The sequence below is a fragment of the Pholcus phalangioides genome, unplaced genomic scaffold, assembly GCF_987345545.1.
Source record: "Pholcus phalangioides strain wild (caught in Gottingen) unplaced genomic scaffold, Ppha-v1.0 ptg000009l_1, whole genome shotgun sequence".
Classification (NCBI taxonomy): domain Eukaryota; kingdom Metazoa; phylum Arthropoda; class Arachnida; order Araneae; family Pholcidae; genus Pholcus; species Pholcus phalangioides.
The window spans coordinates 20,074,181-20,198,964 of NW_028301602.1; the positions used below are offsets into that span (position 1 = coordinate 20,074,181).

The 124,784-nt window shown below is 36.1% G+C and overlaps 1 protein-coding gene across 2 annotated transcripts; it reads left to right on the top strand.

The window, feature by feature from the left end:
* Nucleotides 1–20,580: 20,580 nt before the first annotated feature.
* LOC149082208 (uncharacterized) lies at nt 20,581–121,559 on the top strand. Of its 2 annotated transcripts, XM_089235724.1 has the most exons (23): nt 20,581–22,307; nt 96,371–96,516; nt 98,187–98,292; nt 100,168–100,377; nt 102,028–102,188; nt 103,136–103,268; nt 103,363–103,602; nt 103,709–103,885; nt 104,014–104,136; nt 104,293–104,676; nt 107,049–107,294; nt 107,378–107,722; nt 109,271–109,537; nt 110,665–110,931; nt 111,097–111,342; nt 111,451–111,693; nt 111,792–112,040; nt 113,186–113,500; nt 113,610–113,963; nt 116,203–116,410; nt 116,528–116,670; nt 116,775–116,986; nt 118,394–121,559. In XM_089235724.1, exons 1-23 carry the CDS (start codon nt 21,023–21,025, stop codon nt 118,457–118,459), a joined length of 6,126 nt encoding a protein of 2,041 aa, XP_089091850.1. In that variant the 5' UTR covers nt 20,581–21,022; the 3' UTR covers nt 118,460–121,559. The 2 variants fall into 2 exon arrangements, with proteins under 2 accessions (XP_089091850.1, XP_089091851.1); XM_089235725.1 differs by lacking the exon at nt 100,168–100,377.
* Nucleotides 121,560–124,784: the final 3,225 nt, after the last annotated feature.

Sequence of the window (124,784 nt, forward strand, 5' to 3'; positions counted from 1 at the left end):
ATACTTTACTTGGTGTTTCTGTATTTAGGATGTGACAGCCATATTTTTATGGGCTTTTTTTTTCAAATGCTATTTCTTTTTACATACATTATACAAGGTGGCCCATAGATTTGGAAGGATTTTGAAAAATTACAAAAAATCAGGAAATTGACGTAACGTGTTGCGGTTTGTGGCCTTAAACTTTTTTCGAACGCAAGTTGAAATTCTCACCGACAGGCCAGCTCGATTTGACCCCACGTTAACAAAATACATGAGAAACATCTAGATTACAGGAATTTCACAGAATGTGTCTTTTCTACCATCGTAGTCTTTCAAAAACACGTAATGATTCATGCAATAGATATTCGTTATCATCTTGGAAGAATTTGTTCATGAGCTCGAGATTGATTCCCATTGTCTTTTTAAAGGGATTAAATTTCCTCATATCAGGAAACAACGCTATGAAGCCACGAAATCCGTGCCATCCTACGTCACCTACTGACTAGAATTTTGACTATTTTCTTGTATCAGAAAAAATCCTACCACTTGACAAGTCTAATGGCGCAGACAAGGTCTCGGTTCGATAATTCGTTGGTTTTTTTTTTTACGATTTTTTAAAAATCCATCCGAATTTGTAGGACACCCTGTTCTGTTGATATTGGTCTCAATTTTTTATTTTTTCCCGTCACCTTGCTGATCAATTTGCTTATTATGGCTTTAGATTTCGTATTTGTATGATGGGTGATGTATCTTGGTTTGAATGGATTCAAGATTGATCGATTTTCATTAGTTTGAAATCAGTCGTAAAAGCAGAATAAGGAAGTTGAGTGACCTTTTTCGCTGACCGATCTCACAGAAATTGAGATGAAATAATCGACTCTTTCATTATGGTTATATTATTTTACATATATTCCCCGTTCCTTCAATAATTTCCGTATAACTCGTTTTCAATTCTGTAGACGGACAAGAATCATTATTACACAACGCCATATTCATCATCATTCAGTTGATGCCTTCCTTGTTCTGATCAACACGTCAAGATCCCACAGTCTCGTATAGAGAAGAACCATCACTTCTTCCGCGAAATTACATAAAAAGTCTGGACGTTTTTCCCCCTCGGGTCGAAACTGGTCACTAAAAACAGCTGCGGACTGACCGTCAAGAGATGAAGGGGTATATATATAAAAAAAAAAAGGTCAGGCAACATACATACATTACAACCGAAAGGCAAATGAATGTCGGTTGTTGCATGAACGGTGCAATGTCAAGGATCGTCCATCTGATCGAACATCGAGAAAGATGATGAAGAAAAAAAACAAAAAAAACGAGTTAAGTAGATTCAAACGGTTGTTTCTGTTAAATAGGCCATGAGAATATGCATATCATGAAGGTGTTTTTTTTTTTATATTTATTTTCGTTGATATAACTCACGAAGTTACGTAAAGGACGTTAACCATAGATCTCCGAATCTAGGAGACGTAACACTTTTCTGGTCAAGAAAAGAAAAGATCTGTAAGAGAAAGATGTTATATAGACACGATAATAATAAGGCTGGATCCTCGATTTTCATGACTCGGATCGCCTTTGAGTTGTGTACAATGTAGACAATGATACATATTTGTTCAAACACGAGCGATTGGTTTTTGTTTTTGAAGGTTATGTAGGCCGTAAAAATCTTGTTACGACGATACGATTCAATACTGATAATGAAATATAGGTAGTTTTCTATCCTACAGGAATTCAAACAAGTGATATTGGCCAATAATAATTGCAAGACTCCAACTGTAAATTGGGTGTAGAAAAAAATTATGTTTCGATAAAAATTCAAAAAGGATGTGGTACTTAGAAGAAATATTGAACATCCGTGTATTTTCTCGCTCGTCGTTTCAAATATGCTTGTGATTTTTACATATGAGGTAAAAATCCTAACTGAATCAGTCCAGATTTTTTGTAGATACTTATGGACTTAATCTATATGTTACAATAAGAGTGATAAATCCGATGATTATGACCTTTGGTGTTCTACGTACCCTTAAGAAGAAGCCCAAGGACAACTTTACAGAATAATATTCAGCATATAATAATGCAAAATCAATACGCTATGATTGTGTTCTCATTCAAGCTCACAGACTCCCCCCCCCCCCCGAAAAGGGAGGTCTCCGAAGACATTCCAAGGACCCCTGGTTAGAAACCTCTGCTAACTCCAACTCGTATAGGTAAATATGAAACATCATCAACAAATTACCGAAATTTATAGGACATCCTGCAGAAAATTTTGTCTCGGGCAAGGAATCTTAATCAGAACCCCTCGGAAAGATTTCAGGGAGTCGGTGAGTTCAGTTTAGTTCAGTGTTGAGTTGTCGGTGTGTGTGCGTTATTCTCCATGTGTTGTGTGAGTTAAGCAACTTTATATTTTGTTAGACATTTTTCAACGTACACTTTAGTAACCTATTAAAATTATTAGAAGGTAATTATCAAAAGTTTTGAAGTGCCATCAAAATATTGCTCTTGTTCCCTAGTTTGATACAAGTCAAAGTTTCGATGAACTTGTGTGCTGTCAAACCCGTCTGAAGCGGTCATTTCTTTTTTTAGAGATGTGTCTAATATCGCACCTACTAAAAAGTCTAAATATCGCACGGTGCGAATATTTATTTAACTTTAGTATTCTTTTGCATTTATTTTTCTTTTCTTATTTTTAGAAATCAAGCAGGTGTTAATCTGTATCCATTCATGTTCACGATTGTTCAGTTCGTGTGAATTTGAGCCTAGCTCTAAAACTTGATCCAAGCGCTTTCCAAATATTTGAACTTAGAAAGAAAGATGCTGATTATAACTAGAATTTTTCTGGTAAGGTATAAAAAATAACTCATCATCTAATAAGCAACATTTTTTCCAGACAACTGTTTCTCCTTACAAACTTCAAACCTGAAACAAAATTTTTGTATTCCTAATATGAGTGAAAAAGATGGCAATTTCGAGGTTGGTTTATTTTTCTTCACAAAAATCGATGTTTTTAATCTAATAGCACTATCGGCGGAAAAAAACCCCACATAACTGCATTTATCTATAAAACACATTCCATTAATAATTTCCCCCTCTTTTTGTGTAAGCTAGCGACTTAAGAAAATTCAAAATAGATGCGATATTTAGCACGTTTCTCCCTAATTATCGATCTATTGCTTTTATCGTAACATGTAGGTGAAAAGAAATCTTGTATTATTTTAGAAAAATTTGAAAAAAAAGTCTAAATACTACTCTAACTCTGAATAATAAGCGAAGTTAAACAAAGACGTGTAAAACTATTTAAGTACAGGATACGTTACTCATAAACGTCCTCGAGGAACATCTTGGACGAGTTCAATGTATTTTTTTTTTGTTATGAAATCAAGAAGAAAGCTATTTATGTATTTACTTTTCCTCGAAAAATTTTTCGAGAATAAACACAGTGAAAAATGAAAGCAGGAATGGGAGTTCTCATACTAGTTATCATGGCAATTCTTAAAAGACATCCAATGCAAATATAAAGACAATAGTGTCGGCACTTTTGGATAAAACAAGAAGAAAATATCCGTATTTGTTTTTCAAAATCCACGGAAAATATCCTAACATCAACGAAATGCAAATTTTGCTATATTATCTACATACCCAAGTCGCATATTCCTGGAACAAATACAGAATAATATTTGATAGAAGAAAAAAAGAAGAAGAAGAATAGTTTATAATCTATTTGATAAATATCTCGGGCGAAAAATTCAGAGAAACCATTCGACTGCATCGGACCGATAAATCGATGTCTTCGAGAGATGACACCCACGTGTTTATTCTCCTTCAATATTTCTTGGAAGACAGCTGGTGGATTAGAAATTAATGCTTTTAGACAAGGGGTATTAAGAGCAGCAGACGGAGATTAATAGTAATAAATAAAATTGATGGATTATTGTATTTTTCATTTCGATGCCAGAGCCTGGGGTGAAGATTACATGAAAACAAAAAAAATTGTACGTTATTATTTTTCGTAACTAACCTGGAAAAGCGTCTCGTATGAGCTATATTTCTAAACAAAAGTGAATTCGGAAACTTTTGATAATAGTTGATGATCTTGTATTCTTTGGAGTATTTTCAAAATAAATGCTCATAATTTTCTAGCTTATATTTAGTTAAATGCTTTTAGTTCATATTTAGTTAAATGCTTTTAGGTCATATTTAGTTAAATGCTTTTCGTTCATATTTAGTTAAATGCTTTTAGTTCATATTTAGTTAAATGCTTTTAGTTCATATTTAGTTAAATGCTTTTAGTTCATATTTAGTTAAATGCTTTTAGTTCATATTTAGTTGAATGCTTTTAGTTCATATTTAGTTGAATGCTTTTAGTTCATATTTAGTTAAATGCTTTTAGTTCATATTTAGTTAAATGCTTTTAGTTCATATTTAGTTAAATGCTTTTAGTTCATATTTAGTTAAATGCTTTTAGTTCATATTTAGTTGAATGCTTTTAGTTCATATTTAGTTGAATGCTTTTAGTTCATATTTAGTTGAATGCTTTTAGTTCATATTTAGTTAAATGCTTTTAGTTCATATTTAGTTAAATGCTTTTAGTTCATATTTAGTTAAATGCTTTTAGGTCATATTTAGTTATTTTTTTAGTTTATATTTAGTTATTTTTTTAGTTTATATTTAGTTATTTTTTTAGTTTATATTCAGTTGATTTTTTAGTTCATATTTAGTTAAATTTGCTTATCATATTTTCAATGCAAATGTTTATAATTTTATTTAGCTCATAATTGGGTACATTTTATTTTACAACTAATTTTCAAAATTTCAGTTCACATTTTGGCCAAAATGCACATAATTTTTATCTCATATTTTGGCGATAAATGTTCATAATTTGCTCATAACTTAGGTGATTTATCTGTGCTGTGTTCTTATTCAGTTCATAATTTAGCTCAGCAGCTATTCAGCCCATAATTTAGTTCAGCTCCTATTCTACTGATAATTAGCTTCGTATTCATTTTTTTTTTACTCTCATTTTCATTTTATACTTTTATTTTATTAAGCTCACACTCCGTTTCTTCACTTATTTCACTCATAATCATTTCATAGTTTACCTTAGACCATTATTTGTTAAAAAAATCAGCTTAGTAAATAAATTCATTTGACCCATAATTTTTTTCCGAACATATTCATGTCGTAATTAATTTAATTTTATTTGATATATTTAGCTGATAATTTTGTTCAGCTTGCATTTAGCTTACACTCATTTAGCTGATAGTTTTGTTCAGCTTGTATTTAGCTTACACTTATTTAGCTGATAGTTTTGTTCAGCTGATACTTAGTTTTCTTAAACATTGCATTAGGGGTTAAATTTTGTTTATTTCATATTGGCTTAGGCCATATTGTTCAAAGGGTCTGCACGCTTTCTACGCATTTCAAGACAGTCAGCAAGTTTCGTACGCATTTCTAAAAATAAGCGAAGAGGTCTCCTACGAATTCCTAGGGACGTGGAAGCCTACTACACATTGTTTTTCAAGTGTGCGCGATTTCAAGAACGAATTTTTAACGATTTTCTACGAATTTTCAAAGGGTACTTGGAGTATGGAAGGTCGGATGGCAATGACCTAAATTAATTATATACCGAAACAGCAATAAACGAAGTCTTATCATATATGCTTAAAAACAAACAAACATCTCCGGGTGATTTATCCAAAATCAGGTCGTGGCGGCTGTGATTGAAAAACAAAAATTCTAAAATAGAAGAGAATGTAATAAAATAAGAAGGAAAGAGACGAGCTCTCTCCCCCTTCGGATATTTATTAGCAACTTGAAGTCAGCAAATGATCATCAAGTCTCAAAGACCTTTTTTTTCCGCCATTTTAATTGAATGTTATAATAAATCAAACAACGGGGGGAATTTATTGTTCATTCACCCATCTACGTATTCCGCCATAAAACCTATATAACCGAGAAATAAAAACCAATTCTATTTTTTATTTGGTTTTATTTGATCTAGTTAAAGACTAGAAATTCTCGCACCTTCGTCTCTTATCTTGTTTTTTCTAGGGGGGGGGGGGAATGAAATAAATGAAGAAAAATATATAAAATCGAACGTTTTCACCGTGACACCATTTGCAAAAGTCACTTAAGAACGAGCGTGTGATTTAGGGCAAAGGGTTGTTTATTTAAATGCGGTGAAAGAGAATGGAAAAGAGAAAATGGGATAAGAGAACGTGAAGAAAAAGAAGAGATAAGAGATTCGATTGAAAATAATCGAATTTTAAATTTATCTAATTATACACTCATGCATACGCATGCTTCATTCATTTAAATCACTATTTAGGATGGATGGTCCGAAAGATCTTAGGGAGCGGGTATTTTTTGTTTTATACATTGGAGAGTGTGGTCGTAAATAGAGGGTTTTTCCGAAATTCGCGCTCATCATAATTTATGAATGATTTTTTAAATGAATATGAACTGTTTAATAGAAAATAATAGATTAAACTTATGAATTGAAATATTACCTGTAATAAAAGTTGGAAAAAAACTTGGAATTTACAATAAATGTTGAAAAGGCTGGTCTTTTTCTCAGACGAATAGGTACATTTTTTTTTTATCATAGTGCTCAAGATTTTACGAAGTCTACAGAAATTAATGTCTGATATTGTATTAATGATGCTAGTTTTGAGTTCATTTATCGTATTGAAGTATTGCAGTATGATACATTTTTAAGACTGAACCAAAGAAAAAGTCCTGGGGTTCCGGTGAAAGAATGGTTCAAGTCCGCACTCAATCACACGATCGACAAGAAATTCAGTTAAAACATGAACATTTTCTTTTGATAAGTGGCACTATCCTGTTGAACCATTCCATGTTCAACAATGAAATGAATTAAGTAATAATTTCTGCGTAGACTTTGGCGTCGACAGTGGAATCGAAATAAATAGACCCCAACACACACACACAATCGATGGCAGGATATAGCTCATCCGTTAGCTGCCCAATCCATAGCTGCCTTTTTTTCCCAAATTATGTGAGCCTGATCTCACTTCCCACAGCATCGAGCACATCTACAAGAGGGGTCGAAGTGGAACTATACCAAACTTTTTGGCTATCTTAAAAATGTGTCATACTGCAATCATCCACATGCGATAGACGAACTTAAAATCTCTAATTAATTAATTAGATGAATTCTAACATCATTAATGCAATATCTCAGACATTAAACCTCGTAGACTTCGTAAAGTCTCGAGCAATCTGGTAGGAAAAATGGGCCTACTTGTCTGTGAAAAGGCCAATATTTTCAACATTTATTGTAAATTCTAAGTTTTTTTCAACTTTTATTAAAAGCAATGTTTCAATTCATAAGTTTGATCTGTTATTTTCTGTTAACCAGTTCATATTTAATTGAAAAAAAAAACATTCATAAACTATGATGTGCGCGAATTTTTAAACACCCTGTATTATCATAGGGTACTAAAGACTCAGAGAGAGACCATAAGGTTTCAGTAGGTGCGAGTTTCGGTTTATTAAATGTAGAAATAATTTATAATTGTGCAATTATTGATTATTACAGTGAAATCTCGATATAAAGATACTCTACGAACCAAGGAAAAAATACCGTTGTAGAGGGGTTATCATTACATCGAGAGATTGCATTATCATCAGGCGACACAAAATTTATGCTATTGTTAGTCTTTTTTGAATCGGTGTTAGTAGTACCATGGGACAGAGTGGGAGCCATGTTCTGGTTTGGTGGTGTTAGTAGTACCACCATAAAATGCATTTGTTAGATTTAAGAGAGAGAGAGAGAGAGAGAGAAGTAGTTTACCACACAGCACATTTGTGTACCGCACAGAAAGCAACTTCACGCAACTTTCTCCAACACTTTTGGAGGATAGATAGCGCAAAACACCGATGTTATTAGACAGCCTCAAAAGAACAAAGACATCTGAGGGATATAACAACATATTAAAGGTGATTTTGAATGAAATATATGTATAAAATATTGTTGTAGTAGTTTAGAAGTATCCTAAAAAATATCGTTATAGAGGGATTTATCGTAGTAGAGGATATCATTTTATCGAGAGGAATTTAACATGAGACTATACGCAATTCCAAACAAAATTTGAAAAAAAAATCGCTGTAGAAGGATTTATCGATGTATCGAGTACCGTTTTAGCGAGGTTTCACTGTACAATTTTACCGTGTTTAGATAATTGCTTAAAGTTCATGCTTCCCGCACAAAATGCAGTCACACAAAACAATAAATTAGACTCAATAATTGCTCAGTTTGATTGTTTCTAATTCACAGTTTAAAAAAAATAGGTGGTAGCACCTTCCGAGAACATAAACCAACGTGCTCTTTAACTTTTTTTATCTACACTGACCGGTCAGTATGCTGTGTGTACAATTTTGACATTGGTGCGGAACGACAAAACAACATAATTACCATATACAGGGTAGTAAGGACAGTCGCTAAGCCACATTTTACTGGTGAACCACTGATTCTAGAGCAGGCATCTTCAAACCATTGCTCGCGAGCACCACGTTGCTCCCTGAAGAACCCGAGTGCTCGATGTTCATGTCTGATTTCGTGCTCGCGAGCACTTGATCATTGTCCAGTTATACCACCTTGTACAAATTGCATTCATGGATTGAAATTATCCTGATTTCGTGCATTCGTATGCCAAACTTGCCTGCCGTAAGGGTGCTCTTCTTTTGATGATCAATACAAGCAGTGCTCGCGACTGGAAAAAGTTTGAAGAACTCTGTCCTAGAGGCATCCTTCCAATTGGAAAAATCATCCAAATAACATGTAGTGGTCAGATATGTCATTCATATTTGCAAGGGGTTGTATCGTTATAAAAATACAAAAACTAACTTTTTATACGGACACCCTGTCTTAAAAAATTCAATTAGAAAGTTGTTGCCCTGTCTCTGCTGAGGCCAATAAAAAAGAAATCCACGTTTGTAAGTGCAATATTCACTGAAATATTTGAATCTCGTTTTTGAAAGATTTTGAATCAATATACAATACGTTTTTTTTGTAATAATTCCTAAGTACTGGAAACATTGTACATAGGTTGCAATATCTACAGCCGATATTACAAGTGGAGTATGAGAAATGAGGCAAAAATACAAGTTTCATAACTTTTGCAGCAATTCGCCATTTTTGGTAGTAGAATTTTTAGAATTACGGGAAAACCATGAGACGACTTGATAGGAAGAATACTTAGAATCATATTTCGCTAAAAGAAATAAAATTAACTAAGAATGCTTGGGTTAATACATGATATGTGGACGTTTTTGTTTAGGGGTCATTCAAGTATTACGTCAGCATTGAGGGGGGAGGGGGGGTTTCGGATTTGCTGACTTTGGTAAAAAAGGGGTAGGAGAGGGTTTGAAGGTTGCTTACGTCATCAACCACCCCTTTCTGAAGATATGAAATATTCTAAGCTGCTGACGAAATTTTGCTGACGGGGGGGGGGGGGGGGGGGTCAAAAATGGCTGAAAATCTGCTTACGTAATACTTGAATAGCTCCTTACGACCTGTCTACTAATTGATAGAGTTGTTAAGGAGGAGGATGTCACTCTCCGCTATCCATACAAAGGTTTTTAACAGCTGCCTAATGCGAAGATGAATTTTACAAAAGAGAAAAAAAAATTCAACTGACCTTGCGGGGTATCGAACCCACGTCCTCTGATTTGGTGGGTGAGCACCTTAGAAAACTAGACCACAAAGGTAACCGAATATCTCAATCTTTCCTTAGAGCTCGTGTGCACTGAACGGGACCGTACATGGACGGTCGGACCTAATTCAGGCCAAAACTCTCAATTGCTGACACTGTCACCAGATGGTGACTTATCCGAGGATGATGTCACTCTATTCTTATCCATACGAAAGTTTTGATTGAATATTTGTTAAATTTTCTCTTTTTTTTTTCTTCGCATCAGCCAGCTGTTAAAAATCTTCGTATAGAGTTAAGTTAGTGCTTGGTTATGTAGATAAAGCAAAAATTTTTAATTACACGTTTTAATTCCATCTTTAATGGCCCTTATAAATATTTTGTAGCTGCAAACACTGGAGTCTGGCCCTTTTTATGATAGCTTTGATTGATAGCTTGCTCTGAAACCGATTTCCTACAGATTTCTAGAAACGCAATTATTGGTTGAACGATGTTTATAGAATACATGCAGTTTTTTGACATTAAATATGGATTGCATCTTTGATTAAACTAAGAAAAATATCACAATTCTAATAACTTCTGTTTTACCGAGCGAAAGGGGGTCATGACAAACGGAAGCTTGTTTCTTAGAAAGTAATTCACATACATTTATATAATGGATAAAAAAAATGTCATCATGGTTGATAAGAAAATGCTTATACAGAGAAGAAAAATCATGATAACATGAAAGGAAAGTGTCATTCAGAATCATTCAAACGTGGCTTTTCCTATCGGAAGAAATGATGATCGTAAATTTTATCTACTCAGTCATATTTTTAATGTTATTCGAACTGGTTATAATGGATGTCAACGTATTGCGAAAAGAGGAATAGTTGATGATTGTCACGTGATTTTTTGATGGTGATGAAATGATTCTTCGAGCGTCGCGTCTCGTTTTTCTTTTGGATCTTTTTCTTAGTTTTGGGATTCTTAGAAATATTTACTGAGCACCGGAATGATGTATGACTCCGTGATCTCAGAGGAGAGATAGGATTCTCAGTAAAATACAAATAATTGAAATGAAAAAAAAAATTAAACTCGAAGGGAGAGAAAACAAAAAAAGTGATGTAGAATAGATTTCATATAGTAAAAATGAAACGTAGAAATCTTGGCTTTTTTGCAATAAAATACAATTACAATACATGTAAATACATTATAGCATGATCAATAATGATCGAAATAGGTGAAAATAATCACAAAACGAATGGAAAACAGACAAAATCAAAAAAAAAATAAATTTGCTGCTGAAGTGATGCATTTGTTATCCGATAATTTTAAAATTGCGAATTTCCTTTATAATTTACTGATTCATTTTAATCACTTAATTTACCAGTAGAAGCTGAACATTGAACCAAAGTTCGCTGATCTTACATTGGTATTTTGATACCGTATGTTTTTTGAATTTGAAAACTTTACAACACAAATTAGTTTCTACTGTACTCTCTTACCCTTTGATCTCCATATGCTTGCATTAGATATTTTTATTTAAAAAAATGACATTTTTAACATTTAGTACTCATTGGATTTCCTATTTGCTATTCATTGAATTTCCTATTTGCTATTCATTGAATTTCCTATTTGCTATTCATTGAATTTCCTATTTGCTATTCATTGAATTTACTATTTGCTATTCATTGAATTTACTATTTGCTATTCATTGAATTTACTATTTGCTATTCATTGAATTTACTATTTGCTATTCATTGAATTTACTATTTGCTATTCATTGAATTTACTATTTGCTATTCATTGAATTTACTATTTGCTATTCATTGAATTTACTATTTGCTATTCATTGAATTTACTATTTACTATATATTCAATTTCCCACGGAATTTACTATTTATTGAATTTATTATTGATTCAATTTCCTATGCAATTTACTATTTATTAAATTTCCCACTTACTATTCATAAATTTCCCACTTACTATTCATTGAATTTGCCACTTACTATTCATTGAATTTTCCACTTACTATTCATGGAATTTTCCACTTACTATTCATGGAATTTTCCACTTACTATTCATGGAATTTTCCACTTACTATTCATGGAATTTCCCAGTTACTATTTTAATTTACTATTCCCATTTTCTACTAATTTAATGTTCCCATTTACTATTAAACTTTCCATTTACTATTGAACCTTCCATTTAATATTGAACTTTCCATTTACTATTGAACTTTCCATTTACTATTGAACTTTCCATTTACTATTGAACTTTCCATTTACTATTGAACTTTCCATTTACTATTCATTGAATTCCCATTCACTAATCATTGAATTTTCCATTTACGAATCATTGAATTTTCCATTTACGAATCATTGAATTTTCCATTTACGAATCATTGAATTTTCCATTTACGAATCATTGAATTTCTCATTTACTGATCATCGTTTTCCCATTCAAATTATTTTACTTTCAAAATTTACATTATCGAATAACCCATTTAAATTTATTGAATTTCAAACTTAAATTTATTGGATTAAATAAAAATTAATAATTAATTTATTTCCCAATTTACATTTGTCGAATTTCCCATTTAGTGAATCTATTTTTATTGAATTTTACAATTTACTTTTCATTTATTTTTCCATTTAAATCTATTGAAAAAATTTACCATTTATTTTTCATTTACTTTCTCTTTCAAATCGATTGCATTTCTCATTTACTTTTCATTGAATTTCCTATATACCATTTATTGAATTTCCCATGAAACTAATTAATTAATTAATATAATTAATTAATTAATTAAATTGAAGAAAATAATTCGTACAATGGAGGGCCCGCGATTATTTTCATACTGGGCTTATTTTCGTCCGGTAAGGTCGGCCCCGCCACTCAATGCATTTGTATCACATTGAAAATTTTACATGCGTTGCAACACATTAAAAAAAAACAAAGTAATTCTCCATCTTTTATTATCTAATATCAATCAAAATAAAAAAAATTCCCACGATTATATTCGCAACTTTTTTTAGGAACCCATCCAGATAAAAACGATTGTTTTCAGAAACGATATTAACAATAAAAAAAAAAAAGTGATAATAATCAAATTGAACGCACACATAAACAAGCAAGTCGTGTTTAGTTATAGAGTATCGAACTTGAACCAGATGTCTAGAAACTCGGAGCCATTGCACTCCGAGTTAGTAACACCTTCAGGCTACTTCAAACACTCGCTGATGCTTCAAGAAGAAATAAAAAAAATAAAATGTAGCAGCATCTTCCATCTCTTATGTAAAAGAAATAAAAATAAAAAATGTGTGGCCACCGGAGAAAAAGTGGAAAGAAAACAAAATAAGTGGGGGGAAGTTATTGCAACCGTAGCAAGTTCACTGAGATACATCTACTAGCCAAGGGAAGAAGACATAGGCCTTGGCATGGTAAAGGTGGAGCTCTCCATACACGCTAATGAAGGGGAATATCTTGCATGGTAAGGAAGAGAAGAAAAGTAAAAGATAATAATAACAATAATAATAAAAAAAGTAGTTTCCATCAGGGGAAGAGAGGAGCTGGAAGAGGTTTGTTTGTGAGTGAGTTGAGAGAGCAGCATGGAGTGTAGGTAAGGACATAGAGAAGTCCCCTTTTTTACCTTATCCGATCCATGCCCATAGGTAAATTCAGTGTAACCCCGTTTATACGACGTTCGAGAGGCCGCCGCGTAAAACGTCGTATAAATGCGAAAACCGTGTAACTGAAACTTCTACGAAAATTACTTCCCTTTAGCTAGGACAAATCTATTGCCCGGAATACCCAGGGCATTTAAAAATTCTTACCGAGCATGCATGTTCAATTACATGCCCCGTGGGCGTGTAAAAAAACGAACAAAATACGTATTAAAACACTTTCGTGTGTTTTTATCAGATTATCTGCGGCAATGCAAGTGTTACTCAATTGTGACGTTTGAAATAAAGCCTAATTAAAAAAAAATACTAATTTATATAATCTAAATTTCCTAATTTTAATAAAGGCCTAGCTTTTATGTAACTGACACCAAGTTTGGGATGAGTTACGACTCACCTCAATAACTGTATGGAGTGTATAATAAGGCAAACTTGGGTTATTATATGGCATATAATACAACGTATCCCGAAAGTCCTTACCCAGGTATTCTTTGTTTGTCAACCGTTGGTTATGGAATCATACTTCAATTAGAAAAAGTAGCCAAATAACGTGGCCGTTTTACATTTCATTTAGTACGCAAGCCCCTCCATGTAGTAGGGGCGATAACAAAAAAAAAAAAAATATATATGACAAGGGACTGTAGTTAAAATAAGATTTTGGGAAAGTCTGTACTGGTTTTCATCATATCAACAGTCACAGTAGTGTTATAATAAAGATTAAGATGATGATTTATACTAAAAATCATTTATGTATTCATTATGGTTTTTTTTGAAGAGGAATATGTAAATAACACTATCACTAAAAGTATTTTTTGCGTTATTTTTTGAAATGAGAAATATTATTATGATGAAATAAGTAAACCAAGTAGATATATTTAATATTTTTATTATAATATATATATATATATATATATATAATATTCCTCCGCCATGTAAAATATTGATTTGGGCAAGCATTATTTAAAGTCACATGCCCGACCGGACATGTAAAAGTTTGGTGATTTGTCCAGTCTTGCTATAGACTTCAAAAGAAAATATTCAATGATTGAATATTTTTCATTGAATTATATAAATTTCGTTACGTATAAAAATCATACTTAAGAGGAAATATTTAAAAAAAATTTAATTTTTTTTTAAAATTCTAAACTACTTGAGAAACCGTAATTGACTAAACCCTTCCTTAAATCTCGAATTCTCGAATACCCTTGTACGTGTTATTCCTTTCTAAGATTTAACCCTTTCACCATCACATTATGAAGAAATGAAATAATTATCGCGTAAACTTTTTGATGGGTTATTTCAGTTCTAATTGAAGCCTAAAAACAAAACTATAAAAATTATTTGGTGCACGATGAATTAATTAACCCGGTACTTGAAAGTTTCGTCAGCACTATACACTTACAATAAAAAATACAATATGTTAATTCAAACATGTTAAATAATACTAAATGATTATTATTTATTCTTTCAAAAAGAAAGCCATGATTTGTTTAAGGCCGGGATTACACTATAAAAGTTTTATAAAAGTCCTTTTATAAAACATGAAAAATTCAACCAATCAGCTTATCGGTTGCATTTGCTCAAATGTAACCCATGAGCATTATAGGCTGGATTTTTTAAAGTTTTAAAAGGGGATTTCATCAAACTTTTATGGTGTAATATCTGCCTTATACATTTGTTAGAGAACATTTCGTAAAAGCAGTGTTTTGCATTACGGTCTTGTGCAAAGCAATAAACACTTTCACAGAGGCGAGACATCTGAGTTTTATTAATTAACATTCGGCATTTAAAAAACTAGTTGTCCCACATTTGTGCTGCCATCTAGTAATCGTAAAGCCTTTTATACTTTAAAATATCAACGTATGTAAGGGATGTTACGGGGTAAAAAGAAAGTGGTGTTTCAAAATACTACTACTAAACCACAAATGCACCTCGTCCTATTTCTCCGCGAAACTTCTAACGAATTATTACAAGCTGGAATGTGCGTGTACGTGTTTTGAATCTAACGCGAAGTTTGTTTCTGTATAAAGCTTGTTATGTACAGTGCTGCCATCTGCCATCAATTTTTCTTACTATGAGTCAAATGTAATGATCGAACGATTGTTTTTTGTGGGCTTTTTGCTCTTTGTGGCGATTCAACTGGGAGATCGCATTCGCTCCTCGAAGTGGGGAACCACAGACAACCAACTTCAGCCGACGTTGAGATTTCCTCACATAGAAAAAATATTTGCATAGAAAAAAATTGCAAACAATTTTTCACACACGCACACTGCTCCTATAAAATTTATAACACTTTACCATTTGAATTGCAAAATATAACACCGTTTCCTGCTTTTAAACGACGACTTCAACAATATATTGCTACCATGCCAAATATATATATGTTTTTAATTTTGTGCCACAAAGACATCTCCCTATGCACCACACAGTATAACATAGGGCCATATAAAATGGTCCAATCAGCATATTTACCGTGGAAAAAAAAAATTACAATACTTTGTACAAAAGAGAAAAATTGTTTTCAAAGAAAATAAAACAAAATAATAATAATGATAAAAAATAAATAGAAAGAATAAAATTAAACAGAAAAAGAAAGGATTGAAAATGTCAACTGTTCCTGCGGGGAATCGAACCAACGACCCAGACCGCTAGACTTCAGAGGCAACGAATATCTCAATCTTTTCTTGGAGCTAGTGTGCACTTAACGCACAGAGTTAGAATAATAACATAGAGAGAGAGAGAGAGAGAGAGAGATAATTATATCTTTAGTCTATGACTGAACGTGACCGTACACGGACAGTCGGACCTAAGACGCCTTCATATACGCCTTCATGTGTATTAAGGAGTTCTAGTCGGACCTAACTCAGACCAAAGCTCACAATTACTGACAATGCCACCAGATGGCGACTTATCCGAGGATGATGTCACTCTCCGCTATCCATACAAAGATTTTAACAGCTGGCTGATGCGAAGGTATATTTTGGAAAAGAGAAAAAATTCAACTCCACACGGCCTCCAAGGAAAGATTGAGATATTCGTTTCCTCTGTAGTGTAATGCGTTCACCCGGAAAGTGAAAGGACGTCGGTTCGATTCCCCGCGCAGGGGCAGTTGAATTTTCTCTCTTTCCAAAAATATACCTTCGTATCAGCCAGCTCTTAAAAACCTTTGTACGGATAGCGGAGACTGACATCATCCTCGAATAACTACCTGTCCGCTACTTTTTTTTTTATACTCAGTACATGTATTTTCTTGATTTGCCGTTCACATATATGTATATTAATTCATATACATGCCTTTTTTTTATTTTCGCTCATTTAACATAGCAATACTGATTTCACTAGTGACTTTTAGTTTTAACTTCATTGTATGTTGTCAGTATGGGTCCCCCTTGTTGTCAGTAACGGGTGCAGTTACCCCTTGTCTACTCATATGTAACTCAGTGTATCAAAAATTACTTCGGTCTGTAATATGTTGTGCATATATATTATATATATTTTCTCATCTTGTATAAGTGAAAGTGAATAAATTTCTTTTTGGAAAAAAAAAAAATTAATTTTGAGGAAATAATTCAATGTCCTTATTTATTCGTCAGATCCTGGAATTTCTTCTTTTGGAATTTTGCTGTTATTTTTGCGAGAAATCAGTAATTTTGATTTTTTTCTTAAATTTCGAAACTAGTTTCGACCTTAATACTGTTTCTTGTTGTCCTAGAAACTATAGGAAATATTTAAGAGTGGGTCTCGCACTCGAATGATGCAAAGGATGCTTCCAGAATACGGAAGTGCTCAGAATGGAGACAATGAATTTTGATTCTATCTTCTTAAGTCCCTCGTCGATCTTAATTTTACACTGAAATCATTACCAGTTTTTGTTGAATTGACGAAAAATTTGATCAAAATATTGATTTTAAATGTTTTAAACTGCGGTCGCTCTCATTCACTTATTAAAAATTTTACGCGTAGGAACATTATTCATGACATTATAATTGATTTCGTCAAATACATCAAGTTAACTTCTAATATTTAATGGAAATTCTAGTTGAATTTTAGACCTGATTGATCGACTCGATTAACTCAACTAAAATTTCAGATAGATGGGGATAAGATAATTTATTGATTAAATCAAAAAAACAAACGCAAAACATTTTGGGGCCAAGCTAACTTTTCAGCCCCGAAAAATAATAATCGTTATAATTGTATGCCGATACGAATAATAGTGAAAAGCAAAGAAAAAAATAAATTCACATATTATTCACAGGGTATATATAATCAAAGTTCCTGTACACTGTGCGTGTGTGTGTGCTACTCATCTGCATACAGCTAAATTTTTAGGATATCTTAATGAGACCATGAGAGAGATTTACGGAGTAATAAAAAATAGTTCAATTTTATACCACCAGGTGAAAATTGGCGCTTTTTTATTGCATTTTCCTTTTTTCCATGGTTCATATATCGGATATACCAGGTTTCAATGGAATACGTCTACCAGGACGGGCGCTACATAGGCCTGAGTAGTGTTACTATTCGTACTGCCAGGCACTACATAGGCCTGAGTAGTGTTACTATTCGTACTGCCAGGCACTACATAGGTCTGAGCAACATGTCAGTATACCGAAACTACTCTGGCCTATGTAGCGCCCTTTCTGGTATTTTCCTGGACGTTTTACATTAAAACTTGGTATATAAGCTATTATATATGGACCATCATGGGGAAAAAAAGAAAATGAAATAAAAAGTGCCACTTTTTCACCTGGTGGTTGAAAATCGAACTATTTCTTTATTGCATACATCTCTTTCCCATGGTCTCATCAAGCTATCCTGAAAATTTGGCTGCATTCGAATGGGTTTTAGTTTTTGAGAAAAACCACTCAGAGAACGACAACTTTAATAACACCCTGTATAATACAAAGAAGTACGTGGCAACAGGGAGGGAGTATTACATAACAATACCAAACAGGCAGTTCAAATGTTCTTGGGTTAAAAACCATGATTTTAAATTTACAAAAAAAAACGATTGGTCAATAAAAAATTGTGGAAGTGAACTAAATATTTTAGGAGCTAAAACACAAGAAAAAGTGTTAAAAACGAGTTTTATTATTCATTTGGTTCGGTTACCCGTATTGCATGAAGTCTACATTGTATCCCAGATTTTATGTATCTTCAGATTGAGATGAGCTCTTGTTTTATAAAGCATTCATAAACATATAAATGATGTAGAGGGAGCGTCTTTGATTGATTGAAAATTGGAAATGTCTGTATGAGTCTATTTTTACTCGGATTGGATACGGATGAAGGACTTGTGTATGGCAAAAAAGTGTAGAAAGATGGCTGAAATGAAATTTTCATTCGAAATTTACTTCAAATTGAACACTTGTTTCTTATTGCCCGTTTGAAATATCTAAGCATCCATCAACATTTACCGCATGAAAAATGTGGTTTAATTGTTGAAAAATTGTTAAAAATTGTCGTTTGTCATCCCTTTATTCCACTTTTTTATTTTATTTTTTTCCACACACACACACACACACCCTTGGACATATCTTAAAATGCATGCTTATGAATGTTTGTATGTATCTGTGAAAGCAAAATATGAATAGATTTCGTGAAAATAATAAACGCAAGAGAATAAATATCCCTCATTTCAGTTTTGCGTTTATTTTTCAATAAATTGTTCATTAAATTAAAATCACGCCAAATAATTTGATAAAATACACAAAAATGCATTTCTTACATGTGTTTCGGTCATTTTAAAACCCATTAGTTTTAAAACCCTCTATGATCCTGTGTATATTTGAATATTTGTGACAAATGCAAAGTCGGAAAAAAAACAACAACAACAAAGCAACCCATCATGCCAATTTCTTTTCTCAACATTTTATGGCATTTCAGAAAGTACATCTTCTAGTGTCATTTTGGTACAAAATACGGCTGCACATGTGCAATACTTTTTTACCTAGAAAGAGTTGATTTCTTCTTGCCGGTGCCACTTTTTTAAAAGTTGCTGAAATTCTACGGGTTCAAAATCGCACTAATTTGAGGGGATTGGAAACAAAACTCAAGAACTATTCATCTTTGCCGAGGGAGATTTTGTGTCTAGGTACAGTCTGAATACAAAGATCGATGGAATTGGTATATCTGAATGCGGTTTGCAAAAACATTATTCTCACGAAGGGGAATTTTTTTTTTGGTTAAAAGAAAAAAAATTAGTTCAAATTTTTGTCCATAGAAAGCGCTGCACATAAGCAAATAACAGAATAATGAACCCGAAACTTTCTTTAATCTCTTCTCGCCTGAATCGTTCTCAAAGGTTTAACTGGGGATTCGGGGCTGAGGTATAACAACTTCCAAAAAAAAATATTGTTTCATCAACACCACAATAAAACGCCAGTAACAGGAAAATTCAGAAATGAGCTGGTAATCGTACACCCAGCATTTTATGACTCTGATTTGCATATATCCTGTGATTTGCTGTCGTGCAGCGCCTCTGTCGACAATAATTTGAACTAATTTTTTTTCCGCACCAAAAAAAAAAAAAATCGCACTTCGTGAGAATAACAATTTCGCCAACTGTATTCAAGTAGAGCCAAATTTTACTTGAATTTTTTAAACGACTTTTTCATGCACGGTATTTACGAATTTATGGAGCACCCTGTATTTAATCCTTCGCTGAGGCGTGTCTGGTTTTCACGTATTTAACCCTTCACTGTCCATTCTAACTATTTCAAAATAAAAATCCACTCTAATTTAATTGCTTGTGTGGGTGTATTGTTTCATTTAAAAAATACGCTCATAGCACTAGGTGTGTTTTGAGAAAAAAAAATTTAATACTTCTTGCGGAGTATTAGTGCGTATAAAATTAGTACAGTGGAATCCCGTTATAACGAGCTCGAAGAGACCGGAGAAATCACTTCGTTATAATGAAAAATTTCGTTATAAAGTAATTCCAGGTGTTTGCATTTATCCTATGCAAACTTATTTGGGGGCGTTCGTTAAAACGAGATTTTCGCTATAACGGTATTCGTTAAAACGGGATTCGACTGCACTTCAAATGGAGGTGAAACGTAGAGAGTTGAAATGTAGGGATGAATTGTGACCCTAGCCAAAGCGTCGTATAAATGTGGACGTCGTAAAAGTGGGAGACGTATAAACGGGGTTCCACAGTAGTAGCAAGGTAAGAAATAGAAAAAAAACGAACAAGAGAGAAAAGAAAGCCGAACCTCACCATCAGTAGCTGAAAAGGTAAACTCGTCACACGCGCTTGTTTCCGGCGGCGCGGGGGCATCGCAAAACCAACGGCCTCGTGTTGATGCTGCCTTCACATCAAGACCAGCTCTCAGTCGAGACCTGGATTCGATACCAGCAACACACATCTCTCTCTTTCTCTCTCCGTCCTGCGGTTCTTCTCTCCACTGTTTTTACGTGATTTTCCCCAAGTCAAAAGAATTTCCCGATCATTGATCAAACGAGTGCGTGGATTTTGTTTTTCTTTTCAAACAAGTTTCCAATCTTGCGGTTTTTTTATTTTCATTCGTGAATAATGATTGTGAAGTGTCTCTGAGAAGACGAAAATGATAAAAGTCATCCGTCGTGCGTAAGAGATGGTCGGATTTATCCTCTAGTGGAGGACTTGTGCAGTGTTTCTGCGTTTTTTAAAACTATTATATTTTAGTTCCTACTTGAAAAAAAAAAAGAAAGATAATGGAGGTATTCGTGAACTTGAGGACAATATTCGTGTTTGTGGTTTTATGTACTAGTGTTTACAGTGCACCGTCGACTGTGCCTACGGATCGAGACATTGATAATGGGATTGCTCAAAGTAGTACGATACCCGTAACTGATGGAAATGGACTCGTGAGTTCTGATGAAGGTACTGTTAAAAAAGAAAAATCCAAGGAATTCTTTTCAGAGTCTGTGACGGAGAAAATCAGTGGAACGACCACGACGACGATGACGACGACGCAAGGGTCATCCGATGATGTCCATACGGAAGTGATATCTACTGTAAATTCAAATGAACTAGAGACGACTTCGCGTTTGTCCGCAGAAGACAGAGCCGAAGACGAGGATAAAGTTACGGAAATGACCAGTACGGTTGGAGAAATGACCATGGAACCATCATCAACTACTGTTGTTTCAACGATGACGAACGATCCGATGGAGGTTTCTACGCTCAACTCATCAAGTGTCGATTCTAAAGTCGATTCCTCGAGTTTGATAAGATCTGACGATGACTCGAGTTTGATAAGATCTGACGATGACTCGAGTTTGATAAGATCTGACGATGACCCGAGTTTGGTAAGATCTGACGATGACTCGAGTTTGATAAGATCTGACGATGACACTACGAAGATGGAAGAACCTTCAAGTTCCGAATTTGCTACAGAACCCAGCATTCTGGCTATTTCATCGACAACTGAAACGACAGCCGTCCCAACAGACCTTCCGACCACGACCGAAGTCACAAACCCACCGACGACGACGTCCAATCACATAGAACTCACGACTGATGCTACAGAAACTAAAAATCAAGATATCATGAAAATCCATGACATGGAAACAACCGAGAAAGAAGTCGAAACAACTGACCAACCAACTCCCGAACATAACCTCATCATAACCACCATGGAATCTACTTCGCTGAAGCCCGACGAAAATAGATTAGACAATTCCCTATACCCTCAAACTACAAATGCACCACTGCCATCCCAAGACAGTGGCGAATACGCATCCACTGAAGAGAACCGGAGGAAACAGAAGCAATTAGATTTGGAGAATAATGGGTCTCCACCCTCCTGCTCCTGTGGGGGAATGGACCTAAAACAACGCGATCTAAGTGTTTGCCTGGGCCAGAGAACGGTGTCCAACCCGTCGTGCCCGTGCCAAAACATCTGTGCTGGTCAGGCACATCAACCTTGTAACGAGTCACTGCCATGCGACAAGGACTTTGGATTGCGGTGCATTCCTGAGACCGGCGCCTGCCAAGGTAAGTCCTGATTTACAAGCATTTAATTCAGCCGGATGGGCCGCGCATACCTAATGCCCGACTACATCCAATCGTATAACTTCCTTTTATTTCGCTCGTCCATTTGGCTACGAGTCAAAGCTTATCTTTATCTCTGCGCCGTGTATTCACGTCGTTGTCTTTTAAAAGAGCAGATGCTTATCGCGACTTCTTTAGGAATTCACCCAGCGTTTTCTTGGGATAGTTAACTATCCCGGCGACAAGCACTATTTTATGGGGGCTTGGAAGCATTTGCTTCGTAATAAATACATTACTTTGACGCGATTATATGTGCTCGAGAAAGAAGCAGTTTGCTGCTTAGATGTGGCCAAGTTTGTCGACCCTTGTAAATAGTATATTCAATTCGAACATAAATCAGCTCATGAGAAAACAATGCGGTTTTTTTTCTCATTTTTCAATGGGAATTAATGACCCGAAAGCGTAATTTCGGTTCATGAATTTATATGCAGTTAAACTTAGCGGTCACCGGCGGGACAAAAAAGAGCTCGTCCGTAAGAGAGGCTTCACCGTAAAAATTTTGTACATTACGCGAAGCCATTAAAATTAAAACGTGATTGTTACTTGGCCGTAAAAGAGGACCTTTAAGAGGGGGTTTCACTGTAAATCAGCTAACCGTGGTAAAATTTATTTTTTGGATTTTATTTAAGAGGTGCTTAATCAAAATATAATCAAGAAAAACACTATTTCTTGATATTTCATATGGTAAATCTTTCACTAAATTTTCAAGATTTATGAAAAATTTCTTAGCGTTGTCATTTTGAAATCATTGAAGTTCAGAAAATTTATAATCAAATATAATTTTTTGTTCGTCCTAAAAATTCATTAGTTGAACTATATCAGTGTTTCTTAACCTTTTCCCCCGTCCATGACTCTTCTTTGGATCCTCGAATGCTCTTCAAGATCCCCCGGTCTTATCCAGAGGCCCGTTTTTCATCCAAGAGTGAGGTCCTTTCTACTTATTTAATGCATTTTTGAATAAATTTATAGTGAGTAAATGTTTTATAAATACGACTGATCTCTCTGTACCCAGAATTCAGTGAGATTCCCTCATGGGGGGAGAGGTTTTATATCTGAATAGGGCCATCTCAAAATCGTGCACCAATAATGGTTCGCTGAGGAAAAGGCTTCCATTGTTACAGAATTTATAGAAATGCTTAAAAAAAAACTACCCCAATGAAAAAAGATGTATTAATATAATTCTATGTATTATAGAATTGATGAAAGAAGTGATTTCAAATTTGCTTCTGGAAAACATTTCAAAATAAAATGAGAAAAAATTTCAAAATAAAATGAGAAAAAATTTCAAAATAAAATGAGAAAAAATTTCAAAATTTAATGAGAAATAATTTTAGAGTTAAATAATAAATAATTTCAGAATTCTGGAAAAAATTTCATGAAATTCATTATTAATGAAAAATATTTCCAAAATTATTGAAAGAAATATTTCCAGAATAATTAATGAAGATTCATATTTAATGAAAAAAAATTAATTTCAGCATTGGTGGGAAAAGTCTTATCTAACAAGGTTCATATTTAATGAAAAAAATTCATGAAAATTCGTTGTTAATAAAAAATATTTCCAGAATTACTGAAAGAAATATTTCTAGGGTCAGCGAAAGAAATATTTTCAAAATTAATGGAGCTTCATATTTAATGGAAAAAAATTAATTTCAGAATTGATGCAAAAATTCATATTTAATGAAGTCCATATTTAATGAAAAAATTAGATGAAAATTCACAAAAAATATTTCTGGAAAAATGAAAATTCATATTCAATGAAGAAATAATATCAGATAAAAGAAAAAGAAGCCCCGTTTGACTCAGAGCACTGAGCGACCCTCGACTCAAGCGTTAAGGCGCAACTGTGCGAATCTCAATATCACTGTATGACATGTTGGCCCTCGGGCTTCGTGTAAATTTTATTTTAGCCGGCATGTCTTTTGAAGACCCCTGTGCTAGATCATGAAGTCTATCACTAGCTCACGAGACAAAAGTATAGGGCACTTTTGGGTGTTTGAATGAGCTTTGCGAAGTTTGCAAGCAATAGGTTGAAGACTATAGAACAGGGGTTCTCAAACTGTGCGTCGCCAACCTTTGTCAGACACCTGGCAAAGGCTTTCCGTAGAGATTCTTTATTAAACCCGCTCTGGGGGTGCCGCGGTAAGCGTGTTGATTAGGGAAAAGGGCACCGCGGGTGGGGAAAGTTTGAGAACCCCTACTATAGAGGATGTAGTGTTTAACGGGTTAGAGAACCGCTGATGTGGAGAAGTCACTGAAATACTACTATATTCATAGCTTGAGATATACTGTAACACTTTTTCTCATCTTACTCTTTTCTTTATTCTCGAAAATAACACCAGCGTGGCCCACGACAAAGAAGAGGCCGACAGATATCCAGCTTGGGGGCCCGGAGGTGACCCAAGCTAAAATTTTTATTCAATAAATTCCCTAGAAAACAAGAGGGGGGGGGGGCATCAAAATTTCTGGCCTCGAAGCCAACTCAGGATGAAGAGGTGTGTGTGTATGGGTGATGTCAGGATATTAGTGTTTATGAGGCAGTAAATAGTAATAAGAGAAAGATCATCATTTTTCAGTGATTTCCACTCATTTCGATGCAGAAACTATCCTAAATAGACGGTTCAGTCATCAGCAAAACAATTGAACTAGAAAATCATCCAACTACAAGTCGTATATTGCCGTAATACAGACAGATACTGCATCATGGGCTTTTGTACAAACGGCGCATGAAGATGTGGTCTCTCATTTTATGAGTCATTCAAAACAATTCTTTTCTTTGCAAGATATTCCTCATATATGTGTGGCCATATACGAGCAGCACGTTCTTTTCTCGACGTCTCACTTATTTTTTTTTGACTGAGTGACGACGACGCACCGTCGCGTCGCCGACAAAGATCCTTCTACCGACAATTTATCATAATCACGTCAAGTTCACATCATCGGAATAGCGTGTCTGGAAATCATCGAGATTGAATGATGTCTTTAACATCATCTGCTGCTGCTGTTGTTAGTTTTTATTATTGTTGTTGTGAAAGAATGAGGTAAACATACGCTTTGTATGAGGGAAAACAAAAACAAGTTCGAAACACACATTTCTATGATGGCGAAAAACAAACTTCTTGATAAGACAAATATTTAAAGATTAACAGCTCAAGTTAAGGAAAAGTCTGGCGAGATCCTAAATCTATTCTGATACATTCATATACAGAGAAGTCCTGGAGACATTTAACAAAATTAATAACAAAGTATAACCTTTATATTCATGCCATTTATCAACCGAGATGTATACTCGTAATTTTCCGACCAGCCCCAAAGGCTATGTCCAAAACATTTTTAATTAGAAATTAAATATCCATATAATATGTCTATTCTAGATATACAATGCGAAAGCTCTGAACACATTTTACAAATTTATAAAAATTAGCCAATTGACAAAAAAAGATGAGGGTTGCACTAAAATACTTACCTTGGCATAGAAGTTTTTTTTGATAAATTAAAAAAAAAATTAATTTAAATTTCACTCAAAAGGGGCGCTAAAACGAAAAACTCGACATATAAAATGCAATACAAACAGTCATGATTAATGTTTATAACAATTTGTGTTCCGTGAAATCATCACATTTCAACATGAGCGCCCCTTTTTAACTCGGGCTACATCTAAACGGGTGAAACGGTGCTCATGTTGAAATGTGATAGTTTTATGTAAAGCAAACTGTCATAAACATTAATTATGCTCTGTTTGTGGTGTATTTTATGCGTTTGTCGACTTTTTTCGTTTTACAGTGCCATCTGTGAGTTCGAATTTGAACTTTTTGTTGTAAAAAAAAAAAAAAAAATTCTAGGCCAGAAAGTTTCGATTTGGCCCGCCGTGTATGTCTGAAAGGTTTGTAACCTTGAAGACCCAGGCTCTAGGCGATGATAAGTACTCAGTTCAAGATTTCATGAATAAAAATGTTGGTTAAATCGGGGTTTGGGCTGTAATTATATCTGAAATTTTAGGCTTTGCATCCATCCATATGTTAACCGATAATATTATTTTTATGATATGAAATAAATTTTCAGGTGAATGATTTAATAAAACCAACATCCATTTTATTAAAACTAATCAAATTTTTTAAAACATGTCGAGTCACATGTTGAAATTTTTTAATGATTTCTTCAACTTTTTAGATTTATAAAATTTTGGCAAACATTTCATCCAAATCGGATTCGTTTCATTACCAAGATGAGCATTTGCAAAATGTTTCAGCAATTTTGATCAGCAAAGTTTACGCACAAGAGCCACTATTCCACGGAATCAGATAAAAATAACGTTTATAGGGTTTCCCCTCAAATATAATTTATTTTTTATTCAATTTTGAAAAAAGAACTACTTATATACGATTTTTCGCATATGATTTCCATTAAAATGAAATCCTTTTTTCGACGTCAGTAGTAGTGAAATGTGCGTGTCTTTTATACATAGAAGACCGAGTAATTGTCTCGCGGTGTACGATATGGGCGTTTCTGGACCGTAGGAGCCTCTATGGGAGAGTAGTAGTGAAATGTGACAGTAGTAGAGAAATTCGGCGTCTCCCATAGGAGCTTCTACGGCCAGAAACGCACATTTCATTACTGCTAACGTCATTTCTGAAAAACCGATTTTTTGGTCTCAAGGGCCATGAAAATATTTAACCAATGATACACAAGCTATTTCCTATGATCTCCATCGTATTATACGATTAAGGAGCCATCACTGCTGAAATATTTGTTTAGAACAGCATCTAATTATTTATATTCCTGTCGAGTAATTATATCAGAACGACTGTGACGACAGGAAACTACCTCGTACAAACAAAATCAAGATAACGACTTGCAGCGTTAACACTTCATCCTCTAATCGGATTACCGGGTAATCAGGAATCAAACATAATCAGTTAAATACAACCAGCTATCAATTAAATAGTTTTTTTACCCCCATCCGATGCCCCACCAGTCACCACAAACTTTTTTAACCCGGAATTTTGGGCTTCGGGACTGAATTTAGGTTAAACGAATTGGCATAAGCTTATGTTTTCAACGGCTTGGGCATCTTGCATACGATAGATCAAAATCGTAGAAATTACATTAAAACCGTCACAAACATGTTATAATAACAACGTGGGTGCAAAGAAAACAGCACATCAAAACTCAACCATGCGGTGGACTGTGTAAGTAAAAGGAAAATAAAGATGAACAAGTGAGATACTGTCCGAGTCGTGCATCGACATCACGCGAAACAATGAGTAACGTAAGCAAAAAATTTGATAATGGAAACGGATAAAAAAGGAGACACACACACACTAAGTTTCAACTTTTCCTGTATATTCTAGTTTTCTCCAATGGTCATTTCCGACTTCCTATTGGGAAAATACAGCTTCATGACAAAAGAGAAAAAACTTGGTTTATTTTGCAATTTCTTATCATACAGCCCTATACTCATATAAATGTTCATTGGAATTTCTTTTAATCGTATACCACGTGCATGAAGTGGCTTAAAGTTGTGACGGTCATTATAAATTTGATGAAAACACGTAAAAAGGACACGATATAAGGAAAATTACCCAATATGGTGACCATTCACTTCCGTGACAAGTTGTCATTAAATTATAGTGGGAATCGCAGAACATGATTTCTCAAAAGTGAGGTAATAGTGATAAACAGTAAGAGTCCGTTATACCGAGAGCCCACAATTGCGGGGAAATTGACGTTACAACGGACTTCTCGTTATAAGCGAATTTCTATTTTTTGCTCTGGTAAATTGTAGAAAATTTCTGCTTTACCTGCGTTATAATACAGTCACACACCTCGGTATAACCTCACCCATGGGGATCGAATGAAAATGACTTCATCAGCGGGGTACTTAATAATGAATAATCTCAATTTTTAGTACTATGCTAGCAGGGGCCAATAAAAAGTGACGTTGGAGGCCGGACGACGTTAAAAATGATGACGCTATACCGAGGTCTTACTGTATTTGGAAATGAGCAGAAATCCGATTCTGAAAATGATTTTCGGACCCGTAAATTAATTTTGTAAGACAATAAATTTCTCTAAAGTTTTGCATTCTCAGAACCATTTGTCAGCCAACTGACCAATAAAAATTCTCATTGCTCATGTGTGACTTTATGGACTCGTTAATATCTTTCTACCTATTCAGAAGGGTTTCCTTAGCATGACTAGTGCAGCCGTTCGTAAAAGTCACTAAACAGCAAGTTCCCGTCGAATAAGACATGGCAGTGAGGATGAACATCATCAGAATCCAGACAAAAGAGCATGAGAAAAGTTCTTTACCTATCGAGCTTGGAGTGACCACCGATTGATAGCGCCTTCATTTCCCACCCAACTCCGACGGTTGGAAATCATCATATGGCGATATATGACTGGAGTTGGTGTGCGGTAAAAAGTAGTCTATCAGTCACTGGAAGAGACAAAAGTCGAATGTTGTTACGTATCCCGTATGTATGTTGGGAAAGCCTAATAACAGGAAGAGTGGGTTAGAAATTATTTTTGTTCATTTTCTGTGATTTTTCTATGTTCATTTTCTGTGTAAGAAACACCTCAGAATAATGTTTACGACAAGCATATATGCGGTGATTAATCCATTAATAGTTTAATTCTTGAAGAGACAGAAAAGTAAAAAGGGGGAAGTTTTCGAGAATTTTTTTAACGTTATAGCGAATGTTTTTTAATTTACAACTCGCTGTAACAAGGGTGCTCAACCTTCTGGAGAGTGTGGGGCCACTATATTGGTTTGGAAACGTGTTGCAAACCTCTTGAATTATTTGGAAATGTGCTTCGATCCACTCAGGTGATCGAAAAATGTGTCGCGGACAGTTTGAGTGATCCGGAAATGTGTCGCGGACAGTTTGAGTGATCCGGAAATGTGTCGCGGACAGTTTGAGTGATCCGGAAATGTGTCGCGGGAACATAAGGGATCTGGTAATGTGCCAAGAGCCACTTGAGTGATCTGTAAAAGATGCCGCTGGCCAAATAAGTGAACTGTAGATGCGTCGCGAGCCACTTAAGTGATCTTTTTTTTGCACCGTGGGCCCCTTAAAAGATCTGGAAATGCGCCAGCCAGCCACTTAATTAATCTGAAAATGCACTACATGCCACTCAAGTGAACTAGAGGTGTGACACGGGTCGTCCAGGTGATTTGAAAATGTGCTTGGAGTCACTTAGATGATCCGGATAAGTGCTGTCGGCAGCATAAATGATCTGAAAATGTGCCGCGAGCCACTGAAGTGATTTGATAATTCTTTTGTGAGCCACTTGAATGGTTTGATTATTTGTCGCGGGCCACACCAAATGACTCCGAGGGCCATTGGCTGGCCATGGGGTGAGCATGTAGGTTGTAAACGAATGTTTTTTTGTATCTAACATTAGTCTCTTTGATGATCACCTGCAAAATCACTCTTTATAGCGAGATTCTCATAATAAGCATACCCATTATATCGGACTTTCAGTGATTCTTCTATGATCTACATGAAACATGACAGTTGTAGAGGATATTCATTCCGATTTATAGCTTCCCAAACTAGAAATTAATGTCTATGGAACATTAATCGCGATCACAGGCTCGGACAAAATAAATCCAGTGAGAAGGGATCGAACCTGGCGGTAACGAAAAGCAAGAAATTTTTTACCTTTCTGCACAAGGAATTTCTTACAAAAAAGTGTGATTAAATAGAGCTTGACATGACATGTTGATAGGATGAATTAAATTTGATGTGACACCGCATCTTTTCCCACGACGTGTCAAGTCTGAAGAAAAGGTTTTCGATTTTCAATTGGATTTCCCCGACGGATAATAACGTCTCTAGGCAATGATCGATCCAAGGACGAACCAATCTTTTGTTAATGTTAAGGGAAGTGAAAAAAAAAAAAACAAAACCCAAACACCACATTCATGTCTATTTGTATTGTCAGTCACATAAAAAATGAAGGAGTCTACTGGATATTTATTGTTCGATCGGGAAAAGGGACTCTCGTTGTCGAGCCGGTCACGGCTAGTCTACTGCAATGATGGCCACATGGTCGTCTTTTTTGCCTTTGTTCTCGGTGTTGTTTAAGAATGCAAATCGCATCTTTTTTACTGGTCGCATGAGCACTTTCCGGTGGGCGATCAACCAAGTACAAACGTACTCCATGGGAGCAGGCCCGTGAGAATTGAAAAAGAGAAACAACAACAACGTCAAGAAAAACAATGGAAAAAGAGGTTTTTTTTTTTAATGCTCGCGTCTTCTTTTTTACTTGTTGTTACATAACTTGGCCGTTTATGAAGGAAGTGATTGTCGGGAAGATTGAATCAAGTGTCACGCGATGCGTTTTCAGTGCCATGATTTACTGTTCATCTTAGAAAGCAAAAAAAAAAAATCATCATAGGGATACTTATCTATGACATTCACGATGGTGTCTTAATGGGTTGAACAACGGGGTCCCCGTTGTCCCAAATAACTGGAGATTTTTGGGCTCGAGGTGTCCTCAAGATTCCCGAATTCATTGAGACGATCCACAGACAATACAGAAATCCCACTCAACAGTGATAAGCTATTCTAGAAATGATTCTAGTGGCAATACATTTTTCCTGTCTGATAATAAGTAAGAGTTTAAACAATGAATTCTGCATTTCTCTCACACAAAATTCATTGTTGAAAACGGACCCATTACCTAAAAGAGAATAAAGCATGATTGCAGTAAAAGTCCGATGCAAAGAGTCCTGCTTATAATCAGAATCTCTTTAAAAAGAGTGATTGTCAAATAGATAATTAGAGACGAGAATTTTCGGCTATAGCGAGTTGAAAATTATGAAGTGTTCGTTGTAACTAACGTCAATGAAATCATCCAAAATTGTCAGTTTTTTTTTCTTTTGAAGAATTGATCTAGATTCCAGAGTAATCGTCTTCTCTCTCTCAAACTTTTGTCGACAGCGGTTCCCTTGCCCGATTCATGGTTTATCTGAGTCTCCCCAGAACAGTTTAGTATACAGGCTGTTCTGTTAATGGACCGATAAATTCAGAGGGTTGTTAGTAGGCATCAAGAGGAACAAAAATTGTGATGGAACATGGTGTCGCAAACCACGTTGAGAGGGTTAAAATCGCGAAAAGCGAATGCGAGACGAAAGGTGGATGTCAGTTGATCGCTGAATGCGTTCGTGGTATCGCTCACCATATCTGAAGTAAAGAGCGTCGCGAAATGAATGCGCTGGGGTAGGATCACGCACTACGGACGACGTAAATGAGCTCTATTGCGGTAGTATGCACGTGTAGCAGTTAGTTGTTTATTTCAATGGGTATCGTGATGGCTGACTACACGAACGAGGAATACGCTGATATGCATCTGATTTACGATCGAGTAGATGGCAATAGGGGCTTAGCACAGCGGATGTACCAACAGCAATATCCGATGGGGCGTTGTCCGCACCATACTACCTTCGCCAATTACTACCCGCCTACCGATTGGAAGCGCGAGACCCGTTGCTTGGCCTCCACGTTCGCCGGATCTCAATCCGTGTGACTTTTTCCTCTGGTGTCACCTCGTTTATGCGAAGCCTGTGGACACACCAGAGGAACTCATAGCGCGGATTGCCGTCGCTGCGGCAGACATCAAAAAGCATACCTGGTATCTTCGAGCGCGTCCGGGAATAGTTTTTGCGTCGTTGTAGACTGTGCAATGACGTCAGTGGCCGCCACTTCCAACAACTCCTGTAATAATTAATCAAATAAATCTTTTTGTAGTTATTATTGTTATTGTACTTTTTGTAGTTCCAGCGTGACTTCGATACCTGCAAGCAGTTTTCGTGATTTTCACCCTCTCAACGTGGTTTGCGACATCATATTCCATTGCAATTTTTGTTCCTCTTGATGTCTACTAACAACCCTTTGAGTTTGTCGGTCCATTAACAGAACACCCTACATATTTACCCTTGTAAAAGAGCCACTTCGAAGCATAAATAGCCACAAAAATCAATATCTCCAGCTCGTCGCGACGCCCCTAGGAGCTGCGACGCAAACTTTGAGAAACACTGCTTTCGGAGAATGGTTTCTTCACTTATCATCGCACATGCTCGTCGCGTCATGAGCATTCTCTGTGGTACTTCTAACAAAGGATGTACTTAGAAAAGTAACATTTTTAACCCTCTTTCTCCGTATGTTTAAGCTTTTGCACGTTACACACAAGATATGTGGCGATTTTATTCCGCTTTTGTTTCTCCGAATGACTGACAGGGTGTTGTTTGAGCGGAATTTGGTGTTTAAAGTAGTTTCCGAATAACTGAATAAATTCTGCTAAAAAAATAAATTTAAAAAATGCCATGGAATTGAGCAATGATATAATAATTGAGAGAATTTCAACTGATCGATTGGTCGGCTAAATCGCTTTGATAATACGAAATTATATGCAAAAACGTTTCAGAGGATCAACAGCTGTGAGACCAAACATCGACTTATGACTGGAGGGTCTATTCATTCACTAATATTTAAACAAAAATGATTATAATGCAGATATGGCAGAAATCTTTTACAAATTAACAACCAAAAAGAGCCAAAAAAAAAAGAATATAACCCCCTTTTGCATCTTATTTATCCTTATAATTATAACCATTACAAGTCCATTATAACGGTTAATGATTATAAGTCCGTTATAAAGACAATTTTTCCCATGATTGCGAGCTCTCGTTATAACGGACTTTTATTATACTTGAAGAATTAATTTTTGATACCAGTCAACAGGGAATAACAGAAAATTCGATCGCATACTAAATAAAATGTCTTCGAACTATTCCATTTCGTTTTTGTTACTGTGCGATAGATTGTGTAATGCTCGAATTCTTTCATAACTGATAAATAGCGGTATTTTTTTCCCCCCATGTCCCTATACATGGTCTTATTATTAATATTTTCATTATGTTTAAGGTCTTTTGTTGTAAATACTTGTTAACCTCAATCCGGACGTCTTTCCAGACGCCCTTGCCTTGTTCCACGACTTAAAAAAAAATTATAACAAAAGGTAAGTTAAATTATCTTTCGGTATTCACTGAGAAATCTCCTGATGGCATCGTGTTCTTGATCTGTGACCACTCTATGCTCTCTCTCTCTCTCTCTCTTTTATCCTTTAAAACTGTTCTCTTTAAAATTCATCGACTAATTTACTGCCAGGTTTCTCATCTTCATCAGTATTTGGAGCAGCAACTGTAATGAAATAATCCTTTGTGAAAACTTTTGAGGGAGATTTTATCCAATTGCTTAATCATAGGACTTGATTATACTCCTAAAAGAAACTCTTTTGAAAAAAAAACGCATCATTTTTTGACGAACCCAGACTTCATTTTGAAACGATTTTCTCTCATTATTCTCCTCGTATGGTATAGACGGATCTTTTGTAAAAATAGACTCTTCATTTCGCTTAAAACTACCTTTAGGACGACCTTCCCTTAGGCCCCACGCAAATGTAGGACGTTTATTACGGGAGACCTTGCTCCTATTAATGAGTAAATAAGACGTGAAGACACGCGTTGAAAATTCGATCGTAAGAAATGTCCGGTATGTCGTCAAGGCTATCGACTTTAATGATGGTGTAACCTCGCTTTTTGTTATATTTCCCAGTGAATCCTGATGTTTTTTTTACATTGCACCAGACACTATATAGTCACGAATTCAGTGAGTTAGGGTGCTATCCTCCAGATGCGTTTAACAAGCACGTTAAATCTACAAATACCAAAGAAGTTGAGCATAGAATGGTGTCTACACCATTGCATTAAGTCATTTGTTTCAGCTAAGTACCAGGAATGTGGCGAAAGTCTTCCTAGATTGGCTATTTTTATCATATTTGACTCTTAGAAAATTCCTTTATATGGTGAAACAGGATGTTTTTTCCTTGGATTTGACCCAGACATCGCCTTGTTATCTGCTGCTGCTCCAGAATTCGGCCCATGATGAGAAGCCACGATTATTCCAACGACATAGAAATCGTTCGAAAGGGGTCCACGACGTTATCTTTCGTGACTGTAAGATACGGAAGAAGATTCCTCCAAGAAATCACGCTACATGTATTAGCCTAGAATGTTAATCTACCTTTGATGTTATAACTCTGTATTCAAGATATTCAAGAGCTTGTTATCCCATGATGAACCACGCTTCGGTTTCTTGGGTTCGAATAATGTTTTGATGATATAGTTCGTGATTTGTTTGGACTCAGTTTTTCCTACTAAAGATGTTACAGGTACACGTAGGCTGGGTTTGAAGACACAAATCGCATGTGCTGTGCTTTCCGTGTTCTTACCCAACAGTCGAATATTTATCTATCTTGAAGACGTGAAAGACAAATTTTCCACTAATATTAATTATTTAGGTTTCGGTGCAATTTCAAAGCAGTTTAATGGCCATATTATCCAATTTGCCCGTGGGCTCTAGCTTTCGTACCATAGTTGTTTGCGAGCTCTAGCTTCAAGCCATCTGTAGACACCCATTCAGGCTCTCGTTTCTGAACTCGTGCAAATATGAATACCGCAAACCTTATACGCGTGACACATTATTTTTTTTTATATCATTGTTCTTATTTAGAGTATGAGTATGCTATACCAGATGTCCCGTATTAAAAAAAATCTTTCACTCTCCTGAAAAAAATTTGAATTAAAAAAATAGTGGAATTTTCCCCCATGTCGATATTTTCTTTCCGAATTTAACATAGTGTAGGGTAAAAAATACATTGGACTGGCATTAGAAGACGGTTTCATTAACAACCACAAATTCTTTTCGAATCTTCATATATTTTTCATCATTTTGAAAATTCTTTAAGAAAAACATTCACGTGCCATTCAGTAGAATTCGTAGAATGGCCACCTTTTGTATAATAAGGAATATCAACGTGGCAAAACTCTCCTATTTTTGTCCTTAGGCTTGCTATCCGTCGGCCAAGTTATAGACGCATTCACGGAAAAAAAAAAAAAAAATCAATATTCAGATATTCACTACCGTGAACAAAAATTGAAGTATTCACCACCGAAAACATTCAGAGTATTGAGAAGTGTCGTCACGTTTTCAGTTGTTTTTATTCATGCAATTCAGAGACTACTGGTACGGGTTTTCTCTTCTGAATCCTCGATAATAATGAAGTGCCCCCCCATGGACTTACAAAAGAAATAAAATTGTTATCTTTTTATATTTTCTTTTTGGGATAACGCTTATGTATGATCTTGGTGTTTGATCACGACGGGAGTGCGCGAGACACACGCAGTGATGCGCGTGCAACTTATGGCGTTATATTCTCGGCAAATACGTATGCACGCGTATGTTTGCCTACATTCTTTTATGAGAGTCGGAACATTAAAAAAAAAAAGTTGCGGGGGGGGGGGGGCTTCTTGCAGGTAAATGCTGTCGCTGACCTCATTGAAAAGTATATATAAGGTGCTTGCTTCTCTTTTTTTTTTTATTTCTTCTCCTCCTCCCATCATCATCATCGTACGTAATCACCATCGCGTTCCCTGAGATTTCACCTTCAACCAATTCACCGGCTTTCCCGCCATACATTTTTTTCTTATATTGTATATAAGTAGGAAAAAGCAAAAGCAAAAAAAAAAAAAAGCTAATTTTCCTTTCCCTTCTCCTTCTGTGAAGTCGATTCATTTCATTGCTGGAATTCTCCATCCATGGATGATGATGATTTTCCTTTTTTTTTTGCTCTTGGTCGTAAATGTGTGTCTGTGTATTTACTACCATCACATTTCCAAAGTCTTCTGAGAATTCACCAGAGCGTGAATGGAATCGAATGATGATTGTCTTTTACACCGTGGATATTTCCACTTCATCTTCCCCCGATGGACTTTGGAACGAGTGGGAAAAGACATTGAATTTATGGCTTGAAAATCCCACGAGAATATTTTCTCTTTCGTTAGTTGGACATAAAAAACACTAAAACGAGAGAATATTTTCGTCAGCTTTAATTTTACACCTCACATTTAGCTCTATAGCTCTAAAATAGACGGAGTCTTCATTCAAATGAGTATGGGAATGACTCGTGAGCAATTCTCAAACTGCCAAGAATCACTTCCAACGTCATAGAATTTTTTCCTTTTTTTGTGATGACTTGGATTAACTTGTTCGAATTAGGGCTGGGAATCGATTCAAATTTTTAACTGGTTAATCAAAAAGTTTTAATCGATTAATCGACTGATTAATCGAATTTTAATCGGATATTTTTTTGTGACCATATAATATTATTAAGATGCTATAGAATATATTTTATTTCAATTTTTATTTCACACACCTATCCGGCAGATTTAAACAAATATAAGAATAGATTAAGAAATTAGGGCTGGCCGCTTGAAGCAATTTAATATGCTGAACATAATTTTGTCAAAATCTATAATTTCTTCACTTGAATCTTGTTTTTTCTAAAATCGATTATTTCATGTTACTCATTAATTTCGAAATTAATTTCGATCATTCTGCCGCTTAATCGGCTTTCAAATGACTGTTGAAACTGCTTTCAAGTGGTACATGAAAGAAGAGGAACTGATGCTTTCAAGAATATGAAAAACTACTGCTCATAGTGGAGACGACAAATTTTGTTCATGCCTTCTAAAACTCCCATCAGTCAATTTGAAACTTAAATCATCAGCTTTCGTTGTATCGACTTGTCGAAAAATTTGATCAAAATATTCGTTCAAATATTTTTTAATATGGTCACTTGTACAAAATGTTATGTATAAGAACGTAATTTGTAAAACAATTAATCGGTTTTTTCCGTTTTTTCAAACAAATCAAGTTGATTCACAAACTTTTAATAAAAATTTCAATCGAATTGATCGAGTCGATTAACTCAACTAAAATTTTTAGCTGCGATTAACAATTGATTGATTAACCGACCCGATTAATCGATTAATCGGACCAGCCCTAGTTCGAATACATTCTACAAAAATGGGATATATATTATCATGAAAAATTACTGATTGAAAAAAAAAAAGGTTAAAAAAAGAATATATCACAGCTTACTTACTGGACCTAAAACTACGATGAATTCTTTTAGACCATAATGGACATTTTTTTGAGAAAATTCAGATTATCTTATTGAAATATAGATAGTATAATGTGATATTATACATTAACATATGGAAAGTTAATGAACGGAAAAAGTTCGAGGATAAGTTTAAATCGGGATGGGGGAATCTATTCCGATAATGGCCGCATTGTGTGTGTGTGGAAGAAAGATGGGCATACACTAAATTTATAAACGATGGATGAACATTAATCGAAATTGATTAAAGTCACAATATGCACACAACCTTACAATTCTAAGTGGACGAAAACAAAAGCCGGGCCCTTTCACCTTTTGCTCGCAAAAGACATTTGAAATATTAGTAACATTTTTGTTCGTATGAGTTCAAAATCATCTGTCATTGCTCATTGATTCGGACATTCCTGGTTTAAAGATGATCCATTACTTAAATATTTTCCATAAATTTCGCTGCTGCTGTAAAAAGATCTCGCCATTACGTACTCAAAATTACATAAATACAAATACAAATACAACGCCACAACAGGCAAAATGCCCAACGAGGTGGCTGATAAAAAGATGCCCATAAAAATATGGTTGTCATATGTTTCAAAAATACAGCAACCCAATTAAAAATGCAATTAACACAAATTACAAACACTATATACACATGAAAAAATATTATACAATGCCCATAAAGAATACTTATGGTTGTCTTATTCTAAGAATGGATAGCTTCTCGATTTACCCCAACATGTTTATCGTATTTCTTTTTAAACGTGTCAATTGTGTTACAATTTACTACCTCCGGGGGTAAGCTATTCCATTTATTAACAACCCTATTGGAGAAAAATTCCCTGCGACACCATAACCTTGCATTGTCCCTCACCAATCGATACTGGTGTCCCCTTGTAAAAGCAGTCGATTGGCGGTGTACTAAAAGTTCATGGTCCATCCTATCCATCCCATTGAAAATTTTGAACACTTCGATCATATCTCCTCGACACCTGCGTTCATCCAATGTAAACATATTCAAAAAATGAAGTCTTTCTTCATAACTCAAGCCCTGTGTGCCAATAAGGACACGCGTAGCTCTTCTCTGCACCCCTTCAACCAAGTCTATGTCCCTCTGTAGGTATGGTCTCCAAAACCTTACAGCATACTCCAGTCCAGGACGAACTAAGCCTCGAAAAAGAGGAAGAATGACTTTAGGAGAACGCGAAGAGACCTTTTTGAAAATGAGACCAAGCATTCTATTCGATTTTTTGACAACCGCTGAACAATGTTCAGAAAACTTAAGTCGCTCGTCAATGAGAATTCCCAAATCGGTGACTCTAGTTGCATCCGGGATAGTGACACCATTCAACTCGTAAGAGAACCGTGGGTTGTTCGAACCAAAATGAGCGACCATGCACTTATCTACGCTAAACGTCATGCTCCATTCATTTGCCCATGCTGCAATCTTGTTTAAGTTGGTCTGGAGCAACTCCCTATCGCTTTCATTCCCGATTACCCCCATTAGCTTCACATCATCTGCGAATTTGCTAGTAATTCCATCGATACCCTGATCGAGTTTATCGATAAAAAGTGAAAAAAGTATGGGGCCAAGGACACTTCCCTGAGGAACTCCACTTGTGACGTCTGTCCAACCAGAGAATTCCCCGTTCACCATAACTCGTTGCGACCTATCGAGCGACCTGCGGATTTTCAGTGTTTTCAGATTTGTGGTACCCCTGGGAACAAACGTATTTGATGCACATATCAAATCTAACGGTTACCCTGTCCATACTCACGACATCGTAACAGTTATGAGAATATTATCATTCTTAAATCTTTAAAAGTGATTATATTTTCCAAATATTTCAAAATAAAATGTCATTACTGTCTGCACAGTTGATGTTTTATCCAAGTTCGAGGTACAAATGCGAGCCTGTCTTCCATTTAAAAAAAAAGCCACTCTACAGAGAGCTAGAGAAACCTCCAACTCTGACAACATAAATACGTTTAAGGCAACCTATGTATATAAATATATATTACGCATATTTTTACACAAACACATGTAAGTAGAACCTATCTGATAACTGAGCCGCTTAACTAATAAAGTCCCGTTTCTTTGGATGAAGCAGCTGTGAACAGGGCCGCAATTGGGGGGGGGGGGCAGGCGGGTCTTCCTTTTCTTCCTTTCTAACTGAGCTCGCACAACTCCGGTCTATCGCCATGGGGAATTTACTACCTATTGAGTTGTGCCGGAAATGTTATTATGTATACCTAACAGTCTGAGTGCGTACATAATATTGTGTGTGAATTTTTAGTCGTGAGATCTTTATTACAAATTCTGAGTGAAGTGTGTTGTTTGAATATTTGTGGCGTTGTAGGCCAGCAGGGCAGGTCTGGTGCGGGCGCTGGACCAGAGGGGGAGTGATTTCAACTTGAATTGCTCCTTCCACATTACACGGGAGTGTCAAAATGCGTGCTTGCTTCAGCTTAAGGCGATTTGATAAGGATTTATTTAGACTCTTATTCTAGTGCTACACTCCAGCTGACAAAATATCTAGTTGTGGCCCTGGCTGTGAATTTATGCAAATATCTATATAAGAGTACTGGGGATGACCAGCTCGTGGCCTTTGCGTAATATTTACCCTCAAAATTCGATAATGCAGGTAAAGAAAAACAGGATATGCGTACTTTCGAGATTTTTTTTTACTTTGGAATCATCCCTTTTTTTTTACAACAAAAAATTCTGTCATAATTATTCTAAATTAATTAACGGGATCTGTATAACGATGACGCCTCCTTGCTTGCTGTTTGAAAGTACGCTTATATTTACGCTGTGTACTGTGTAAAAGAAAGGACCCAATAGCTCATCGTTCCTGAAACGTGTAACCCATCTACGTATATAGGAAAGAAAAAGCAGGGTACACCATATTTTTCACGAGCGAGCTGTCCATGAGCTAAGATAGATGGTTCCTGAAAACATGTACTTGTATAAAATAAAATGAGGGTAGGAGGGAATACGAATGGGGAGAATACTGATAGTTGTGGAGCAGCAACCAGCAGTTCCTCATCAGGCACACCCTGCTGATCTGCCGTTGCTGGTCTTGCTACAATTTCTGTTATAAGCTGGTACTTTTTTTTAAAGAAAAATGAAGACGGAGTCCCTGGGTAACAACACGCACACACTAACCAAGACTAGATGAAAACTCGCTCACAACGAAATTCTGGTCTTTTTTTTTTTGTTTTAGGGCGCGGTCATTGCTGTTTAACATTAGTTGGGAGGAAGAAATATTTTATGCTTCGTTCTTGATTAGGCAACGGCCTTGTTATACGCACCAGGAACTAAAATCCGGTCGTTATTGTTGTTGTTGTTCTGATATAGAACTTAAAGATGAAGGTGAGAAAGTAGATCGGCAGGCTACTCGATATTATTAAGAGAGGCAGATTTAACTTCATAGTAGACACTACAAAGACGTTCTCCAAAATATAATAATGTGAACATTTGCTCACATTATTATGCTCACATCACTTCGCTTGCTTACGCTCGCGTATCACTGCCAGCAGTGGCATCGGAGCCCGGGCTGCTGTGGGTGCTTAAGCATTCTCAGCATTATGTAGTACGGGTTCGAGTACCCCCGAGAATTAATCTAGAAATCGACATCTCTTACGCAAAGCTAAAGCCGAGCACCCACGTGTTTAAAACACTTCCGACGCCTCTGATTTGTGGTAATTATTTCATGGTCAGCCTTAATTTCAATGATTGTTGCCAAATTTTCCCCCTAATAACTACCGTTGACATTGAAATTAATGTTTTATCCATCATTTTTTGATGCACCTGGGGTGGCTCGAGACACAATTGTCACCTGGGCGAGATATATATTCTCTCTCCGGTGTATAACCGCATCAAGTTTTATTCTGTAAAGGGGGCCCCTTAATTTCTTTAGAACTCTGTCGTGAGTCACTCGATGATCTTTAAATATGCCACGGGTCAACTAAATGATGCGGAACTGTACCACGGGTCGCTTAAGGGCTCCAGAACTGTTTCTCGGCCCGCTTAAGTACTCTGAAACTGTGTCGTGGGTAACTCAATGATTTCTATATAGACCACCACCGGTCACTTAAGTGATGTGGAACTGCTCCGCAGGTCACTTAAATGATGCAAAACGGTACCATGGGCCGCTTAAGTGCTCTGAAATTGCGTCGCAGGCCACTTAAGAACCCTGAAACTATGTTGCGGGTCACTCAATGATCTGTAAATATGCCACGGGCTACTTAAGTGATATAGAACTGCTTTGCAAGTCACTTTAGTGCTCTGTAAATGTGCCACTTAGTTCATTTTCACAAAATTATGTTTGAAAGTGCTGGCCATATCAGATGACTCAGTGGGCCACATTTGGCTCCTCATTCTATGGGTTGGGCATATATGTAGTATATGGTATGCCCAACCCATAGAATGAGTTTATACCATAAGGTTGAGAGCCCCCAGCTCTAGGCTTATATACCCCGTTTCCTCATAAACCAAAACGTGTTTTTATCTGGCTGTGCACTCAGTTAGACGCAGTGCAGCAAAAATTAGTTTTCTCCGCAAATTATTCTATCCAATATATTCATACATGGAATTTTACAGATTAAAAAGTATATAGTTTTAAACATTTTCTGCAATTATTTTTTTTCTCCCGTGAGATTTGGCTCCCCTGCTATAGTGGAGGGGGGAGGGAGGGGGGGGGGTCACCGTGTGGCCGCACAGGTCGTCGCGCAGTCCTAGAGTCACCCCTGCAGTACACAAAAATTTGAATGTTCGTTCACCGAACGGAATAATGACGTCTTGTGTGATTTCATCCATCCCGATTACCTTGAGGAAATTCACCGGCCGTGACCTATCGACGTATCTCGAAGTTATCAGCTCGGAAATAAAATGAATTCATATCCATCTATATTATATAACGAAATTCATAACTAAAAATCGTTGACGTGGAATTCTCCAGAGCGAGCAGCAGCAGCAGCAGCAGGTGTTCGAGCACTCTTCAGTGGCACTTATAGGCAGGGCGTATTCATTTTCTTACTATAACTTCCCCCAATGCCTCTTCAAATTCCATTTAGAGCTTTCACAAAAAAAAAAAAAAACTCCCAAGAAATGTTATTTTTTTTTTTGTAAATGCAACTTCAGGGGCTCCCCTACTGTATATTTTCCCCGTTTTTAGAAACCATTGTAATGCTTTTCGAAATTCCCCCACCAAATCAATTCCACTTGGCTATTCACCTTCACCACATACATTCACAGGTCCCATTGTGTGTTGCGAGTTGCAGGAGTTGGAAGAAATTCAACCACTTTCCTATCTCACTATCGTCACACATTTTTTGCAACCGTGATTTTTCTCAGTGGAAAGTGAATTTCAATCTGAAAAATTTAATAAAATCATCTTCCCGAATGTAATTATTATATAATCAAGTGTACTGTAGTGAAAAATTGATTAGATTTTAGTTCTTTGCCTTATGGGAAACAAAACTGATTATGAACATCATGTCTGAGCTAACTCCTAGTGCTATAGTTGAGGAAGCAGCGGCTGGTATAATAATTATAGATGAGTCATCACATAAACCACAGAGGATGAGAGCAGAAAACCATGTGCATTATTATTATCATCATTACCAACGTCATAAGCTGTGTCATTATATCAGCTACAGTAGGCATCGATATAATTTTTTTTACGACTCGCATTAAACCGAAAATGAACGTAATAATTCTCACCAGATGGCGGAAAAGCCGAGGTGAAAATAAGCCGAAAAAGACGATTATGAAAGAATTGAGACTTGTAACAACGGCTGTTAAATTACACAGCGCGTTATCCACAAGATAGTATCGTCAAATTTCTTTCAGAAAAGGAAAAAAAAAAGGCACAAATACTTTTGTGCTTCTGGTTCGTGGCCCAGCCGCACTATCATCATTACCACCTACACTATTTTATGTTCAGGTTTGTTTATCTCTCTGGCAATTGTTCCTAGGAATTCAATTATAACCAGCTACTGCGAAATCGTTTTTACCCAACCTCGTTTTTCTTTCCACCAGGGGTCACCAAACGAGGCTGGAATAGAAATCATGACATCCATATTAGTATACTAATTTCCAATTTGATTTTCAACACCGATGTGTAAGGAGGAGAATACGTCAGTGCACACACACACACACACACGTTTGAGTGTTCTCCACCCTATTGACGTATTCTCGAACTCTGTTTCATCAGTTGTTGGGGCGAAATTCAAACTTTGATGGAAAGTAATCATTTGCTATATAGGCGTGGTTATCACAAACAACCAGTTTTGGTTCCATCCAGAGCTTCGAGTAGGTGGCTTCCCCGCTTTCAAACCTACATGATCAGGTTACGTTCGGAAATAAACGATTTCCTTCGATTCTGTGACTACTTTCACAACCCTGACAGCAATTTAGTAGAATATAGGAGTCCATTTACTCGAGTTATTTGCGATGGGGGGGACCCCCACGGAACGTATCTTTTCCGAATCCATGAATATCTAACTAAACCACCTGTGCATGACGTGTCAAATAGCCATTACCTAGGCTGTATATACCAGTCCCATAAGAGGGGAGGATTCGCAGTATATCCTAAGATTTAATGCCTGGAACTGTCTTGGAACCAGGTTCATTGGAAGAAGAAGCAGCAGAGTGGAGTTTTAATTTGATGTCTCGAGATAATTACTTTCTCTAGTGAGATGCGGTCTGAAGAAGAAGAAGAAGTCGCTGAAAATAAAAAAAGAAGAGATGTGTTCCCAATCTTCTTGAAGAAACCTGTGGTGGTGAAGAAGAAGGCGTGGGGGGGGGGGCGAATTGCTTCAAAGAATATAGAAAATGAGGGGAATTAAAAACGTCTCCGAACTCGCGTACACACACACACACGCACAGACACAGAACTTGTTTCTTGATATCTTTTCACTCCCTATGGGGGATGCGTACGTACGCTTCGCTAAACTTTATACTCGGCTAACGCCCTGGAAGTGTCCCTATCCCCATCATGCATTGCTGCTAGAAATTTCGAATTTTTATTTGTGTAACCTCCCGGTCATTACCAGAATGGCTTCTTTTCTTCCAGTTGGCGCTGAAACGTATGTTAATGTATAGATGTCTGTAAAAGAGGCGTCTTCAACTAGGTGCTCATTGAAATATCTATAATTGCTTGGTGTTAGTGACAGATTCAGTGCTCGCATGGTAGTGATCGACACTCCTAATGAAATCAACCTTTTTCAGGCATGGCCTGAATCGGGCACTACTCGGGGGTTCAAGTGCAAAGGGGGGGGGGGTCTTTGCAATAGAATTCGATGCTATGATTTTCAAGAGTAAGCATGTGAATTATTTGGCAGACACTTGCATTTTTAGCCAAGTGGGGAGGGGGGGGGGGGCATTAAATCACTTTGCTCGAGGGTCCGTAGTGAACTTACAACGTTAAGGTAGCATTAAAGAATTCTTGCCAAGTTTGTCTTAGTGTAACCCTTTCAGATTCAGATAGGACAAATTTGGTTTTTTTTGTAGATGTAGTTACATGATAAATGGGACAAATCGGTTATTAAGTACAATAACCAGTTATTATGCAATCGTCTTGGTAAGTCTGATAAATTTATCACTTTTGCCAGTGAATATGCATAATACCCAAGCGTCATTGGAAAATTCGATAATTACCAAAAACAATTACCACAAGCGTCGTTGGTGAATTTGATAAGTGCTTGCTGAAACATTATCACTTTTACCAGCGATTATGCATACTACTCAAGTGTCGTTAGTAAATTTGATCAATACTTGAAGTTTATCGCCTTCGTGATTACGGATAATATCTTAGTGTAATTTGATGAATTTTATAAATATGAAAAAAAATTCCAAATATTTGTGAGGAATATAGTCGGACCCCGATATAATGATAACAAATTTCTGCGATCGTACCATGATATAATGACACAATACATGTATGAATTATCATGTATGTGCCACATTTACCAAAGACGCGACACTTGGGTATTATGAATAATCGCCTGAGAAAGCGATAAATTTAGATAAATTTATCAACCTTATCAAAATGCTCTGTGATTATGCGTAATGACCAGTTATTATGTGTAATAACAGGATTTTTCACATTTACCGTAACATAGATATGTTTTTTTTAACCTTAATGAGTTCAGCTCTGACTGCAAAGATTGTCGGTGTTCTATCGTTGAAGTCAGGATTAACTCCCTGTGCTTAAGGAAAAATAATATCTATAACAAGAAAAAGCAAAGTCCATGTTGGTGCATTCCGGGTCTGAAAAGGTTAAGCACGTGTCAAAGTTGTCATTCGAATGCTCTTCTGTTGTTGGACATGAGCGGTGTTCCTAACATTAATTTTGTCCTGTGTTATCCGTTGATGAAAATAAAATGTTTGGGATCAGATGATTTTTCTCAGGGCATTGCACGAGCATTTCGGGGTGAAGTTTATCATTAACTCACGAAAATATCAAAGCAGTGAAAATTTTCAGTGCGTACTCAGTAACTAGTTGCGCCTTAATTAATTGCATTTTAATTCACAGCAGGTTTGATGCGTGAATTCAGTGCGGAAGGCTTGAGTTTAATTGGAGTTTAGCTCTTTATTTCTCGTTGATTGGCGAGTTTTCGATAGTTGGCATATTTCGATAGTTTCAAGAACTAGTATTGGCAATTATTTTAGCAATGTTCAGTTCTTTCCAATATTGATTCCCCAATCCCAATTTTCTCTACCAAATTCAGCTAATACCAAAGTAAACTGCCGTGTCACTTAGAATAACAGAATGTTCAATCAGTACCACGCCATTGTACAGTGAAACTTATTTATAACGGTATATTGTAGGGGGCCTAGAAAAATATTGTTATAGACAGGTTATCGTTGTAAGCAGTTTGCGCTATTTCTTAATGAATAGGAATTCCATTCGGGACCAAAGAAATTATAGTTATAGGCAGCTTTACCGTTATAGACAGTTTTGTTATACACTGGTTTCACTGTGTAAGAAATTCAAACCGGCGGGCCACTTCGCAAAAAAGGTATCCCAGTTTTCTGGGAGTTATGGTCTTTTGTAGAAAAACATTTTTTCACTCACATAAATGAAAATTTTTGCTCTTTACTGGTGGGCCAAAAACCACAACGGTTAACATGTTAAAAAAAAAATATTAACCAATACTCATCAAATCGTAAGATTCATAAAGTTTATGTTGTTATAAATTCAGTCATAACTCACTTCTCTCTTTAACGACAGAATATTGAAAAGAAAACATAAACACCAGATATGAATAGCGCCACATACCAACAAGTAACATCCAAGTTGACCTCGTAGCCAAATATGCCAGTCGTTGTTTGCGGTAACCCTAGTGGGAGGGCTACTGTGCACGCTCCCGTAAAAAAAAAGACGATAGTATATATAAATTTTTGTCTTTTTTTCCCACTTCTTTTCACCGTCCCTAACGTCTTTTGAAAATCCATTTTTTTTTGCCTTATCCTTAGCCATCATTTTATTCCCTTCCTCCTCATCTTAAAAACATCATTTTCTTCAACCTACGGGTCATTTTCTTCAACACAGGTTCTAGCTCTTTCTTTCGCTCTCTCTCCCCCCCCCCCCCCTCCACTAATCTTCACCACTGGTGCTTTGTATGCCGAACTCCACACGCACCACATTCTCTGTGTGATCTGTCTCATCTACTTGTCTCTACTTTGTGAAAGAAAATGAAAAAAAAAAAAAATGTAACTACCTTTTCAAATATATATAAGTTGTTTTCTTCGATTGTAAGTTGACAGATGGAGAAAGAAAGTAAGAGAAACTACAAGAGGCGAGGGGGGGCTAGATAATTTTAGGGTAGAAGAACGTAACAACCTTTCCCTAATTATCGCTGTGAGTGACGCTCTGTTGATGAAAGGAAATGAGAAAGAAAGACTGTGTTTTCTCAGAACATTTTTTTCAGCGTCCGAATGCAGAAACATTCTTTTTTTAACAGTATACGATCCCGGCTTTATCCACTATAGTCGATTTGAATCAGTGGTTGGTTAAACTTTTGTGGTTCCCTTGTCCTAGCCATTGCGTATCCCCGGCTCTCCAGTCTCACAAAGAACCGCTTCAAAGCATTACATATGCACACATCAATATCGTCGCGTTGCTCTGACAGAGGTTGTTGACGCTGGCAATAGCCCATACTGTTTGTGATGTACGCAGATAGTCACAGAACGACAGCTGTTATCATAATAAAAGATGGACCCCACCAGTTGTCGAATTCTCTTGCATAGACTGTTGAATTGAAACGTCGAGATGTCCGAATACTCATGATCACATAGTGTACATCTGATAAACTTGATGCAATGATCCACATTAAGATATTCGACATCTAGATATTTATTATAGCGCTATGAACCGATTAATTTAATTGAAATGAGTAGTTATTTAGTCATGTTACGCATGGGATCCACCTAAGCACGGGTGGGGGAAGGGCGCTCATGATAATGGGATCTTGTTAAGATTTTCAAGATTAAGCTTGAAAAGTGGTAAGCAATCGTTTCTAGTCAGGTAGGGGCCTGATCAATTTGTCCGGGGACCGATGGTGGTGCTCTGAAGAGTCCCTACAGGTTATTCGGATAAAAGCTATTGCTAAGTTTTCTTTAATCGTACGAAAATCCTTACGATGGGTGTTTGAACAGCATTCAAGTTAAGACGAAACACTGGTAACCAGCAGAATTTGGTTGGTCTTATAGACCCCCGATTGTACCATTATTACTTACCATTCATTCAAGCTTTTCGAACATTGTACAAAATTGTATGCATTTAATTTTACATGCATTGACCAAATAATGTCTTTTACTCCATCGCATCAAGAAATATACTGACTGTATTCATTTATTTGTCTGGTGAGAAATTTTAATTAAAAATAAAAATTGGAAACTCGCGTTTTTGCGCATTATTATTTCTTGATTGCATGCCATTATTGCTAGAAATATGTGTGTTATTGCTCGTGACCAGTTTGCTGAAAGTATGTCGTTTGCATTTTTTATAATGACCATGTCTCCTGACTAACAGTTGTGTGGTTAACGCGCTCTAATAACTGGTTAGTGCAGGGGATGTCTAGTCGTTTTCTTTGATCACTGTATGTCTGAAAATTTTGAATAAGAACAATCATGAAAAAAAAAAAAAAAATCAACGGCACTCGTAAAATTCGCTGCGATATAATATCAGAGCTGAATTTATAGTTTTGGTGCCTGTGGGCTTTACAAACTTTGTCCGCTCTTCCTTCATTCTAGTCCAATTTTATTGACGACTCATTCCTCAAATTTTTCGCCCTGGGCTATAGTCCGCTTAGCTCCCACCCCTGTGAATCTATAAAAACGCCTCTGCCTCTAAGTCGCTCTTTCGGTCACTTATACGCTTGCACATTTTCTTGGTTACTCATGTGCTTGGACCTTTTCTTGGTCACTCATATGCTTGCAGCTTTTCTTGGTCACTCATATGCTTGCAGCTTTTATTGGTCTCCCTCTTGCGCTGGTACTTCGGTCTTTAGGCTCCTCTTTTATTTTAAATCACCCACATGTTTGCACATTGTTTTGGTCACTCGCGTCTTTGAAAACTCTGTGGATCACTCGCGTCTTTGAAAACTCTGTGGATCACTCGCGTCTTTGAAAACTCTGTGGATCACTCGCGTCTTTGAAAACTCTGTGGATCACTCGCGTCTTTGAAAACTCTGTGGATCACTCGCGTCTTTGAAAACTCTGTGGATCACTCGTTGTGCCACTAACTGGCCTAGTCCGTCAGCTGACTTAGATCGAGGCGGATTTACGGTTTTACCAAATATGGGCTGCTCAAATTTTGAAAACCTCCTCTCATTATACTAATTTTCTTAACCAATCACTCCTCAAATTTTCCGCCTCTCTGAATTCGCTGCCATAGGCTATAGCCCCCCCCCCCCTCTAAATGGGCCTCTGGATATTGGCACGAGTTAGGAAAAGATTGGCCACTTGCTTGGAGTTTGCCTGAGTTCGGAAAGGATCTAAACTGTAAAAAAAAAAAGATCAAATAATAAATTCCTGAATTTTTTTTGTTGTTAAAAACAAACACTGTGATACTACCACAAGACATTCTTTACCTATAGGAAAAGGTATTTGTATACACTGTATATATGCAAGGATTACACGGTTTAATTAGCATTTTTACGTAAGACCTCATGAATCATGTCATGTCGACGGATCGCGAACCGTGTCCATGAGAAGAGAGAATCATTTGGAAACATCGAGACAACCATTGACCTGAAGGAAGGATTTGTTTTCTCAGGAAAAAGAAAAAGAAGATAATTTCTTAGATCTAAGCTCGAAATAGATCAACTCAAAAGTACCAGAGAAGATTTTTATGCATTATAAATTCATTTTTTTCCCTTCCACGTTTTTGCATAATTCTGCAATATCATTTCTTATAGAGATAAAATAAACACTGAGTATATCTCGTCACATACACACACACACACGCTTCAGTGAGGAAAACAACTTGGATATCCCTCGGGAAGCGATAGACCTATGCATTACACAGAAGAGAGAGATAGATAGAGAGAGAGAGAGAGAAGAAAAAACAAATTCTCAAAACCAGAGACGATTTTGTATTCGATAGAGCAGCGACATCGTTGAATACACATGGAAGGCGGAGCAAGTACCATTAGTCGCCCTCGTGTTAACAAACTCGTTAAAGTAAATTCGTGAGATTTGTCTCGGCAGGGCAACAACTTTCGACGGGCAGTGGGTAACTATTATTCGCCTATTAGTTATGGGCCAAGGAACATTGTGGGAAGGCCAACTCGGGCGTGTGTGTTTATTTTCTCGTGTGTGTGTGTGAGTAAGACCTAGAACTGGGGACTTATAGGTCTTGGATTATTGTGGTTATGAGGCAAGAGGGTTTGAAACCTTCTCTTAGGAGTTTCGACTATGGTAAATCGCGATCAACATAATAATAAGTCGTAAGAACGTTTCTATATGAGAGAAGATTAATCGATTATTAACCGAACTGCTAAATATTTAAAGACAATTCTGCATCTGGAACAAGGGCTCTTCAACCTATTGGAGAGCACGGGGCCACTTCATTGGTTTGAAAACGAGTCACGGGCCACTTGACTGATCTGTAAATGTGTCGCGGGACACTATATGATATATAAATATTCCGCGGGTCACTTCAGGGATCTGGGAATGTGCCGCAGGCAACTTGAGCGAAGTAGAACTGTGCCAGGGGTCAGTAAAGTTACCTGAAACTGTGTCGTGGGTCTTTCAATGATCTGTGCACATGCCGCGGGTCACTTCAGTGATCTGGAAATGTGTCGTGGGCCACTTGAGGGATGTTTAACTGCACAGCGAAAATTTTTCTCTGACTGTCTGGCCAGTTTCAGCAAATGCTTGTGTTATTTTCAAGAATGTTTAGAATCTCCGCTAAGTTTCGACTGGTCATTTTGAGATTTTTCTCCCGTTATGACCATCTAGACCAGAGGTTCCCAAACTTTTTATTCTTCAGAATTATTTTTTCTCGTCTTCCCCCTCCCCAACCCCAAGCTCAGCCCAACCCATATGGTGTCAAGTCATCTACCGTCCCGCGGTCCATCCAATCACTGTCCAGGGGGAGAGATATCGCTCCCAGAAAAAAATGTCTACTAGTGCGGGACCTATTTTTGGCGCTCCCATGCCTACGGTTTTTTAGGTTGACAAAGTTTTTTTTCCCGTCCTTGCAGCTCGGATTTGGCACACCTCGATATTGTCTGCTATTGGAAACACTGCTCAATAGACTGAAATTCTCGGATTTTAAATTTTATAAAGCAGTGGAGCTGATGTTTCACGCATAAAATATAATCTCTGTAGATTTATTTTATATATATACACTTTTCTATGTCTCAGCAACGCCATCCTCATTTAAAAATATATATAATAATCACATGAAGTGCTTATAATCCATCACAGATGAGCCACATTAAACACACTTCAAGAATATACAGCATATTTTCTATACTAGGGCCGGACAAATCCCAGGTGGCCGGTCACCATGGCGACTAAAAATTGAAAATGGCGCCTAAAATCTTTTAATATGTGGTTGAAATTAGGGTCAAGAAAACATAAGATCATTGGAAGTAATGTCAGCGTATCTATCAATAAGGAAAGGGATCGTGGAAAAGTTGAAATATTTTTATAACCTATTTTTTTCTCTGAAAAAAAATGTTTGGCTCCTAAAAATTTATTCTTGCCCCTAGATTTTCTTGTGATTTGTCGAGCCATGTTCCACACTCAAAATTTCCGTAGTCTTTTTAACTTTTCTACGTTGTCACAAAATGTTAATATCAATTGTGCTAGAAAGACAAACAAGCAGCCAAACTTGATTTTGGCTGCTTTTCAAACATCATTGAAAAACGGTGAAAATTAGAACATCCAAACAGCTTCAACCATTTAAAACATGTTCATATTTTTATATAGAAAATGAAAATCAAAAACCAATTGTAGCCACATATCCAAATAATAATAATTGATTATATCCCCATAAGAATAGAAATAATTCCTTTCCCGAACAGTTTTCCTCTATAGACATGAAATTTTTCTTATGCGTAATTTCTTGAAAATAACTTCCTCATATTTGAGATAAAAATTGCAAATGCCAAAAACAGAGTGACATGTAAATTTTTTTTATTTATTGCTATAATTTTCCAATATCCAATTTCTTTTTTTTATTATGTATCAAGCGAGAAGTGTCTGGAGAAATAGGGTAAAACATACAAGAATAAGAACCACTTTTTTATATATATATATGGGTATTATGGAACAGGAACGCCTAATCAAGAAGCAAAAACAAGTTGTCGAATACAATACAAAGGGGTGAAAAAATTTTAATAAATAAAAAAAAAAAAAGTATATGGTACATAAGGACGGCTCGGACTTGACTTTCAAGGCCCGTTGGATTCCCGTATGTAGGGCATATGCAAAATGAGCCGAATCATGACGGGACCAGTTGTGCTTCTTTTTATTCGTGAAAACAACACTTTTTTCCAAAGCCGCTTGAAAGTGTGTTTGTATGTATCGACCACGATGCCCTTTAACGGGAACGCCGTTGATGTGTGGACATATATACTGTATTTATTTATTTTGTGCGGAATTTCCAGAAAAATCGCCTTTTTTCTTCCTCTTGTGGCAACTGAAATAAGAAACAGACATAAATATTGTGTTGGAGGGGGGGGGGAAGAAAGAATAAGAATAAATATAGCTTTTGTTTTCCTATGAAATTGAAAAATGGTTCCAGTCACGTAGGCAGGCAGGCAGGAGTTTCAAAACACCTTTTTTTTTTTATTTTTACCCTAATTTAATGTACCTACTAGAACACACACCGACGCTTGGGGACTTGAAAAAATATATATCGTGTTGGTTTTGCCTTGACATTTCGATATATCAGTCGAGACACTTTTTGTTTTGTTGTCTTTAGATGTCTTGAAATTTCCTTGGGAATAATAAATACTGAGGTTGATGGAGCTGTTATGTGCTTAATTTTCTGATGAAGAGTCGAATAAAGACAACCGACCAAAAAACGAAATAACAATTTTCAGTCAATCTTAGTCTTTCGATTGTGTGTTTTGGTGTCCATTCTTATAGAGTAATTTTAATTAAATTACTTTCGATTAAAACTAATAGTTATTGTTTTAAGCATCGATAAATGCTAATAAAATTGATAAACAATAATGATTAGATTTAAACAATATCTTTTTGACTATTGGTCTAGTTCAGATGTCCAACTGTTTTAGTTATCTCTGGGATACCACGTAAGAAGGAAAAAAAATGTTTTAGGCACCATTTTTTACCGAAGAAATGTTTTAGCCCATAACTTAAAATACTTATGATAGTCGATGATAACGTTTACAAGGTAGACCTAAATCTCCAATCCAAATGACAACAGCCTAGCTCTTTCTTTTATGTTTTGGTGCAAAAAAAAAAAAAAAAAAAAAAAATTGTATTAAAATATTTTATTACTTGATAAGACTTGTTTGTCAAGTTGCCCTGGACCGTGCGGGGCCCGCTGACCACTGGTCAGTAGAAAACAAAACATTAATCACAAAGATATTTCACTTTAGGGGTAGCCACTTGGTCAAACACCGAAGGAACCAAGGACTCTGCTTATATGGCATAGTCACTTGTGTTATTCATTCATATATTTCTGCTTTTTCTGAAAAATATTTCACCATCTGGAAAACAAAAATTCCATAAATATATTAGAAATTGAAGACAAATTTCTTTTAATAATTTTTAATTATAAGAGATTTAATCACCATAATTTCCTTTGCATAATTCGTAAATTTTATACGTTAAAAAAAAGCGAATTTCTAGGTACAGATTCTAGATCACTTGATTATTTTTGCTGCACTTTTTCTAAAAGGTTGGAACAAAAAAATAGGTATTTTGAATAATTCACAAAAATAAATTTTCTAAAAATAATTCACAAAAATATTATAAAAATTAAATTCACAAAAAATAAATATTTTGAAAAATAATGCACAAAAAACAAATTTTATGAAACAATAAAAGTGAGTAGACGAAAAAACACACACACACACACATTTTTGGTTAAAAAATGAGACAATACAACATCACAGTAAAATTGTGATGTGCTGATTACTGGCAGATAATTGAGACATTCATCATGTGCCAAAATTTTGTCTCGAAAATTGAAAAAAAATTGACATAGAATCTCTTTCATTCAGACCCGAAACATGATAGTTATTAGGTAAACTTATGTAATCGTAGTTTAAATCTTGCAAAACCTCACCCGGTTTTAATTTTGATTAATAATCGAGCACTTGAAACACTTAACTCTTAATTCATTGCTTAATAAAATTAACAAGCCACGTCCAAATATAACTCCAACAACGACTCATTGTTCAACACATGTTACAACACCACGAATGCTCTCATATTCAAATTAAATAATCATTCACAGAATTTTAACAACCAAGTCAGTTGCCCCCAGATAAACACACCAACAAATTAAATCGAAATAAAAAAAACCATAGAAAATTACAGTTGCGTAAATTCTCACTACTTCAAGAAACCGGATACTTTTTTTCTTATTATTCACACATTTCAAAGAACATGTTCAAGAGTTTTCGGGTATTTAAAAAATGAAAACAAAGTTTGAACTCGCAAAAAAAAGCAACTATACCCGGAATATAAAGGTGGGTAACATAAGAGAGGAAAAGAAACAGTGTGTTTCATGTATGATAATAATAATAATGATAATAATTCTCTTGTGTGTGCACGAGTAGGTCGAAATGCTGGGCACGATCGAAGAAACAACTTATAGATTCAAAAGGGCACGTTCAACATCTCTGTAGTTTTTTTTGCTCGCATGTGTGTGTAGACAAAAAACCCGCTAGTCCTGTTTTGCTTGACCACGGAACTTACAGGTACAAAATGCACCTGATATTCTTTTCTTATATATTTTTAAATATTTTTCTTCCTTTTCTTCTTAAGAAGCAGCAACATCCCGTTTCTCTTCTTGTGTTTTTATTACTTCAACTCTTTTGATATGTACGTCGTAGGTTAATGGGTTGTAGGTGTTTATGTACTTTTCCCTCAGCCTTGTCGTGTTGGGGCTACTTCCAATGTACTTACTTCCGCATGCTTTTTCTTCCGGTAAAGTGTCGTATCACGATGTTCACTTATTTACTGTATTATTATGTTTTAATGTTGTGTGTGTGTGTGTGTGTGTTTTTTTTTCTATGTCTGGTATTGTGTATTACCTTAAATGACGCGAGTTGTGAGCCGAACTCTAATGTCAAGAGCGGTTCAAGATGGGAAGCAATGGACCAACCGATCCGAACGATTTAAGTAGGAGCCGAAAGAAATATCTCGTGGGAAATGACCGTGAAGAGTTAGTTACTTTTTTCTTTGTTCAAGTGCCATTACAACCTACTAATTTCTCTCGATCTTGGACATGAAAAAGGTAGTGCTATCGGGAGATTTCGTTACAATATAGGTGGTTCCTCAATCGTTCATGTTTCGAATATTCTCCTAAAAATGTGTGTGTGTGTGGGGGGGGGGGGAGACTTAAGAATTACAAGAAATAAATTCGTATATACTGCGTAACCCTCCTGCTTGAAATGTGTTGTTGCCTAGAAATGCATTAGAAGCTGCTATTTACACGTTTCTTATACCTGTAATGCTTTCAATTGAAGGCATGCGTATCCCTTTGAAATAGTAGAGGTCATGCGTATACCTAAAAATGTTTCAAATGCTTGAACATCCCCAAAAATGCGTAGAAGCATTGCGTGTACATAAACATATTTTGGGTAAATATTATATTTTACCGAAATATTTAGCATCAGTATTTTGAGTAATAAATAAAGTATCTTAGAGATGTGTCAGTGTTTTGAATACCCACTTTCCGAAAACCGTAGAACGCTTGCATCTACCCAGGACCACCTTGACGCATGGTCTCACCCGGATACGACCCAGAAGCATAAAGTTCATGAGGGAATCATAATGGTGCTATGATTTTCGACAGAAAGCATAGAAATTTATAAGGCAGGTACTTTTAGCTAATTAGGATCCCAGAACACCACTTTATCCGAGGTCCCACGGTGCTATTAGGACGGCCCAGTGTCTATAATAGAAGCCCTGCATCCGTAGAACCACTGCTCTTACACAAATGCATAAGAGCAGTGGTTCTAAAACTTTTGTCACCGCGGCTCCCTTGTCCAGTTCATGATTTGTCTGCGGCTCCCCATGATAATTTGGTAGATATTTTCCCATATAAAAGAACCACTTCAAAGCATAAATAGACACACAAATCAATATCTCAAGCTCACCACGACCCCACCGAGAAGGGTTGGTAACGCTCCTAGGAGCGGCGACGCACAATTTGAGAAACACTGTGTTATAGATTGTATACTCTCGGAGTCGCGTAGAGGCCTTGTGTCTAACTGGGAAGGCGTCAGAGTCTTGCATGCCTACAAAAATGCGTAGAACACTGTTGTGCCCCTTGAAATGCGTGCTTCTAGAAATTTATGGGAGATAAGGGACGAAACCATTCAATTCTTTCACTGTTAAAAGTGGCATAACTAATTTCTTGCATTTTGGTTGTTAGTTAGCTCGTATTTTCTTCCATTATCCTTTTTTTCCGACTATACCCAGGATAACCTATCATGCAACCTCTCTCACCCCTTCAGAAGTAAACTTATTACAGGTTAGGAACTACTAATATAGACGAAAGGCTAGCGAAAGATTCATACATTAGAGAGCAGAAACTCGCTAATCCTAATTATAACAGGTACGGGAGCTTATTCGGGGATTAAGTATGCTCATCTTTTAAACATGAATGTTTCCGAACATTAAAGGCAATGGGCATCCCTACGTGCTGGACAAGATTCAGAGACCTAATAATTCCATTTAACAGAGATCAAGGGTCGTAGAACCCGGTTCCAACTTTCTTTTCCAAAAATAAATAGTCCCTTCCTGCGTACTAAACGAATGCGCGAAACGCTCATGATTGGCAGCTTAAAGTGAGAGAAAACGTTCAGAAGCGTTTGGAGAATATTAGAGGGAGGGGGGGGGGTGAGATAACATTTTTTATTTGAATTAAAATAATTATGGCAAGTTTGTAAGGGCTCCTATGTATTATTCTGCCAGGAGTCAAATGTGGCCCTGTGCTATTACCTAATCTTTTTTCGCGAATTTTTCTTTTAGCCCTCCAGATTGACTGGGTTCTAGAGCCAGGTTTCTCAACCTCTGATCCGAGGACCAGAGGTGGTACATGGCAGTGCATAGGTGGTCCACAGGCAGACTTTATAATTTAATTCTAACTAAATGAAAAATTATTCAACCGTTTTAATTGATACATGGTCTCGAATAAAAATGATACCTTCATACTTAGGTACACCATACATCATCGAGAAAAATACGATCTTAAATACGTAAGATCATTAAATTTTGACAAAAAATTTAATTTATTGCCTTTTAAATGAAATTTGGTGATTACTTCTGCTAAAGTTGCTGACGGGTGAGGAAATAAAGAGCTGCTACAAAAATCGCAGTAAAAAAATATATTTCATGAAAAACTATTGAAATGATTAGACGTTTCATTGAGAAAAATGAGTAAACCGGGAACTCTTAAATAGGATAAAATACGGAAAATCGTCAAATGTCATCAAAAACGTTGCCAGAAGTGGTCATAATCACCCAATTGCTAAAAAATTGTGGAAAAAAAAACGTGAACATGACAAATATCTGAGATGAATATTTTTATATTTTCTTCCATAATTATCATAGCATAATTTATATATTTTGGAAACGTTTCGTGTAAACATAGCAAATCCAAATAAACTGGTGAAATGGTACAGATGCATTAAAAAAAAATTCGGAACAACCAAAATTACAGGAATGTCCAGTAATATGGGACACAAATAGTTCGTCAATCTGTTTCAGACATTTTACTGCTTCTTGGATTCAGGAAGGTTGGGAAACGCTATTCTAGAGAATTAAAAAAATTATTCTCGATAATACGCGATGAAAAATGAAACTCTGGATATCAACTTTTAATTTGGGATTACTAGATCCATTTTATTACTGCCAACGAGTTTGTAACTCATTAAGAAATACTTAATTCTCAGAAGCATTTTATATAGGACATGAAGTTTTCAAATTATTTCCTGCTATTAGAACCGGTATTAAAAGAACGAGCCTTGAATCTTTTAAATCATTTATAATCATTCTTAAATACCGCATTAGATGTGATTACATTCATGAAGGATTTATATTAGCACATTCATAAGGTACCAAATAATTGCGAGACAACTCTGGGAAATCACACGCAAAATATGCGAGATTTCTAAAACCGTCATTATTTCCGACTTAATTCAATGAAAAAAAAAAAAAAACCTGAACGTTCAACATTTTCCATATCATATTCATTAAGCATATTGATTATAAGCGTGAATTTGAAATTTTTTTGTCCGATCCTGTATCAAGAATGCATACTTTTAATGCTTACTTAAAGGAATAAGTCACGTTATTTTTTTGAAAAATTTTTTGCGGCCCCATTATAATATCTTTATTAGAGGATACAATAATACTGTTATGTTTGGTTAGAACATATCTCCCAAAAATGGCTTTTTGATCTACTAGTAAGTCTTGCTAATTATAACCAATTAGAAGTGAGACAAATGCAGAAATATATGCATTTATCTAGGCTAAACAACATGCTGACGTATGATATTTTCATTTGCATTTTTTATGTATGCTTCATTTCTGATTTTTAAATGACAATGAAAATGCTTATATATATCTCAAAAATGTGATTTTGGAGTTATCATGCTCTGACCAAACACCACAGAATTAATTATACATTGTGATTAGGGCATTGAATGTGTCTTACATCCCCCTATAAGAAAGCTGACAGGGATTTACCTCAGCGCCCCGATTGAGATATGGTTTTTTTTTTCAATTTTTTTGTACTATAAATTCACTTGGAAACTAGTCTCGGCGCACACTAAAACTCTTGACCAGAAGTCCATCGAAAATACCGACTTTTGTGGCTCTCTCTGTATGGCTGTGTATGCGTGTGTGTGTGTGTGTGTGTGTGTTTGTTTGTTAACAAGGCTTAAAATTGTCATTTTTCTAAGACGTAGCTATAAACTGGTAGAATTTTAAGCTAAGATATTTCTAAGCATTTGTTAAAAAAAAAAAAAAAATTATCGGTCAATGTATAGTGTGTTCATAATTCAAGTTCCTCTGTTTGAGCTGTTTACAGATTTAATCGTAATTAAAATATGGGGAAGATTTTCGAAGGCACCCTCCCCTGTTGAAAACCAAAATGGACTCATGGCTTATGGTGCGAAATCCTCTCGTGGTCGTAAAAGAGTTTCATTAGTAAAGTACGTTCTTGTGAATTCAACCTATAATCTCTTTAGGGCGGTATTCACCGACATGGTTTAAACTATAGTCATAATTTTTTGATAAGAGATCGACACGGATATTGGTTAAATTCAGGTTTTTAAGCAATCTACGTTGATCTCTTATCCAAAAATTGTGACTACAGTTTTAACCATGTCGGTGAATACGGCCCTTACTAAAGTAGTGACCATATAGACTTACCTAAGTTTCTATAGCTTTCTGATGTACAGTTAAGGCTGTACACAGCTCAGAATAGTACTTTAATTATGTATACCAAGGGTACTCAACCTTTTAATGGAGTGCAGGCCACTTCATTGGTTTGTAAATATGGATCGCGGATCAATTGAGTGATTTGTAAATGTTCCGCGGAGCACTTGAGTGATCTGGAACTGTGGCGTGGATCACTTAAGTGATCCAGAACTGCGACATGGGCCACTTAAAAAAATGTGAAATTTGACCACGGGCAACTCGGTTGATCTGCAAATCTGCCGCAGGTCCTTCACGCAATTTTCCCTCACGTATTTTTCATAATCCGAGAATGTGCTGCATAGGGATCTGTAAATGTACCACTTGGTTCATTTTTACAAAATTAGGTTTGAGGACACGTTCCACATCAGAGGACTTCGACGTTCGACGACCATATTTGACCAGCGGTGCCATGGGTTAAACATACATGATGTTACCCTGTATTTTAATATCGTTTTACGACTCTTAATATTCTGCAATCTTCGCATTTGCTAAGTGATAATATTTTCTTCCTGAAGTTGAAGTCAAGCACCCCCAAGCAAAATTTTACTTTTGCTCTAATTTTAGTTTCCTAAATAAGTATGTTGTTATATTTAAATACGTAAATTTTACTTATAACGTCATATTTGTGTGAAATCGAAAAAAAAAAATTCCGAACACGAAGTGCGTCAAAAGGAAAAGTGAACTAAAAAAAAAAAACCCTCACCAAAATGTCTCGAAGCTGTTTAGTCGAAGACATCGCCCTAGTTTTTTAGTGGTTATGATGTCATCTTCGAGAAACTTTCCTCCAACAACCAACCACTTTTTTCAAAAGAGTGAATTGCAACTTTTATCACCGACATACGTCCGGCTTCTTAAGTGACACAGGTAAGAAAATAGGTTGCTAAAAGTCTTTTTTTGTCGTCTCGACTCACATAAAATGGCTCCTGGCATTTCTCTCTCTCTCTCTCTCATTCATTTACCTGCCAGGGGCCTCCTTCAAGAAGTCCACAAGACATCTAATCTTCGAGACATCTCTTCCCATATTTCAAACTACGAAAGAAAAAAGACCCTCTGGAATGAAAATTCTAGATAAGAACGATAGGAAGAAAAAAATAGCATATAAGTATACATGCATATAATATTAAGAGTCGCGTCCCCTCTATAGCCTGGAGTGACTCTATAATGACAGGTGTACAGGGTTGACAAGTTTTTTTTTCTTCTCGATATTTTTTGCTCCTCCAAGGCGGGTCAAGCACAAAATAAGGGCGGTTTTGCTGGTAGCAAACATCCTACGAACCTTTTTTTTTTTACTTATATTTTACCCCAAGAAGAAAATAAGAAGAGAAAACTCAGGTGCGGTTCGGTTCTCTCATCAACAGACCCTGAGGTCGCCCCAACCTTAGCTGAGCCAGGCATCTTATGTAGTAGATGCCTGCCTTGCCTTATAGTACAGTACCTACCTCCCCAACTGGAATAAACACGCTAAACATACACTTCCATGAATTCAGGTGAATAAGAAAAGGGAGGTGGAAGAATTTTTCGGAAAAGGAAAAAAAAAAAAAAAAATTGTCGTCTTGAACGGGGTCTCTGGGCGACATACCAACATGGAGCTGTTTTCAAAAGGCGGGAACGTGTTTGTCTACCACTTACCATTTCTTGGTATGCTTACTCACCCGTAGGGGCGGAGATATATACGCACCAACTATAAAGCAAAACCAGAGAGATACCTCCTAGGTTTTATGTAAATACAGGGACGGTCATGAGTATTTTGCGGCCCGGTGCGAAAAAAAACAAAAATCAACAACTTGGCAGCCTTCTAAAACGGAGGGAGGGGGACATAGTTAAAACTGTAGTCACAATTTTTGGATAAGAGATCAACGTAGATTGGTTAAAAACCTGAATTTAACCAATATCCGTGTCGATCTCTTATCAAAAAATTATGACTATAGTTTAAACCATGTCGGTGAATACCGCCCTAAAGAGATTATAGGTTGAATTCACAAGAACGTACTTTGCTAATGAAACTCTTTTACGACAACGAGAGGATTTCGCACCATAAGCCATGAGTCCATTTTGGTTTTCAACAGGGGAGGGTGCCTTCGAAAATCTTCCCCATATTTTAATTACGATTTAATCTGTAAACAGCTCAAACAGAGGAACTTGAATTATGCACACTCTATACATTGACCGATAATTTTTTTTTTTTTTTTAACAAATGCTTAGAAATATCTTAGCTTAAAATTCTACCAGTTTATAGCTACGTCTTAGAAAAATGACAATTTTAAGCCTTGTTAACAAACAAACACACACACACTCACGCATACACAGCCATACAGAGAGAGCCACATTTTTCGTCAAAAAAGGGTTTCCAGAAACGGCAACATCGGTTGTAACGACAACTCGGTTATAACGACAAAAATTCACTGAATCTTCGATGCCATTATAACTAAGGTTGACTGTATTCTGACTGATGAATAGGTACTTGATGTAGTTGGAGTTGACAGGCGTCTCATTAATTAAATGCACCCTTGTTTTCTCCTTAAGGGGGCGGCTCCGTACGAGCAGAAGTCTCCATAGTGGAAAATTTGGATGAAGGCAAGGGGAAACTGCGTTTTGCGTGAGGTGAAGTAGTGCTTGAATGTGCAGTGCTGCGTGTGTGTTGGAGGGGGGGGGGCAGAATGTAAAATGACTGTATTCCTTCTGGCCATAATCGAGTACGATTTGTCGCGTCTTCACGGACCATCAAGCGTCAAGCATTTTGGATACTTTACTATCCTTCGATGGACACGTGTTCATGGTCCGTCTAGAAAAGTTTTTTGTCAGAAGCTATATTTACCCGAAAAATACCACGTGTTAAACTGTCCGGTGCGTATAATCCCGTGGATTTTGCTAATACAGGTGTTCGTTTGAAGTGCACGCGCGGGCGCGAATAATGATCCAATATTGTAATAGTGGGGGGGGGGGGGGAAACGTTTTGCTTGTTCAAATGGAATCTGTGTGCCGACATTTACGAGATCAGTATTCATTCCCTAGTGTGCAGAAGTTTATGGTCTCTTGCGGGTGCGTTGTCCTGTTGTTGGGAGAAAAATTCCGGTGGTGCAAGTTTGCTTGGAGACAAGCGCGAAATATGAATCAAGCGGCAGCTGTGGGAACAATAAATAAATATACACAGAATAAGCTAGATTCCATATATTTATGTATGGAAGACGACAATTTTCTCTTCTATTGTCCAGCTCCATCTATCTTGGTTGCCAGATTTTTTCTAGAGTATTGCTTATTCTAAGCTATTATATCTGGAAGAATAGGCGACGCTAGATGACTACACGTATTCGAATGAAAAATAGAAAGTTTTATGCGGTTTTTATATTTGTGCATTCCGTGGAGTATAAATAAGTATCGCCCCTGGAATATTAAGAACTCACTAGTTATTTATGGTCGGCTTTTCTCAGGTCTGGAGATTATCATAAAACCTCGTATGTTATCGACGGCCGTCCGTCGGTGGTGTAACTTGGAGATAAAATTTTGGAATTTCATTATTTATATTCCAGTGTATATACTTTATTATAGCCATGTAGGTTCCCTTAAAATTTTCAGAAGGCTAAAAATGTCGAAAATACGGATTTATTGTCTTGCTTTCTTTTATGTATTGAAATTGATCCCAGAAACCAGGGATGCTGAAACTTTTGGAGAGTGCGGGCCGCTTGCTTAATTTGATGAATGGTCGCGGGCTACATTCGAAAAATGGTTTATGATTTTGAATATTTTTTACATTTTATACAGGGGTCCCGCTCAAAACGACTTATTGTTGTGGTCCCGATTCCCACTAACGCTAATCGAGATTTCCTTTTAAAGCGTTTTTCCGTTTACAACATTTTTTTTCATGATATTTTTTTAAAACATTGCAAGTGGGATCCTCTGCATTGTTTTGTGAAAAGTTTAAAACCTTAACCGACGTTGGGTATTTTCAGTGCATTCAGCTTATAAAGTTCCTACTTAGAACGTTTTTGTACTTGACGCGATTTTTCCTCGTTTGTGGTCCCAACTGTTAGTAATTCTCATCGAGATTCCCCGTTTAAAGCGTGTTCCTGTTTACAACATTTTTTTTATGACGTTTTTTTTTTGAAATTCGCATTCGATCATCACTGACCTAAACCAACGTGAATTTCATTACATGGTACCTATCTATGCTGATGGTAGTGAAATATTTTAATCAAAGGCTCATTGGAATCCATATTGTAGGGGTTCTTGACCATTTGTGTTTGTGTTTCGCGAACCCTTTGTACTACATAAGATAAAGTCCACGGACTCTCAATACGTATAAAATGAAGGTCACGGACTCCTTTTACAAAATAACATTCAGTTTTTTTCGTAAAAATAAAGTTAATTGTTTTCTCATCCATGATCACGGTCTTCCCGATATCTCTCCTAGGCACCCCAAGGGGTCTGCGGAACCATAAATAAGAACCCCTGCATAATGGAAACTGAAGCCGCAATTTTAGGTAATGATTATTTAATTACCATTTACATTCAAAAAACAATCAAACAGTGCTGGTGTGAACAATCATTCAGTTCATTTTCACCAAAATTTAGGTTCGAGCAGACGGGTCGCATCAAAAGATTTCGAGGGCCACATTTTGCCGGCGGGCCATTTGTTAAGCATATATGTCACTAAACCGATGGCTGACTGTTGTGACTGGTATCAACTTGGTAGGAAAAAAGCTTTGGAAAATCATTCAGGTGTTGAAATGAGCGGATCAATCGACATGAATGCCATGTCAATGTTTCTGTGACCATGTCTCGTGATTGATGTTGAAGGAATGACGAATCATTACGCTGTTCTTTTAAGAGTCCTAAAAATAACAAGGGATGTCGTGGAATTTGCTTCGATTCAGGGCAATAGATGCCCAATGATGCATATCATCGCCCATTGTTGGATCTTTATCATCATCGTTGTTGTCGAATCTGAGCCAAATATTGAATATATTATAAGCCAAATCTCATTTAGAAATTTTGATACGACTATCCAAATGATTTGTATCTCACAAGCTGGTTGAAAAGATATTGAGATACATGATAATGATGTTTAGCATTACAACCGTCTTACCTTTTAAAAGAAATATGCCATTATATCAATGGACATTAATACATTCCAGATTCAATACGAAATAGTTTACCGTACAGGTAATACAGACCTACTAAATCGTAAAACCGATAGAAATTACACCACAAGTAATCGGTGTATTAATTATTCGGCTAATTAATTCAGATCATGTATCCCGATCTTGTCTTACGTCATATGACTGTAATGCAACCAGCGGGAATCAATTAATTAGAGAGAGACATGTGCCAGTCGGAACAAGACAACGCTCAAAAATCATTATTCGTGACACGAGTTTGATTCACCGGTCAATGTCCACCTACTCAACACAACCGAACGTTTACGTCGTCCTAGTTTGTACAGGATGATTATACAAAAAAAACTAGTTAACATCAATAACTTGTCATCATCGAGACTCGAGGACATCTTGGGTTGTGGAGATATTGCTCAAATTTCCGGCCTCCGCTCTATTGCAGCGGTTAAGGCAATCAAGATATCCGACTACGTTTAAAACGTCATTTTAGAAGGAAAAAATATCGATTTTTATTTGTTTTTAATTTTTCATGGAAGAGCCATTTTTTTTCGTAATTCCGAAACAGGTCTTGTTTTGTTTATATGACGCTTAGAACCGAAGTTACCCCCACTTTAGTGTTGCGTTTTCACTTAAAGTAACAAAAACTGTTTATAACGAAGAATGACATTTTTAATTTGAAACGCGATTTCTAAAAATCTACCGATTGTGTCATTACTAAAGAGCTTGATAGGATATTTTGCTACATATATTGTTAAGGTTTTGTACCGAAATCAACGATCGATCATTATACAGTCGGTCCCGCTTATAAAAACCTCTGGCACCCATAGAGACAACGTTAAAGTTCGCCGCTTAATCAACGACTTTTCACTGCGTAATCGAACATTAAGCTTCACACGTCAACTGCTAATATGTCGTACACATCAACTACTGCACACAATGTTTTTATTGAATAAAACATTTGAAATTAATAGAAAATGTATTACAAGTTAAGATAAATATATCCGAGAGTAGGTATTGGCCTCCAAGTATTCAAATTGTCTTCAATACGTACAGTTAATCAATTTATTTTTGTTCTTTATTGAGCCAATAGAGAGCGCTAAATTTCATAATGAAAAGTAAAAATCTTGGGTATTGTGATCACATTGCAATTAAATATAATTTTCATTTCATATTTGATGTCTGATTTATTCGAGCAGCTTTATTAATATTGGTTCTTTTTACCAGTTTTCAATACACAAACGATACTAGCGTTGTAAAATGGCAATTGAATTTTCCCCCTCATTATCAGGTATTGTGTGTTGGAATTGTTAATATCCGATTTAGTCCGACCGTATTTGTTTATACGATCGTATGTTTACGTCTGACCGTATGTATACGTGTTTTATATACATGATATGTAGAATGGAATTTCAGAAAATTCCTACGTACATCAACAAATTTGGGTGTAACTTATGAGCATATTATGACTAGTTAAATTTACTGTGAAAAAACAAAATATTTCATTCGTAGAACTTTTTGAAATCGAGTTTCAAACATTACATGAATTTTGCTTAAAGTTTGACATAAAAAAATACTTTTTCATAGAAACTGATACAGGTAGGCTAAAATTTTTTAGTTTCTCTATTTTGAGACACTTGCTATCAAAAAATGTTATTAAAGTTCACTCCAGTACTACTATTTTATAGAAAAGTGACGAGAAAGGAGTACTTTAAGAAAAATACCAAAGAAGGCGTTGAGGATTACTCAAAAGAAGTGAAATGAATGATACCGATCATTCTTCTTCCGACTCATTCTTTCAAAGAAAAGAAATCGAATCGACACACGATCTTCTCACTCTTCTCATTTTTCAAAGAAACTCCAGAAGTCGTAGGCAATGCAAACAGTCGTCCTCTTAAGGATCATGTACAAGTCCGTCACGTTTTTTAACCACCATAGTAAGGGTCTTATATATACGTATTACGATTTTTCTATGTGCACACACTAATATACGTTTATCATCTATCAAAGAAAAAGAAGCATCAAAGGTAAAAGAAAAAAGAAAGGTGATCAGCAGAAGCCAAATCACGACTTGGGCAATTCTGGGCGTGATTCCAACGTGAGCGGCACGCGCTCGCGCCAATCCATTTTTTTGTTGTTGTTGTTGCTGTTGGATTGTACTAAGTTCGGCCAGTGCATCAGCCCTTCTTGGGGTCAGATCGGGGATGTTGGCCTGTCTTTTCTTTCTGGTTAAGATTGTTGTTTTTGTTGTTGTTCTCTTACGGGCCACTCGAGTTCATACCGTCTTTACACACACACACACAACTGTTTTCTCGACTCCCACTTTAAAACGGTTTGGTTTTACGAATATTTTTCTCTCCGACCTCCACTTTCTTGTCTCAACCGGCAGAACTCTGTCGGCCCTCCCAGCGGGAACTTATTCAATGACTTTTATTATCATTTTTTTTAAAAATACGATACCTACCTGTAGTCAAAGGTTATTTAATGGACCAGTAGGACGTCTCTTTAAAACCTGTATCTTTTGAATTTCCGGTAATTTTTTTTTTCTTGCAAAACATGGTCAATCAATGATATTTTTTTTTATTCATTTACTGGAATCGATGCAAGGGACTTTCAAAACGAAAATTTGTATTTTTTTAATGCTTTTCAGCTAATGTGTTTTGAAATAGCCTAAAAACACATATAATTTATGTATTTTTACATATACAGGGCATACAAATATACTGAAGTTATACTCTTATACACCCTTTATTTTTTGAACCGTTGTTAATAGAAAAATATTTCAAACTGGTATACAAAGTATACAAATAAAGTATGCCATCAAAATAATTCTTTCGGACCCGAGTGTTAATTTTTTTTGGAAATTTAAAAAACGTTTTTGCATTTTTGATTATCAAAAAATGCAAAAAACATGAGCGTCCTCAAAAATATTTATTTTTTGAAATTTTAAATTCTTTTTGTGAATAAATAATTTATTTTGCTCCAATTTTTTCAGCCAAGATGATGCAGAAAATATTCTCATCCTCACATTCAATTTTTTCCACAATTTCATTGTTACATTTTATGTATTAAATAACACTCTTCCCGGAGGCACTTTCTCCTGAAAGCCATCTTAAAAACACCCTAAAGCTTAACAACTTTAAGTGCTGTCCTCTACTGGAAGCCCACAAAGTTCATATTCACTATAATTCTAACTCAAAACTTACACAATCCTCTAAGTCAGGAATTAACTCCACGAGGTCAAAAGAACATATTCTACAATGTCTTCATTGTAGAATATGTAAAGCAACCCACACACATTTGTGGTGCCAGGGTCTGAAAGGGATTGTAATGCTCGCGTTTTGGACGTCATTTCTTTTACTATGAGCAACATATGTACTGAGATACAAATACGAAGACCACAACAGGCAATGACCAAGGTATCAGAAAAAATTATGCCCATAAAGTATATGTATGTCAAATATATACAAAATGTAATTTTTTATTTGCTTCCCCCGTCCTTCAACTTCCGATTAGGAATTTTTTGTCCTGTTTTTACTGAGCTCGACAATAAAAATTACATATTTATAATGCTATATTAGCCGGGGTTTTTGAGTTCCAAATTACTGAAAAACAGCGTATTTTGAGGGATAAACTCGAAAAAAAAAAAATCGAAACATTCTTTTGTGCAGTTCATTAAAACTTTCCTACATTCTGCGATCGACATCCTTCTTCTACATCCCCTCAACTTTTTTTTTCCGGGCTCAAGAGAGACAGGGCAATAACTTTCTAATTGGAGTCAGAGGACAAATATATAAATTTAAATTTTGTATCTCAGTCACGGTCCTTATTAAAATGAATAATAAAAAAATGAGCATGTTATTTGGATATTTTTTTCCTAATTGAAAATGTGTTTCTATCACCAGTGGTTCCAAAGAAAAAGGACGCTTTTGGATGACTTCCAACTCTGTCTAATCAAATTATTCGGCAAAATTTTATGCTTATAATGAATAATTAATTGAAAAATAACCACAAAACTGATGTGTCCAATGGTATGTAAGAAACTTAGATGAAAATTAAAAGAAAAAATGATGCCGAACGACAATTTTTTAGCTATTTTTAACAATTAGATAACTTCTTATACAGTTATTATAATATTGTCCACTTTGGGAAACACAGAGATATAAAAAGATTTATTAAATGGATGCTTAGATATCTCTCTCGACTAGGTCATAAGAAACAGGTGTACGTCCTACCAAATTTGGAGTGAATTTTTGTGCGCAAGGGCAGGGACGGGTTCTAGTGCCTCGGGCGGTAGACGCGGTAGGGCGCCAAGTTTACTGTTAGTTTATCTGAAATTGCACAGAACCGAACCGGAGGGAAGAGTGGGCGAAAAGAGTATGATATTTTTAACAAAAAAAACAAAAAAGCAAATTAATTGCAAAAGTGAAGTTTGCGCTAAAACACAGGGTAGGGTTTTATTGATTTTGTCAAAAAGTTCAAAATTTCACTCACAGTTGGCACTATATCACTAACAACTCCACATGCACACAAAAGGTTACAGCAGGCCCTGGTGCGCCTCCACCCACTTCAGGAGCGCCACGGACCGGTCATCTTGACAAAAGTTTTTCGAAAATATTCTTTGTTAAACAGCTCTAGGGAGCCGGTGCAGCTCGCGGATAAGCATTGAATAGGAAACGGGGCGCCGCGGGTTGAAAAGGTGTGAGAAACCCGGCGTTATACAGCAATGTACAGTAGGAGTGTCAATTTTATCCGCCCATCAGCCAGAGAATTCCTAATTGATTTGTTGCGCAATATATATATACCATTTATGTTACATTATAAGCATTATGTAGAGTTTTTCGTGATACAGCGTTATCTGCGCGGAGAAATTATGAACTATTATCCAAAATCCTCCCTCTGGCTTGAATTAAATTTTTTTTTCACTAATTAATTTTTTTATAGAATTTTTAAAAAATTTTAAAGAATTTAAAAATTTTTCTGTTTTAGAAAAAAAATAATTAAATTTATGATCTCTTGGGTTTTCGTGAGATAATCATTGGTAATCGTGAGTATGGATTGCGACAGCTCTTGAAGACATCTCAATCGTCTATCAGCACTGCTTTCTCTGGTCGACCATCCGTATCTGTGCGCAGAAAAGCACTACAATTTCACAGCCGTGATGCTCTGAGCTATCGAAACATTATTACATCATGCACCAAATATTCTACACAATTAATCACATGCTGTACAACAACACTGAATGATGAGCAGTGATTTGATTTTTTCCATAGATATTTCGTCTCTTTTATATTTACATGTACATGCATTTTTTTGTTCTTCTGTCTTACGAGATCGCGCTTGGTCTGCCATTCGAACCGAACGAAAAGATCAAGATCGATCTCTTACATTTGATATTGTCTGGAATGAGGAAGAAAAATGAAAAAAAAAAATATGTCCAATTTTCTCAATTTATTTTTCTCTTTTGTGAACTTACACAAAAACACAGAGAGAAAACGCTTCTATTATTTCCAATACATTTTTTTTTACTTCTCTTTTGTGGCCTTAAATGATTTTTTTTTCTTCTTATCCCTTGCTTTGAGGCTAATACAGTTAAGCCAGCGTAACGTTTCTGTGTTTTTCCCATCAAATGCCTCATCATTCATCATTGTTGCCATTGGGCAAAGTGACTGTGAGCATCAGTGGGTTCAGACCTCGTGATCAAACGAGATAGGCTAAGTCAAGACCGTTCGTCGCACAGTTGAAGAAAAAGTATATTCAGGCAAAAAATTCTACAGGCTACATTTCGTTGAGGATTCTTTTTGACGGGGACCACTGAACGAAACAAGCTCTTTTTATTCTGGATTTTTTTTGCTTTTCACACTATAAATTCACTCACTGTACAGGAGCCCGTGAAAAATCTGTACTTGGGCTCCACGACTAGAACCAAAGATATCACTTCGTACATTGTTTAAATTTGCGGACCCCAAACTAGGAGAGGCAAGTAATTTTTCCTGGCTCCGGTTATTGATAATAAGAGTTTGACTGATCATACACAACAACGACGTCAAGTATTGGCATTGAAAGTAATTAATGGATTAATTACGTGGAAGACAGACCGTCGGTCTTATGTCTCCAAGCTGCATATGAACAAACCTTACATTGATACGAGTAAAGGTAGAATTTAGCGCAATGAGTAATGAAGGTGAGCAGTACGTCACTTTTAGTGGAGTCGTTGTTTGAGAAGACCGATTTTTTTATCAATTCTCTATCCCTACCTTTCTTTTTTATTTTCTCACATGGCAGATCCTTTTTTGAGTTTTTATCTTATTTTAAATCCAGTTTTTGTCTTGAAAATTACCAGGAACAACGCCAAAGGTAACGTATTGCCACCTTTCCCACTCATTACGACTATTTAAGTGACTAAAATTTTCTTTTACTCGTATCAATATAATGTTTGTAAATGTGCTTTTAGGCCAGGATTTCGTTGAGGGTCGTTAGGGAGATTTCAGGGAAGGTCTGTGAGCACGGATGAGAAAATAATCAACTCCTTACTTTTTACATAACTTTATACTGAATATTATTCTATAAAGGCATCCGTGGTTCCTTCGCTTATTGACACAGAGGGTCAGTGGACTTATGATTGGAGCGAAAAGTCCGTGGACTTCATCTTATTGGCGCAAAGGATCCGTGAAACGCAAAAGGTTAAGAACCTCAGCTCTGGCTCCCACATTCCGGCTTTGGATATCGGTACTATTTCTACTCATTCATACATATGTATTTACTACATTCGTAAACATTATTCTCAGAAACTTCGAACAAATTGTGTATGACGAAACAAATTGTGCATGCCGGAAAAAAGTGTTGGATGTATTTACGTGTGTTCCTATATAATGCGTAAATGAGGCAGTTGTGTGTTGAAAGTGCTGTCACACATTGTCTTCCGAATCGCAAGTGGAAGTGGCCCGAGTGAAGTACAGAGCTTGTGATAATTTTTGTGTTTTAAGGGGGGGGGGGTCTTTCTACTCTCTCTCTCTCTCTCTCTGAGAAAAAAATATTAGAAAAGGGAGACCCCAGCTCGCATTTCCACCTAACTTCAGCCGACCACCGCTGTGCCACCTGTGGGTATTGAACACTGGCTGTTACGATACGAGACAATCACAGCTGGGTATGGATACCAATAGCTGTTGTGAACAAGTTGTTAGATAAAATTGACTCTTGAACGTATAGTCTAATTCATGGGTGTCCTACCTTTTTTGGTTTACTGGGCTGTGTTGGGCCACGGGATGGTCAGCCCTGGTTTGAGGCAAGATCTCCCAAAAAGTGGACGTTGCTGCTCTTTTTTAGAAGAGCAGGAAAGACCTTGAGTTGGTAGTATCATGGGGGTTCCACGTGGTATCATGGGTGGGAGACTTGAAAAAGTTTCGCCACAGAGAGCAACAACAAGCTCACAACGGTACAATTCGTCAATCATTACACTTCACGCATAGTTGGAAAAATTGATGGCAGGTGGCAGCACTACACGAAACAAGCATTACACGGTAACAAACTTCACGTCATTTTCACAACACGTACACGCACATTCCAACATGTACCAGTTCGTTAGAAATTCTGCAGAGGAATGTGGACGAGGTGCATGTGTGTTTTAGTAGTAGTAGAAGTAGTACCATGGGTATAACACAGTACATAATAGAGAAAATGATTGTACGTTTTCAGATAACCCTTGAGAAATATTTTTCTACTGATAAAAGACGCAATAGAGGCCGAATACATTTAAGACCATCTGGTCCAAAAATGCCTAAAAAATCAATATTTGAGAAGTCATTCAACCAACAAGAAACCTTTCTCCAAAGACATTTCATCCGGGATGGTAATCGTTTTTTTTTTGACTTTGATGACGTTTGATCACCGTTTTTTTTTGTCTCCTAGACTTTGAAGTTGTCTAAATAATGAATGAATCATGAATATCGAATACTAATAAGAAAAAAAACTGTCCATATATGTTATTATCACCCTCATTGTATTCATTTTTTTTAGTGTGTGTGTGTTTTCGTTTCAATGCTATTTCACCTTATTTCATGTCTGAAAGGGTGTCACGCGACCTGGTTTCTCTTTATAAATAACGCTAATGGGTAAAGATGATATTTTCAGAATGGTTTCGGCAACAAACAAAGGCCTTCAAATAAGATATTAGTTTTTTTGTTTTATTTGAAAATGACTGATCTGACAGAATAGTTTCAAGGAGAGGTAATATAATAATAATGAGTGACATTGCACAGAACTTTCGAGAAGAGTAGGTTTTGACTTTCTTTTTTTTACGGTATAGAAATAAGCAGCAGTCAATGTTCGTTTTAGCGAGTCGCGCCCTAAGACCAGTGACACCTTCAACTCTTTGAAAAGACTCATGATTAGTCAATAAAAAATGGTAGGCGAAATAAGTCGATGATCTTGAACACATTTACCTTTTCCAATGCCAGGCTTATAGAAATTTCATGAATAGGTTGATGTTAATGTCAAGAGTTCATGAGGTGGGATTATCTTCGTTTCTCTCTTCTTGTCACTAAGTGAATTCAATTGATTCAAATGAAGGTTTATTTGATTAGTAAAAATTTTTTATTTGAGATACGCCAACTAGGGGATAATTAATGACGAGTGTTAAGGTATCTGTCAAATCTGAAAAATGTCCGAAAGAATAATAATAATTTTATTTTCATTATAAAGTTAGAGCAGAATATGGAAAAGAAATATCAGTAGAAAGAGAGAAACTGAGGTGTGAAAGTTTTATATCCATGAAATGATTGTTGGGGAAATAAAAAGAAATACATCAATGAATGAAATTTACGGATTTTCTTCATCATATACCGGACACTCCGTAATATTCAAAGAAAAATTAGCTAAGATAATCGATGATTGAAATTCTTGATTTCTCGTCAATTTTTAAGAATATGCCCATGTTTTTTTTTGTTTTAGCACGTAAAAAGTAGCAAAAATCAATTTCAAACATTGATGTTTAGCAAATTTTTCATATGATGCTTCCATTAACATAACACTACAAACTTGGTTAGGAAAATTGATTTTAAAAAAGTTTGTTGATAATGCAGGAAATAGGTTTTAAACAATGCTGAAAATAAATTTTGATTTTTGCCTTTAATCTGGTTTTTAACATTGCCGAAAATAGGTTTTTAACAATGATGGAAACTTTTTTAAGCAATGCTAAAAAAGGGTTCTAAACAATGCCGAAAATGAAATCTAAAGAATGAAAAAATATCGGTAATTCAAAAACTCGGTTGAAAATTTGAAACGATGTTGAAATTGAGTTATAAAAAATACTGTAAAAGGGTTCTTTTAACAATGGGAAAATAGTTTTTAAACAAGGCTAAAGTTTTGTTCTAAACAATCCTAAAAACGAGTTTTAACTTTTAAAAACAATGCTGAAAGTGGTTCTAAACACTGCTGAAAATCAAATCTGAACAGCAAAAAAAATATTTTCCCACGATGGTAAAAACGGACTTTAATTTTTGGACAATGCCTTTTTTCAAACAATGCTGGAAATTTTTCTTTTAGACAATGAACAAAAATATTTTGCTAACAATGCTATTTTTTTGCTGTATTTGTCAAATGATCATTTTGGCGGAGTGAGTTTGAATGAGTGAAGAAATATAACCAAAATAAAAGATTTATTTTATTGAATATGTATTTTAAACCATGAGTCATAGTAACCCAATCATTATTATGTAATTAAATATTTAAAATCAATAAAATTATTATGTAGGTAAGTAAATATTTCATACTAGCTAAAACCTTTTTCTCAATCCAAATCCATACTCAACAATCATTTCTGCTTTCACTGACACCGACTGGCATTCTAAAAACCATGATTATTGCTGCACATCAATCACACACATTAACGTCAGTGAACTTGACAATGATATCACATACTGAATAATTCATAACAGTGGCAATTATAAGAAAAAACAACAATTAATAAAAAAACATCTAAGTATACATCTCAATATTCTCTTCCGTCATCTCAAATACTCAACAACAACAACACTAGGTAGAATGAGATTGGGAGCAAGTCGACGTCGGAACAATAACATGGTTATTCTGTTGTAAATGGAAACAGCTCCTCGTGGTAGGGCCATATTGAATTCGGCTTTCTCCTTCAAGCACCAACGCTCCCGTTGTCTATCTTTCTATCTGTCTAATGTTTATGGTGCCAAAATAAAAAAAGAGCCAAATTCTTTTTTGGAGCCGCTGAAGCATCGTATTGAGACTTCGACCCCGAATCGAAGAATCTGTTGTAGGTTTATTTTTTTTTATATATATATTGAAAATACAATTAATATAAGACGAACACTAGAAATATCTATAAGAAAAGGTCAAATGAAGGTCTATCTTTTTGGTGCGAAGAACATCAAAGAGAATCTCTTGGTCACTTTTTTTCTCTCCTCTTTTAATCCTCTTATTGCTGTTTTTTTTCCTATTATAAGAGAATAGTTTCAAGATTAATGCGATTTCTTGACCCCATTTTTATAGCGCTTGGATATTTATTTTTTCCCCATTATATGTAGAAGCAATTTTCTAATATTTCGATATATTGACGGCAATAATTTGACGAATTACAAAAAATTATAGTTGACGGAATCGGGAATTATAAATAGATTGTAATTGAGTTTTTGAATTGAAGTATTGAAAATTCATCATGTTTTTTTCCCCTCTTTAAATATGAATTTGCTTTATTTGTGTTTGTTCAATGTGTGTTTTTTTTTCTAATGATCGTTTTTGGATTCACGCGTTTATTTTGTTATCGGTGTGTTGAATCCATAATAATAATGTCGATGAATGAGCAGATGATTTCAATTAACGGAGACGGACATCCCAGTCACTGAACTATTTATTTATTTTTGTCGGAATGATCGATCAGTGATAGATCAATGAACTTAATATCCTGATAAATCTGATCGATTATATGAACATTTAATATACGTGAATTCAAAACTCTATGAATTCTTGTTGACTCAGTAATTAGTAACGATCCATTGTAATCGACTAACCACCAATTAATCGTATATTTCGATGGAGGTTGATTATTTCATCGGTTAAATTTAGGACCTTCATTAGTTATTTGATTTAATCGAAGTGGGACTGGTTTACTTTGTATAGGCCTTTACCGTAATTGTCAAGGTACTGTACATTGTTCTTTGTAGGACTGCATAAAAATCAAATAATGCAGTTTATCAACACGGTATTCGTGAATTGATAACAAATCAACATCCTTTTTTTTATTAACATCCACGTAGGATTTGAGTCAACTGTCGTTGACGTGTTTTAATGTTCTAGAATCGGCATGACTGCATAATTGACTATGATTGAAGACTTTATCTGACTATAACGGAAGCCGGCATTTTACAAAAGCAGCTCGAGATCAGCTTTTGCAAAACTTGTTCTTGACATTTGCTAATTATATCTGAAGTGACATCATTTGTGTATTGGTATTTATGGTTTTCGACAATTCCCACACCTCTTCTGCAACGATAAAATTTTTTTAGATGTTAAATTCTTCCTCGCGTGAACACTTAGATTGTCATGTTAAGAAAACTTTCAATGCAGCAGAATCATCAATAAGCAAAAACAATACTCCTTTATTTTATTAATACAGTATTTGTAGTAATTAATACTGTATAAAAAAGTGCATTTCAGTTATTATTTGTTTGATACGAACATTTAATTTTTTTCCTCATTTTCCCCACGCCATTCAACTTTTGTTTTATTTGAATTCACACATAAATGTTTTTTTATCCAAAACTATAAATAATTCAAGAGATAGTTCATTAGTTGATCTAATCCTTCTTCCTCCAACCATGGTTCAATTCATGGTTAAAAATACAAATACAAATACGAAGAGACGAAGACTACAACAGGCAAAAGGTGGCAGAATTTCTTAAATAAGCAATCTTTTGAATTCGGAACGTTGTAGTTTCACCTTTTCTCTGATTATTTAACAGCTGTAATTCTTCTAAACCTTCCATTTTCACTCGCACGAAAATCATGATTTCTTTATGGTAAAAATTAAGTAATAAGCTGGAAGCACACATACAGTTAAACCTTATAACAAAGTTTCACACCTGAGCCAATACTGACCATTAAATTTTTTGTCTGTTTGACATGTGTTTATAAAAATGCCCTTTAAAAGTAAATTTTTTTTAAAAATTAATTAATTAATTAATTAGAGTCAATATTTTTTCTAGGACCATTTGAGTTAGGTACATTTACGCATACCTCAAGTCTTAATTTGAATAAAGAACCATTTAAAACCGTTAAAAATACGCATCAAGATGCGTGATTAGCGCATAAAAATTCAAATTTATACTCCGATTTTCGTCCAGAAGTGAAAATACTAATTAAAAAATTTCAGGTAATTTTTTTAATTGAAGTTATTTCTCACTGATAAAAAAAAATACCCCCCGTTTTACAAAAATATCCCGTTAAAATTTTGAAGAGGAGTGAAATTACTCGTCAAAATTATATTTCAGAATAACAGTGGATGGAACCATTTCTTCCGTTATATTTGAAGTGTTGTTATACAACACAACCGGGGTCTTCATTTAAAATAAAATTTTCAAAAATATTTATTATTTGACGGATGTCAAAAAAGGCTTTCCCTTCCATTGTTATACCATACGTGAAATAACGCTCAAATCGAGCGGAAAAACACGTCGAACCATCCCGTACTATAATTAATTCGATCCAAATGAATAAATAAATAAAATATTTCTCCCTACAGGTCGTGTTTATACATAATATAATTCATATCACAGAAAACACTTGACTCACACAATGCATTTTTAAACAAAGAAATATTTCGTTCGACCAACCGATGGGAACGACCGCCGCCGGCCGGACACGTCTCTACATTTCTCCGAATGGGAAAAAAAAACTGAAATAAAACAGAAATAAAACCCATCTTTTATGGAATAATCTAGGTTTAAACGTATATATAAAAAGTGAAGGAGAGACAGAGAGAAAGTAGAGAGAGAAGCCAAAATGCGACATATCGGCCATTATATTCTTCGGATTCACCAGAGCGTACAGAAAAGCCACTTTCTTTGTGTACGTACTTCTTTTCTTAGGGGTTTTCTTACTGGTCGAGGTAGGAAATAAATCGGTTTCAGGTAAGAAAGAGGAATAAAATAGCTTTTTGGAATCTAGATGATACATAAAAAAAACAAAAAAAACAGGGCATATGTAATATATACAGTAAAAAAATTTAGTACATAAAAGTCGGAAGGTGTAATACGAGACTGTTATGGAAGAGACATTGCTTTGCTTCAGTGGTGCAGATCTTTTGAGCAGCTCATGCGAGATGATAGGTGTTATTTCCGAAGAAGACCTTATAAGTTTAAGTAAAAAAAAAAAATGCTCACCTTCTCACTGAACTTGTTAAAACCAAAAATATTTCCAAGAAAAGGCACTGAAGCAGTGATTACCTGTAATTTACAGTGGAGAAAAAAAATCGTCGAGAAAGATTGAAAAGGTGTAGTTTCTGTGTATGTTTTGGATCCGATCCCTTGAATCAGAATCTTGTCTCCCTGTTTTTTTTTTTTTATGAATCACATTGTAATTACTTACTATCGGGGCATTCTTGTTGTAACCCATTCTTTACGTTGTAATGGGATACTCTGGTTTGGGAATGTTGTGTTGAGAACTTGCTGATTCGGTATGGTTGGTGTATTTTGCGTGTTGTTGTGTGTCCATGGTGGGTATCTCCAATCTGTTGTTTGTGAGTACTGTATTTACTCACTAGACGATGGAAGAATGATTGGTGTTTATGTACGATGTCGCAATCTAGAAGTATTGAGCGATTGCCCAATTAGAAGCTGGTTTTTAACCCGAAATGCATTTAAGAATTAGTATTATGCTGGTTTGAGTCTGTCGGAGTTGCCATGTTGATGTTTTTCTGACAATGACTGGTGTTCGTGGCCTTGAAAAAAAGGGTAAAGACGTGATCTATGTCGGTGGTTCTTAAATTTTCATATTCCAAGTGCCCATTGAAACGCGGGAGAGGCATAAATAACTCTAGAGGTAGGCGAGAGGTATGTGTAGATCTAGATAGGCTTTGAAGGCTTGCGAGCCTAAAAATGCGCAGGAGACATTCGTGCCTCTAAATATGCTCAAAGGATGCTATCCGCTTGAGAAAGGGTGGAGAACCATGGTTAGGAATATGTAAATTTCGGGGGTAAACAAATCCAAACTGGCAATTTCACATTTATTCACAAAAAATAAAAAGTAAAAGTAAATAAATAAATAACTAAATAAATAATAATAAATAAAATAAATAAATAAAATAAATAAATAAAATAAATAAATAAAATAAATAAATAAATAAATAATAATAAATAAAAACTTTTCAAGTTCTCTCTCATTGCATTACAGAATTTTAGCCATTTTTCAAAAATTAAAATTTTTTGAAAAAAAAATTTGCGTTCATCCGCAAAAACAAATTTTGGAATAAAAAATTTTGCATTCATCCTCAAAAACATTTTACAAATGAAAAATTTTGCATTTATTCGCAACAAACGAACTAAACTAAGGATATAATTTTTTTCATCACTTAACTACCACGCTAAGCATTAAACCAATCTGTACTTTGTTGAAAGAAACCCCCCCCCCCCCAGATCAGTGGCTCTCAAACTTTGGAAGCCCACAGCCCGGTTTATTTATTTATTTTTTTGTGAGTGTAAGGCCCGGTTATACACGACTAATGAGGAAAAATGGAGGAAAATGCATCAGTGGATCACTCACTGCCCGGTTTGACTGATGTCAAGAGCCTGATCTGTCTTCCATAAGTTGAAGTAAAGATGGTAAATGCGCTTGAATTTCGAATTATGTAATTCCATGCGTAAGTTTTCCTGTTGTCTGCGTAGAGACTTTTTAAAATGGGAGACCGGCTGTGCTGAAATACTGTGAAAACTAATTACACAAAAATATGTACACAATAATAATAATAATAATAAAAGATGAAAATTTACATTAAATGAAAGATAAGTAAATCAGTTGTTTAACTCTGGGTTCTGGACCCGTTGGTCCACCCATTGATACGCTACTGCAAAAGTTGAAATTGAAATCTATTTACACAAACGCAATGTTATAACACACATGAACACGCACAGTAACAATATACACACAAACACAAAACAAATACAGATTACTCACCCACGCGATTGCCCAAGGACTTATAACTCCGTCCGGGGAAAATTGAGATTCATACATATTGATAGTGCCGTAACTAGTCATTCCTGTGCCCTGTGCAAGAATCTGCTCTGCATAGGTCCTTTCTGGCCCATTCTTGGGCTTAGAATGGCCCATTTTAGGCCCCCCTTCCATATGGGCCCTGTGCGGGTGCACCTGTTGCACCTGCCTAATTACGGCATTGCATATTGATATACACTTATACTGGAGACCTACCCCCCAGACTATATATATAATCATCGGTATAATATTTTTCTCAACACATTCATAAAGCGGGAGAGAACAAATTCAAATAATAAAATAATAAGCATAATCCTTATTCAAGTTTCGTTTATTTTGCTGATTTTAGTAGTTTTTTTAAATTTATGGAAAGATATTTTCCGATTTTATTTTATAATTCAATCTATTACATTTTCTAGGATCTTATGTATATAAACTGTCTTTGTATTGAATCAAAGTTCGTCATGTTATCAGCACAGGTGGTCATTTATGTTGAACAACGTGACTAAGATCCTCTAAAAAAATCATTACTAACATGATGTTCGAAGATCTTAAAATATTGTAACCGAATTATCCAAAAGAAAAAATTAGTGTTATCAATCGCGAAAACTGATCTAGAAATTAATTGCATCAGCCCCTAATAAATAATAAAGTTGCTGTCGATTTAATGAAAAAAGTATGTCTGGAATCGAGAGAAAGGTAGTCTCATTATTATTATTTTTTATTTTGATAGTTATCGATATCTGTTCCATCTTATAGTTTACGATTAAAGTGAAAAATGATCCATCGATGGCATATATAACGTTATAAAGAAAGCAAAGTCACCTTCGTACCTTCTTTTGATCGACGGGCGCTACCATTTTTCTTGATACCGTCCTTGAAAAAAATGAACGACGTTTGGTTAAATGCAGACGCGAGAAATTAATAGGTGGGCCGGTCTGAGCCCCTCAGGGGCAGGATATCTTGTAATTGGCTCTTCTATATTACAAGTTGGGACCTAAATGTTTGAAGTATGAACGGTGCGGGGGGGGGGGGGCAGACGTATAAATGAGTCCCCCTCAACTTATTTTTAGTGAAAGTAGAGGCGTGCGGGGAGGGGACGCGACACCATCTCAGCTTTGACTTCGACATCTCTGTCCTTGATATCCAATCTGACGATGGACATATTTGTATAAGCACGTATTATAACGATTATATCTGACATTTACGTCTCGACATTATTCTGTGTCCTGGTTGTAATAATAATTATTACGAATACCATCATTAATGATGAGAAAGCATTCTATGCAACGACTTATACGTTTCGTCCACGTCGTTCATGGGGGTCTATGTAAATTTTCTTATTAGAGCAGGACATGCTGAAGACAGTTTTGTTAGTATGAATTTGCAATGACGAAAATAAATTTATTTGAAAGCAGAAAACTGGGCCTGATTTTTGATGCCTCCGCGACACGTATTTGTCGGTCCTCGCACATCTTTGAACCCAGTCGTGAAGCTGTCTAATGTCCGCTTTGTCATGGGCTCCTTCCATTCATAGCCGGGTCCATCCATAAGCCTACACAATAAGCTGTCACTGCACTTCCAACTAAGTTACTGGGCAGTGAGTTAACTAATATACTGAACTTCCATCTAAGTACAGAGCCCCAGGACATCACTTTGCCCAGCGGCCTATGATGTTGAGAAGCCCCTGCATAGAACTCTCCACAGAAGAGGGAAGGTCACTGAATTCTTGCTTCCAGGGTCTGGAGTATCTTGTTTCTAAAATTTTGTTCACTGTAAATCTACTAAAAAATTAGTCCAGTAAAGGGAAAGGGTCTCTCTTCTGCAATGAGAGATGGGATTGGAAGCACGAAAATAAAATATGGAGCAAAGGGGGCCATGGGTGAAAAAGGTTGAGAAACACTGCCCTATAAATAAAGAATGCTCGAATTGGACACACCTATAACACTGCTCAACAAGGATTTTATTTCCGAAGACATTCCAGTGATTTTAGAGTCATTTTCGGGTGCTGATTCCGAATCTGTCATTGGCTTTGTTAGATTGGTTCTAGTTTTTGAGATGAAGTGAAAATTTAATTTCATTAGTAATGCTCAAGTGACATAGAAATCATATTGAAACTGTGCGAAATGTAAATCAATAATAAACTTAAGATCAATACATGTAGACTACTGTTGTCTGATGATGATACAAATGTAATAATAGTGAATGAAATAGGAAAATAAATAAAAAAATTAAAAGTGAAAATTGGACGCTATAATTACTGACTTCAGACTATATTGAAATGTTGAGAGCATTATGCATTATCTCTCAAAACTAGAGCCAATCCAGCAAAACAAAACAGCAGTTTTCAAATCAGCAGCCCCAATATAACCTTAAAACCGTTAAAATTTCTTTGGGAACATGAATTTTTTGTTTTTTTTGAGCAATGCAATAATAGTAAAGTGTATTTGACAGCTGTCTTCGATAACAGCACGAGCCTGAGAAATGTTAAGATAGATAAAAATGAAAGTTAATTAGATTATATTACATTTTTAACTGATCCAAAAAATAGGTTCGTCTACCTCGTTTCTACAGAACGGCAAGATCACATTAAATTTTGAACTCGTTATTAAGCGCATTACGTCTAAAACATTCTTTCCCACCATTCCAAAAAAAAAAAAAAAAAATCATAATACATAATAATAATAGCAATCATAATCAACATCCTTTGGAATTTTAAGCACGCATTTAAACTGAGAAAATGATGTCTATGACACATGTTGCGTGACGGAAAATATCGCGTGCGAGAAAAGATGGGATGATATTTTAAGCGAAAAAAGACGAGACGAAGAGAAGTTACCAACCTACCTACCTACCAACCACAAACGGTAATTAGAAAGAACTTGGTCGTTGTCCAAAATCATCTCAATCAATGTGGCGGCGCTCGACTGAAGAAGAGAAAGATATTGATTTCTATTGAATCCATGATAAAGTATTGATGAAATCTTTTTGAATTTTGCCGCACATGGCACATTTCCATATTTTGTGGTTATTTATGAGGACGACGACAATAAAATGATCCATAGCCATCAGTACTGGCATTATCTGTGTTTTGAAACCTGGACATGTAAACAAGATTATCCACCTCGATGATTTTTTTGTTGCATTGAATCACATTTTATCAAAATTATTTCTCCTAAAATTTTTCGGTTACTTTTTCAAACGTAAATGTGTTTGCATTACTTGTTAATTCTGTGGTATACGCATATCTAGTAACCTGTGAATATGAATATCTCATATTACCGAATTAGTATTCTGCGATTATAATTATTATCCAAAATGTTGATATAGACGTAGAGTGAACATGAAATAAGTTGGCCTGTTGCTGTTCGGAGCATTCTAAAGGTGTAACCGATAGCCAGAAGGTTACTAAAACCAAACGCATATTACATGGATATATTAGTACATATTTAATACATATATTTTACAGCATTCTTGCCGAACCCATGACCATAGGGCCAAATGCGGCCCTCGAAGTCATCTGATGTGACCCGCAATAAATAACCAAACCACTGAAGTGGCCCCCGAAAGTTAATCAAATCAGTATCAAATCATTTAAATATTTTGCGGCACATATCCAGACACTTGAGCAGCCCTAAGCACATCTCCAGTTCACTTAAGTCGCACGTGGTACATTCGTAAATAACTTAAGTGGCTGGTAGCACATTTCCAGCTGAATGTGTACAAGGTGCGTGTACGTTTAAGTAGTAGTAGTAGTCTGGACTGCAAGCATGCAGTCCATGCGGACTGACTAATTCTAACGAATCGGTACATGCCAGAATGTGTGTTCTGAGTGTATGTGTGGCCCTAACGTATTTATGTTTTTTTTTCAAACCGAGCACAACTCAGTTCTATCGCCATGGACAATTTACTACCTACTACCTGCCATCTACATTTCAGGAGTGAAGTGTAATGTGTGTACTGTTTGTAGACCTGTGGCTTCCTGTGGCGAGACTTTTTTAACGGGAAGATCGGATCTGTTCCTATGTGATTTTGGATTGTTATCGTATGCCTTAATTGGCCTTTCAGTTTGGCGAATCACCTTCATGTTTTTCTGAATCACCTTGCATATGATGGAAAGAAAAATCAATTTTTTCTCTCTTTATATTTCTCAAGATTTCATTATTGATGAATGAAATTTTCTCACGCTTATTTATATACCGCTGAAGACTATATGATATTTTTTCTCAAAATAGCAAAATTTTCATATGTGTATTCCAGGCAGCCACGGATTATAATCAGGAAATTATGGGCATTTTTGGGTTACGTATAAATACCTCAAGGATGTTGCGTATCATGCAACAATAGAAGATAAAAATTGTATTCAACATTAGCAAAAGTAAAAGTCATTTTATCATACTACATAAAAGCGAAGTGAAACGGCCAATGTGAACGATAGACTGATTCAAAACTCTGTCAATATTTGATTCGAAATAATCAGAAACTGTCCAACAAAACAATCGTCTTTCGGCTTTGACGATGAATGTTTAATTTGGCTAACATTGTTCTCAAACATTTTTTGAACAATGCAGAGACACATTTATCTTCACAGCAGCTTTTTCTTTGTTACTTTAATGCTTTTTAATGATCCCAAATCTCACTCAGCTTTTTGTCCGTTGCGGCCTTGTAATTTCTACTTTAACTGCAAAAATATTTTATCAATATCGATTTCGGAAAGAAAGAACCAAGTTGATATTCTATAAGCTCTTTCCCGTTATTATTTCATTATTTCCATTAAAAAAAAGATTTAGCCTATCTAAACAATTTCGATTATCGTCACAATTTCTTATATACATTATAAACTACCACTAATAAGACGGTCACTGTACCGAACCCGGACTTGTTATGGTCATGATGACAAATTGCCGATTGGTACAGAAAATACAAAAACAAGATTCTTCAAGACGAAGCCGAAAAAAAACAAAAAACAATCTTAACAGCAAGTAGCAAAATGAGAGGGTAAATGTTAGGAAAGAAGAGAGAAAGGGTTAAGTATTTTTTTTTTTTAATACATACATATAAGAAGGTTGAAAGAGTAACCAGTAGCCCCTTAGCATTAATCAACCAACACCCGACGTTGAGTAAAAACAAAAATCAAAAATGGACGCCAGTAGCAAAATAAGGAGGAAAAAAAAGTTCCACTCATCAATTCCGTGTCTTAAAAGGGGGAAAAAATATTTAGACAGGTTTGGACAATCTCTTTTTCTTACATCTTTAACGTCAAGGTCAAGTCAAGCATCTGGAGCTGGTGATGATGATGGTTGATGAGTGTGGAGAAGACCAATTCTCTCGTCATCTTTAAACTCCATTCCAGAGGTTTCAACGTTTTAGTTTAATGTTGCGATTTAATCCTACACTAAAATAGTCGATATGTGTTTTCCAGATTGTTGTGAATCTAAGAAATTCCCACATACTTAAAGTTGTCTATGTTATTGACAATTGTCTACACGCAATCCGTGATGCAACCACAATGCAAGGTAGAATCTGTCATACTATGGTATTTTAGGACACCGAAAATCATTAAAAGTACCAGAAATAATAGTATAAATTTAGTTTTATCTACATTTAATTTTAATTTGTTATTTTAAACCAGATATTTTTATTGAGTTACTTCTTTGAGTGGGGGGGGGGCGCTTTTTATTTTCTACAGTATTTAATAAAAATTACTTGATAAAATGTAATGTCTGGGCCTTATAATGTGAAATATTTTGAGAATTTTTCTTTGCGTTCTTAGAGTGGAGGTGCATGACTATATATAGACTCGGGGAAGGTGGTAACCAACGCTCCTGCATTACATGATATTTATAAATTTTCAAGGTATTAGTTTTCCATCAAAAGGATAAATGTAGTGATAATTATTTATGATTTCAATAGTAAATATTAATGAAAAATGGAAATTTTCTTCAAAACCGTTTATGTTATTAAGAAATACAACGGCAAATCTAGTATTTATTCTGATTCTATTTAGTACGTTCTTGTATGAACCAATAAATGAACATGAAAAAAATGTGCGAAATAAAATCGTGAAGTACAGAAAGTTATCTAGAGTTATTTGAAAAAAATTGTTTTCAAAATTCATTTATATTATTCATTTTTTCTTACTTTTACAATCATGAAATTTCTGAAAACATGTGACATAAAAGCTTTCTGATAAGAACACAATGGGACTTTGAAAGTACTGCATAGAGAACTTGTTCAGTGGTGTTTCTTTTCGCTACTACGAAAGGTGCATCTTCATTGTTTGTTATCGTGATTTTGCCTTTTTCTTCAGAAAAAAAGGGAACGACATCAACCTCCCCAAAAACAGATAATTCAGTTTCCGCACTTGCAAACATACCGCATTATAGTCTAGCAACAGGAAAATGTTACACTTCTAGCTCTAAGTAGGCGGTGGTTTACTAATGAAACAATCTGAAAACTTAAAAAAAATGTAGAAATTATCAATAAAATTTTTCTTGGTTTTAGAATTTGAGCAAGTAAGAGTATATGTAGCTGGAAAATTTGTATTGTTCTGGATATTGTTCATTTTTTTTCGACATTAAATGAGAAAAACCAAATTTTTTTTTATCTTCCTGAAGCTAAAATTTGTTCAATAATGTCTATAAAAAAAGGGACAATTTCTTCCTGTTATCTAATAGCTTTATTGCATCTTAGAAAATATTTTCATCAAAATCGACCACCCCTAAACCATCACCCATTCTCAGGAAAATTTCTTTGAAAAGGTGGTTTTGCCACTAATTCACTGCCCCCTTAAAGATCGTTCTGCATGTCACTCCTCAAGTTAAGTGAAGAGCTTTCAGAGTAACAAACAGCTAAATCATCAGCAAAAGCAGTGATTTTTCTTTTCAAATTAAAGTTATAGAGGCCATTTATGTATACTGGGAATATAATCGGTTCAAGTACTGATCCTTAAGGTACACCAGGTATAATTTGTCTTTTAGAACTCATAACGTTAATTTACTTCCATACTTTGAACTCTGTTAGTACGATATTATTTGAAAAATTTAAGTCCCAGACCCCGAATTCCTGCATAATCAAGTTTAGTTGGAGGAATGCTATGATACACAGCGTCGAAAGCAATAGTTTTTTGAATGATGTTTCCTCAATGGCTCTCAAAATAGTTAAGTTGTGGTTCTTAATGTGGTTCTGTCCGTGGATAAAATAATTTTCTTCGTGTATGGAAGTAGATCGTGGTTAACGGATGGTAATTTAATGTCTTAGGATTTGGTCTATTTTTCTTATGATTATCGGGACCAGTCTACATTTAGAGAATTATATTCTAGAAAAATATATGCGAAAAGATCCTTAATAACCTTGCAAATTAACAAGTTTTTCTGCGTATAATCTACAGATGATTTTGCGAGGAAAAATATCATCAAATAATCCTCACGTGAAAATTTCATTCATCAACAATGAAATCTTAATTAATTGAAGGGGTTTTCGCCATGTTTTTGTAAGAAAAAAAATTCATCGATGCATTATCCATATTTAAATTTATTAATTGCCAATTATCCATGCTTTGTGTCTATAACCGTATATAATTACTGCAAGAACTTTTTCTTTTTTTGTATTCGGATAATAAGATGCTGCAGATACAATACCCACTACTCTGAGACACCGATACCACAAATGTTTCCAATTCCCATCCACGAAACAAAAGAAACCATAATTTTATTTTCTCTTGACAACATGACATATAAATGGCATCCATCATATCACTTGGCCTATGATCTTTGCCTTTATCTATGATCTTTACCAAAGCCCGGTATCAGGGTCACACGAATTATTTTGTGGAATGCAATTAGTGAAGGCAGGTCGATCGATTCCGGACAGATCTTCAGGACAGATAACTTGGAACGTATCATTTAAGAAGACTTGTCAACGGAAAGCAGGCAGTTCGATCACTGTGAGAAACTTATCTTTTCCAAGGATACGAAGAGGCCACACAATCTTCTCCTCCTTACCCGACATTAGATTAGATGTCTTGATCGCTGCTTGCGAGCCCAGCAGCTTCATAATTGCAATTCCAGAGTTTTCATTTTTTTTCTCTCCTTCACCATAATAACCCTGTCCTATCTACTAACTAACCTTGGAAAACATGCAACAACCTGTACAAGGAGAAAAAGAGAGACCGTCTTCTTCTGCTTGGACATACAAGGAGTGTCATATCTGAAGCCTTTCTAATAATCTCACGACATTTACGCCTCGGGTAACGGTTGTCTTCATCCATTGCGGTAAATGTATGGGAAACCTTGACATTCTTCGGCGTGCGTGTGAAAATGAACTAATCCGCCGGCTAACGAACCGCTATTACCATTAATTTGTTCTTTTCTAGGAAAGGAATCCTTCTCTTTTAGAATTTAGGGCTACCCTCCAGATATTCTTCAAAATCTATAAATTCTCACGATTTGACACAGCAAATAAAAAATTTTATCTTATTAATTCTTATGACATAATGACAGTTACATCATTCCCGACTCACTCAGGAATGAATTTAACCCTTAAGATATCCGACTGCCTTTCTTTTTGTTTTCTATAAAATGGCGCCGGAGACATTTTTTGACAAAAATTGTCTCGAAATGGTGGAAAAAATAAAAAGATAATGAATTTCGGACTGTCTATGTCATTTTCTATGAAAAGGGCATTTTAAGCAAAATTCATGTAGTATTTGAAACACGATGACAGAAAATTCTATGGTTGAAAAGTTTTTTTTAACAGTAGGTTTAGCTAGCGATGATGCAGGTTTGGTACCAAAATTAAAGGATTGTGTAGTATGCTCATTACACCCAGATCGAATTACAGCATTGATTTACATGTGGATTTTTTGACATCTCATTCCCCACATCTTAATTAGACAAATGTGTGTGATAGACCTAAAAACCTAAAACGTATGCCAAAATATCATATTAAAATTTTGAAACGACACAATCAATAGATTTTTAGAAATCGTGTTTCAAATTCATGTTAAAAAATGTAAAAAAAAACATAATTATTCTTAAAGCACGGTTATTCGTAAGTTTTTATTCACGGAGTACTTGTATGTAAAAACGCAGCACTAAAGTAAACGTATATTCGGTTCAAAGCACCATATAAACAAAAGAAGGACTGCTTTGGAATCATAAGAAACGGGGCTTTCATAAAAAATGAAAATCGAAATTTCATTTTGAAATGACATTTTAAACATAGTCGAATATCTTAAACGCGTAGCCATTGTATATGTCCAAAGTTTTCTTTAAACGTTTATTACTGTGGCGAGTATATGAAAATGAAAATTCGGAATCACCTTTGCACATAAAGTGAGGTCATATTCTTTCCATTATATATTTTCAATTTACTGGTAGATGTCCCCAATCAACGGCAACTACTCTTTGTTTGTTGCACAGTATAGCGTGGTTGTGATTTCGCTGATTGGCTAAAATATATTTGTTTGCATTTCTTTTTCTTTACCTTGAGGTTTAAAATCCCAAATTGTTTTTACTATAGTTTGAATCACACAAAGAAGGTAGTTATATATTTGGAAAGTAATATTACCTTGAACATATTTATTTTATGGCTTCACATTTATTTTGAGTAGCTCTTTATAAGCATTCCAATGAAAAATAAATTTTAAAATTGAATTATTTTTCCGGCTTCTTATACGTGCCATTAAATACAGGAAAAAGTATCAGCTCAAAAAAAGAGCATTTAAGGGTTGATTTACTCCAGAAATCCTGTAGAAAAATAAAGAAATATACCATCTGTATAGAAAGTTTAAATATTGTTATTTACCGCGCCATCTACTAGACATTAAAAATACTAAATACAATAAAATATCTCCCAAGCCTCTCAATATTTCCATTCATTCTATTGTTTGCATTTTGTGGTGAGTTTCCGGCATATATTTCTCTTGAAATATTTTAATTCCTTATTTTATTTATGCCAGTAAGAATCTCTTGTTCCCCTTATCGCGTTTGAAATCTCAAAAACTTCTTTTAATACTCAAATTTTATTTTTGACTTATTTTATGCATAAACATAACGGTGGTTTGTTGCTATGGCACTGTCGAGGATGTAACTAAACGGTCTTGACAAGATATCTCGCCTTTTTAAAAGCTTTTAAGCCCTTTATTTCAGCACAATTACGAGCACTGATTGCAGCACAGCTAATTTCTCAATGGATCTGAATGAACTCATTTTTCCTACACCCATCACTTTGCACCTGCTAAAAATCGTTGGGAGCTTGAGGGACTTAAAAAGAAATCTTCGCTTTTTACCAGCTTTCTGACAGCTTCTAACACACTAAAAAATGTGAACCTTTTTGATGTTGAAACGACATTTTCACCTGCAAAATTTTTAATTTGGACTTAGACTTATCATTTTTTATTTTGAAAATTTCTCAATTTATTTCAAAATTTTAGCCTATCAGAGCCTTCTTCAAGCCGGTGATAGAGTCTGACACTCGCACCGAATAAAAAATTTTCTATTCGGTATTCAGCGAGTTATCAAACGTTCTCAGTGTTTCATAAACATTTTTTTGCTCATGGCCTCTTTTTGAAGCATATTTCCTTCTCGTGCCCCCTCCCGTGTCTTATTCAGAGCTCGCCACTTCCACTCTCGTCCATGAGCGAGACCATTCTTTCTTATTGAAGTGATTTTTGTTGAGTAAATTTGCTAGTAAACAAATATTTTATAAACAAGGTGGATTTCCGAACCACTGAGCTAGAGTTCATAAAGCTTTTTTTCTTGTCTTTAAGGGGTTTTAAGGACGGTTGACGGGGTCCGGTTTGGGGCTTTCGTACTTAGCCGGAGAAGTAACAGCTTTTACATACTTAGGCCGGAATTACACTATAAAAGTTTCATAAAAGTCCTTTTATAAAACATGAAAAATTCAACCAATAAGCTTATCGGTTGCATTTGCTCGAATGTAACATATGAGCTTTATTGGTTAGATTTTTTAAGTTTTATAAGAGGAATTTTATCAAACTTTTATAGTGTAATCCCGGCCTTACACTCGAAAATGGTAGTAACAGAGACCTCATTATTTGGGCTCAACATGGATATGAGAATTCGTCCATCATCGGATGGGCCCATGGGTTAAGATGGTCTTGGTTCTGTGGACAACTCTGGAATCTGATAATATAGCCATCGTTTTTATATTCATATTTCACACATAAGCATTAGTTCCACTTACCCGAGACTTTTTTCACGACTCTGTGGCCCCCTTAAGTCTGTCGTGGCCCCTTAAACTTTATTTTCTCCCGTGCCCTCCGCACCCCTTATCTTACGACCACGAGGTGGCGATATGGAAAGAAGCGCAAATTTTACTATTTAAAATATTATTTTAATAGGGGGATATGTAAGAATTTTTTCTTTGCATACGATTTTTTTTGGCTGATCATTTTCATATTTAATTTCAATTTTCAAACAACCTTAGAATTTTTATTAGACATTTTTGAATTTCTTGGATTGTATGGAAGTGGAAATAAGTTCGAGTGTTGAAATGTTAACCCACGATGCCAATAAGAAATGCGCGAAATATCATAATCGAACCATCGAATGTTTATCAGTGCCCGAGTGACGTGATGGTAAGATGCTCGTTTACTATCGTGAAGGGTCCGGTCACGGTCCCAGGTTCAACCGCGGGGAGAATACAAGATATTTTCTTCACAAGCTTGTGGTGACCACCGATAGATGGTGCCTTCGTTTCCAACCCAACTCATTAATGACAGTAAATCGCGAAATGGGCCAGAGTTGGTGTTTCGTGAAGTAACAAATATTTATCAAGGCGCAAATTTCACTAACTTGCATATTATTTTATTGGAGCCGCATAACAATTTTTCTGCAGTTATACATATCACACACGAAATTCCTTTTTTTCTTTGCTGATCATTTTTCATACTCTTAAATTTCAAATTAATGATAGAATTATTTTTCCTTTACGACACTTTCTGCAAAGAAATCGATGAACATGTAACATGTATATACAGGGTGCTCCATAAATACGTAAATAGTTTGAAAATTCATAAAAATTTAGGAAATTGATACATTTGAATAATTTTTATTTTTCCAGTATGACTCAGGTCTTTCATCACCTGCCTATACCTCTTCATTGAGAAACAGCAGTGGGCTACGGTCTGGTTAGGAGGAGGTACATTTGAATGCGGTTTGTGAAAAAATTAATCTCACGAGGGGGGGGGGGGAAATGTTTTTTTTTTTCGAAAAATAAATTAAGTTAAAATTTTTGTCAATAGAGGATGCTGCACGAAAGCAAATCAGTAGAAATAGGCAAATTAGAGTCCTATAGAATGCAAGGTGTACGATTAATAGCTCATTTCTGAATTTTCCTGATACTGGCTCTTAAGCAAGGTATTCGGTGTGATAATGACATAGGTAAAAAGCACTATTGGTGAAGTGGTGTTATCTAGCATAGATTGATGCTTCATGAAGGTTTCGGACGCAGCAGAGATTGAAGTTTCTCTGAAGAAATTCTGTGATTTGTTTTTGTTCAGTGGTCTCTATCGACAAAAATTTAAACTAATTTTTTTTTCCTGCTAAAAAAAGTCCCCCTTCGTGAGAATAACTTTTCCTCTCTTTTCTTTCGAGAAACATTCAGAAGTTTCAATTTTTATGAATTTTTAAACTATTCACAAATTTATGGAACACCCAGTATTAATGAACTCCAAATCAAATTTTAGATTGATAATAATTCAATTAACGATCCCGAATCTTCCATACATCAAGAAAAATCCTCATCGCTGAAAATCAGCATCGAACGCACAATTTATTATAATTAAATATTATTTATACTCTTGAGAGTTTCATTACTTCGACTTGAGAGTTTAGAAAGTAGAAGAATGAAAGAAGGTAACCAAATGATTATAATAATGATAATAGTAACAATAATGATGATGATGATATCGCTTTCTTCAACATTTTTTTTTGTTTTAACGATGAATGATTGTACATATTGTGGAGAAAAAGAAAAAAAAAATGAGAGAGACTCTTCCAAAATATACATTAAGATTATTTCCTTCTATATACGAATGTTTTTCATCCCTTCTCTTTTCTCAATTAGTCATTAACGCAGGTCGTCGACCATTTTTTTCTCCTCTGTCTTGCTTTCTTTGCTATACTTTGGCTATACGGTTGCGAAAGTTATTAAGAGGCACGCTTTCGCACCAAGTATCCTAGGCGAGATCCGGTTGTAAAGGGTGGAATAGCCCTAGAAGCCGTTTTCGAACCTGCGGCTATAAGAAAAAAAAGAAGAACTGCTCTAGATGAAGAAAAAAAAAAGAACTTCATCACATTTCTTACCTTTTCTTCTTGTTCTTAAGTCTGATCATATCCTTAAAAAAAATACGAAAAGAAAATGTTATAAGAACATGACAGGTGGCGCCAGTGGGGAGTCCACAGTAACTTCCACAGGTGGTACGCATATACGTACGCCGCGAAAGTAGTGCTAGCGAAAACCCATTTGGGAGAAGGAAATATATCCTCTCACACATATATAAATACCAATGATATTTCTGGTCAATTGCTTGTTATGTGAGAGGAAATCTAACTTTCGAGAAAGTTCCGTTCCAGAATGGTGCTCTGATGAGTGTGAGTAAGGTATTTTTACCCACGGGTGGTGGAAGGAAATCATGCAGGGTGCTTGGGAATTTTTATAGCCTATTTTTATTTTGTCTTGATGGGTGAATGTACTCAATTTTTAGCTCATTAAAGTGAATATGTGAGAACCGCGGTAATAAGAAGCTGAATGAATGTTAATTCGTAATCACGCTCACTAGAATAATTGGTTATGCATAAAATTTAAACCTTTGGCGGCAATTACAAATCCCCAAACGCCCCTTCAGAAAGCCTTATCTTTTTAAATGAAGTAGGCTTTTTTTCCGATTTTCAGCTGGTGCAAACTAAGGGGTATAGGAGAACAGTGTTCTTTCGAGAAATCTTTACAAAATAGCTGGGCTTGTCAATGCTAAAATATGCTTTCAAAAACGCGAGATATCTCGTCAATATCGTTAAAATTGTTAAAGCGTTTTTCTTATTGGTTATTGAGCAAAGGAAAAAACGTTCGGCATCTGCTGAAATTACGCCCACGATTTTAAAATGTCTTTTCGATGCTTTTTCAATACCGTCCTTTAATGATCGGAAGGCAAAAAGTGCCATCTATATGACATGATAAGACATCACAGTATTGAATTTAAATTTATAGTCGACCAAAGAAAAATTTTGTCTTAAAAATAGGAATTTTTCCTTGAGAAGTGTTGTTGTAAGTCACGCACGGAGTATCGATCTCTATGCTAGCCTCTTTCAGTCTTTTCGGACGCAAGAACAGGGTCGTCTTAAGATCACCATGGGCCTCGGGCAAAGTGATGTTCCCTATACGTATGATGCTCATCTCTTGACATTGTGATTGTTTATTATTGGGTACCCAGTATAGTCTACAAAAGAATCACTTCAAATCACTGAGCATAATTTTTTGCTCACGAGAAATGGTCCTAAATAATGTTTTTTTCCGACTTTTACTGGACTTGATATATATCCCTCTTCTTTTGCTTAGAAGGAAGATACATATTAAGAATACTGAATTCACATGACACACACACTGTCTTGAAATCAGAAAACTTTATGTCGTTCACAGACTTCACTTTAGCAATTAGGTATAGGAAATTCTAGGCGCCAATGCCGATTTTATAGTCGGAATGGCTTCTGGGATTTTTCAAGCACTGGTTCAAACACTATGAACTTCATTATGAAAAAAAAAAAAAAAATCGCGCAATGGACTATCAACTTACAAAATATTGACGGAAAAGCAACCATAAGCACATGCCTCGCCACAAAATACTCTTTAGAAACTTCGAGAAGAGACGATATTTTATTAATTTTTTTAAAGAAATGAAATCTTTTTCTTGGTGTTTATAAGTTTTGTTTCGAAGAACCAATGGCCGATCCATGGATCGCTCCAATGTTGTAATAAGCGGATCCTCAATAAAAAGAGAGGGAGCTGCTCACCTGTCCTTTTGTTTCGATCCCCTTATCGACGATTATTCTGGTGCCGAGCAATCATCCCATTATTTTTGAATCGTTTATGAATCGGCACTATTATGTGCTAGCAAATCGATTTGCATTGCAAACGTGGCTGGCTTTTCAATAGATAGATAGACAATCGGGTAGAGATATCAATCGATCGGTGATTAACCCCAGCGCTAGAAATTGAATTCGGCCGATGCTCGTTAGCTCGTTAACTGACGGCGTTTTTTTCTTACTCTCTTTGAAGGATTCAATAAAGGCTCCTTTAGAGATACAGTCCACGCCGCTTAATGTGATCACACCGGGACTCAGGGTTTCTAGTAACAGTAACCGAATGATAACTATATTCCAAAAGAATATAAGTACAAGTACGGTGACCATACGCCCGTTTGATTGAACGAGATGTATGGTAAAAGGGTCAAATGTTTCTCTTTCCAACATATTTGGTTGCGGAATGTTCAATCCTTTGAGTTTTTTTAATTTCTGTTCTAAAAACAAGGACCCCTTTTTTTCTCCTTTAAGCTAAAATTTTGTATTTTTGTAAATCCGCCATTGCGACTCATTAGAATAAAACTGTACATATCATAAATAGCGATATATTTTTTTATAATTTACCTAATACACGTTTCATAGATTCCTTGAGAACGTCTCTCGGGACTAGAAATTTGAATCTAGTGTTTCTAGTCAACTGAATCAAGAACTGAAGGAAAGTCATATGTTTGCGATCACTACAGAAAAGAAATTGCAGAAGCACCTTCACACGTGTATGGATTACAGCTAACCAGTGCCGTCTTAACGCATGGGCCACCCGGGCACGGCTCGAAGGCCTCAAGAGTAAAAGGACCTCACGAAAATGAGATCCAATTAAAATTTTCTAGAATTTATCTGGTAGGGCCTCAGAAAAACCACTTGGCCCATGATGTTTTTAAGACGGCCCTGCAGCGAACACTATTGACTGATTATGACATTGTGGAAATATTTGTCAACAAGGGAGGGGAGAGAGAACACCTTCTATATATCCTCCTACATAGTCTTGCGGCCAGATAACAGTAACTTGTAGGGAAAAAAATAAAGTTTGGTTAAACTTTAGCTTCAGAATGCACAAAAAAACTTGCGACGGAAAAAAATTTGATAGCATTATCCGAAGTCACGATTAATAATTTTTTTTGAAAAGTTATGGTATTGGTTCCTTCGTTCCTTACAGTGATAACAATACCCAAAAATGATAACATTATTCATGATCATAATAAGTGGCGTCAACTGCATAGCACACATAATTTGACATGTAATTCCCCCATGCGAGACGTTTCTGTACAGTTTTAAGCTAATTACAGGTTTTTTTAGTTTCTTATTACGATATATAACTTGTTTGTGATGATTAGTCTATGCTATGAAATAAATGAATTTTAACTTGTGCTTTTTTGTTATCAGGTGAACTTGATGTGAAGATTTTCGACATCACCCATAACTCTGCTAAAGTCAGTTGGGGACAGGAAAAATCGATGCTCCACACTCAAGCTGCCGTGGCCTACAGTACAGCCTATAGAGGAATACACACTCAGTGGATTGATATCGAAGTAAGTGCGGGGGTATTTTTCGAATTTCTAGTTTTCGTTGTTTTCGCACCCGTGACCCTTTCGTGGACAAGGGGATCTAATACTTCCCATCTTTGGAATGTTTTCAATCTTTGCTAACTTTTTCCGACACAATCCTACCTCTGTTGAGGTAACGGAAGTAAGTTACTTTTTACCAGTCCGCGGCTGTGAGCAGTTATATCTATCTATGTGTCTAATACATGCATCTTCAACCCGTTGCTCGCGAGTAACCACCCAGAGCGCTCAATACTCGTCTCCGATTTCGTGCTCGCGAGCACTTGATCACTATAATTTCAATTAAACACGTTGTACACATTGCATTCAAGGACTGAAATCATCCTGATTTCATGCATTCGTATGTCAAACTTGCTATAAGGCTGTTCTTCTTTTGATGATGAGTACAGGCAGTGCTCGCGACTGGAAAAAGGTTAAAGACCCTGGTCTAATACTTCCCTCGAGACTCCTTGTTATATACTTTGAAAAATGTATTTCTCACTAAGGGTGACAAACGTTCATGGGAGAAACTTTAAAATGTGATATAAGACACCTAAACGAGGACTTTTAATCATAGAATGTGCTATCGGATCGTGATAGGAGGTAGAGGGTGCTTTTAGAGAGTGCTCAAGAGCACTTCACCGAAAGCACATGTGTTTCTCTGACGGATTTGCTGCAATAAGTGCAATCAACCATTGCCGGTTGTCGGGTATTTTAATGAGATAGGCCTTCTCATGGTGCAACCTGGGGGGGGGGGGGGGTAACGTAAATTCTACCACAAATCATTATATCACTTGATCATTATTTGGCGCAGCATAATCTTGCAGCAAATTCGTCGGAAAAATATATTTGCTTCAGTGAAGAGTTGTGCACACTCTAAAAAATCTTCTACCATTTGCTATTGTGATCTGACCGCACATTCTATGATTAAAAATGCTTGTTTAGGTGCCTCTTAAAGCTTGTCCCGTCGATTTTGAATCACCCTGCAAAATAATTTTGCCTCCAGAAAGGGAGAAACGATGTCACTTTCCACTGTTGATACGAAGTACGGATACCAAGCGGAGAAATACAGCCGACTCTCGCTAATCCGGCACATATCAGCCCAGGGTGTGGCGGATTACCGAAATCGCCGGATTACTGGAAGTTGATTGATAAAGCCAACCCCCCTCCATTTAATTGATATAAACTTCTGCTGCTTACAGACTTGCAATGACATGTTTTCCTTTTCTATGCTAGAGGAAAACCCACCTATTAAAAGCATCGGATTACTGAATGGGCCGGACTAGCGCACGGCCGGATTATCGTCTACGGTACTCCAGTTTTCTCCACTAGGTATCCAGCCATTCGTACTTTGCACTTAGTTTTGCCTTGCCAAGATTATGGATTTTCATTGGGGAATACTACTTCCCCCCCCCACTGCCTATAAATTTATGACTAACATATTTTCTCTCTCTCAACAAAATAAAAGTTATTTCCTTTGATGGCACATTAGTAAATCACAAAAAAGACAGAAATCGTAAGAAAAAGATGTTTCGCGAAAGTGTTAATTTACGAGTGAATCCACCAACTGCTTGAAATAAAATGCATACACACAAATCATAATTTTAATAATTAACAATTAATAATTTTATAATATGTTATGGATGTATTTTTCACAGCCTGCTCAGCCGATCACCGTATTGGCGAATCTATTACCGAATAAAGCGTATTTTGTGAAAGTCGAAGAGGATGGCAAACAGGAGATTGGCGTATTCCAAACGTCCGGTAAGTCCAAATGAAACGATCACATTCCATGCAAAATATAAGATTTATTCCAACAACCGCAGACTCTCTCCCATCACACGCATGTCACTCTGAAAGTTTCGAGACGTGAAAAAACAAGAGCAGTTTCCTTATACGGACTTTTTTTTGTGTTTTTATTTCCTCGAAGTGTTCTGTCTAGTGGGGGGTTGGATGAAAAAAAAAGTTTATAATTCATTCACCTTCTTGAGCTGAAACTCTAAACTGTAAGGTGAATGTGACGTCAACTGAACCAGTGACTTGTCCCTTGTCTTTGTAGATCTTTTACAAACACCGCTATGAAGCACATTCTGTATTGATAGTCGTTTTTTAAAAATGAATTCGAGATTAAATATTTACTTTTCCAAACAAGGAAGTCATAATTTGACGGCTGACACTTCTAAAGTACTTGGCTTTCTCCTGTGTCTCTCCGTTCGTAAACAGATAAACCTGGGACGCTGTAAGCCAATTTTATTGACCCATTTCATCACGTGATGATGTTCAGAACTCGTTCTAAAGCACTATTCTCAAATTTTTAGATCATGAATTTACATAAATCCACCCTTTCCTCTGTTTGCTGTATTGTCAACGAGAGAGACACCTATCCATTCGTGACCTCTTTGAAAGAAGTGTTGGAAAATGTTGTTCACTGCTGCCGAATGTCCAAGGACCTTTCAGTTCCTTCGTGCGTTTCTGGTGGTCTTTCCCTCTAAATATCTTCTGGATGAAAAACGTTTCATAGGTCACAGCTGTGAAAGTGAATGCTGACTCACTTGGTTTTTCATCTTCAAGGCTTGTTCTGCCGCAATTAAATTCAGCAAACTACCCCAAGATACTTACTTCTGATTGACAGAAATCTAATTGCAGACTGAACATTCTAAGTATAAATTCGAATAAATAATGTTTAAAATCATATGACATCATAGCTCGTAAATTCTGATGCAGAAGCTTGTCCATAGAGAAAATACGCAATCCTACCACAAAAATTTTTCTTGGACGAAGAAAAAGCTGTATGATGCCATGTTTTGGGCCCAATACATACAGTAGACATTCAGTAGATGAAAGAAATTTGTTGATATTGAATTTCCGGGACTTTTAGTTTTTTCATATCCCGAAACTTTCAGGGTCACCTACTTACGTACGTACAATGCTCACGCTTACTATCTCATGGTACACTATAGACAAAGCTTTTCCCGCCGCAAGTTCGGCCTAGGCAAACGCAGGAACTTTTAGACCCCTCTTAGCGTTCTTTGAGGAATTGTTACATAGTATCGTTATGAGAAAATTATGTATAAATGCCATGGCCAGTGTTCGAAGCCCAGGCTTTTCGCAAAGTGGCCAGTAACCGATTGGCCATTTTGCGAAATGATCAATGTTTAAAGTTTTACTCTCCTGGCCGCTTCGTTGAGTGTGGACGAACTTTACATTTAAGTACAGCCAAAAATATTTTCAAAACATACTTTCAAATATGCTATGGCGTTTGTTCATTTTTTACAATTTTTCACAGAGTTTTGCAAACATCATTGAAGAATCTAACAAAATGAGAAAGTAAATATGTGTTATAATTTTTGGATAATGAAAATTTGCCTTGGGTACGTGTCTCGTTTGCTCTTGAAAAAAAGACACTGACTATAGGGTTTTATCAGACCAATTTCCTGAATGTTATGGATTAATAAATAATGTCTTCATTCATGTATGTCTTTTGAATACATTACTAAGCCGGTATGTGTGATTGTCATAATCTCATAAGTGATAACCATGAAGTCAGGATGTTCATAATTATAGCTTTTGAGATGAGATTACTGAAATATAATTATAACAGCAGCACTAATAATAATAATGGAATGATTCTCGTCCCAGATGGATGTGCCTACAACGCTACCTTGTCGTTCGCCGTGGGCGAGAAATTTAATTTAAGCTGCGATCAGACCTGCACGTGCTATTCGGATGGCGAGACTGTGTGTAAGGATCGCTGCCAACACGATGTGCCCCCTGTTGACTTGAGGTATCCGTCTTGCGTAGAGGTTCCGGACGAGAACGATCCGTGTTGCGTGAGGTTGCAGTGCACAGGTAACGAAAAACAAACACGCGTAATATAATAAAAACCGATGTAAAACGGACCGAAAGCCCAAAGAAAATAAAAAACTAACCGCCACGCACATCTTAGCCTAACACTTGGATACGTTGGGATTAATGGAAATGCACTAACATACTAATGCTTCATGCTACAGGGGAGACTGTTGTACCTTGGCACATTATTTTTCAAACTTTTGTTTTTTATCTCAGTCAATTTTTACAGTAAAATTTCATTAAATTCATTTTTAATAACTTTACACTGTACGAAGCATCATATAAATTTTAAATTATCTTTTTTTCTTACTGCAATCATGAACTATGGATTTTTGGAAAGGCAAAAGTGCTCCAAGGTACAACAAGGGGTCTTGTACCTTGAAACATGCGCTGTTGTACCATGAAACAGGGTAAAATTACAAAGATAAAAAATTACAAATGTTACATGAAAAATAAAATAATAAGTATTTTCTTAAAATATAAATCATACATTGAAGTATAAAATATCAAAACAATGACACAAATAGGATTATTAATATAAACAAAAGCAACAATGACCGCATTTATACAGATCAAAATGCATAGTTATTCTACATTATACTTGTAGAAAGAAAAATTAAATGTTTTTAAATCTTTAGTGTTCTGCCAGTTCCTTTGATACTAGGTAATTTCATTAAAGCAGTGGTTCGGTTCTCAACATTTAGAAGCCCCCGGCCCGGTTCATTTCTTTTCTTTGAGGGGTAGGCCCAGTCATATACACACGACTAATGGGGAAAAATGAGACAGAGTGAATCACTCACGGCCCGGTGCTTGGGAAACACTGCATTAGAGATACAATATCAATGATGTCGACATTTGCTGTATCTGACACTGATAAACAATAAAATATTTTCTCACCTCTCCTCCTAAGGAAATTCATTTGGTGAAAGTTTTTGTTGGACGCATCCCAAACTGTAAATTCTATGTATTTTCCAACAAATTTGACTAAGAAATAACCAAAGGTGGAATGGAAGAGAAGAAATAGGGGGTATCTCTGAAGCTTTTATAGGAAAAAAATTACAGAGCTATAAAATTTAAAATATAAATTATATTTAGACATAAAGGTTGAAGAGTTAAAAATTAGTGTAAGTTGAATATTTCCAGGTAAACTAGGAAACTTTCAAGTTTTACACTGTTCCAAGGTACACGATGCTCTATTATTTGTGAAAAATATGAATAACTTTTTTCACCATGGTTGGTACGATTGAGCTTTGGGTATAGAATGCATAGATTATAATAACTAAATATAATTCACTAAACTTGTAACGCTGAGAAGAAACACAGCAAAAACAAGAATACATTTTTTACTTTATGTGCCTACTTGCAAAATCTCTGTCAATGCCATAGGGAAAGAGCCGAAACCACGTTCAGTTGTAAGGTTATGTATTTTTAATCTCTTGCATTCCAAAAATATCACTACAAAGCTGTCAAAACTATTTCAGGTGTTTCCAGGTTTACTACGGTCAAGGTACAACAGTTTCCCCTTACATTTCACGAGATTTTAACGTTGGCTTCAGCAATGATTGGACCTAAAATATTCGAATGGAAAATTTCCCCCATTGATGAAGAGGACAACTAATAACAATATTATTTTATTCTTCTTCTGAACAGAAAACATGGCCGGCAATCTTCCAAAGTTGCTCATCACCCAAGTCAGCCCGTCCACCATAACGGTAGTTTGGGACGACTTTCGACTACCGAGCCACCATTCCGAATATGTACTGGAGTACCAACCGATCGAAAATGACAGCGAAAGCTGGACTAAAGTTCAGGTAACCATAGATATAATTTTTTATGGAAATTAATAACTCTCTTCCGCAATAGAAATACAGTAATACCTCGATAAGTCGTCATTCTCAAGTTATCGAGCAATTATGACGTCTTAAGGGAAGTGCCGTTAGTTTTAATGTGCAATGTTGTGGAAATCGTTTGAATTTAACCTAATTTGGTGGCTTTAGAAAAAAGTATAGAAATATAAAATTTAAAATATAAATTGCATTTAAACACAATTTATCAAAATATAAATTAATTTTTCTGTCTTTTTAAGCTTTTAGTATTTAACATATTATGGCAAATACTAACTTTCGATTTACGCCAGTATTTTTTAAATTTAGACAAATCAAAGCAACTATTACAATAGTTAGCGTTTATTTACAACACAATTTACGACTCCATCAGCGACAGCGCAGTACCAGTAAAAGTAGCCGTCCTAAACTAAGGCCGGTATTACACTATAAAAGTTTGATAAAATCCCTTTTATAAAACTCAAAAAATCCAACCAATAAATCTCATAGGTTACATTCGAGCAAATGCAATCGATAATCTTATTGGTTGAATTTTTCAAGTTTTATAAAATTACTTTTAGAAAACTTTTATAGTGTAGCATCGGCCTAAGAGATACCGACGACGGCATCTAATCACCAATTTCTACTGAATATTTCCAGCTTTTGTAAAAGTACAGCGTGATGATTAACGACTAGTGATAGTACTTCTGAATTACCGTATATTACATTATATTCAACCGAGACCACCCAAAAAAATCGTGTGTAACGTGAAACCTTGGTTTGGCTATAAGAATGTTGAGTTGCTATGTTACCATCTATTCGCAAAATCAAAGTTAGAAATTGGTAATGGGTGGTTTCTTCTACTACAGTAGTCATGCTTCTGTAATAATTTTGGAATTTTGAAAAATTTTTTCCTCATCATTTTTCTATCATAGGCCGGAAGCCAGCCAATAGTGACAGTGATGCAATTGAAACCAAATACTGCTTACCGTGTGCGAGTATCCGTGTGGGAAGATGGTAATGAGAAACTCGAAAGACCCTCGGAAATTGTTACAGTGAGCACCAAAGGTACATTTATCGCTTCATTATCTGATCGCTTTTCATTCATTACGATGTTTATTTCCTACTTCAATCTCGCAATTTCAATATTTTTTTTACGTAGATGGTTGCGTGAAAAACAACCGTACATACAACGTCGGTGACGAGTTCTTCCACGGCTGTGACTTGAGATGTGTCTGTGAAGGTGCAGACAGAGAAAAATGTAGTCCGAGGTGCAACGCACCATACATCAAAGTTGGTTCGAAACCCGATGATCCGATGTGCTACGAGAAACCTCTTCCGTCCGATCCCTGCTGCGTGATGGTTCGATGTACAGAGTCCAAGTCTATCGAAGACGATACAGGTATCCTTTCCAAGCCCTTGGTGGAACCCATGTTCAAAAACGACAAGTTTAATAATTTATATTACGTTCATTCATTGTATTAACGTTCATTCCTTTGCCGTTGTAGGAGACACGCAGCTCCAGCAAAAGCCAGGAGAATGTCCAGAGATAGTTGAAGAGTCTCTGCCGACTGCTAAAGCCTGCCTCGCGGATTGCGACCATGACGGTGATTGCAGTGGTGGTATGAAATGCTGTCCTAGTTCCTGCGGTGGTGCTGTCTGTGTACAGCCCATAATCGTGGGAAGTGAGTAGATGCTCATAGATATTTGCAGTTTTCATTGCATGCTGTTTTCAAGATCTAAACATGGCCGTTACTAAACGTTTTTGTGACGATTCTTAGCGTAATGTTTTGCATGTTGTTCTGTTTTTCAGATATCTGTGAAAATATATATTGCGGACCAAACGCGCAATGCAACGCGGATAAAATGACGTGCGAATGTATGGAAGGCTACGAAGGTCAACCTCATGACTTCTTAAATGGATGCAAAATGATGAGTAAGCAATTACATTCGACTGATAGATTTGTGTGCAGTACATCACATAATGCAAAAGAATCTATAGTTCGATCTGATTTCTCAAATAAGTGATCTTTGTTAATGAAATATTCCAAATTCCTGCGTTTTCAAAAATCCATCAAATCATCTTCTTTAGATTCGAATCCAAAGATCTCCATCGAGACGGAAAATTCTACTGAACAGCCGATGACAAGTTCTGATATATCATCTGAGGAACCGACGACAACTATGGCCGCAACAACGGAGGTTGTCACAACCGGGCAACCCCCAAAAGCTTCTTCCGAGGATGCTCCAACTACGGAACCACCTTTCGAACTGGATTTGGCATCTGTTTCACCCGATTTACCGATGTTCGAAGAAGATTCTGGTGAGATGTCCAATAAGCTTCCTAAAGATAAAGAATTCCCTTTCAATGATACAAATGCTCGGACACATGGGACCGACAGAGAAATCGAAGACGAGGATCTGAACACGACGTACGAGGAGGACAGCAAGGACTCAAAGAAGAAACACTTACCAGGTAAGATTTCAGTTCACAAGTACATTATTCTATTACATTATTCATAGTGATGATGAAAATGTAATTAAATCATTAAAAACATAAAAATATTTTTCATGTTCTTAAGGAAATTTTAATGGTTTTAGGCGATATTGGGGCTGCTGTCAAAACTGGTGTTGGCTTCGCAGAATTGGCTCTACTTTTTTTGAGATAATATATACTCTCAACAATGCGATTTGTATGCTGCTTATGTATTACCATTGAAATTTAATTTTCACTTTATCTAAGAAACTAGAGCCAATCTGAAAGATTGGCCAGATTCGAAATCAGCGCCCCAAAATCACCTTAAAATCACGGAAATATCTGCCGCTGAGATTCGCTATATTTATTTACAACGTACAGTTTCAATGTGATTATGCTGCTTATGTGGTAATAAATTGAAATTTAATTTTCACTCATCTCAAAAACTACTACTAATCTGACAAAACCAATGAGAATCGGAATCAGCGCCCCAAAATCCCTGATACATTTTTCAGAAAAAAATCACAAAATCAGTGTTGAGCAGTGTGTAATATATAGGATGATTCACGAAAAATCGACCACCACCAGCAAAAAAAGGTAAATTTCAATTAAAAATTCAGACCTATCACATAAAAAAATCACGGGGCAAATCAGCCTGATATCAGATGTATTTTATAAGAAAGGCAGTTTAATTATGTTGAACATTCAGTTGAATATATATAAATTCAGTTGAATATATATAAATTCAGTTGAATATATATATATAAATATTTACTCTCTTGTAGTATATATAAATAAACTTTTGCAAATTATTTATATTCACAATTACAGTAAAGATTACGAATGTAATTCAGTTTTGTCGTCGAAACAATGGGTCATTTGTATCCAGAATCTGGGATGGCTTTAAAAATGGAAAAATACGGTTGAAATGGTCATCAAATTCATTCATGTTCTAAAATTTGAAAAGCGGAAATGTAAGGGATGCTCGAAAAAAAAATCTAAAAATAATGATTCTGAAGACTAAAAGCGAAATATGAGAAGAGTGACTGCAAAAAATAGACAAGTCGAGCTGTGATAAGCCTCGTGTAAATTTACGATGGGTGGGGGAATCGAAAATTAAAATTTTTTATATGGCCGTGGCCAACAAAAGTTATTTTTAGCAAAATTTGCGGTCTTCTTTATTACACGGATAGAAATTTAATTTGTACCATTTGGACAAATCTTGCCGATATATCGATGATATAGAATTCTTGATTTCTATCACTTTTTTGGTAATACAGTTATCAATTTCCAGACTTGGCTATTTCAGTGCGTAGAAAGTGATGAAGATAAAACATTCCCGATGAATTTTTCTTCAGATGATAAAGAGCAAATAAGCTCTCAGTATGGTGAAGAAGGGTATTAATTCTACTAGTTGAATTTTTTTTTAAATTTAGGCTTGCACAGAAATTTTAATTTATACATCCCTTTTCAATTCTGGATGTAGAAATCAAAATTATCACACACACACACACACAGCGCTTAATTTTTCTCCTTTTTTTTCATACATTACTTTCATTTAAAATTTTAGCGCAACAAAATTCTAAGTTTTGTGCCGCCATCTGTTGGCCTTTTTTTTTAGAAACCGAAACTAGAATTTCTCTGCTGTTTGGAAAATTGATTCGAGATATCACAGGACGGCGGTATTTTCCCCAACGCAATAGATTCATCGACAAACATGATAAAAGTGGTTTATTTCCTAATTAAAATTTGTTTTGTGCAGATGTCCAAATTGTGAAGTTAAGAATCGAGTTTATGATCGTCCATCAAATGCAATAGATGGCAGCACCAAAGCACCATACCTTATATTTAAATGATTGCAATGATCTGATGCTCCATTTTTTTTAAAAAATAAATTGAAGCCTTTGAAATTCTATTCTATTTCCAATTCATTCATTTTTTTGATGGATTCGAACAGAAAATAATTTCAAAGAATATTTAAATTTACAACAATTGCAGTCATTCAGAAATATCTAATGGTTAGCAGATTTCCAAATCCCGAAGTACGTAATCGAAAATTGACCATAGCCCATTGATCTCCTCAAGTACGCGACGACCAGCCAATCATCGCAATTTTGTGCATTTTATAACAATAATCGAAGTAAAGTAGTAGCATCTTACGAAAATGACCAATTTTTGCGCACAAGGACACAGTCAAGATTTTCAACATTTAGATACTCGGTAATCCTTGATTATTCCCAACAGAATATTGTATTCTACTGGATGTGGATTTTCATACCCCCCCCCCCGTTTTCGTTTGCATACATTTGATTGATAATCTGATGATGATGATGATGCCATACCATGGATTTATCATGCGTTTTTTTTGACAGTTGTCCCGGTGCCGTTTGACGGATGCGAATTCAACAACATAACCTACGACAGAGGGGTGAGATTCGAAGATGGATGCGATGCGAGATGCATTTGTGATGGTCCCGGGCACGTCACTTGCGTGCCGAGATGCAGCGTTCTCTCATCCGGTGGCAAAGATTGCAAAGAAGTTCCAGATCCGGATGATCACTGTTGTAAGATAATGGTGTGCAGCTTCCCAGGAAACGAAATGGACGGAAACGTGGACGGTAAGTATCGCTGTTTTCAATGCGAACAATTTTGCATACGTTTATGATATTCAAAAACTCAAATGGTGGGAAATATTTTGCAGACCTGTCTCTGAAGATATTATCAGCCCAACCGCAGAATGGTACGACAGTCCGTATTCGCCTTGCAATGGTTCTTCCGAGTTTACCGACCATGGTTGGTCAAGATTCTCTGGAGGTGTGGTACGCGACTGCGACAGCCGGTGACAACAACCTTTCGCAGTGGAATAAGAAACCGATCATGCTCAAGGCACTGACCGAAGTCCAGCAGGGTGTCTACGAATTCGACGTGAACGACTTGATGCCTGATATGGGTTATTTCTTCAAGGTCGCCAAAGAACAGCAAGGATCATCGAAGCTGAACGTGGCCGAATTCAGCAACACCGTCAATGCTAAAACCTTCCCTTCTGGTTAGTAGAGATTCTATTTGATTGTGTTTGAGACCCTTTAAGGTGTCCAGAGGCGGATTTATGGTTTTTCCGCATATGCTGTGAACAGGGTTCCTGACGACCTGGAAAGTCAGGGAAATGAAAAATAGTCAGAGAAAGTCAGGTTGAATGTAAAATATTTTTCAAAAATAGGAGACATACACAAATATTTGATAAAAGTGAGGGGAAAATTCTGTGAAGGGAGGAAAAAAGACACTCGAAAACTGAAAATTCAAAATTTCGAACATTGCAATTTTGGATAATATTTCTTTCTTCAAAAGTTTTGGTCAGGGGAAGGTCAACGAAATTTTTGAATTTCGGTCAATAAAAAGTCAAGGAAATGATCGAGCAGATTTTGCTGGGAATCCTGTACAAATTTTGCCTCTTTTTACCCATTCAAGACTAATTTTCTTGACCACTCATTCTTCCGAATTGGCCACCCTGGGCGTTTTACAGTTCCGTAAATGTGCTTCCGTCTCAAAGTTCCTTTTTTGGTCACACATGCTTTCACACCCTGTAGGTCACACTTTTTGGTCACTCTCATGAGTACAGAGGCTTACTCAGGCAGGAGCACATGGGTCCCGTGACGCTCCTAAGCCGATCAAAATGAAAACTATTTTTGTACAAGAATTAAAGGACTGAAAGAAAACACCTATATATATATATGCAATCTTAATGAATTGCTATTAATTTAAAATGCTTTTTGAAGTTTAGTAACTCAAAACTCTCTGGAAGAAATTCTCCTTGTACCCTTCCATCAAAGCCGGTGTAACCCATAGTAAAGTGAATCCTGTATACGTCCCTGCATGCGTACACACTCTTTCGGTAACTCTCTTGGTCATTCACTGACCTAGCTTCCCTCCTCATTCTCTAGGTCACTCACTGATCTGGGCCCCCTCACTTTCTTGGTAATTCTTTTGGTCATTTACTGACTTGAACTATCGCTCCCTGGATCACTCTTTTGGTCACTCGCATACTTGTACACTCTTTAGGTTTCTCTTTTGGTCAATCACATGCTTGTACTCATCGTTCCCAATGTGACTAGTTTGGCTGGTCGCATGCTTGCACATTATCTATGTCACTCTTTCGGTCACTCACTGACCTGCCCCCCCCCCACTCTCTAGGTGATTCTTTCGGAAATTCGCTGACTTGAGCCCTCATTCTCTGGGTCATTCTTTTGGTCACTCACATGCTTGCGCATTCTTCAGGTCACTATTGTGGTCGCTCTCTGACTTGATCCCTCTTATGATCACTCACGTGATTGCATACACACTAGGCACGCTTTTGATCACTCACATGCTTACACACTCGTATCCCTCACTCTCTAGGCAGCAGTGGATTTATGACACCGCTCTTCTCCCATTCTACTCTAATTTATTTTCTTTGTCACTCATTTCTGTAATTTGAAGAGCAAACCCCCCCCCCCCCCGCACTCCCAGGAATGGCCCTCTTGTATGTCTTTATTAAGTTTATGTAAAATTATTCAAAGTTGATATGATGATGAATAATCGTTTGTCTCTGATTTTTCAGCTGTGAAAACAGTTTTCCAAGGTTGTTTCCACCATAACCAGTCATATAACTTGGGAGAGGTTTTCTACCAAGGATGCGAATTCAAATGCATATGCCGTGAGAATGGTTACATTGAATGCCAAGACAGATGCGAAATATACATCGACACCGTCGGTTACGAGAACTGCGACTGGGTGCCATCTGAAGAGGATCGATGCTGCCTGGTTCCGCAATGCCAGCGCAGGAAGATTCCGCTCCTTCCTGGTAGCAGGCTTCCACCGTATGTTGGTGAGTAGGAAAAACGCGAAACCTAAACAATAACACTGAGCAACAATGAAATTGCGTCTGACACGAAACAGTATCATTCTGAATGATTTTTCATCTGCTGAAGACGAATATCACCATGGAAAAGCTTTCGAGATATCACTGTGTTCGTTACTCGGTTCAGTAGTGCTATATAACGCTGTTTTCTCTTCAAACTTTTTCTTTCTATTTGCGCACTAGGGAGATTGAGCTAAAAAATTTCTGGAACATCATATTGGGGGGTGGGAGGTATAATTTGCATAAAAATAATAAGAAGGAACATTTCCTTATTAACTTTTCTATTTATTATGCTTTATCATGGGAGAAACATTGTTGAACTGGGACTTTTGCTGCCACCTATCAAATACAAAACAAAATTATTTGTTATAATGCTTCAAGTAAAATTGTTGTTGGCTTTAAACCGGTGGGGCAGCATGAAAATGTGATATGATATATATATATATATATATATATACACACACACACATATATATCATATCTATATATTTTTATCCTATATATTGGTGTAAATTTTACGCGCCAATATCAGTTACTATGTTTTAATGTTCACCACAAAATAATTTTGCGGCAAACATAAAAATATTATAACGGGTGTTGTGGAACATAAGACTTTATACGTCGGCATGCAGCATGAAAGCAAAAAAGTATATGCCATAATACCACATATTGTCCATTTTGCTGCTGTACACCGGTATAAAACTAACAGCGAATTTTTTTTTGAAGGAACTTATAGCAATTAGTTTTGTTCTTACTTGATAGGTAGCGGCAGGGGGTTCCTGAAGGAAAAGCTTCTCTAATTCAAGCAATATTTATGCGCATTTCTTTTCCATGGAGAATTTGTATTGTGTTACCACACAAGAATTAATTAAGCAATTAAAGAGAAAACTGTAGCCATTCAGCCTTTTCATGGCCACATTCGTGTTTAGCATACCGAATTACATGAGAAATGACAGATTTTGTTTCGGACGCAGAAACTTTGTCAAAATTAGCTGTCTAGTTGTGTAGTGTACGTGTCATTAATCAGCAGGTTCTGCAGTTTTTATGTTGATAATTTGTGTTGAGAACTTTCTTGATTTTTACTTTTTCCCCAGGACCAGTAGAAAACATGTGCGTGGTCAACAACAACGAATTCTACCGCGTTGGCGACATTTGGGAGATCGACGACGGATGCAAGATGAAGATCTGTAGGTGCGCTTTGCTGCCAAACGGGACGACAGCGATACAGTGCCAGAGTGAATGTCCAGCGCTGCCTCCGAATTACCACATCCCAAACAATCGCTGTCCAAACCCAGTGCTGGTCAAACCGGAGGGTCCGTGCAGTTGTCCGTACGTCAGTTGCAACGATCATCCTCAAAGACGTAAGTGAAACAAGATTTGTTTTTTGCTGCACAAATTCCCACTTGGATCCTTTGAACACTTTCTTTCGAACCGTACTCGGATTAAGCTGAATCGACGACTGCGAATCCTGGGACTTTGAACACTGCTAATGTTATTTCGTTTTTATTTTTATTTTTTTGACATAGGTGTCGTCCAACCGCCGCCACGTCCGCAATGCGATTACAAGGGCAAACGCTACGATATCAACCAAGAGTTCCACGATGGTTGTATTGCACTCTGCCACTGCAGCCAGGACCTTAGAGTTAATTGTGCTGCTATTGAGTGTCCATACCATTTCTCGTCGGAATTTACGAACTGTTTGGAGTGGGACATCGATCCAGACTTTTTCCCGACTCCACCCCAGTGCTGCGCACCATCCAAATGCAAAAATGGTCAGATTCAAAATCATACATTTTTTTATGGTTTCTAAATTTGAAATGTAAATTCGCCTCGTAGGATTTCACAAAATTTGAGTAATTTTTTCTTTCCTTATATTCTAGATGGTTCGTGTACATTCAGCGGGAAGAAATTCATGAATTTCGCTGACATCCCCTCGGAAATGTTACAATGTGGTTCTAGATGCGTCTGCGTGAACGGAAACGTCACCTGTGAGAATCATTGCCCACCGGTTGAAGACGTTTCTCCTCATAACCTACCGTGCCAGCCCTCACTCGCTTACAAAGGCTATCCTCCCGGTGAGTCTTGCTGTCTGCGGTGGATGTGCAAAGAAATACAGAAGCAGGGTAAATTATTTTCATTTCAGTATCATAATTCATTAAGTATTCATGAAGTTTAGAGTGTTCTTCGATTCTCATGTGCCGTTTGCCATTTTTTTTTCCAGCTTACTGCTTGTTCCAAGGATCTCGCTACGCCCTTTCTGAGCAATGGGAAGTTCGCAAGGGATCTACCCGTAGGGTATGCAGCTGTCACATGGATCCCACCGGTAATCCACAAGTCGAATGTAAAGGAGGATGTCCGCAGATTCCACAGAGGTTCATACTTCCGTCAGAGCAATGTGCTCATCCAGTGATTGTGACTCCTGATGATCCTGTCATGTGCCCATATGTAGTATGCAATAATTCTGTCACTGGTAAGATAACAATATTCTACACTAAAAATGTTTTGCTTTCTTTCAACCGAAATTGCGAAACGACTATCCTAAAAATAGTAATAATACACAGTCCAGTACACACTTATAGTATATCCTGCTTATAACGTACAACGTGGATATACCGAACGGTTTTTTGTAAGCACCGATTTTCTGCTCATCCACTTTCATATATTTTTACCTCTTTTATTACATTCCCTGCTTAAAGCATACACTGTAGATATAACATACTGCAAACAAAAACCTGGAAAAATAAAGCCAAAAACTGAATTATGTGTGCAATATGTATGGTATGAAGGTGATATCTTGATGTTTTTTTACAGAAAGCAGTAGAAATTTTTATGATAACTTATATGAACAATTTACAGTCGAAATAATTACATAATCACTGTAATAGTCTACAGCTAAAAAGTGCAACCTGTTAGTAACAAATATAACTATTCTAACAGAAAAATTTTGCATTACTTAAAAAAATCTATGTATGCATTTTTCCATGAAAACTGCGTGGAATATTCTCTTCAAATTATTTGAATGTTCACTTTTTCTATTACTTTCGCATCACTTGGTAGATGGCAGTGAGAGATAAACAATTGTTGTGATCGGTAAGTTTTTTTTAGAGAACCAAATCTCTACCTACGACAAGTAAAATTCATGAGCACTATAGTTGCATTTTTTTATAAATTCACTGTATAAATGCTGGGCGGTCAGCGGTCATGTCTGTCTGTCTGTATAAATGCTAATGACTTTGAGTGAAAACCATTAGCATGAACTTAGCGGTTATATCAGTTAAATCAGTTAAATTAAGAAAAAATGTTTGCATGTTCTATATACGTATATCCTATATGTACTGTACTCAAAATAAATCTTCGAAATTCCTCAAGAAATATCAACCAAAAACTATATTCATGCTGTATGAAATTTTGATTCTGTGTTGCATGAGCTTATTTTGTCCGGGAAAATCTCAATAATGCACTTTATGCACAACTGCTATGTAAGCTAATTTGAAGATCTTGCGTACACGTCGATTACAACATACGCTTCTCGAATCCCCAAAGGGGTATATTATAAGCGAATTCGATTGTATTAGAAAAAAAGTAATAATTAAAGGTTCTTCTGTGTCCCCACAGCTCAAGAGCTCTACAACGTGAACGTAGTTTCCTTGAACTCAACCGCAGTCCGGATACGGTTCACACTAGCAAATATCTTAGTTGGGCTTGTTGGCCACGCCGAGCTTCACTTTACGACAGATCCGACTCTACCACCAAGTGAGTGGCACATCCAGAAGTTCTCCAGACCCAAAAGGCTGTTCGACAGTCCAAACATAGAATATATACTGAATGCACTCAGACCGAATACCACTTACTTCTTACAAGTGAAGATAAAGATAGATTCTCTCCAGGGTGGACCAGAAAGTGAGCTATTCAAGCTGAAGATGCCAGAGGGTAAATATATGATCAGTTTTCTTAATTCTACGAATGTTTACGCAGTTAAGTGTAGAGTTTATTAGACTGTACAATACTTATAAATTGCGCACCCTTTTCTTCTACTCAGAAGTTGCACCTACAAGCACAACTACTACAGTACCACCGATTATAATGTTGGACGCAAAACCCGAGGTCCACGTCATAGATGCGAACACAGCTCGAGTCTCATGGAGGAATTTCGAACCTCAGGAGAAGAAGTTCATCGACGCCGTCCAGCTGAAATACAAGAAAGCCTTCGAGGGAAGTGACAAATGGATAACGACACCGATGATTCACAGGGACGTCACTTCGTATTTCCTCCATGATCTCGAACCATCGACTCTGTACACGGTTGACATGATCTTCACGGCTCCGCAAGATTTAACGACGAAGCTTGTGTCAGCGAAGTCACTCGAATTCCAGACGATGGCTAAGGCAAAAGGTGCTCATTCTAATTATTTCGCATTCATGTTAAGAGGGTTGTTGCACGATCTTGGCTTCCCATGCTTTCCAATGAGAAAAATCGCTTTCCTTTAAGGAACATTTAAAAATTTTTTATTCACTTTAGGCATCCAATTTTTCTCTCTCAAATACTATAGATATTTTTATACAATTTAACATGAGCGTTTAGGATTTTAATCGTTGATTTTCCTCGAATTTCGACTTCAACAACGTGTGACTTTTTCAAAAATCACCAAAGTTTACCCATATTTTGCGCCATAAAAATTTCTTAAATAATTTTAATAAAAAATCCTCGAGTTAAAGTATGTAACACCATAGTGTTGAGAGAGACAAAAAGTTTCAAGACAATTGAATGAGTCGTGTTCGAATAAATGTTCCTTATCTAACAAAAAACCTGTGGAACCTCTCTAGAATGCCACCTCTCTATAGGGACATTTTTTTCCTGTTCAGCATTATTCCTCTGCCATGTATAGGCTAAGCTCTGAGTAGGTCACCATCTACGGAGGGTCCTTCTATAAAACTTAATGGGGTGACTCTAAGTTAAATTTTTGATCTATTAAGAACTAATACAAAGCACATTCTAAAAGAACTTCGAGTAAAGTCATAAAAAATCAAGAAAATCAAAAATCAAGGTACATCTCTCTCTATGTAAAAATAAATTCTTCTTTTTCCGAAGTATCTTCCCTCAGATGATAAGCAAAGGTCCCATCATTCAATCCACTTTTCAAAGCAAGAAGAGAAGGCCTTTTTTGGAAGCTGTCTCAGTGCACAACTGAAATTTATACCAGTTCACGACGCTTTATTGATATGTGTTGCCACAATCTGTTTAAAACTTGTAATGATAAATGTAAAACCAGGTTTTCCTTGAAGCAGGTTTTTTTACAACGCGTGAAGCGTGGGAACTCTGATTGGTCAAAAAAAACCCCTGAATTTCACGTTTCTAACATAAATCAGCGTTTTCACGCTGCACACGGCGCAGAAATTCTACTCCTAGGAAAAACCCGGCTAAAATGTAACATTAAAATCACGCCACAACCCCCTTATAGCCCGGATCTTGCACTATGTGGGTTTTGGCTGTTTCCGATGTTGAAGGGAGAAGCTTCCGTGGGAGAATTATTAGTTACTAGCTATAATACCTAGCGCCGCCAGGGATTTTCTATATATACTGGGTACATTGATAAAAATTCAAACCATCGTAAAAGAGTGAATATGCTTTAAACGCATTGATAACCACTGTAACAAAAAAAAAATTCCGAAAGTCATTGTAGATGTTCACGAACATCTGTATTTTGGTTATATTTGGCATCCATATTTTTCATGGGCATAATATTTTCAGCCATCTCGTTGGACAATTTGCCTGTTGTGGCCTTTGTATTTGTAACCGATAGGCTTATTAATTGTTTTTTTTCAAGTTTTGCAAAGAATCTTTTATCAAACTTTTATAGTGTAATCCTGGTCTAATACACTGTTGAGGCCTGAGACTGAAACTTGTCTTAGGCTGGGATGACACTACACAAATTTGATAAAGAATCTTTTACAAAACTTGAGAAAAATAACCAATAAACGTACCGGTTGCATTCGACCGAATATAACCTATATGCTTATTGGTTTTCATTTTCTAAGGTCGGGTGGGGGGGGATTCACTATAAAAGATTTATGAAAAGTCTTTCATAAAACTTAATAAATGCAACCAAAAAGCGTACAGGCAAATGTAACCAATAGGCTTATTAGTTAGTTTTTTCAAAGTTTTGTGAAAAATAACGTTTATCGAACTTTTATTATATCCCGGAAATATTATAAACGGAATATTATTTCAGTCTCTTCACGTCCCGTTTCGTACAGGTTTCACTGTATATAGATTTCAGTTGTGTAGTGTTCACTGAGACGGATTCCAGGAAAAGCATCCTCTACTTTCTTTGAAAAGTGGATTGAACAATATGACTGTTGCATATCATCTGAGAAAAGATGCTTTTTGAAAAGGAATGAATTACTTTTTTGCAGTACTTCCTTTTCTCGATCTTTCATTGATTTTTTATGCTTTTAATCTCAGTTCGTATGGATCGCACCTTGTAACATATATCTATAATGTTCTCTTGCATATCTTTCTGCGCTTATACAAGTAAGCTCCCTAGTGAATATTAACGTGTAGGCGTGTCTAGTTTTCATGTGTATATCACCAGTATATCACTCATGCTCTCAATTGTTATTCTTCATTCAAGATGACTACGACCTTCACGTAACCGTGAATGAGAACAAGCTGGAGTCCGAATCGACCGAATTCGCATTGGACGGAATACCTCAGCCGATATCCAAATTCGTCCATGTCGTGAAAATAACATACAAGACGCCAGAGGGCAAACAGCTATACAGTTTTAAAGTGCCAAATACTAACAAGTTGGAACTTGACCATTTGGAACCAGGCAAGAAGTGAGTATGATCGACGGGATTGAGGAATAAGTTTAAAGAAAAGGTATCCGCGAAATATTTTCAGAAACGAATATTCTTTGAGCACGCAGTATAATTTTTTCCATCTAAATTTTTCAGATACCTCGCCCAAATGGAACTGTATCTCACAAATGGCCATACGCTGACGTCGAACGAGGTAGAGTTCATAACGAAACAGGCTACCAAAGTCAAGCCTGATCATTCCCATGAAGTCAATATTATCGAAGGAAGTCATACTAATGGTAAGGATTTTAATATTTTCTCAAACAAAAATCAATATCCAATCAGAAACGATCATTTTTTCTGAGTATACTAGACTTCTGAAGGTTACGTAATTTATTTTCAGGCAAACAAGCGGAACCTTTGCAGAGCAAAGACTCCAAGGACAATGAGAACAGCACATATTTCATAGCTTTAGTAGTTGTCGCAGTAGTGGCCGCTGTCGTAGGCTTCGGTTTCATTCTGCTCGTTGTGATATTAGTCCGCAGACAGGCTTCTGCGAAAGCGCCCATATCGAGAACGCCTTCAGAGTCAGCTTATGATAATCCCACATACAAAGTACGTATAATTACAAATTTAATCTTCACTTTAAACGTATTCGCTTCACTTTTTGTAATCACCAGATATATATAATGATCCCGATCTTGACACTCTAACTAAAAAATTCATTCAAGTGGCATTAGACGGTTTTAGCGCATTATGCTGATTCGAATTTAAGAATAGTTCGGAATGGCTCATTTTCATTTAAAACTGTTTACACAACACTCTACTTGCACCCTGCCTTCAACCCCATCGGGCTTGTAAGTCACGATGTCTAAAAAAAGAAAGAAAAAACATGACAGTCGTATGCTATGTGATGTAGTCAGCCATTGAATGACTCTCGTTTCTCTCTTAATGGCCCGGGTCCCGTCTCCTATGGCCTTTACAAGCAGAAGGGAAAGACATGCTGCCTAGAATGTTGCATTCCTGCAGTTTGATGCTAAGATTCCTTTTGTGTGCACAGAAAAAAAATGTCTAGGCTTTTTTTGAACTAATGAATTTTGTCTTGGCGTAATATATAATTTATGTTACAAGAAATGGTACATCACAAAAGCTTTCCGAAAGAAAAATAGAGGCTATATCTGCAAAAATATATATCCGAAAAATTCGTAAGCCGAGATACCACTGTACGCACTTTTCTAAATGTTTTCTGCCTGATTTCCTTGCCAGCAAATTTCCGCTCCTCTTTCCTGTTCTGCCACCTTTCCTTGTCCCATTTTGCGATTCCCGTATTCCTTGCCCTTATCTTACTTTCTACCCCGAACTTTTTCTGAATTTCTGACAATTTCCTTGCTTTTTTCTGAATTTTTCTCTTCCTTCTTTTTCCCGAGTTTCTGTCCGTTTTGAATTTCAGCCCTCCTCACTCTATTCAGGACTTATATCCCCCCCCCCCACGTTTTTAAATTCTTGTCCCACTCTCGCTTTTTTCTGCTTCTGGCATCCCTGTTCGAGACCCTCTGACTATTGTGTTCAAGACTGACCATCCAAAGAGGGTGTTCTTCTTAAGGAATGAAAGTCTTATAAAGCAATGAAAGTTTGCACATGTCGGGCGGTAGAAATGCCAAGGATTTCATGTAAAAGTGATAACTGTGATATTTGATATTGGTGAATCGAGAAGACATTCATACTTACATAAGGCAACCATAATTTTCTTTGGGGGCAGTGTATTTATTGTATTTTATCATAATAATAATTTTTTTTCGTGACCATTGCTATTACTTTGGGTTGCTGTATTTCGATATAATTGACACACATTTTTCTATGAGCATATTTTTTTAACCACCTCGTTGGGCATTTTGCCTGTTGCAGCCTTTGTATTTGTTTTTGTAAATTTAACTGACGCAAATTAGTATTTGAAATTGATAAGATTAATTTTGAATTAACAAAAGTATTTAATCATGTTGTTACTAATTTTTCGTTCCACAGACATACGATGGTGAAAGGCTAGAGGACAAAACGAACGGACAAACCATACAGACAACGCAAGCATAGTCAATACATACACCGTATATGAGAATTGTTTTTCGAAATGTAAAATCCAGTCTTTTAATAATTTTAGTCTGTTTTCAAAGGATAATGAACAAAAAAAAAGTCATTGAGAGCTTGTACGAATACGACCAACAACACAAGAAACAAGTTTTATTTTTGTGGTAAATGTGTGAATACGTGGAAAAAGAATATATTAGGACCCTTTTTTGTTTAGTGAACTTACGAGTCATTTTCACGGGAATCGTTATTTGTTGGTTTATAACTTTTTGGAACTAAATAATAACGTTGATTATAACAAACCGTTGTATGAAATTACGATATACATGTTCAAGGTCTGTCCAAAATAGGTTTTAGATACATTCAATATCAATTTCAGTGACTTAAAATAGGCTTCTTCAATTGAATAGTGTTGTTTCCTTTCATCATGGAAGATTTATCATATTGAGATGTTGTTCAGATCTCTCTCTCACAGCATTCTGGAAATTTTAAACTGATAAAAAATTATATATTTTTGGAGTAGGTTTGAGTTTAAGGAGATAACGGGTTAGTTATGAGAAACTGGGTGAATTCTAGAAAAGGGTGTGCCAAGACATCTTCAACCGATCTTAAAACTGTATTATGAGTTTTTCGAATAAAAAAAGGGTTATCATACCAAACCAAAGCTTTAGAAGCATTGCAGTGCATTACTATTGAATTTAAAATTCTGATGTGACTTGACGCTATTCCTTGTAAATGAAGGATTGGAGTGTTTCAGTGAAGGATTAGAGTGACTTTGACATTTCATGAGTTAGGGTCCCCTTGCGACTACCGTCAAAGAACTTTGGTTAGTTGAGAGTTGGTGAATACATACATAGAGCTTAAACTTTCGCATTTAAAAATTGTGGGACAATAGACATATGTCCCACTTGCTCATGCGGAAATGAGACCTTGGTGAACAATTGGTTAAAATCAACTGTCAAACTGATTTGGGCGAGTCTTTCACGAAATTGCAAACACACGAATTTTTCAGTGTCTATGCGAAGGATTCGTGTTTGCAATGACAATGTGAAAGATATTTCTGTACCAGTGAGGGGGTTCTTTTTAACTCTTAATTGCACTGAAGCACTTTCCGAAGCACGGACTCAGCTTCTACTTGAGTTTAAAAGATATTATTTTTTGGAATTATTGAAAACACGTCATGTCACAGCCTATAAGAAGAATTAATGTCTCACAATATGGCTATGACGATTATCGGCAATGTTGTAATAGTTATATTCGATCATAACGATCATATTTTTATGTGCTCGTTATAATCTATATTATGATCTGTATCAATTCTAATAGTGCGTATTTTGGATCGAAGCATTTTTTTGTAAATCTCGCCATTTTTGGGACAGACCTTGTATGTGTTATTTTGTGATCGGATTGTGCGCCTCAACATGATTGTTTTTTTACTGACTGTTCAATGAATTGTGACCAACAAATAATCTAAACTCAATTTTGGCATGAAAACAAGAACGTGATGGCACCGTTGAGCTAGACATTGGCACTTTGACATCCCCGCAAATACTCGGAGGTAATAGTTGTGTCATTTTCATTTTTACTTCGTGTACGATTTCAAAATATTAATGCAGCGATCTTGGTTATTGATGGATCCGGTGCTCGGGCAACCCCACACACCCCTCAAACTCTATCACCTTCTCTTTTCATTTGCGTTACACACAAAAATGCGGCTGAAGAAGGTTGGCAAAGTTGAAGTACCAGTACCACTTACGCCAAGGCCACACTCGTGTCAAACCTGGCCCAATAGTCACTTGCAAGTATTTGCTTCTAATATTTACCTTCCCGATGCAAAGAAGCAGCAGCAGCATAGGCTGGCTATACACTGGCCCAGCTTGGTCCAATATTCCTTGGCGAATATTTGCTTCTAGAACTTTTCGCGTTGGGATTGTTGGCGTTCTAAGGTATCCAAAGTTCCGAAAGGGATTCGGTAGTAAATTGCCCTTAGACGATTCGCCGGGGCTATTGTCGTGGAATTGAATTGAATTGGCGTTCTTCGACCAATGCGATCAGGTCTATTGGAAGATCGGGAAGGAATGCAGCTTCTCTTTGACTTGGGTTGGAGGTGGCAAGGTAATGGCGATCATCGCTAATGGAGGAGCGGTGACACTCCATATCCATGACCAACCTTGGAACATATTGGGCCAGCCTTGACACGAGTATGACCCTGGTTTTAGGCATATACAGTAGCCATCTGTTTGAGTTTTGAGATGTAGTTGGAATTCAATGAGCACTCAGCGTACCCGTATTCTCCAGTATATGATTGTACTATATAAGAATGTGTAATCGATTTTCTAAATGCCAAGAGTTTGTGTCTTTAATGCGAAAATATTTCCCGTAGGGCAGCTACACAAGTGAAAGTTCCATCCTAAAAAAAATGCCATATATAAGTTAGTATGTATGTATGAACATATTATGTCCATACGTCACATACGAAACACAAGTTTTCAATTAACACGAAAAAAAGTAAAATGTGATAATTTTGGGGCTGTCTTTTTTTTTAACCAAATGTAAAAACTGCGAGACTAACAACTATTTTAATTTATTTGAGTTGTATTTCGTTGATTATTATTATTGGTATTGTTAACATCGGAAACAGTACGAAGATCTCTGGTTTTGTAATAATTCCAAATGTGAAAAATGATTGTAAATATTCGATGCTCAATATAAGAATAATATCCGACATATATGAGATATATATGACTATAAAAAATATATATATATTCGGAAAAATTATATATTTGTGTATCTGATAAGATATTTTTATATATAATGATATTTTCCCCGTACATCAAGTCAGTTTTGTTTTCTTTTGAAAATTGTCTTTCTTAATTGAAATGGATGTTTTTCAGTTTTATTGGATTATTTTGTAAAATTAACAAAAAAAAGCAGTGTTTCTCGGATGAATAAGATGATGATGATGATGTTGATATACTGCCAACTTTTATGTGTAAATAAAATATATATTTTGTAATTTTAGAGATATTGTAATTTTTGATATTTGTGTAACTTTGTACAGAAAAGATACAGATATGACAATAAAAAAAATGAATGTTTGTTACGATTGGAGTTTTTGTCTCAATTTTATTATATAGTTGTATGTATAGTGTCTCGTAAATTTGTGTAAATGGTTTTAAAATTCCTAAAAATTGAGAGAATCGGTATATTTGAATGCGGTTTGAGAAAAAGTTATTCTAACGAAGGAGGGATTTTTTGGAATAGAAAAAAAAATTAGTTCAAATTTCTGTCGATAGAGAGCAAAAGAAATTAGTCCAGCAGAAGAGATTGGACCTTACTTTAATTTATTCTGGGCCCGAAACGCTCATAAAGCTTCTGCCCTCGAGTCGTGGCTGAGGTAAAACCACAACAGTGCTTTATTCACCAATGTCGACACAGCGATGAAAACCTCAAGTAAGCGATGAAAACCTCAAGTAAGCGCCAGTAACAGGATAATTAAGAAATCGCCTGTTAATCGTACATCTGGCATTTTATGATTCAGATTTGAAAATTTCCAGTGATTCCTTTTTGTGCAGCGCTCTCTGTCGAAAAGACGTGAACTAAATCACTTTTCGTGGAAAATAACTTGTTTGCAAACCACATTTAAGTATACCGATTCCTTCAATTTTTATAAATTTCAGACTATTTACGAATTTGTGAGACACCCTATGGATTGTCTTCGACTTGCAACCACGATCGCTTTTGACGAACCAGTCAACGATTGATGGTTAATGTAATTGAAAATGAAAAATCTAATTACAATAATCACTTTCCCAAAAATTAAACATTTCTCTACCTTCTAATTCCGAAAGTCCTGATTCATGATTGTCTCATTTGACAATTTTTGTCGCACCATGGTCAATTCCTGTGCACGAGAGCTAATTATACCGGTACCTGAAGTTTTTGCCGATTCCGAACGGCAGCATTTTTTTAATTCTCCCAGAGAAGTTAATGCGCTAACCCCTCGATGTGGGACTCCCTGCTGCAGCAATCTTTTTCTGCGGTCATGCCGCGGTTTCTGTTGTACCCCCTTGTGTCAGGAAAATGTCTGAATCGAATGTCGAACTCGCGACATCTCTAAACATCCTTTGGTACTTTGGGCGAACATTTTATCGACCTGGGATACCGCACCCCTATGATTGTCTAAATCTCAGCTTCTGATTGACCCAAAGCATTGAACCACACTCACAAAATGTTCAACCAGTTTTCCAGTTTCTTATGTTTGATTTGGTGGATAGATGGTAGCATCTTCTGTGTACATAAAATTCACGACGCGCGTATACATGAACTGGTAGAGCTGAATTCCTACACACATAACCTTATCGAGGGTTAAGAAGATTATAAATTGGCTCTATGGCGATCAAAGCTGCTTGAAAGAACTCTTAATGCAGCTTTGATGGCGATAGACCCCCCCCCCTCCCCCTGTCAGCGAAGGAAAACGACAATGCTAAGCCAAATAATATCTGTGGTACGCTCAAGATATGGATCACATGTAAAAAATAATTGTTTGACAATTAATGTAAAAGACTTCCGTCCAAAGCCAGGGAACACAGTCTAGACCAGTGATTTCCAACGTGGGCGTTAACGGCCCCTTGGGGGCGATGGAAAATTCCAGGGGGGGGGCGGTAGAAGCTACGGGTGTAACATAGGATCCTATGGGTTAGATTGTGTTGGGGGGGGGGCGATGGGAGAAAAATATTTCTGAAGAAGGGGGCGATGGAACGAAAACGGTTGGGAAACTATGGGACGTACTACGGCTTTCGGTCGGAAGGTGAACACTTTCGGTTTCCATGGCCATGCTGATGCTACTTAATACATAAACACTCAAGCTATACTTGATTCCATTAACTAACAGCGAAATTTTTGATGAAGTGTGATGGAAATGAGCTGTTTTTTGTGGTTTGGGCTTGTGTGAGCTGCGAGTTTTTAATGATTGAAGATTTATACTGCTGTTGGCCTCGGAAGAAGACTGCTTGGCTTGTCTTGATTCCAATCGGATAATTTGGGCAACTCATTTACTCATCCCTATCTTCTTTTGGACGAGTTGGACTGTTAGTTATGTGCGGGGGAGAGATTGGTCCCCCAATCTTGGCCTCCCGTGTTTTTCTTTAGGAAAAATCCCATGCCTTTAAAAGGAATATTTACACATTTTCTACTCACTCCAGGCTCTCAATTTATTTCCTGAAATTTAGCAGATATTTTTATACAACTTAAAGAGAAATTTTGGGATTTTTGATGCTGTATATTTTATTTCTGAATTTAAACTTGAACAACATGCAACGGTTTTCAAAAATATCATATATTTACTCATATTTTGTACCATAAAAAAAATTTAAAATCCTTTAAATGAGAAATCCCCTCGGTAAAGTATGTAACGCTGCAGGGCTGAGAGACACAAAATATCAAGCCATTTAAACAAGTAGTGTCTGAAAAGATGTTTCTTATCTGACAAAAAACATAGTTTTGAGAAAATAACATATTAATGGAAAATTTGAGCATGTACAGTATAATGCCAGCCACACACAGCGGTTGATATTTAAATACTAAAAAATACTTCTTTTGCAAGTAAAACAAAAGTAACAAAAAAAAAAAAAAAAAAGGCGGAAAACCGTATAGTATTTTAAAAATTGAAAATAAGTTTTTTTTTTGGCAAATTTGTGTGCACCAACCCCCTTAAGAGATACTAACCATCGGCTAAATATAATTCGTCATACGGGGGTTCCCTAGGAGAGAGCATTTATTTCGTCCAGGGGGGGGGGGGAAAGAAAAAGGAAAATATATTCAAGTTTACATCCTACCCCAGAGAGCACCATTAACATCTCGCGCGAGCAGCAATTTAGTGCCCCTGGGGTTTATAATGATTATTTTATATACAGGGTGGGCAAAAAGCCCGTAAAAACTTTAAAAATTCATAAAAACCGGAAAAAAATTACTGAAATAAAAAACGGTTTGCAGGGTTAGCATCGCTAAGGTCACGGGAATTTTTTTGGCAGGAAAAAAACCCCTCAAAAATAGCCTATAGGTGGCGCTGATGTGAAAAGGTATTTGGAAAGGCAGACAAATTCGCTTAAAAAGTGAATTTCAGTGCCCATGTTCACTATATATATGTCACACTGTAGAAACACTACTTTCTCAAAACGACATTTTCAGACATATATTATTACTATGACTTATTTTTTATTACTTGTATTTCGATGCATGAAAGAGATATGATATGTTTTAGCCGACTTCACACGGTCTATCTTATCAGTCTGACAATCATTTAATCTTTCAGCATAAAAAGCTATAGATA

Coding starts and splice junctions, on each gene's coding strand:
- LOC149082208 (XM_089235724.1), top strand. CDS start 21,023: ATGGAGGTATTCGTGAACTTGAGGACAATATTCGTGTTTGTGGTTTTA. Junction 111,343..111,450: donor ACCATCCAAATGCAAAAATG/GTCAGATTCAAA, acceptor CTTATATTCTAG/ATGGTTCGTGTACATTCAGC. Junction 111,694..111,791: donor CAAAGAAATACAGAAGCAGG/GTAAATTATTTT, acceptor TTTTTTTTCCAG/CTTACTGCTTGTTCCAAGGA.